The sequence below is a fragment of the Schistocerca cancellata genome, chromosome 5 (assembly GCF_023864275.1).
Source record: "Schistocerca cancellata isolate TAMUIC-IGC-003103 chromosome 5, iqSchCanc2.1, whole genome shotgun sequence".
Classification (NCBI taxonomy): Eukaryota; Metazoa; Arthropoda; class Insecta; order Orthoptera; family Acrididae; genus Schistocerca; species Schistocerca cancellata.
In genome coordinates, this window is record NC_064630.1 from 758,977,428 (window position 1) to 759,099,323 (window position 121,896).

Genomic DNA, 121,896 nt, shown 5'->3' on the forward strand with positions numbered 1-121,896 from the left:
GGTGCTCGCCGCCGCCGCCTGCTGTCCGTCCGTCCGTCTGTTCGCCGCCGCCGCCAGCCGGTGCTCGCCGCCGCCTGGTCGCCGCCGTCCTGACCCTGGTCTACGGCCGTCTTCGTCTTCATCCGTCTTCGTCTGTCCCCTATTCGTTCTGTTCGTTATTGTTTCTCCCTACCGTCATGTCCGCCCCCACCACCACCACCACCACCGCCATAGTTTATACTTCCCCTTCCGCCGCCTCCACCACTATCACATGGTGTGCCCAGTCCCACCCCCCTCCTTCCATCCCTCCTCTTCTCACTCTCCCTTCGCCCTCACTCTTTGTCGCCCCCTCTCCAGCTTCTTCCTCCCGCTCCTCTCGATCTGATCCTTTCCCCCCACTCCCCCAGCCTGTCACTGCAGCTCCGGCTCGGGTGGTGGCCCGTCGGGCCACTGTCCATGCCCAGCTCTCCCCGTCGCCTTCGCCATCACCGCCGCCACCGCCGCCACCGCCACCGTCACCATCTCCGGCGCCGACTCCGGCCCCAGTACCTGCCCCTCCCCACCACATTCCAGTTGTTCCCATCCCCCACACCACCTCCGCCGCCGTCAAGCGCCCCAGTGGCACCCCTGCCTCGTCTGCTCCAAAAAAGGCTCCGCCTCGTCCCCCTTCCCCACCCCTGATGTCATGGATGTCTCCCCGCCCGTCCCTGCCCCCTCCTCCTCCTTCTCTACCCCCTCCTCCTACCGCTACCTCCTCTCCCGTCCGGATCCCTCCCTCCTTGAAGCCCGGAACCTCACCCTCTTCCTTCGCCAGAATTGTCCTGGTACCCCCATCTCCCTCCTCACTCCTCGCCGTGATTCGGTACTCATCTCCTCCCCTAGCCTTACTCTCCACACAGACCTCCTTTCCCGCATCCCTGTCAACCCCTGCTCCCTCGCCACCTCCCTCCCGCCAACCCCAACCTCCGCGTCGCCCGCTGACCCTCACTGCCGTGATCAATCGGCTCAGTCCCGTGATCATGGAGGAGGAGGTGTTGGCGGAGCTTCAGGCCCATCCCCATCTGGAGGTGCGTGCGGTTGGCCGGATCCATAACGCTGCCGGCCCCACCCGCCTTATGCGGGTTTTTTCTGAGCACGCCCCCTCCATAGACCGTCTCCTGAAGGAGGGTGCCCTCCTTTTTAACCAGCGTTATAAGGTTGACCCCTCCCGTTCCCCTCCTCAATCCCTGCGCTGCCAGAGGTGTCTGCACTATAATGCGCACCCCACTGCTGAGTGCCGCGGGGCCCCCACCTGCCTGCATTGTAGGCAAGCGCACTACCTCAGGCAGTGCCCTAACCTCCAACCCCTTTTCCTGCAATACCTGCAATCTTCCCCATCCCACCTACTCCCGAAAGTGTAAAGCCCGACCCCCTCCGACCACTCCTGAACTCACCGTCCCTGTCCGTCCCCTGGACGCCCCCACCCCTCCTGGAAATTCCCTTCGTCCCCCCCCCCCACCGCTGAGGACATCATCAGGTTCCTCACCATCGTCCTTCAAAATGTTCATCCCTTTCAGCGCCCCCACACCCTCCAGCAGATCTCCCTCGCCGCCCGTTCCATATTCCAACTCAAGATGTATGCCACGTACTCCAACAACCAGGCCCACTTCACCTTCTCCCATCTTGACACCCTCGTCTAAATCCCTGTCATGGCGCGACAGCAACGTATCCTTTTCAACAATATCCGCTCCCTCTCCACCAACAAGAACCTCTTCCTGCACACCCTTGCCACCCACCGCGTGGATGCCTTCCTCCTCAATGAAACCTTCCTCCAACCCCACCACTCCATCCACACCTCACCCTATCTCCTCCACCGCTCCGATAACCCCCTCCCAATTGCGCGTGGCGGAGTTGCCATTGGTCACCACCGCCAGATCCCCGTTCGGCTCCAACCTCTCCTTCCCGACCCCACCGACCACCTGATCCTTAGTCTCTTCTTCCCCGGCCTTACCGTTACCTGCGCCACCATCTATGTCCGCCCTAACGCCCCCATTCCCTTCGACTTCCTCTCCCACATTGACCGTACCTTCTCCTCCTACGTGATCGCCGCTGACCTCAACATCCATAGTCGTTCCGCCGCCCAGTTACGGTGGTGGCATCGGTTCCTCTCCTCCCTCCAAGTCGACCTCATCCCCATCCCCAGCACACCCGTCCCGAATCCAACTGCACTCCTGATGTTATCCTCTCCTCCCCCAACCTCCTTGGCCGCATAACGGTGGATGTCCTGGAGCCTATTGGTAGCGACCATCTCCCTGTCCTCCTCACCGTTTCAGACGGTCGTCGCCCTCGCCCCGACCCTCGTACTGACCCTCCCCCTAAGTTTGTCTACGACTATTCCCGTGCCGACTGGAATGCCTACCGGGATACCCTTTCCACCCAGGTCGATAGCCACCCCTTCACCTACCACCACCCTGACGATGTCACCCATGCCGCCTCCTTTCTCCAGCAGACCTTGTCTGCGGCCGTGGAGGCCCACGTCCCTACTGTCGCCATCCACCCCCACCGTCCTACCTTACCCCCACAGGCCGTTCTCCTCCTCCGTGAATCCCGTCGTCTCTACCGTGCCTTCCTCCGCACGCGTGATCCGGACACACTAAGACGCCACCGGCAACGCCAGCGACACATTCGTAATTTGCTCGCGGCTAAGAAACGCCGGGACTGGCGACAGACATGCACCCATTTAAATGCTACCCTACCAATCAACTCGTCCAAGTTCTGGTCGGCCTTCCGTCGCCTTACCGGCACTAAACCCTCCCCCTATTATCCTCTTCTCCATGATGATCACCCTTTCCCTGACACCCTTAGTAAGGCCAATCACTTTGCCTCCTACCTCTCTGATGTATTTTCCATCCCCGATGATCCCCAGTTCGATTACTCCCTCTTCCCGGATGTCCGCGATCGAACTGACACCTCTGTCCCTCCCCTCGCTCCTGGTTTCCAGTACTTGGACAACATTGCACACACGGAACTCAATACTCCTATCACTACACAGGATCTCATTGCTACGCTCCGCACAAAATGCAACACCGCTCCTGGTCACGAACGTGTCACCTACCGTCACCTTCGTGAAGCTCCTGTCTCTTTCCACTCTGGCCAGGCTCTACAGTGTAGTCCTGTCCACCGGTTACTACCCCGAATCCTCATGTTCCTTAAACCTGGCAAACCGCCGTCCGCCGTCTCCTCCTACCATCCCATCAGCCTTACCTCGGTCTTCAGCAAGGTCCTGGAATCTATCTTCACCCGACGCATCCACCAGCATCTCCGCCAGCACCGCCTCCTTCGAAACCAGAACAGCTGTTAGCATGAGTGACAAATGTAGGTATCTTAGGTGCTGCGAAACAACTCAAATCACTGAAGAAAGGCTATTCTTCCAGTCCACATGGTACACCAATCAGGTTCGTCTCAGAGTATGCAGACACAATAGCACCTTACTTAGCAATCATAAACAACCGCTCACTTGACGAAAGCTCTGTTCCTGAAGACTGGGAAGTAGCACAGGTCACAGCAATATTCAAGAAAGGAAATAGTCCTAACTCACTGAATTGCAGACCCATATCACTGACCTCAATCTGCAGTAGGATTTTGGAGCATATGCTGTACTCTAACATTATGAATCACCTCGAAGAAAACGACTTACTTATACATAACCAACACGGATTCAGAAAATATCATTCTTGTGCAACACAGCTAGCTCTTTATTCCCATGAAATAATGAGAGCTGTTGACAAGGGATCTCAGATCGATTCCGTATTCCTAGATGACTTTTGATGCCGATCCTCACAAGCGACTATTAATTGAATTGCGTGCATATGGTGTATCGTCTCAGTTGTGACTGAGAGGAAATCACGAATCCAGAGGGGTCACAGTTCGTAGTGATCGACGGTAAATCATCAAGTAGAACAGAAGTTATATCTGGCTATCCGCAAGGTAGTGTCGTGGGCCCTCTGCTGTTCCTGATTTATATAAATGATCTAGGCGATAATCTGAGCAGCCCCCTTAGATTGTTTGCAGATGACGCTGTAATTTACCGTCTAGTAAAATCATCAGACGATCAATTCCAATTACAAAATGATCTAGAGAGAATTTCTGTATGGTGCGAAAAGTGGCAATTAGCACTCAACAAAGATGTCATCCACATGGGTACTAAAAGAAATCAGATAAATTTAAGATAGACGTTAAATCGCACAAATCTAAGGGCTGTCAATTCAATACCTAGGAATTATAATTACGAGTAATTTAAATTGGAAAGACCACATAGATAATATTCTGGGGAAGGCGAAACAAAGATTGCACTTTGTTGGCAAAAAGAAGATGCCCACTATAGAGACACCATACATTACACTTGTCCGTACTCTGAGGGAATATTGCTGCGCGGTATGGGATCCTTACCAGGTAGGATTGACGGAGGGCATCGAAAAAGTGCAAAAAAAGGGCAGCTCGTTTCGTGTTATCTCGCAATAGGGGCGTGAGAGTCACTGATATAATACGCGAGTTGGTGCGGCAGTCACTGAAACAAAGGCGGTTTTCTTTGCGGCGAGATCTATTTACGAAATTTCAATCACCAACTTTCTCTTCCGAATGCGTAAATATTTTGTTGACACCCATCTACGTAGGGAGAAATAATCATCACAGTAAAATAAGAGAAATCAGAGCTCGAAGGGAAAGATTTTGGTGTTCCTTTTTCCCACGCGCCATTCGAGAGTGGAATGATAGAGAATTAGTATGAAAATGGTTCGATGGACCCTCTGCCAGGCACTTAAGCGTGAATTGCAGAATAACCATGTAGATGCAGAGGCATGCTTACTACCCCTTCACTTTGTGGTAATAACGATATTCCAAAGGGTTCACAATTTCTATTATGAAGGGTGTGAAGTACTTCGCTTGAATTGAACGTGTTGTATACAAAATTATATGAATTTTTCAGAAAAACAGCCGAGATATTTTTCGAGTTTTGCACAGGTCAATATTACACTACCGGCCATTAAAATTGCTACACCACGACGTGCTACAGACGCAAAATTTACCCGACAAACAGAAGATGCTGTGATATGCAAATGATTAGCTTTTCCGAGCGTTCACACAAGGTTGGCGCCGGTGGCGACACCTACAACGTGCTGACATGAGGGAAGTTTCCAACCGATTTCTCATACACATACAGCAGTTGACCGGCGTTGAAACTTTGTTGTGATGCCTCGTGTAAGGAGGAGAAATGCGTACCATCACGTTTCCGACTTTGATAAAGGTCGGACTGTAGCCTATCGCGATTGCGGTTTATCGTATGACTACATTGCTTCTCGCGTTGGTCTAGATCCAATGACTGCTAGCAGAATATGAAATCGGTCGGTTCAGGAGGGTAATACCGAACGCCGTGCTGGATCCCAAAGGCCTCATATCACTAGCAGTCGAGATGACATGCATCTTATCCGCAGATCGTGCAGCCACGTCTCGATCCCTGAGTCAACAGATGGGGACGTTTGCAAGACAACAACCGTATGCACGAACAGTTCGACAACGTTTGCAGCAGCATGGACTATCAGCTCGGAGACCACGGCTGCTGTTACCCTTGACGCTGCATCACAGACAGGAGCGCCTGCAATGGTGTACTCAACGAAGAACCTGGGTGCACGAATGGCAAAACGCCATTTTTCGGATGAATCCAGGTTCTGTTTACAGCATCATGATGGTCGCATCCGTGTTTGCGAACAAGAGGTGACCGAAACGTGTAACCAATGGCACCCTATACCATCACGCCAGGTGATACGCCAGTATGGCGATGACGAATACACGCTTCCAATGTGCGTTCACGGCGATGTCGCCATTGAGGGCACTTTGAACAGTGGACATTACGTTTTAGATGTGTTATGACTAGTGGCTCTACCCTTCATTCGATCCCTGCAGAACCCTACATTTCAGCAGGATAATGCACGACCGCGTGCTGCATGTCCTGTACGGGCCTTTTTGGGTACAGAATATGTTCGACTGCTGCCCTGTCCAGCACATTCTCCAGATCTCTCACCAATTGAAAACGTCTGGTCAATGGTGGCCGAGCAACTGGCTCGTCACACTAAGCCAGTCACTATCTTGATGAACTGTGGTATCGCGTTGAAGCTACATGGGCAGCTGTACCTGTACACGCCATCCAAGCTCTGTTTGGCCGTAATAACGGCCTTGATACGCCTGGGCATTGAGTCTGAGGTGGTTGTTTTGGGTACTGATTACTTTTTCACGCAATTTGGGTGAATATCCTGAGTAATCACATGTCAGTTCTAGTATAATGTATTTGTCCAATGAATACCCGTTTATCACCTGCATTTCTTCTTAGTGTAGCAATTTTAATGGCGAGTAGTGTAGCTCAGAAGCGCGCCACTAAATTTGGTACCGGTAGGTCCGATCGACATGCGAATATTATGTAAACGCTCCAGGAACTCTTCAGGAATTCCCATTAGAGAAGATGGCAGTTTTTCTGCGAAACGCTACTGAGAATGTTGGAAGAACCGGCACTTTTGGTTGTCTGCGGGAAGATTCTACCACCGCTGATGTACTGTACATGACACGTTAAGAGTGAGAAGACGAGATAAGAGAAATAGGGGCTCGTATTCAGGCATATGTACAGTCCTCTTCCACTCACTCCATTTGTGAGTGGAACAGGGAACGAAATGACTGGTAGTGACACAAGGTATACCCTGTTATACATATCTGTTCTGCAGCCATTGTATGATGCATATGTGTTGAAATGTTCCCAAAGCAGACAAGAGAACAGAGAGAATGGTTTGCCATGGGTTTCCTCAATCGTATTTCTGTTTGTGTGTGTAATAAGTAAAAGTTTGTACTTGAATCAGTTCACAGCTTAAAACATTACGGTTTTAGATCTGGTGTGATGTGAAACACTTTTCCTAAACTCAGACGGACACCTTTTCTGAGCTGTTACTCTTTCCACAAAACAGACGACAGCGACGAAACTCGTGGAAGGTATATTTCTGAGTGAATATTTCTATCTGAATATGTAACACTTCCTGAGGAACTTCGTAAGAAAATTTTTATGAAACTTAAATGAAACCTTTCAAAAATTGATAAGAATAAATTATAATTTGTAGTTACAGTTAAGTAGTTTGTCCAGAATGCATCACCGCTGACGCATGCTAGCCATGGATTCGTTTCCTACTCACCTTTCTAGATAAACGCAAAGCGATTTAACTCACGAGATAAATAAGTGGAGACCTCAAGAAGTAGCGTAAGTTTTCGGCAAAATTCAGAACAATTCCTTTACTTTTAGCAAAATACGCTCTTGTTTTGTTTTCTTTTTTGTCCGAATGATCAGACGTGTGGCGTTGACAACCTTTCAACGTAGTACATTTAAAGTCGAAGCAGTAGTGCATTGAAATTGACCGTTACAGTAAGTGGTAACTGGAGAACTTTTTGAGTGAAACCTTTGCTCGTGCATAAGATCTCTAAAGAATCTTTCGGGAATGGTGTTTTCTTGTTTTCTTATTTCGGCTTTTTCACCTTTTAACGAATGATTGTTTCTGCTGGGAAGCAGTCGCATTTTCCTGCTGGCAGACTGCTTCTACGATTTAAGGTGTTCCTCAGTGTCGATATTCTGCATATTCTTAAATTACCGAGGAATAATGTTTTGAAACTCCCACGGGCATTCGTAGCCAACGGATCTGTACCTCACGATGCTACATATAGAACTGTCAACGTATGTCGTGTAGAAGTAAAACCAGAAATAACAATCCACAGATTAGACGAAGATTTCTGGCGTGTTCGAAATGTCAAGTTTTTGTTTTCAGGTCAGTATAATGCAGAGTGTGGACAGTATTTATGCTTGTGGCCAACTGCCAGTTAATAAATTACAATTTGACCACCAGTGGGTGAGTGAAAGCCATGCTGTAGCCGTGTCCTGTTTTTCTGTGAAAACAGAACTGGCACACAGTCACAGGGATCCCTGATACCTTCTGGTGGACTTAAGTTTGTTACTGAACTGTGTGACTGGGATAAGTCTCTTCACTCATTTTGAAAGAACAAAATATTTCGACATTAGCTAACACACACACACACACACACACACACACACACACACACACACACACACACACACACACACACAAAGTGTACGTTTAAGATGTGACACAGGCCAGTCCCACATCGGATTACCTGGTTCGTACCTTGTACAGACCATTAAACTGAACACAACTACCACAGCACTAGAGCAGCGAATTCACCGGTAAGTGATCGCTTTCCTGCACTTTTAATTTGGAACTACTTTTTATACACGTTATCTTTCTAAATTGAGCTCTGCCGTACGATATGCAATAACAGTAACCAGAAATCTGTTATTCCTAATTGTCTTTGCTTTCTGATACTTATACGCGAGAAATAACACTCATAAAACAGTTCTGTTCATCTGGACAGATTTAACTACAAAACAACTGACGATGTTAACTGCACACTTCGTGGCAGAATGTGCACCTCTATTCGCATTTATCACAAATGAATTTCTTTCAGATCTCCAAGAATTAGTCATTATTACGTCGGACATTGTCATACAAATACCATTAACGTCAAGTAGGTAGTGTCCACAACTGACGACGGGTCTCTTGTCCATGCGTAATGGTCATAGCTTCGACGCTGCAGTTTGTTCAAATGGTTCAAATGGCTCTGAGCACTATGGGACTTAACATCTATGGTCATCAGTCCCCTAGAACTTAGAACTGCGTAAACCTAACTAACCTAAGGACAGCACACAACACCCAGCCATCACGAGGCAGAGAAAATCCCTGACCCCGCCGGGAATCGAACCCGGGAACCCGGGCGTGGGAAGCGAGAACGCTACCGCACGACCACGAGATGCGGGCCTGCGGTTTGTAATGGCTCATTTAAACAAAAGCATTCACCACTTTCGTCACAACTTTTGAAACTTTATACCATTACAGTACTACACACGCTGCATTATTTGAGTCACACTTAAACAGAAGATAGGCTACAGGTTTAGAAACGCAGATTCAAAATTAAATACGTTTCCTAACATTGCGATGTGACGCGTCCGTATCGATTCTGTTGTATTTACCGTCGCTACTCAAAAAGACCGGGCCTGCACGGGCTCCCACTCCAGCGGTTTTCAAATAGCACCACACGAGGTGTGAATGAGATGCTAGTGTCCGAGCTATAGTAAGTATGGAAATGCCGTGTGGCTAGGGCCTCCCGTCGGGTAGACCGTTCGCCTGGTGCAAGTCTTTTGAGTTGACGCCACTTCGGCGACTTGTGTTGTCCTCATCATTTCATACCCGTCGACACGCAACACTCAGTCCCTGGGCGGATAAAAACTCCGACCCAGCCGGGAATCGAGCCCGGGCCATTAGGTGTAACATTCCGTCGCGCTGACCACTCAGCTACCTGAGGCGGACCGAGCTATAGTTGGGACGGGCTGATAACGTGTAATACGAGTGGCTGATCCTGGCCTTGTGTGCCAATACTGTGCGTTTTTGCTGTGGGAAGCTCTGTGGTGTGGCAAGTACGGATCCTGCTGTGTGTGAACTGGAATTTTGGCGAAGTGCATCGGAACTGTGATAGTAGAGAAGTCCAGTGTGCGATGTGACTGACACTTTTGATGGGATCGCTCTTTGCTGTTTAATATTAAGACATTCCAGTGCAGAATCTGGCACTAGTAGGGAGCCGTCCGCGAGGTGTGCTTACATACAGAAAACAGATCAAACGCTCTCCGAACGTGGAGGTGACTGGATACAGTCGAGTACAGTGCCATATAACGCCTCCCTATCAGTGCATTTGAGCTAGGTGCTGGCAGCTGTGTTACATTTGCAGGCAATTTTTGAACATACAATGGGATGTTATATCGTGATCGCATGCATAGATCTGACCTAAAATCGATAGAATTGCGAAGAATGAGGAAGGAATAAGTATAAATTGACAGAATATAAACCTAAATGAAGTGAAATTGAGGAAGTACTTGCCTATCTTCTGGTTCGCTCCGAACAATTTTTGCATGAGAACAAATATGTGGCAACAGGAGGAACCCAGGAAAACGTCGACATCGAAACGAAGGGAATCATGGAGGTAGTCAATTATTTCCATCCAAGCAGTATTATACTACATGTCTATTCAGCTACCAGTGACACACGTGAGTTGACTACTATTCAAAAATGGGGGGACTGATTACCTCCCATGTCAGTTAGGTTTAAGTAGTTCTAAGGACATCACACACATCCATGCCCACAGCATGATTTGAACCTGCGACCGTAGTGGTCGCGCGGTTCCAGACTGAAGCGCCTAGAACCGCTCGGTCACGCCCGCCGGCAGTTGACAACTGTATTTGATGCTTTTCAGGAGGACAGAACGATTCACATCTAACCTTACTTGCATCTGGCTTAAAGGATAACAGAGTGGACGGGGTGATCGATTGAGAGAGAGATTGAACCAGTCAACCATTAAATCGTACATCGTTACTTCTACAGGGTGTTACAAAAAGGTACGGCCAAACTTTCAGGAAACATTTCTCACACAAAGAAAGAAAATACGTTATGTGGACATGTGTCCGGAAACGCTTACTTTCGATGTTAGAGCTCATTTTAGTTTCGTCAGTATGTACTGTACTTCCTCGATTCACCGCCAGTTGGCCCAACTGAAGGAAGATAATGTTGACTTCGGTGCTTGTGTTGACATGCGATTCATTGCTCTACAGTACTAGCATCAAGCACGTCAGTACGTAGCATCAACAGGTTAGTGTTCATCACGAACGTGGTTTTGCAGTCAGTGCAATGTTTCCAAATGCGGAGTTGGCAGATGCCCATTTGATGTATGGATTAGCACGGGGCAATAGCCGTGGCGCGGTACATTTGTATCGAGACATATTTCCAGAACGAAGGTGTCCCGACAGGAAGACATTCGAAGCAATTGATCGGCGTCTTAGGGAGCACGGAACATTCCAACCTATGACTCGCGACTGGGGAAGACCTAGAAGGCGAGGACACCTGCAATGGACGAGGCAATTCTTCGTGCAGTTGACGATAACCCTAATGAGAAGTTGCTGCTGTACAAGGTAACATTGACCACGTCACTGTATGTAGAGTGCTACGGGAGAACCAGTTGTTTCCGTACCGTGTGCAGGCACTATCAGCAGCTGATTGGCCTCCACGGGTACACTTCTGCGAATGGTTCATCCGACAATGTGTCAATCCTCATTTCAGTGCAAATGTTGTCTTTACTATTTGATCACGTTGGAATGAAGCCTCATCCGTAAATTTTGACAATCAACGTGTGTGTGCTGACGAGAATCCGCACGCAATTGTGCAATCACGGCATTGTTGGTGATGTCTCGATTGGGCCCCATGTTCTTCCACCTACGCTCAATGGAGCACGTTATCATGATTTCGTACGGGATACTCTACCTGTGCTGCTAGAACATGTGCCTTTACAAGTACGACACAACATGTGGTTCATGCACGATGGAGCTCCCGCACATTTCAGTCGAAGTGTTCGTACGCTTCTCAACAACAGATTCGGTGAGCGATGGATTGGTAGAGGCGGACCAATTCCATGGCCTCCGGGCTCTCCTGACTTTCATTTATGGGGGCATTTGAAAGCTCTTGTCTACGCAACCCCGGTACCAAATGTACAGACTCATCGTGCTCGTATTGTGGATGGCTGTGATACAATACGCCATTCTCCAGGGCTGCATCAGCGCATCAGGGACTCCATGCGACGGAGGGTGGATGCACGTATCCTCGCTAACGGAGGACATTTTGAACATTTACTGTAACAAAGTGATTGCGGTCACGCTGGTACATTCTGTTGCTGTGTGTTTCCATTCCTTGATTAATGTGATTTGAAGAGAAGTAACAACATGAGCTCTAACGTGGAAAGTAAGCGTTTCCGGACACATTCCTCACACACAAAGAAAGAAAATATGTTATGTGGACATGTTTCCTGAAAGTTTGGCCGTACCTTTTTGTAACACCCTGTAAATATGGAGAAGTTGCTGTAGGTCAATTTTTTTCCAGTGTTCTGACTGCATGCATCAGTCATGTGAGAGAGCCCGCGTTCTATCTCAAGTAGACATACAACCACGTGTTCTGTATGTGGTTTAAAGTACTATGAGTAGAAGTCCTCTGATGACCGACAGGTTTACCATTAACGATCGCATGTGTGATGGAACTTGACATATTCCTCTAAACGAACTTTGATTTATGTGATGATTTTACACCCAAGATGCAATAGGGGGGATGGAATACGACACTTCAGAGTCATAACTAAGTTAGCGATAGGAGCCTGTGAGGTGTTGCAATCCCCATGTACACATTTGCCTGTCTGATGAGCTGTTTACAGAGTTAGTGATGGAATTACTTGTAATTTTCACATGTCGGACGCTGCTGCTATGCGTTTGTTTCCGTGTAGGATGTATCACCCGCTACTAAGGACCATTTTATGTAGGTCTGGTGTAACTATATTGTACTCATATCAGGCAGAGCAAGTGTTTTACGGTTCGATAACCTAGTTTATCGTAGAGAAACCGGGAAGAAGGATGTATGCCATTAACAACGGTACATTCGATACGTCTGATAGGTCGGAAGCGCAGGTGATCTAACATTATAGGCCCATTTTAAGTGCAGAACATTGTAACCTTAGGAGTGCGTGTGTTTATGTTCTCTCTTACTAATGCCCTCGAGATACCAATCCTAGACTCTAGAACAGAACTTCAGAGTTGGTAACTTTTGGAGCTCCATCTCCTATAAAAATGATTCCTTTCTTGTTGTTCTTAACTGTCTGCTATTACATGACGGCAATTTGAAATCTGTTACTATACATTGGTAAGGAGTGCTAAGCTCCTCATCATCGTCGCATCTCGAGAAATCTCGTGCACTTGGACGGGTTAGGACTCGGAAAGCTCAATTCATTCGCGAGACGTGGAGTGTAGCGGTCTTCTTCTGGTCGGTTGCAGATTAATTCGCTAACGGTACTGCAGGGCTGGTTGGTCAATGACAGTGTGAGGACGGTCTTTCAGTCTCTAATTTTACCGTAAGACAGCGGGGATGCTCTGTGACTCCCATACACAGAGGTGGAAATATGTCGAGCACTGGACGTACTGCAAAAAGTACACCAGACATTCAGTGACGACCTGTGTGTTCGAGAATTAACAATCATCTATCCATGGTCGCAATGATACTCGCGAAGTGGAGAGGGGCTGGTTTAGCTATGATATTGAAATTGGGGAAACTTTCCAATAACTTCAATACCGGCCAATCATGTTATAGCAAATCCTTCGCGCTATGAAATGTGATGTTTATTATTAGAGTACGTAGATGGTGTCTTTTCCATCCCATCCGTGCACTGACTCATATCGCTTGTTTGAGTTTGGTAACCAATCACTATGTGGTAACAGGTTTTAGTGGATGGGCAGCAACTTTTGGGGGGTTGCTAGCATCGAAACAGTCATCACGTACGTAAGTGCAATATGAGGAATCAGTTGAAAGGGAAAGCAGAGTCGTCAGCTATTCCGTCAGTGTGAGAGACGAGTCTCAAAGTACAGCTCGCGAATCAAATTCGGACTTAAGTGTTGTGATTAAGACTGATATTTTAACTAAAGTTATGTCTCAATAACATAGGTGACCGGTTTCGGTTATATATAAATAACCATCTTCAGACCCATGGCTTCTTTGGAGGATGGTAGGTGGAGCTCTCCTCAGCTGCTACGAAGTCAATTCAGTAGCAGCTGAGGAGAGCTCCGCCTACCATCCTCCAAGGAAGCTATGGGTCTGAAGATGGTTATTTATATATAACCGAAACCGGTCACCTATGTTATTGAGACATAAGTGTTGTGATCAAGACTGACTTCAGTTAAAATATAATACTCTATTGATCACTATTTCCAAAAATGTTTACCAAAATTGTACAACTTCGGACTGTTGTTTGGTGACCTACGCCAACAGTTTACTTAAGTTGTAACTGTCTTTTATTTAAAATCATCCAGTGTTATGCTATCTGTCGTAAGAATATGATATACACCGTGCAACGTCTAGTTTCCCGTGAGAGGCCGTCGATCAGAACTTCTTAATGTCAGTTTAGAATCCGGCCCAGGTCTCGAAGTCGTGGCAGAAAACAATGTCAAAGATTTATTTTTTTCTAACACACCTCTGTACAGTGTTTGAAGCAAATAAACAGGACCAGAGGGAGCGTCGCATACGATCATTCGCCTTGAGTATAGGTGATCAAACTTTAAAATATACAGCCACCGCAGACACCACTTTATATGCAGCAGTAGCAGTAGCAGTTTGAGGTGATGGACTTGGTAAACGGTTAGGAATTCATGGATGGCTGCACGCTGCGGTATTCTGAGGGAGCATTGCGGAATCTCTTTCTCCACGCTGGAGCGCCACCGCAGCTTTGCGTAATTGCGTCGGCATCGGTGTCTAGGTGGCTCAAATATGCGATGAAGTTAGAGAAAAATTACGAACTATAGGACTTCCACTGTTTGGGGGGGGGGGGGTGTAGAGAATAAGGGTTGGGTCGGGTTGTTTGGGGAAGAGGCCAAACAGCAAGGTCATTGATCTCTTAAGATTAGGGAAGGAAGTCGGCCGTGCCCTTTCAAAGGACCCATCCCAGCATTTGCCTGGAGCGATTTAGGGAAATTACGGAAAACCTAAATCAGGATGGCCGGACGCGGCATTGAACCGTCGTCCTCATCCTTTTTCTCTACCGAGCGGGGTAGCGCAGTGGTAGCACACTGGACTGGCATTCGGGAGAGCATGTTCGGCTGATTGATTTCAATGGATGCGGATTTGTAGTACTTGTATGTAGTTTGCGGACGTAGCACATTGCGCACATTTCCGTCGAATGGACAAAACACGTCCCTGTTGCACTAACTCAGGTCGCTTTGTTTCTACACGGGTTGCAGAAGATGGTGGGTATGGTTTTCTCCGACTTCTGCTCAGGGGCTGGCTAAAACCAGGCTGGAATTTTACTGTAGCAGCTAGGTTCGAGGGCGGTGACTCGTTTCTAGGTATCTGAGTGTGAGAAATATGATTCACTTGTGGGTATGATCAGATGCAGGTGTGTGCTTGAATATAGAGAAATAACTGAAATAACTGACATTTCTAGCGGGTAGCGTAACACTAGAGATCTGAGAAGCTATTGTACATTTTTCTTCGTACGATTTCAAACAGTAGTAGCACATGATGTGCCGATTGTGTTCGTTCTCAATCAGTCGATATATCGCCGAAGTTCTGATATAGCGCATTCTCTCTCCATACCACAAGTACTATAGAATTATCTAGTTGGGACGGTGTGAGGGAGTCACAAATACCGCTTACATATCACGTTCCTTAGCCGAACCACTTTCAAAGTTCAGTGATTTTATTACGAGGTTGCATGGTGGACGGATAATACGCGTTGGTACTATCACCGTGACTGAATGAGGTGGTTTTTTTTCCGGAAAAATACCGAGGTCAGGTCGTTCCTCGATTTGTAAAGTGGGTACAGCTTTTAACGTGGATACTTGTGTGCGCCTGTAGAACCAAGACTGCTTGCGACAGTAACATGCAGTAGTTGGTAAGATCGATTTTTTTCTTTACGATCTAGCGGATTACGTCTCTCTTTCTAAGACACAGTGGTAGGACTCTCAAGAAAAACCTAATAGACATGCACAGCGACCGTTGATTTTCGTTAAGTATTATTTCGTATCGTATGCAATCAGTTATTGACGGAGTATTGTACTTAGTAGTAACGGATACGTCATATGTTCGCATTTGAGGATGAGGTTTTGTGTGTGTTTGTGGGAAGGAAATGACTAAGTAATCCAATCCCCAAATCCATACCCCGACTGTACAGTGATAGCAAATGGAAGAGTACGTGCACTCGTAAGGAAGGTACAGATATTTCCATTTCCAGAGCCACTGCCGACAGGAGGGTGTATTTCTAATACTTCGCTAATTGTCGGAAGCCGTTTAATTGAGAGTGCGATCGTAATATGTAATTGTAAGTATAATGATCAAAGATATAGGCTACGTGAGCGGTTTTCTAGACTGATTCCATGTATGCATGGCCTGTGGTGGTAATGATTCACGTTTCCCATTAACTGCAGCACCCGTCCGAAAGCATAGGCCTGTTGGAGTGTAGGAATGTGAGTTAACTTTGGAGTCCTCTAGACGACCGAATAATGAACTCATACTTAGTACGTGTTGGGCAGCTTTCGTGATCAAATGGAAATTTGAGAAGATGGTGCGTTCGCGTTGGACTGTTATTCCGTCCCATGTAAATTGTTCGCTTGACAGCTAAATAAATGCACGAAATGTGCAGAAGCAGAGAGAAGATCGATTGTGGTGTCTGAAAGACACGTTCGTCTGTTCTCTAGACATGGGAAAGACCTTAGTTGGCTTGTAAATTATAGGTCTGATTTGGGATCTGTTACATCACCGACATCGGTATTCGGGAGTGGAAACAACAGTTTCCTCTATTTGTTTCAAGTTACTCAGGGTTTACAGCACGCTGCACCTCACTAAATTTTGGAGTTTGTAGAGAAATAATTCTCAGGATATAGACTCGAAATTATGTTGCGCTAGCGATCGGCAGGATGCCGATTAGTGCTTGATATCGTGAAGTACAGTGAAAATGGTATAATAATATGCAGAAAATGTATGTGTTCTTGTAATCCCGGAGTCTCGATATGTGTGTAGGAAAGCGAGCAAGCAAGGAGCTAATAGAAACGCATTTGTGCCGACCGGAAACGATCTCGAATTTGTAGAAGAGTTCTGAGAGCTACTTTGGTCCACTGAGGGTGCTCTGACGTAAAAGGGATGGCGCTGAATGTCTCGTCTGTAGAAAGAAAGAGAAGGCTGACGGTGCTTCCCTAGGACTGTGGAGCATGGTGACATAACCTGTGCGAGTGAAGGCAAAGTATATTTTTATCGGGTGCTGTACAGATATAAAATATAATCGCACTGTTTGTGTAAAAAGTGTATATATTGTATTTTAAAGTTATGTGCCTTACAATGTGTATAATGTGTATATAATGCACTGTAAAGTTATTATGGTTTATGCTATGGCCCGACTAGAGAGGATGATTGTGTCCCATAGTAAAAATTGCTGAGCATTATGCGACTTAACATCTGAGGTCATCATTCCCCTAGAAGTTAGAACTACTTAAACCTAACTAACCTAAGGACATCACACACATCCATGCCCGAGGCAGGATTCGAACCTACGACCGTAGCGGTCGCGCGGTTCCAGACTGAAGCGCCTAGACCTGTTCGGCCACCACGAACGGCCCTATAGCAAGAGTCTTTTCGTTTTTTTTTTTTTGTTTTTTTTGTCATCAGTCAACTGACTGAGATGAAGAGGTTAGCACAGGAAAGGAATTCGTGGCGGGCTGCATCAAACCAGAGTAGCACTTGCAACCTACGTCCTCTATTTGCTTGACGTATTCCAATCCCTGTCTTCCTCTACAGTTTTTGCCCTCTACAGCTCCCTCTAGTACCATGGAAGTCATTCCCTCATGTCTTAGCAGATGTCCTATCATCCTGTCCCTTCTCCTTATCAGTGTTTTCCACATATTCCTTTCCTCTCCGATTCTGCGTAGAACCTCCTCATTCCTTACCTTACCAGCCCACCTAATTTTCAACATTCGTCTATAGCACCACATCTCAAATGCTTCGATTCTCTTCTGTTCCGGTTTTCCCACAGTCATTGTTTCACTACCATACAATGCTGTACTCCAGACGTACATCCTCAGAAATTTCTTCCTCAAATTAAGGCCGGTATTTGATATTAATAGACTTCTCTTGGCCAGAAATGCCTTTTTTGACATAGCGAGTCTGCTTTTGATGTCCTCCTTGTTCCGTCCGTCATTGGTTATTTTACTGCCTAGGTAGCAGAATTCCGTAACTTCATTGACTTCGTGAGCATCAATCCTGATAAGTTTATCGCTGTTCTCATTTCTACTACTTCTCATTACCTTCGTCTTTCTCCGATTTACTCTCAAACCATATCGTGTACTCATTAGACTGTTCATTCCGTTCAGCAGATCATTTAATTCTTCTTCACTTAGGATAGCAATGTCAGCAGCGAATCGTATCATTGATATCCTTTCACCTTGTATTTTAATTCCACTCCTGAACCTTTCTTTTATTTCCATCATTGCTTCCTGGATGTACAGATTGAAGAGTAGGGGCGAAAGGCTACAGCCTTGTCTTACACCCTTCTTAATACCTGCACTTCGTTCTTGATCGTCCACTCTTATTATTCCCTCTTGGTTGTTGTACATATTGTCTATGACCCGTCTCTCCCTATAGCTTACCCCTACTTTTTTCAGAATATCGAACAGCTTGCACCATTTTATATTGGCGAACGCTTTTTCCAGGTCGACAAATCCTATGAAAGTGTCTTGATTTTTCTTTAGCCGTGCTTCCATTATTAGCCGTAACGTCAGAATTGCCTCTCTCGTCCCTTTACTTTTCCTAAAGTCAAACTGATCGTCACCTAGCGCATTCTCAATTTTCTTTTCCATTCTTCTGTATATTATTCTTGTAAGCAGCTTCGATGCATGAGCTGTTAAGCTGATTGTGCGATAATTCTCGCACTTGTCAGCTCTTGCCGTCTTCGGAATTGTGTGGATGATGCTTTTCAGAAAGTCAGATGGTATATCGCCAGACTCGTATATTCTACACACCAACGTGAATAGTCGTTTTGTTGCCACTTCCCCAATGATTTTAGAAATTCTGATGGAATGTTATCTATTCCTTCTGCCTTATTTGACCGTAAGTCCTCCAAAGCTCTTTTAAATTCCTATTCTAATACTGGATCCCCTATCTCTTCTAAATCGACTCCTGTTTCTTCTTCTATCACATCAGACAAATCTTCACCCTCATAGAGGCTTTCAATGTATTCTTTCTACCTATCTGCTCTCTCCTCTGCGTTTAACAGTGGGATTCCCGTTGCAGTCATAATGTTACCACCGTTGCTTTTAATGACACCAAAAGTTGTTTTGACTTTCCTGTATGCTGAGTTTGTCCTTCTGACAATCATATCTTTTTCGATGTCTTCACATTTTTCCTGCAGCCATTTCGTCTTAGCTTCCCTGCACTTCCTATTTATTTCATTCCTCAGCGACTTGTTCTGGGAAAATCAGGAATACAGAAATACATGTTTGTACTTCCTCCTTTCATCAATCAACTGAAGTATTTCTTCTATTTCCCATGGTTTCTTCGCAGCTACCTTCTTTGTACCTATGTTTTCCTTCCCAACTTCTGTGATGGCCCTTTTTAGAGATGTCCATTCCTCTTCAACTGTACTGCCTACTGCGCTATTCCTTATTGCTGTATCTACAGCGTTAGAGAACTTCAAACGTATCTCGTCATTCCTTAGTACTTCCGTATCCCACTTCTTTGCGTATTGATTCTTCCTGACTAATGTCTTGAACTTCAACCGACTCTTCATCACTACTATATTGTGATGTGAGTCTGTATCTGCCCCTGGGTACGCCTTACAATCCAGTATCTGATTTCGGAACCTGTGTGTGACCATGATGGAAAAGGCCGGGAGTACGGGAAGATTTCAATTAGATTACAAGTATACCACCTCCTCTTGTGATTCTTGAACAGGGTATTCGCTATTACTAGCTGAAACTTGTTACAGAACTCAATTAGTCTTTCTCCTCTTTCATTCCCTGTCCCAAGCCCATATTCTCCTGTAACCTTTTCTTCTACTCCTTCCCCTACAACTGCATTCCAGTCGCCCATGACTATTAGATTTTCGTCTCCCTTTACATAATGCATTACCCTTTCAATATCCTCATACACTTTCTCTATCTGTTCATCTTCAGCTTGCGATGTCGGTATGTATACCTGAACTATCGTTGTCGGTGTTGGTCTGCTGTCGATTCTGATTAGAACAACCCGGTCACTGAAATGTTCACAGCAACACACCCTCTGCCCTACTTTCCTATTCATAACGAATCCTACACCTGATATACCATTTTCTGGTGCTGTTGATATTACCCGATACTCATCTGGCCAGAAATCCTTGTCTTCCTTCCACTTCACTGACCCCTACTATATCTAGATTTAGCCTTTGCATTTCCCTTTTCAGATTTTCTAGTTTCCCTACCACGTTCAAGCTTCTGACTTTCCAGTATTTTCGTATTTGAAGATATGTATGGTAGTTTGTATGATTTAATTGTCAGTGCAATATGGCGATCTGTGCAAAAAAAAAAAAAAAAACCCTGAACGTCTGGTCTGCAGAAGGAAAAAAGGCGGATAGTGCTTCAATATTGGAGGTATCAGTAATTCGGATGGGTAAACTCGATAAGAGCGAATCATAATGCTCGATTGATTGACATCGTTTGTGTGGGATATAGGAGCCTCCTCATAGCGTTGAGGACGTTTGGGTATGTTGAGTGCAGGAAGGGTATCACATTAGGTGCACTAGGACAAGGGAATTGGTTGGGTTGGGTTGTTTTAGGGGAAAGAGACCAAACTCCGAGGTCATCGCTCTCATCGAATTAGGGAATGAGGGGGGTGGGAAGTCGGCCGTGCCCTTTCAAAGGAACCATCCCGGCATTTGCCTGGAGCGATTTAGGGAAATCACGGAAACCTAAATCAGGATGGCCGGATGCGGGATTGAACCGTCGTCCTCCCGAATGCCAGTCCAGTGTGCTAGCCACTGCACCACCTCGCTCGGTAAAGGGAATTGTATGTTATTTTCGTTAATAGGTTCTGTTAGCTTGTATGCACAGAAATTCTTAACGCTCGCTTTCTGCATGTCTCTGTTTTTTTTATAGTTTCCAAGAAATAGTTAACCTAAGCCAAGTTGACCTCTTGGGAATTGTAATTACCGAACCATGTGACATCAGAATAACATTGAGAACGTTTTAGATGGCGAGTCGCCACTCAGATGTTTCGCGGCGAGGCGAGAGCCACGCTGGGTAGTTAAGTATGGTTAAACGGTTGTCTCATGCCGCGCTAGAAGCAATGCACCCTGTGCCCCTGTCATCGGCAGTAGAGACATCTGCTGCTTCGAGGTGTCTTACATGAGTGCGTCTTGGAATTCGGTGATGTCAGTATAAGCGTGAGTGTATACACGAAAAAAATGGACAGGCGACTTTCAACTGCGTTTGGCGGCGGCTGACAAATGTGACAGCGTACGCGTCTCTGGCTGGTAGCGCCAGGACATACCTGTATGTCTAGGTGAACACGTATTGCGATAGGAATTTCTCTTGCGTCAAGTATGAAAAGCGATGTGGCCGCCTCATACTTGCGGGACCCAAGCGGGGTCCTGTGCGTGATTTGACAGCTGATGGCCGCGCCCCTTCATTGGGGTACTCTGTGCACTCTGCTGGACAGGGGTTGCCAGAGGGTGCTTGCGTGCGCTGACTGCATTATTTTTGGGAGAGGGCCTGTAGGCTGCGCCAAGCGTTATTTGGACAGTTTACGAGTACTGAGCGTGTCTACACATCCTTGTGCTGCATTAGTTACGAGGTGTCTGCAAGTGTGTAATGAAATTATTTGGGAAAATTAGGAGTTGTCTGCATGTCTGGAGAGCGTTATTTAGAAGTAGTTTACAGGTCTGTGGACTGTGTGAGATGGCCCGAAGGATGTCTTTTGTATGAGTGTGATAAATAAAATGTTCAGAAATAGGCTGTGCTGGGCTGCTGGGGAGGGTAAGGAAGGAGTGCACACTCAGTTATTTTCGCGCCATTTTCCCCCTACAGATCACCATCTGGGATTCTATGACGTAGAATCACGTGACTAATGCAGTAGCCAATAGGAGTGCAGCATTCTAGGGGTGGGGGTGCTACAGAATGAATGCAAGAATGAATGCATGAAAGAAAGAAAGAAAGAATGCATGAAAGAAAGAAAGAAAGAATGCATGAAAGAAAGAAAGAAAGAATGCATGAAAGAAAGAAAGAAAGAATGCATGAAAGAAAGAATGCATGAAAGAAAGAAAGAAAGAATGCATGAAAGAAAGAAAGAAAGAATGCATGAAAGAAAGAAAGAAAGAATGCATGAAAGAAAGAAAGAAAGAATGCATGAAAGAAAGAAAGAAAGAATGCATGAAAGAAAGAAAGAAAGAATGCATGAAAGAAAGAAAGAATGCATGAAAGAAAGAAAGAATGCATGAAAGAAAGAAAGAATGCATGAAAGAAAGAAAGAATGCATGAAAGAAAGAAAGAATGAATGAAAGAAAGAAAGAATGAATGAAAGAAAGAAAGAATGAATGAAAGAATGAATGAGCATTGCGCTCCTATTGGGAAAATGTGAAAATTCTCATTTGATATCAGAATATACAAATAGTACATTCATTTATGTAATATAATTAAAATTTAATTGGAATTAAGTACTTAGGTAATTGATACGTCAGATGCGCGATGTGGGTGTCACATGTGCTCAGTTACATTTGTTAGGGTATTTGCAGAAGATTATCTGAGGCGCAGATATGAATGTGCAGGCTGGAGGTTGTGACGTTTGCGGTCGCATGCTCGCCAGCCGCAGACGTGAGAGAGAGAGAGAGAGAGAGAACAGACGATCTGGGGTTATGTAATGGGACCGTACAGTGGTTGTGTGTCCAAGAGCACATGGTGAAGAAAATGTATGAAGCCATCTTGAATAACGATACTTGCGTCATGCCCCGATGTCATGGTAGCACCCTCTGGTGGCGACGCACAGTGGGCCAGAATCATGAAAACGTGGCCAAAAAGGAAAAAAAAAGTTTAAAGATGGGGATTTTGGACTATCAGGTTGGCAGCAGCAATGCTGGGACAAGTGAACGCCGGCTGTGCGGACGACCAGATGTTGATTTGTTCGGTAATATATCAGGTCAAATGCGGCAGTTCATTGTTAGCGTGCGCGCAGCTTGCCAGGCTACAAAAACAGTCGTGTTGTTGAAGGAAGTTATTTATGTTTTGTGCATGTGAAACCAATACTTTTAATATGGAATGTATTCCAGGAGGTATGTACTAGTGAAAAAACACTTATATCACTATTAAATTATCAATTATGCACGTTTACATTTCAATTAACGTACTACAGGGAAATGAATGACAAAATCGTAAAATGAGCTTGAAAAACAGAGATAAGTTACGAATTCCACGACATTCTGCTTTCTTTTGCGCTGTGTACGCAAGTATATATTATTACCTTTGTAAATTAAGCTTCAAATCCTGCGACTAGTTGCGACTCTGGCTTTGAGCCACGTTTTAAGCCAAACTTGCAAAATGTCATTGTTCAGACATCTTCAAAAATGACAGTAGAATCAATTAATTATGAGTTTTATTTGTACAATTTAAATTACAATCGACACGTAGAAGCATTGTAAAGAATGAAATTAAAAAAAATCTGTTACACTTTTCGTCATTTCTCTAATTATTTTAGTTTCATCTGATCCAGCGTATTCCAGAATCGGATTTTCGAGGAAAGATTTTTGTTATTAGAAAAATGAGTATTTGTCAAATGATTTGGAAGGGGTCATAGAACATTTGGAAAGGTTGTTGACAGAAAAAAAGTGGACATACAATTAGAATTCCCTATGATATGAGGCCTACCATTTTGATTTTGTTAAAGTTAAGAAACAAGTATAAGGAAGCAACTCGGCAACAAGGATAATTTTTCAGGAAGAACGAAACCTGGTTAAATACAATAGTATACATTCCGATTGATTCGAAACCTGCAAGTGTGACTCAGATAATGTTTAAATCAACAGGCCGACCTGCCACAAAATTTGATAGGTCTAAAAGAAGGAGAACTGAGGAGATTCGTACGAAGTTCAGTCCTGTCGAATTATCGTTCGCCGCGCAAATGGGTCTTCGATCTTCGGGGCACCCAGATGCTGCGAAGATTGTGAAAGACGTCACACTCTCAAGTCCATCCAAGGTGAAAAAATACAAGGCAGGCTTGCGATTTTCAACATCATCGCCATCCTCATATGATGCAAATGAAGGTCTAGCACTCCTTTTCGACTTGAAATTGTCAAAAGAATCTTACCAGCATTTGAGAAATGGGGCTAAAGGAAAAGGCTTAAACACACTATATCCACCGTCTTCAGCTGTTTCGGTAGCAAAAAAAGCTTGCTGCCCTCCAGACGTAACCCTCACTTTTACCGAATCAAAAGCTGAGGTATGGTTGCAAGCTTTGTTAGACCACACTGTTCAACGTGTTCTACTGCTGAAACGAGACGATATTTTACATATGAGTGATTCGGAAATGTCTAATATGGCCCTTATTTGTAAGTGGGGCTTTGACGGAACCTCCGGGCAAAGCATGTATAAAATGAAGTTTTCAGATTCGAGTATTTCAGATGCAACTTTATTTTTCACTTCGCTTGTTCCACTGAAACGTGCGGGTGTAAATGAAGAAACTAAAGAAGAAAAGAGTTTATGGATTAATCCGAAGCCGTCTTCAACCCTCTTTTGCAGACCACTGAAGTTAGAATTTACAAAGGAAACAAAGCAAACGTCTTTAAATGAGAAAGCGTATTACGACAAACAGATCGAACAACTCCAGTCATTCGAAACAGTTATCCATGGGAAAGACATTTCCATTAAATACAATTTAAGCATGACCATGGTAGATGGTAAAGTGTGCAATGCTATCACCAACACGAAATCTGCGCAACGGTGCTATCTCTGCAAGGCTACGTCTGCCCAATTTAATAACATTGACGATGTTTTGAAAAACAAGTTACCGCCGATTATCTGCAGTACGGACTATCGACTCTTCACGCCTGGATTCGATGTTTTGAATCTTGTATTCATTTGGCATACCAAATGAAAACAAGAAAGTGGCAGGCACGTAAAGCAGAAGATAAAGAGGAAAAAGCAATACTGAAATCCAACATTCAAAAAGCTTTCAAAGAGCAGCTTGGAATTTTAATTGACATGCCGAAACAAGGGTTTGGCAGTACGAATGACGGAAACACCGCTCGACGTTTTCTTTAAAACACTCCAACATCGGCGCTGATAACTGGAGTTTCCGAAGAACTAATCCACCGTTTCCATATAATTTTGCAGACGATTTCGAGCGGACGTCAGATCGACGTTGAAAAGTTTCGAGCATACGCCTTAGCAACTGCCAGGCACTACATGAAAGAATACCCCTGGTGCAACATGCCAACAGCAGTCCATAGCTTGTTGATTCACGGTCCAGACATTATTTCTTCGGCCATTTTACCCATCGGTCAACTATTGGAGGATGCTCAGGAATCAACAAGTTGATAAAGCAATATCGCCTGAGTTTTTCTCGAAAGTTTTCAAGAGTTAAGACTATGGAAGACGTGTTCAGGAGATTGTTGGCAACGACAGACCCCTACGTTTCTTCCTTACGCAAATCTTCGCCGAAGAAACTTAAGAGTTTTCCGCCACAGGAACTAAGACGGCAACGGCTTCTGGCGACAGACTATGAAGATTCAGATGCAGATGCAGATAATGAGGAAACTGTTTGAGGATGACGACGATTCAGTTGAAGCAGAAGATAATTTACAAGTTTTCATTTTCTTATTCTTTTTTAAGTTATAAAAAATTTACAAAATAATTGCAATTAAAATGAAATAATTTTTTGTAATATTTTACACCATCTTGTAACCTATATTTGGTCCTTTCATCGAGTTTTCCACTTTTTTGGTTTAATTTTTAAGCATTAACTACAATAACCCCTAAATACCGAATTTTATATGAATAAAAATATATAAATATAAATAAATAAAAATAAATAAAAAGACAGGTTTTGAACTCTCATCAGTAACCTCGATAATTCCCTAAAAATTACTTTTATACGTAAAAAATGATAGTGTACATAGAGCCTGCCATATTGGGTCCGCCATTTTGTTTTTTTTCACTTTTTGATATCACATTCTTAATCAGAAACTCCGTAAACCCTTACATACTAAGTTTGGTACAAACTGAACAGCTATTTATATTTTGACCAGCTTTTTGGTATTCTGACCCACTGTGCGACGATATGAACTAAGCCAGTTGGGCTCTTTGCACCACCCAGTCTGTCCACCAAGAGGTCATCTTGGATAATGTTACTTGCGTCATCACCTGACGACCTGAGAGTGCCCTCTGCTGGTGGCGATCTGAACTAAGCCAGTTGGAGTCCAGGCCCAGTGGCGAATACACATGCTTGTAATTGGTTAAATAATAAAGAAAAGTGCTTTTTCCAAAGAATCCTTAGGTGGAGGAATCGACTGAGGTTAGTACAAGTGTCCTTTCTTTCGCTGTAACAGTGAAAACCCAAGTGACCTATGTTCCCACCAAAATTGAAAGTTGGCCTTCTTCCACTAACCTAAGTCACCTGACTGCCAATTCCTCCTTGAACTGACGCAAAGTGAGATTACTAAGCAAAGAAAATGGCGTGAAGATAACTGACCTGTGATGCATTATCCTGTTGGAATTCAAGATTCGTAAGAGGAAGAGGCATGACTTAGGAATATATCTCACTTGGGCTACCTCCACCAGCCTGCCATTTTCTTTGCTTAGTAGAGATAACAGAGGTGTAGTGCATTATCCTGTTTGATTTTGGTGGGAAAGTGCCAAGCCCCCATCCCCCAGAAAAAAAGTGGGAAGTTGAAATTCCGCCATCTTGGATGACGTCATGGCCGCCATCTGGGGACAAAGAGTTCTAGTCCACTCTGCAATGTTGCCAGATATATACAATATGGCGGCCATGATATCCAACACTCATGCTGAGTATAACAAATCCCTACATCCATGATTAAGATTTTCTGAAGTCTCGTCTTTCACGGGATAGCTCTGTCTTTCCCTTAGCTGCCTGCTGGCTTCCCGTTTATTTTGCACGGTACTAATTATCGTGAGTGTGACGTATACGCCAGCCAGTGTGGCCGAGCGGTTCTAGGCGCTTCAGTCTGGAACCGCGCTACCGCTACGGTCGCAGGTTCGAATCCTGCCTCAGGCATGGATGTGTGTGATGAACTACTTAAACCTAACTAACCTAAGGACTAGGGCACTGATGACCTCAGATGTCAAGTCCCATAGTGCTCAGAGCCATTTGAACCATTATTTTTTTTAGACATATCCCTTTATGTGTGACAGTCGTTCCATGAGTGACAAAACCCAATCATTTCAATAAGATGTTAGATGTTATGAAGTAGATTTTCTCCTCCCTTTTGTGTGACTGATGTTATGGAAGCTTACAAAAAGGAGTAAGGCTGGATCATCCCATACAGTCAAATTCCATGATTCTTCCTGCTCAACCTAGTTAATCAGATATATATTTCCTTGTGTAAGGGACGTTAATGAGCTTGTGCTTGTTCCTAATTGCCTTCAATGTTGACAGCAAATTCTATTTATTAAATATTCAGTTGCTCAAACTGATTCCTATTTGATTCACCATTCTCACGTTCTCCACTCCTACTGGTACTGCCACATGTGTTAAATGATTGTAAAATTACATTACCCAAGTGACACACTCATGTTATTTGAATGCTCTTATTATATTTCCCCTTGCTATATGAAATGAATGCATAGAGGAATGCTTGCTGCAGTGTAATCGAACGCAATCCCAAGCGTTCTATCCGTTGTGTTATCAGTTTACCTAAGGCTAAAACTACTCATTTAATGTTGGTTCGGTATATTGACAAATAAGTGTAAAGGAAGTAAAGCTTCCCATCACGATTATCTGAGAGATCTCTGTAACCAATGAAAATCCATGTTGTACGGTGAAAGATGGGGCTACATTAGCAGAGTACTAGAATGGTACAAAGAGTAGAAATCACTCTTTTCGATCCCAGGATTGGGTTTAATCAGAAGCTAGTAAGTACCTCCACGACCAACAATAACATCGGCTTCGAAAAATAACCGAACTCTTTCAGTTCTATGCTGTCGGAAAAAATTACAAGAGTAAATGACAATGAGATGAATGCACTTCTTAACAAGTATGTAAAAAGCAGGAGAAATTTGTTTCAACAAGTAATCAACCAGAGTAACTTCAAAACACGAACAGATATAACCATTTCGCCGTCGTTTTCGAATGCAGCAGACTAAAATTCATATGAATGACGCACAGAACTGATCTAGATTTGTGCCCAGTCGTACCTGCATCGTTAATAAGTGAACAAAGGCTTGTGTGATGAATGAAAAACTCTACAGATGAATCTGAAGCTTGTGGGAGAAAAAAGAAATACAGCGGCACACAAGTAATACTGAATAATGAAACCTTCCGGTGCTTCATTGTGAGTAATAAGAGCAACGGTAACAGGAAATCTACCGAACAGTGAACGTTAAAGAAATTGAATAAAGTAATATCTTTCAAAAGAAAGGCTATTCACCGTTCTAGGTTCAAGCATCTAGCCTGAATCTGTAACTACTTGGTACTTCTGTCAGGTTTACTTGTTGTCATACAATTTACGTGTTAATCTCAGAGGTCTACTTTCCTGGGAAGCCGCATTAAGTCTCTCGATCTTTCATTAACTAAATAGGCTTAAATAGATACTTTTAATTAATTTTCTCATTCTTAAGAGAACGTGAAAGGCAAAACGAGTATGTGACAGCGTCTAGAAGATGCCCGTGGCATACGTCGTTTGGTGCATTGATTATGATAGCGTCAGAGGTGAAATGCTTCGGCTGTTGGTCGTACAAACTTATCTTTGTTTGGTCACCTTACCTCGTGATAAACTATTCCCCTCCAAAAGATAACACTTTGAGAGACATGTTACGCTCTGTAACAGTTGAGTGCTGCGTAGCTAACGTTTAAAGGCAATGCTTCACGTAGTAAACATAATGCTCTGTATTTTTTACGTTGGGATCACTTTCTTCTTGTATTCGGTAAGTAGAAATGCTCCAGTTATTATCTTATTGGACTGATTTATCCAATTAATCTACGATGTGTGTATATATTTCTAAGGTGGATTTTAGTGCAGTGGAATTTTCCTGGTATTATGTGCTCGTATTCATTTCAGTAAGTAGTGGTAGAGCACTTGCCCGCGAAGGCAAAGGTCCCGAGTTCGAGTCTCGGTCCGGCACACAGTTTTAATCTGCCAGGAAGTTTCAACTAATAATACCGTTTTTTGTGCAGCGATTATATCTACAGGGTGTTTCAAAAAGGACTTTACCATCACCTTTGAAAATTCATATAAATTAATTCATAGTACCTACAAAGTTGTAGTGTCAATGTGTAGTACATCAAGTTTTGTCTCGTGTAGTTCGCTAGTGCCGAATCACACCGTAAGGAGCGCCAGCGGTAGTTGTGTTAAAGATGGCTGCCTTCACTGGACCTGAGCGTTGTAACTGTGTTTTGGTTTGAAGAATCGAAGTCGGCGACAGTACTTCAGCGTAATTTCCTTACCAAGTACGCTAAAGATCTTCCTACTAGGCCTACAATTTATGAGTGGCATAAATGCTCGCAGGAACTTCTGCGCGCATATGTTAAATTACATGAGGATGAACATTTCTTGGACAAAATCATCTTTTCTGACGAGTTGACTTTTCACTTAAGAGGCAAGGTTAACAGACATAACTGTAGGCTTTGGGGCAGTGAAAATCCACATTACACATTGCAACATCTTCGTGATAGCCCTAAACAGAATGCTTTTTGTGCATTTAGCAAGAACAAAGTGTACAGTCCCTTTTTTCTGTGAGAACCATTAATGGGATAGTGTACCTGTATATGTTCCAAAAATTTTTGATTCCACAGTTCGGTGAGGTAAACATTTCGTTCTTTGTCATCTTCATGCAAGATGATGCACCACCCCACCACCTAGCTGACGTCCAGGATTTTCTCAGTAACCGCTTTCCAGGCCAATGGATTGGTCGCGATGTGCTAACTGCATGGCCACACGTTCCCCAGACCTGGCATGACATGACTCGATTTTTTGTATGGGGATTCATCAAAGATATCGTGTTTGTTGCTCCTGCATCGGCTTCTCTACTTAGAGGAAGAATTTAGGCCGCCACTGAGGAAGTTACACCTGCAATGCTATAGCGAGTTTGGTTGCTTATCCCACACACATCCCATCCGAAGTCAGTCCAAGTTTTTTTACCGCAAACTAAAGATGATGATTTTGACTTTGGGAAGAAACTATTTCCCTACAAAAAATTTTAAAGTTGTAAAGTCGTTTTTGAAACAACCTGTGTATTCGTGGACATCGTTTAGTGTGATACTATCTTCCCGTTCTATTGAATTGCTTTAGGTGTGGAAAGATGCGGTTGCAGTCGCACTTCTCTGGATATAAAATGATACACAAGGATACCTTCTAAACAAGTGAGAAGTTTTAATAATATTCACACTAATTGTTACAATCTCCGAAACTACGGAATTATATCGCAATGCATTAACCATGTCAAAGGATAGAACACCGTACGAATGTGCTCTACTACTTTACTACTTGAGTCATTGACGCCCCGCAACTCGAGTTCCGATTTCAGAGATATCGACTGGCACTTCCCGTTATCTATATCTGGAGCTCTCCCTCCCCCTCATACTTACACTGGCTGTCTGTCCTACTTGCAGTATCTGCTTTCGGCAAGACCAGAACTTTTGTGCACAAGGGTAAATAATGTGCTACAGGCTGTCAGTAGTCTTCAGTCCACAGCGTCATGTTTTGTTAGATAGTACATTTTGAAGTTTACTAAATACTGTATTTAAAAAAGAAAAAACTTCATTTCAGAATGAATCTTTCACTCCGCATTGCAGTGCTCGATGTTTTGAGATTACCACACAGATAAAAACTGTGTGCCGGACCCGAAATAATTCTGAAAGGGACCCTCATACGTTCAACCTCTTTCCCGGATCACCACTTTGTTATCACAGCTTTCCGATCTCAATGATACATCTCCGTAATCCTAAAATTTGTTTGAAGACTTATTTTCGAACCGAATTTGTTTTTAAGACAAATGCTAGTGTGCCCCTTCACTGTCTAGTACTCTATCCGTCGTAGCCATCTTAGCGAACGGAAGGAGTAAAAGGTTGTGTCGAAAAACAAAATCGAAAGATATATTGCGCAATATACCAAGCGATAGCCAGTCCTCATGAAGTTCCGCACTCTCCTCCAATATATAACTTACCATGTAAGGGTGACACTGTGCAATGTACAGCAGTTTCTGCCGAGACTTCGTTTTATGAGTTGTTTGCATGTCCGGATATCACGAACAAGTATGAATATGAATACGGCATGAATGACATATGAAAAGAATCATGTGTTGTGCATTCAGTGCAGTAGTTTCATTACATATTTAACGTTTATTCAGTAATTAGCTTTAGAGAGAGACTCGACAAAACTGTTTAATTGCAGCGAAATAACACTGTTACTGCTTATTTGTTCCTTTCACGAGTTTGAATTTTGCACTGAAGAAATAAACAACAGCACTACCTACCAATGCTCTACGATAATGTATCTCACTCTTTTCAGGTTTAGTGGAAACTTAGAAGCAGCACTGTTCATATACTCGCTGGATTTATGTACGTAAGTTGCAACGAAGTTCGTTGAAAGCTTCCTCGTTCATCCTTAAAAAGTTCAGATACCAATATGGCTCTCTTAGAAGTCGGATCTACACACGGCCATACTAAAGTGCTAAGCCACGTTTTCGCGGATTGCCACTTGGTTTTTTAAAACCAATTCAGATCGAAAATAAGTCTTAGAACATATCACTGTAATTCCACAATTTATCATTGTTATCACAGCGTCCCGATATCAAATGCTAGATTCCTCTACCCGGTCTTTTATTCTTCCCGCTCAGTAAGATGACTACGACAGGAGAGAATACGAGGTGCGATCTTATTGTGGTTGTTTAAATCTTCAGATTAATGTAATTCGAGTCATTTACTTTTTTCATTTGTATTATTTAATGCTCCTCGTCATCATTTAATAACTTGTGATGTTTTTCAATAAATATTCGTTGTCGGTCGTCTTAATATGATGATTCAATGGATTGACCGCCATTGTTGCAGCCTTAAGTGCTCGCAGCACGTTCCAGAAAACGAACCTATTTTGATGTGACTTGAAAAGCACAAAATAAGGCGAATATCAAGGAAAACTGCTACCCTTTTGAGCGACTGTTCTCTACCTGAACACGTTATCAAGAGATTGAGACAACACAATGCAGTACCACCAAGACTCTATGGTCTTCCCAAGATATAGAAGGATGGTGCCTCACTACGATTAATAGTGAGTAATATTGGTGCTGCGACCTATTCTACAGCAAAATATCTGGCCTCACTACTAAAGCCGTATGTGGGTGTTTCCACCATATACGTAATTCCGAGGATTTTGTCAGTCGCTTGAAGGAAGTTAAGCTTAGCAGCTCGAATTTATTAGCTTTGATGTGGTCTCACTTTTTACCAAAGTGCCTTTAATGGAATCGTTACATCTTATTGGTAACTTATTCAGTGCAGAACTGACAGCCTTGTTTAAACATATACTCGCCTCAACGTACTTTTTATTCAATGACGAATTCTTTGAACAAACAAACGGCGTCGCTATGGGGAGCCCTTTGTCCCCTGTGGTAGCTAATCTCTTTATGGAGGTTTTTGAGGAGAAAGCACACGAGTCTGCAGTTTTAAAGCCTTCGAGCTTCTGGAGGTACGTAGATGATGCCTTTGTTGTATGGTCTCATGGCAGACAGGAACTGGAAAAATTCCTTCATCACTTAAACTCATTACATGACAACACCAAATTCACGATGGAGATGGCCATTTACCATCTTTTTCAATTTATAAGCGTGCTAGTACGCCGTGAAAATGATGGGGTCATTAGGACATTCTGTGTACAGGGAACCGACTCACACAGATCTGTGTCTCCAGGCGTCAAGCTACCATCACCCAGCACAAACAGCCGGTGTTCTCAGTACCCTAATACATCGATCTCATGTAACATCGGATGATGAAAACCTCCACGCAGAATTGGAACACTTGGAGAAGGTCGTTAAAGAGAATGGCTACACTTCACGGCAAATAAGGAAGGCCATGCGCAACTGTCATAGCAAGAAGCAACGCACTGAGGACGCTGACGACGATTATAAATCAACTGCGTTCCTTCCACACGCCGGGAATGTGTCGTCGAAAATAGGCAAATTACTCAAGAAAAATAAAATCAATGTTATCTTCCATCCACCAGCAAAGAACCGGGCCCTGGATCAGTTAAAGACGATTTACAACTGTGAATGTGGCTCTGCATATATTGGCCAGACGACAAGAACTGTCCATGAACGATGTACAGAACATGGAAGATATACCTGTCTGCTGCTGCCGATTTTGACGGTTGCCGCAGAGCACTGTATTTCTTTGGGTCATTCAATGGAGTACAATGTAACAACAATTTTTAGCTCCGATTTCCAGATTTTGGGATTCTGTAATCAAAGAATCAGTGGAAATGCATCTTGCCGATAATCTTATAAATCGTGAAAACGGCTTTCAACTGGCTAAAAATTGGAATCCTGTTATTAAAATTATACAATCACAGCGGAATCGACGGCGTCATTCGATACTCAATAACTAGATGATCTTTTACTTTCACCACCGAGGGCAGCACGTACAACTCTGCTATGCCGCGCATGTCAACACCTGACGCATGCGCTGTAGGATGCCAGTATATTTTGCAAGCGCGAGATTCAGCATAAATACCGCGACCGCACCTAGGTTCATCCGTCATCAGAGGGTTGGATCCCCTCATTCGAAGGCGTCAGATTGCAACGCCTGGGCTACTCTCAGGTTGGAATATCCGTCTTCGAAGATTGTGTCCGTCTGTCTGTCTGCCCGCCGCTTACTGCTGTAGCTGTTCGTTCGTCCGTCCGTCCGTCCGCCTGCCTGCTCGCTGTCCGCCACCGCCGCTGCCTGTTGTCCGTCCGTCTGTTCGCTGCCACCACCGCCTGGTCTTCGCCGCCGCCGCCGCCGCCGCCGCCGCCGCCGTCCTGATCCTGGTCTACGGCCGTCTTCGTCTTCATCCGTCTTCGTCTTTGTCTGTCTCCAGTTCGTGTCCTTTCCTATTCGTTCTGTTCGTTATTGTTTCCCCCTACCGTCATGTCCACCACCGCCACCACCGGATCCCTCCCTCCTTGAAGCCCGGAACCTCGCCCTCTTCCTTCGCCAGAATTGTCCTGGTGCCCCCATCTCCCTCCTCACTCCTCGCCATGATTCGGTACTCATCTCCTCCCCCAGCCCTACTCTCCACACAAACCTCCTTTCCCGCATCCCTGTCACCCGCTTTGGCCCTCATGCCTCTCTCACCCCTGCTCCCTCGCAACCTCCCTCCCACCAACCTCAACCTCCGCGTCACCCGCCGACCCTCACCGCCGTGATCACTCGGCTCAGTTCTGTGATCACGGAGGAGGAGGTGTTGGCGGAGCTTCAGGCCCATCCCCATCTGGAGGTGCGTGCGGTTCGACGGATCCATAACGCTGCCAGCCCCACCCACCTTATGCGGGTTTTTTCTGAGCACGCCCCCTCCATAGACCATCTCCTGAAGGAGGGTGCCCTCCTTTTTAACCAGCGTTATGAGGTTGACCCCTCCCGTTCCCCCCCTCAATCCCTGCGCTGCCAGAGGTGTCTGCGTTATAATGCGCGCCCCACAGCTGAGTGCCGCGAGGCCCTCACCTGCCCGCATTGTAGGCAAGCGCACTTCCTCAGGCAATGCCCTAACCTCCAATCCCCTCCTTCCTGCAATACCTGCAATCTCCCCCATCCCACCTACTCCCAAAAGTGTAAAGCCCGACCCCCTCCGACCACTCCTGAACTCACCGTCCCTGTCCGTCCCCTGGACGCCCCCACTCCTTCTGGAAATTCCCTTCGTCCCCCCCCCCCACCGCTGAGGACATCATCAGGTTCCTCACCATCGTCCTTCAAAATGTTCATCCCTTTCAGCGCCCCCACACCCTCCAGCAGACCTCCCTTGCCACCCGTTCCATATTCCAACTCAAGATGTACGGCACCTACTCCAACAACCAGGCCCACTTCACCTTCTCCCATCTTGACACCCTCGTCTAAATCCCTGTCATGGCGCGACAGCAACGTATCCTTTTCAACAATATCTGCTCCCTCTCCGCCAACAAGAACCTCTTCCTGCACACCCTTGCCACCCACCGCGTGGATGCCTTCCTCCTCAATGAAACCTTCCTCCAACCCCACCACTCCATCCACACCTCACCCTATCTCCTCCACCGCTCCGATAACCCCCTCCCAATTGCGCGTGGAGGAGTTGCCATTGGTCACCACCGCCAGATCCCCGTTCGGCTCCAACCTCTCCTTCCCAACCCTACTGAACACCTGATCCTTAGATGGTGGCACAGGTAAAAGTAAGGCCAGGGAAGAAGAGACTATGTCCGCCCTAACGCCCCTCTTCCCTCCGACTTCCTCTCCCACATTGACCGTACCTTCTCCTCCTACGTGATCGCCGCCGACCTCAACATCCATAGTCGTTCCGCCGCCCAGTTCCGGCGGTGGCATCGGTTCCTCTCCTCCCTTCAAGGCGACCTCATCCCCATCCCCCAGCACACCCGTCCCGAATCCAACTCCACTCCTGATGTTATCCTCTCCTCCCCCAACCTCCTTGGCCGCATAACGGTGGATGTCCTGGAGCCTATTGGTAGCGACCATCTCCCTGTCCTCCTCACCATTTCAGACGGTCGTCGCCCTCACCCCGACCCTCCCCCTACGTATGTCCACTACTATTCCCGTGCCGACTGGACTGCCTACTGGGATACCCTTTCCACCCAGGTCCATAGCCACCCCTTCACCTACCACCACCCTGACGATGTCACCCATGCTGCCTCCTTTCTTCAGCAGACCTTGTCTGAGGCCGTGGAGGCCCACGTCCCTACTGTCGCCATCCACCCCCACCGTCCTACCTTACCCCCACAGGCCGTTCTCCTCCTCCGTGAATCCCGTCGTCTCTACCATGCCTTCCTCCGCACGCGTGACCCGGACACACTACGACGCCACCGGCAACTCCAACGACACATTCGTAATTTGCTCGCGGCTAAGAAACGCCGGGACTGGCGACAGACATGCACCCGTTTAAATGCTACCCTACCAATCAACTCGTCCAAGTTCTGGTCGGCCTTCCGTCGCCTTACCGGAACTAAACCCTCCCCCTATTATCCTCTTCTCCATGATGATCACCCTTTCCCTGACACCCTTAGTAAGGCCAATCGCTTTGCCTCCTACCTCTCCGATGTATTTTCCATCCCCAATGATCCCTGGTTCGATTACTCCCCCTTCCTGGATGTCCGCGATCGAACTGACACCTCCGTCCCTCCCCTCGCTCCTGGTTTCCAGTACTTTGACAACATTGCCCACACGGAACTCACTGCCCCTATCACTACACAGGATCTCATTGCTACACTCCGCACAAAACGCAACACCGCTCCTGGTCACGAACGTGTCACCTACCGTCACCTTCGTGAAGCTCCTCTCTTTTCTCTCCACCATGGCCAGGCTCTACAATGTAGTCCTGTCCACCGGTTACTACCCCAACCTGTGGAGAACCTCCCATATCCTCATGTTCCTTAAACCTGGCAAACCGCCGTCCGCCGTCTCCTCCTACCGTCCCATCAGCCTTACCTCGGTCTTCAGCAAGGTCCTGGAATCTATCCTCACCCGACGCATCCACCAGCATCTCCGCCAGCACCGCCTCCTTCCCGTTACCCAGTGTGGCTTTCGGCCGTCCTTCTCTTCTGACGACCTTCTCCTTCACCTCACTCATCTCCTTTCCGAACAGCTTAATTCCCGTCGCTCCGCAATCTTCCTCTCCCTGGACCTCGAACGTGCATATGACAGCGTATGGCATTCCGGTCTCCTCTTCAAGCTCCAAACCTTCGCCCTTCCCATTAACTACGTCCGTCTGATCGGCTCCTTTCTCTCCCGCCGTCCTTCCTATGTCACCATCCATAACACCAATTCCTACACCTTTTTCCCCTCTGCCGGTGTGCCCCAAGGCTCCGTCCTCTCCCCCCTTCTGTACCTTTTGTACATGGCGGACATGCCGCCGCCGTCACCCCCCATCCACCTTCTCCAGTTTGCCAATGACACCGCCTTCCTTGCCCTTGCCCCCACCCTGCAGCGCTCCCAACACCTTCTCCAATCCCATCTTGACCGGTTCACTGCTTGGTGCAACCAGTGGTTGCTCAAGGTCAATCCTTCCAAAACCCAGGCGATCGTTGTAGGCAAAACCACTCCTTCCTTCCACCTCCTTGATTTCTACATCACCATCTATGGCCGTCCTATCGCCCTCACTCCCACCCTTAAGTACCTTGGCGTCACCCTCGACCGTCGCCTCTCCTGGACTCCCCACCTCCGGAGAATCCAAGCCAAGGCATGCTCCCGACTCAGTCTCCTCAAGCTCCTCTCCGGCCGTACGTGGGGTCTGGACCCCTCCACCATCCTCCACACCTATAAATCCCTCATCCGCCCTATCCTTTGTTATGCCCATCCGCCTTGGATCTCCGCCTCCCCTACCTTTTATAAATCCTTCCAAATCCTCGAAAGCCATGCTCTCCGCCTTGCCTATCGCATCCGTCTCCCCTCCCCCACAAGGATCCTGTATGATCTCATCGCCTTTCCCCACCTCTTCCTTTTCCTTGAAAGGATACGGATCCTGTACACCTCCCGTAAACTTGATCCTCCTCACCCTCTCGTCTCCCCGATCCTTTCCCCACCCCCGCCCGCAGCCGCGCCTATATTCGCACGTCCCACCCAGTCTCCATCTCTCCACCCTCCTTACCATCTCCCAAGGTGGCTTCCGCCAGCTCCCCCTCCCTGATGATGTCCTCGTCCCCTCCATCTACCCCTCTTATCAACTTTGACCCTGCCCCCGCCCCACATCCGGTGTCCTTTCCTTTCGGCACCCTCCCTCCCTTCTCTTCCCTTCCCTTCCCTTCTTTTTCCTTTTCCCCCATCCCCTCCCTCCACCCCTCTTCCCCCGGGCTTCCCCTCCCCCTTCCTCCCTCCCCCCTATCTCCCCTGCCTGTGGCATCTCTGCTCTCCCCTCTCGCTCTCCCACTCCCCTTCCTCCTCCTCCTCCTCCTCCTCTCTTGGCAGGTCCCCGGACTCGCACACGCGTAGTGAACATTCGCGCGCCGGAGATCATCGCCATCAGTATCTCGTGTGTGTGCTTCGTTTTGTGTTTCATGCAGTTACGACTCCATTGTTCACATGTGCCGTCGCCGTTCTCCGTGTTTTGTGCGCCGTGTCCACAAGTGTTAGAGGTGATACAGACAATACAAAAAAAAAACGGCGGGCAAAAAATGGAGATACAAAAAAACAAACATGAAGCTGTTCACGTTGGACGATAAAAACACTGTCATGTTATTGTTTCCACTTAAGGCTGAAGAGCAGCGTAATGTGCTGCTGCCAGCCCGCCTGTATGGGTGATTAAAATTACAATAAGGGAAAAAAAACTGGGTTCATCCTTTCCCCCCCCCCTTCACTTATCCTCTCCTTCCCCCCCCCTTTTTCCCGTCATCTGACCAGTTTCCCCCCACCTGCTCTCGGGTGTGGTATGTCATATTTGTGCCAACGTTTAGTGCAGTGTGTAAGTGAGTGTTTAGTGTTGTGCGTCCTTCCACAGTGTCGCGAACAGAAATCATGTTGTCGCTGAATGTGCTTTTTATATCTCTTGCGAACAGAACCCAGACTGTCGCCGTGTTTTTTAATTGTGTATTATTTTTCTGCTTTCTGTGTATTTTATGAGCATCATCCACCCTGTGTTTTGTGTTTTATGTTTTAAGCTCCACACACACACACTACTTAATCTGAGTTGTCCTTAGCGTAAGTTTAGTTTAACACATCGATGCCCAAGGGAGGACTCTAATCTCCAACGGACGGAGTCGCACGAACCGTGGCAAGGCGCCCTTAGACTGCGCGACTACCCCGCGCGGCTGGTAAGTGGCCTCATATTGCCAAGTTGTTTCTCAATTTAACTGTATTTTGTAATCACTTACACAACATCACAGACCCTCTCAATCTTCCGCTTCCTGCTCCCCTGCTGGGTGTTACACTTTTTTTGATAGGCAGATTATGTTTCAACTATAGTCATAAAACTACGCCAGAAGTGTTGAATTGATTTCAACTTTAAACAATCCCGATGTACAAGATGCATCGTAGACTGTTTGCGATCGCCAGTCAAATAAAGCTCCTCCGATTATCGTGCTCTCAAGCTGTCTGTGGTTTATCGCTTAGTAATACAGGTCCCCATCCGTTTCTTCGAAATGTGCGTCACCGGAAGCTTGAGATAACAGCAAACAAACAGTTGCTCACTGCCTTCTTCTCAAAGGTCGAAGAAAATAGTTTACTGACTCTTACCAACATTAAAATTCGCCAAATTTTGCCGCCACTTTATGCTCCCGACGATAAAGCGCAAAATATAAACTGCAACGAGTACGTAACACAGAAAAAACCGATGTCGCGCACATCGTGAGAGCAACACGAGTAATGGATCGTACCTGTAGTCTGTTCAAAATTGCTTTAGGATTTGCGTCTACGAAGGAGGTAGTGGAGTGAGTTACCTGCTGCATAGCCGATGCAAGTATTACACGCAGGGTAATTCAGCTGCCCCCACGGCTTTCGTCTTACGCAACCCGGAATGTTGTTGCTGGCCTTCATACGCCACGCCCAAGATTCTCATATTCTTTCGCTCTGTACGCGCGAACTACGAGGGTTGTCCAGAAACTAAGTTTCGATCAGTCGGTAAATGGAAACCACAGTGAAAATCAGAAACGTTTTATTTGCAGCAGTTAGAGTGTCGTAGTGTTGTATCAGAAGTAGGTGGAAGGTGTACCTAAGTTGGAAAGCTCTATACAGTCGCCGCTCCAATATCCTCTTCACAGAAAGCAGCCGCCTGCGCTTTCGACCGGTTATCTGCACTGGTCTGCAGCTCGTTGTCTGTGGAAAAATTGTGTCTTCATAGGAACAGTTCGTGTGAGCAGAGAAGAGATCACCCACAATACAGTCCGTAATTGACTCCCACTGAATCTAACACTTTTCATAGGAAACGCTGCAGGATCGTCTTCATTGCCCCTGCAGTGTACGGCCGAGAATTGGCACGAAGAATGAACTGATCGACAGTTGTGTTATGTGGCCTGCATGACACAGGCGAAATATCTAACGGCGGGAGACGCTATTCCCTACGCATCTTTGTGTGCTCACTGTTCACTTAGAGCTGAAAAGAGCCAGGCGACACTATCGATGGGCATACTAGAGACACTGCCCAACCCATCTGTGCAAAGCTTTACCAGATTTTCCCAGTGATTTCCATTTCCCGACCGATCGGAACTTACTTTCTGGACAATCCTCATATCAGTCGTTTTTTCTGAATGAGGAGGACCTTTTCGTAGAAAATTTGTAGTGGGATATGTATCCCCTAGAGGCCGTAGTTTTCGAGTTATTCACGAAAAACGAACAAAACTGAGTATGGGTGTGAGGGTGAGAGTGAGTTTAAGGTCAGATTCCACAGGTCTGGATTTCTAGTGTGCTTGTGATTTCGGAAAGATGGTGCTGAGTGTCAGGCCAAGGCATATATCATAGACGTCTACATCTACATCCACATCCATACTCCGCAAAGCACCACACGCTGTGTCGCGAAAGGTAGCTGTACCACTAACAGTCGTTTCTTTTCTTGTTCTACTCGAAGAAAGAGCAAAGGAGAAACGACAGGCTGGATGCCTCCGTATCAGAACGAAATTCTCGTACCTGTTCACTACACCCAAATACACACAGCAAAAAAAGTTTTGCATCACCCTGGTACCCACAACTCCTGAAGATAGACGTTGACTGTGGATATTTTATCATGGACGCTGTCCCTTTGGGCGGATTTAGTGACAGCTCTGAACAGACAAAGATGGAAACAACCATGCATGAGCAGCGCTTATTAGACTGAGGGGGTCCGACAGCCGATCAGTTCCAATCATTCCACCAGGAAGGAAGTACACAGCTCGTGTTTTCTTTAGTTTAACCATACCTAGACGGTCAATACCGCGGTTCGATCGCGTCCGCATTGTTACTTTGTGCGAGGAAGGTCTCTCAACAAGGGAAGCGTCCAGGCGTCTCGGAGTTACCAAAGCGATGTTGTTCGGAGATAGAGGAGTTACAGAGAGGTAGGAACTGTCGATGACGTGCCTGCTCAGACCGCCCATGGACTACGACTGCAGTGGATGACCGCTACCTACCTTCCTTGGAGGAAGCCTGACACCAACGCCACCACGTTGCATAATGCTTTTCGTGCAGCCACAGGACGTCGTGGTAGGACTCCGCTGTGGATGTCTGGAGTGAAATGGAAATCAACTGTCACGTAATAGGCTGCATGATGCGCCATCTTTGCAACCACGACACCATGCAGTCGTTACAGACGGGCCCAACAACATGCCGAATAGACCGCTCAGGATTGGTTGAAGGCATGTGCGACACTCATCGGTGAAGAGAACGTGATGCCAGACAATCGTCGGAGACGTGTTTGGAGGCAAGCTGGTCAGGCTGAACGCCTTAGACAGACTGTCCAGCGAGTGCAGTAAGGTGGAGGTTCCCTGCTGTTTTGCGGTGGTGGTATGTGGCGCCGACGTACGCCGCTGGTAGTCATGGATGGGGCCGTAATGGATGTACGATACGTGAATGCCTCCGACCGATAGTGCAACCATATCGGCAGCATATTGGCGAGGCATTCGTCTCCATGGACGACAATTCGCGCCCCCATCGTGCAAATCTTGTGAATAACTGGATAACGACATAGCTCGACTAGAGTGGCCAGCATGTTCTCCAGAACATGGCCGAGATAGATTGAAAAGGGCTGTCTATGGAAGATGCGACCCAAGAACCACTGTGAGGGATCTGCGCCGAATCTCCATTGAGGGGTGTGACAATCTGGACCAACTGTGTCTTGAACTTGTGAATAGTAAGCCACGACGAATACAGGCATGCAGCAATGCAAGAGGACGTGGTACTGGGTATTATTCAGAGGTGGTGGTCCAGATTGCTGTACACACACCAGTATCTGTCTCGCTGTGTGGTGGTTTTCATGACCAATAAAAATGGCGGAAATGATTTTTATGTTCATCTGTATTCCAATTTTTTGTACAGGTTCCGGAACTCTCGGAACCGAAGTGATGGAAAACTTTTTTTGATGTTTGTATTAGGCCTACATAGGGATTCTTCAACTACATAAGAAAAATCGGTGAGTAAAATAAATCTATTATTTATTCCACAACTGACTGTATAACTCATGAATCGATTAAGCATTCAATACTGACAGTTTCGATCCAAGTATTGTATTCAGGGTAATTCAGCTGCCCCTTTCGCTTTTGCTTTATGCAAAGCGGAATGTTATTGTTGGCCTTCATACACCACCCGCGTGATTTTCATATCCTTTTGCCTGGTATGCGCAAACTATTAGTCATACAGAAAAAAAATTACAATGGCCTTTTCGTAGAAAATTTTTACTGGGATATGTTTCCACTATAGGCCGTAGTTTTCGAGTTATTCACGAAAAACGTACAAAATTGACCCTGAAACTCACCGTCACACTGATTCCACAGGTCTGAATTTCTAGTAGGTTTGTGATTTCAGAATGATGGTGCTCCAGCGCACTTTGTGAGATATGCCCTGGCCCGACGGTCAGACATCTACATCCGCATCTACAGCAACATCTACATCCATACTCTGCAAACCATCATACGCTACGTCGCGGAACGTACCACTAATAGTCGTTTCTTTTCTGGTTCTACTCGCAGGTAGAGCAAAGGAAAAACGACAGTCTGTATACCTCCGTATGAGCACTAATTATTCGTATCTTATCTTCCTGGTCCTTACGCCTACATATTTAGACGACGAGACTGAGTCAACCAGGACAATAACAATGCTGTATCCGAACACTACGGGATTGTTTTTCCCATTCATTCGCATCAACTTAGACAAAATTTATAGTTCGTGTGTTGAATGGCAGCTAGCTCTAAATGAAGAAAAATCTAAGTCTTCTTGTATCATCCTACAGTCACTCAACTTTGCTGATGATGCTATGGTGTATGGGAAGCTGTCAAACTAACAGACTTGCAGTCCACCCTGTACGCCAGATCATTTATGAATACGGAAAGTAATAACGGTCCTACACAAATCCCTGGGACACTCTTCACGATGCCCTCCTCTATGATGAGCACTCCCCATCGACGACAACATACTGGGTTCTACTACTTGAGAAATCTTCGAGCCACTCACATATGAAGGGCTTATTTCAATAGTGGTGCAAGTCCATTTTTGTTCATATTGAGATACAGAGGCCTAAAGTTAAACGAGCGCTGAAAAATATGCAGTTGAGATACCAGAAATATTCAAGCATATGGCTTCTTGCTACAGATGAACCTTTTTTCTGTTTGTTTGTTTGGATCATAAATTTCAGAAGGATTATAGGCAGAAAAGTGGAGGTAATGGACTAGTACCACTATTGAAATAAGCCCTTCATATCTGGGAAGCTATTCCGTATGCTCGTACCTTTGTGGACATTCTGCAATGAGGTACCTAGTCAAATGCTGTTCGGAGCTCTAGAAGTATGGTATCTACCTGTTCCCCTCATCCTTAGTTTGCAGTGTATCATGTGAGGAAAGGGCAAGCTGAGATCCACAACAGCGATGCTTCTTAAAATCGTGTTGATTTTTTATACAAGCTTTTCGGTCTCCAGGAAATATTCTGACTTTGAATGTAATATGTGTTCTATAGTTGTGCGGATCCATTCTTTTACCATTCTTTTACCATTCTTATTTACAGGAGTCACCTGTGCTTTTTTCGAGTCGCTTCTGACTGGGTTGGGTGAGAGATTCGCGATAAATGCAAGCGAATTAAGGGGCCATTGCCGTAAAGTACTATCTGTAAGACCAAATTGGGATTCCCTCTGGACCTGGCTACTTATTTGTTTTTAAGTCTTTCAGCTGTTCCTCTATGCCGGGGATGCTAATTACTATGTCAGCCATAGCGGACTGTGTGTGATGGTCAAATGACGATATGTTCGTACCACTCTCCTAAGTGAACGACTTCTTAAGCGTATAATTTAAAAGTTCAGCTTTCATTTTGTATCTTCAACTGCCACACCAGACGGGTTAACGCGTGAATGGAACCGAGAGTGCAACAGCCATTTTCCAAATTTCGTTGCTGAACCACGGTGGCCAACTACAGACAGACAGTAATTGGAAGGGGGTAGCCAGTTCCTTGGCCCCCTGTGCTCTCCCCTTCGGAATTTTTCCTCTGTGGATATATAAATTTATTTGTGTACTCAATGCCAGTACTAACTATGCGACTGGTCCCGGCAGAGGTTCGAGTCCTCCCTCGTGTGTGTGTGTGTGTGTGTGTGTGTGTGTGTGTGTGTGTGTGTGTGTGTGTGTGTGTGTGTGTCCTTAACCTAAAATATCGTAAGTAGTGTGTAAGCTTGGGGACTGATGTCCTTAGCAGTTAAGTCCCATAAGATTTCACGCACATTTGAACATTTTTGACTGTGCAAGAACTCATTGAGCTCTTCTTTACACCGTCTATCATCATCAGAAGGGAGTGTGGAATTTTACAGAGAATCACATTATACATCGAAGTAAGTGGTTGGCACATAGCACTTTGTATCTACACTATTGCAGACAGATTTGGTTTGCAGTATTTTACTGTGCTGTACTGTCAATAAACGTTCACAAAAATGCACTATCCTTGTGTTTCATTTAGTCTGTGGAATGCTTGGAGGAAGATGCATGGTAGTGTATAAGTTATATTACACATTTCCGTTCGCAGGTTCTTTGTGTCAAAACGTTCAAAACTCCATCCTTCTACAATCTGCCATTTTTAAAACGTCGTTCAAATGACTTATCACTACGGAACTTAACAGCTGAGTTCATCAGTCCCCTAGAACTTGAACCTAACTAACCTAAGTAGTTCTAAGGACATCACACACATCAAAGACCGAGGCTGGATTCGAACCTGCGACTGTAGCGGTCGCACTGTTCCAGACTGAAGCGTCTAGAACCGCTCAGTCACTCCGGCCGGCACGCTTTCCCAACAGGTGCCATTCTAACTGAAAGACGTTTAGCTCGGTGGATACCAAACTAGGAGAGACGCCACTGAGAGCCAGTCAAGATTCCCGCCAAAGCCATGTCCGAAAACTAGACTCTGAAGAGATGGTGTTGCATCGCGTAGCCGCCAACTCGGCAAGCAATAAGCACCCATCAACTTGCGTGGGAAATGCATACTTTGAAGGACATAGGAGTGTAATACCTGTTCCACTATTACTCTCCTCATTAACATTAACATTAAGAACGTATGCAAGCACCGAGATCAACGGATTTTGAGCCCCACGTTCACTTCTGACAGCGGATAATCCACCACAGTGCAGTGGCCCCGAACTTTGTACAGTTTGTGTTGTTCACGGATGAAGCCTCATTCACCCTTGTTGGTGTTTTTAACAGCCGCAACACCCATGTCTGGATTGAGAACAATACCCAAGCCACTCACACTGGTAGCCACCAACAACGATTCTCTGCCAATGTATGGGTGTGCATTGTCCAAGATCGCGTAACAGAACCTTATTTGTTGCCTCCACGTTTGAATGCTCCACGTTATCTGGTTTTCCTGCAAGATCACTGCCACACAGTTCTTTGAGACAGTGCGTCTTGCGGACTGCAAGTGGTACAGTCATGCTGAAACCACCTCAACAGTCCACTTCGCTGTTAATGACTGCGAGCACCTGAACAACACACACCCTCATTATTTGGTAGGATGGGGAGGTCCTGTCCCATGATGAGCGCGATCGCCTGATCTCATACCTCTGGACTTGTTCCTCTAGGATTATGCCAAGACTTCTGATGGACTGCAGCAAGCATGTCTACATGCATTTCCACGAGGTTTCATACAAGTTGCCTGTATTCTGGTACAACTAACACCAGGGATCTTTGAGAAAATGCGGCAGAACTTTGTGCGCCATTGCAGTGCATGCACCAGACTTCAACAAAATCAAAAGCCTGATGATGATCACAAAATATTGCTCCAGAAGTTGGACCATTACGGGGAGTAGGTCACCATTGGTTCACCTCTTACTTCAACAACATACAGCTCTGATGTGGAGTCTGAGTGGGATGCGTTCAAATGGGAGGAGGGGGGTGCCACTCCTGTTCCTTATTTATACAGAGTTATTACAAATGATTGAAGCGATTTCACAGCTCTACGATAACTTTATTATTTGAGATATTTTCACAATGCTTTGCACACACATACAAAAACTCAAAAAGTTTTTTTAGGCATTCACAAATGTTCGATATGTGCCCCTTTAGTGATTCGGCAGACATCAAGCCGATAATCAAGTTCCACCCACACTCGGTGCAGCATGTCCCCATCAATGAGTTCGAAAGCATCGTTGATGCGAGCTCGCAGTTCTGGCACGTTTCTTGGTAGAGGAGGTTTAAACACTGAATCTTTCACATAAACCCATGCGATTTCTTTCTGTGGGGTTAAGTCGGGAGAGCGTGGAGGCCATGACATGAATTGCTGATCATCATCTCTACCACGACCGATCCATCGGTTTTCCAATCTCCTGTTTAAAAAATGCCGAAGATCATCTTTCAACAGGATGGTGCTCCACCACACTTCCATCATGAAGTCGGCACTGTCGTTCTCCAGTTGTGGCATGAGCCAATTTTCCAGCATCTCCAGATACACGTGTCCTGTAACGTTTTTTTCGCAGAAGAAAAAGGGGCCGTAAACTTTAAACCGTGAGATCGCATAAAACACGTTAACTTTTGGTGAATTGCGAATTTGCTGCACGAATGCGTGAGGATACTCTACCGCCCAGATTCGCTTTTCCGTAAGATTTTCCAAACCGTCGGCTGTGGTACGTTTAGCTCCCTGCTTGCTTTATTCGTCGACTTCCGCGGGCTACGCGTGAAACTTGCCCACACGCGTTCAACCGTTTCTTCGCTCACTGCAGGCCGACCCGTTGATTTCCCGTTACAGAGGCATCCAGAAGCTTTAAACTGCGCATACTATCGCAGAATGGAGTTAGCAGTTGGTGGATCTTTGTTGAACGTCGTCCTGAAGTGTCGTTGCACTGTTATGACCGACTGATGTGAGTGCATTTCAAGCACGACATACACTTTCTCGGCTCCTGTCGCAATTTTGTCACACTGCGCTCTCGAGCGCTCAGACGGCAGAAACCTGAAGTGCAGTTTCAGCCGAACAAAACTTTATGAGTTTTTCTACGTATCTGTAGAGTATCGTGACCATATGTTAATGAATGGAGCTACAGTGAATTTATGAAATCGCTTCAATCATTTGTAATAGCCCTGTATAAATATGCCTTCTGGTATTAAGAGTAACTCTAAAATATTTCTGTTTGCTGATGACACTGGCTTGGTAGGACAGGTTGTTGTGTGCAACATTGCCTTAGTTTCAAATAGTGCAGTTCATAACATACGTTCATGGCTTGTAGAAAATAAACACTAAAAATTGAGTCTTACTGTGATTTAAAGTTTCTAACACGCAATTCAACAAAACCAGACGTTTTAATTTCACAGAATGGGCATATGATTAGTGAAACTAAACAGTTCAAATTTTTAGGTGTTCAGATAGACAGTAAACTGTCGTTGAAATCCCATGTTCAGATACCGTTCGAATAATAAAAATGGCAGCATTAAACCTTGGAACAATATCCTGATGTACGTGATCGTTCGACTTGAAAAATTGGTGTGCTTTGTTTATTTTCATTTGCTTATGTCGTATGGTATTTTAGTTTAACGTAACTCTTCCAATTGTAAAAGGATATTTTTGCCTCGGAAACGGGCGGTTCGGCCAATAAGCGGTGTAAGTTCGCGAGCTTCTTGTCAATCCCTGTTCTGTCATTGGCCTTATATATATATTTTACACTCTACTGTCGTTACCTATGAACAATATCAGCATACTCCCAAGAGTAAGCAGCTTTCACTCAGTTAATACTCGGCAGAAATCCAACTTGCATTTGGAGCGGACTTCCTTAACTCTTGTGCAGAAAGGTGTGCAGTATACTGCTGCATCCATTTTCATTAAGCTACCACAAGAATTCAGAAGTCTTGGCAGTAATTCATGCGCTTTCAAATCGAAACTGAAGAATTTCCTCATGGGTCACTCTTACTATTCTATTGAGGAGTTCCTTGAAAACTTAAACATTTTAAGTAAACGCAATCAACAATACAACAAGAATCAGCTTATGAACCCAAAAAAGTCAAGCCATAAATTTATTTTGTTTGTTATTACTTTTATGTTTTAATTTTATGTATTGACACGTTCCATGACCTTGGAGGTTTGCTCCTCAATTTGGTCCTATGGAACTTGACTGCTAGTTTATTTATTTATTTAGACGTAGTCACTTTGAGCAATTACTACGAACAACACTGTTACGCGATGCTCGCTGCGTATGTGCGCAACACAGTACAATCGGTTGTGGACGCAGTATTACCTGTTTGAATTTGACACAAATGATTTGAAACAGCCGATGTGTATTTATTACGTTATACTCTCGCACGTAAGTTCATTACGTTTGTTTCAAAGGAGAAGATATCCTACAATCGATTAATCGCACTCGACAGCTACAGAGCAGGATATTCAGTAGTGAACTTCCAAAATGATGGAGCACAGCAGTCAATCGTCCTTTTCTTTCAGGTTTTATTAGGCACATTAGATTTCGGCTAGTGCCCAGTCATTATCAATGCACTATTTCACAGAATCAGTGCATGTCCTAGTACGTGAATCCCCTTCTATCAGAGTTAGTTCGTTCGTTCGTTCTTGGAAGAACTATGGCAGAAGCTCGAACAACTGGGGACTGCCGTGCTAGTACATGCATTGATACTATGAAACAGTGCATTCATAATGGCCGGGCACTAGCTGAAATTTAGATTTGCCTAATAAAACCTAAAAGAAATGGACGAATGATTGTTCCGACTTTCAAAATGATGGAGCACAGCAGTGTCGTTGAGTACATCCACATTCCCAGTGGAAGATAACTTGACAGTAATGAACTCGTTTCGTTCAACTGACCTGCCTGGGCTGTGCGTCATAGTGCAGCATCATAGTATGTTCCGTGCCGGTAGTGCAGCCTGTGCTTGTGACAGATTGCCCGCCAACGCTCCAGCGTGGTCGTAATGTTCCAGAGTGTGCCTTTAAGAGCTACGTATGACGACTATACATTTTTTCGTCATCGCACACGGCACATTTCTGCTACTTCGGAAAAGTAGTTGAGAAGACTGTTGGTGAACTTCCAGTGTCGGTTACGTATCATCGTACACCGACGGTAAAAATATCTCATCATCATTAGGAGTTATGCAAGATAAAGTTGTTATGCCTGTTTCTACATCTCAAAGGTGACGTCTATTCAAGTTTCACGCCAGTAGCTTAAGAATGGCACTCGTAGCGCGGTTTTTTTTGTGTTATCATTCTTCTGACTGGTTTGATGCGGCCCGCCACGAATTCCTGTCCTGCGTCACACCTTTTCATCTCGGAGTAGCACTTGCAACCAGCGTCCTCAATTATTTGCTGGATGGCTTCCAGTCTCTATCTCTTGTATCTCTTGGTCTACAGTTTCTGCGCTCCACAGCTCGCTCTAGTACCATGGAAGTCATGTCTCAACAGATGTCCATTCATCCTGTCCCTTTTCAGTGTTTTCCACATACTCCTTTTCCCTCCGATTCTGGGCAGAACCTCCTCATTCCTTACCACTCCTTACCTTATCAATCCACCTAATTTCAATCGTCTTAGCACCACATCTCAAATGATTCGGTTCTCTTCTGTTCCGGTTCTCCCACAGTCCACGTTAACATCAGGCTTAATGGTCACGAAGTAGATGAAGTTAAGGAATTCTTCTACCTAGGCAGAAAATAACCAATGACAGTCTGCTGTAGATGTCCTCGGTGTTCCGTGTATCACTGGCAAAAGGAGCATTTCTGGTGGACGTCTACCAGTATCAAACATAGGCTTTAATTTGAGGAAGTTATTTCTGAGAATGTACGTTTGGAGCAGGTCTGGATGGGGATGAACTGTATGGCGATGGCAGAAATGCGTGAAACACGACTTGGGCTCTCCCCCATGGCTTTCAGTGGCCAAGATTGGGCCTGGTATACTGTCCACTGTAGACGGCGTTCTGCAGCGCCCATGATGGAGGAAGCGACGTAGATACAAAAATCGTCAGCATACAAAGAGGGACTGTCGGCCCAGCAGCCGCCACAAGTCCATTAATAGCTACAAGAAAGAGAGGGACGCTCAGCACAGAACCCTGTGGAACCCCATTTTCTTGCTGATGGGAAGCGCTGTAGGAGAAACCAATTTGGACCCGGAAAGGGCGACAAGAAAGAAAGTTACGGATGAAATCGTGCGGAGAACCACGAAGGCCCCAGTTTCGACAGAAAGCGTGGAACCCACAAAGGCTGGGTGAGTAATAATTGCTGCTTGCATTGCTCTCCATAAGACCCATTTTGTCAGAGTAGGTGGAAAGAAGGGGGCTGCAACTCCGGCAGGTGACTGAAATATCCCTTACAATTCCACTGGTGGATTTCCAAGCTGAAGTCCAAATTGGAAGCGAACGGACCGCAGCCAGTCAGGCTGCTGAGTTGCCATTTGTAATCGATAAGGATTGGGTAATGTCCATATAGGTGGGGTCAGACTCTGTTCGTTCCTTGGCTGGAGGAGGGGAAGGCGCCACCTCAGGGGGTACCGGAGGGGCCTTGCCCTTGTTCTTGTGTTTCTGCCTCTTCTCTTCTGAAGGAAGAGAAGGGCAGACTGCCAGGTGTAATTCAGTGCCCAGCCTCGCTGCAATCTTGGCGCCCAACAGCTGTAGATCAAGCGGCTGATATGGAGCTGCAAATTGGCTTTCAGTGATGGTGCCAGGAAAAGGAGTCATGGGAGGGAGCTCCAGCTTCAGCAGCTGCCGAAGAAGGGGAGTGCTTCTCCAGCGGAGGATGGGGAGCAGCACCCAAAGGCAGGGGGAGGGGGAAGGGGAGCAGCACCTAAAGGCAGGGGGAGGGGGAAGGGGAGCAGCACCTAAAGGCAGGGGGAGGGGGAAGGGGAGCAGCACCTAAAGGCAGGGGGAGGGGGAAGGGGAGCAGCACCTAAAGGCAGGGGGAGGGGGAAGGGGAGCAGCACCTAAAGGCAGGGGGAGGGGGAAGGGGAGCAGCACCTAAAGGGAGGGGGAAGGGGAAGGGGAGCAGCACCTAAAGGCAGGGGGAGGGGGAAGGGGAGTGGGAGGGTGAGGGTGAGGAGGAAGGTGTGGGGCGAATGGGGCAAGAGGAGCAGGTAGGAGGGGGAATGAACTTAACTGAAGCAAAAGTAGAAGTTACATGCATGGGATGGAGAGGGTCTTACTTTCGACATCTAAGGTCTTGTACTCTTGAATCTGTCATTCTTTCACATACACTGGGCATGCTGGCGAGTGTGGAGGATGCTGCACATTACAATTTATGCACACTGGCAGGGAAGCACAGGTACTTCCCTCATGGAGGGGGTGCCCACAGTCACCGCAGAGGGGATCACGGGTGCAGCGTAAGCATTTAAAGCATCTCATTGGTGATGGAATGTAAGGTTTTACATCACATCAATACACCATCACCTTGACCGTCTCTGGGAGGGTATCCTCCTCGAAGGCCAGTATAAAGGCGCCTGTATTGGTGTGATCGATTTATCCGACGTGTACAATGAGGTCCTAAAAACAAAATCCTTGCTGCTCGAGGTTTGCATAGAGGTCCTCGTCAGTTTGGAGAAGATTCCAGTGGAAAATGATACCTTGTACCGATTTCGAAGATTGGTGAGGTGCGACGGAGACTGGGATGTTACCGAGATGGTCACAAGCATGCAGGAATTCCAGATTGGGCAGCAGATGATGTTTTTATGAGCGAAGAACTGGACCGCATTTTACTCAAGGATTCCACCTCGTCTCCACGAAAAACAAAGGCTTGGTCATGGCAAAACTTTCGCCATTGTCCTGGTACAAACCAGGTACCGAGGGAAAGGTTTCAACCAAAGCCAGCGAGTTTGACCCTCTTCCCAGAGGGTGGCCAGGGAGGGGAAGGCAGAAGATGACACTCCTCCTCCTGATCCTTCAATCACTCTTAGAGACGGCCACAGAATGGTCAGGATGTTTGCGCTTTTGTCGCTTCATGTGCTAGGCGTCCTCCCTAGTACCACCCACTCCGACCAGGGGCTCGCCCCATGGGCGCCACCTGGCCACAGCAAGAGCAGTCTGGCACGGCCGCCATTGCCGGGAGTTCTAATGCCTCAAAGTGATAAGTAACGACTCCTTATGATACACGAGGCGTTAACACCTCAGGTACTAGCAGTGTGATCCCTTTGGTTTTGGGGGGCTCAGCCAAGTGGGTTCGTAACAGCCCCACCACACGGACTGGCTACCATGCTAGTGACCTAGTAGGAATGGGTTCAGGGTGCAAGGGGAAAAGGGAGGGGAGTGGGAGAGGAGCCTACACCATGGAAACTAGGTTGGGAGTTCATCCCCGTATGCCTCACACTGAACGGGGCCATGTACGTGCCACGTTCATGAACAACATTCCAGGGACTGATTCCAAACAGGATGACGCTCTACATACTGCTGTTTTAACTCAACATCCTCTGTGGGCACATTGCCTTGCCCTGCTCGATCACCAGATCTCTCTCCAATCGAGCATGCATGGGACATCGTAACTCCTGTCTCATCCAGAACCAGTATCAACTGACCATGTACTGACTGCGAAATGGATCTCCACGCCTATTCCACTTAAACTGACATCCCACACGTGTAAGACACAATGCACGCACTTTTTCACGCTTGCGTTCCACATTCTGCCGGTTCTGTCGGTTATAGCGCTTAGCAATGTACCATCATTTCAGATTTGCAATTATTTTTTTCCCACTTACGTGAGCTAGTGATCGTGCAACGTTAATCACTAAAACATGGTACCTAGACAAAAGTATTCCCGAAATCCAGTTACTCTATATTGATTATTTCTTCGTGTTGGGAATTTTTTCCCGTCAGTGTACATTAAGTGTATATAGTAATATGTGAACGTTTTAGTGACCTTTAACCTGTATTTCCTCTCCTTCAACTGCAGGTGACCTGACAAAGTTCGCTTCGAAGGAAGCCGGTTGTGGCGTTATAAACATACCTGAAATACATAAGAGGTGGTTTTTGTTAACATTTACGTTATTACGCCATGGAACACAAAATGATCAAGATTACAGATTAGATTGGAAAGAGATTACTAACTTATTAACGATAACAGGTTTTATTTCTCGTAAATTAAGGAGACAAGGGCTTGCCCACATGAAAACTCTCATCAAATAACTGTGAGCAAAATAAGATTGCTCACCGGAGCTCTGACTTACTTGTATGTCTTCTTTAATAGCAGTGTCTCTCTAGTAATGTGAAGTTTCTGCTATGTGTTGCAGGTGACGGCATCTTCATGGAACAGTCGAGTGATGGAGGAGACGAATCGGGGCTGCACCAAAGTTGGGCAGATCATCTGCACCGATAGCTGCTCAAAGGTAGCCAAAAATACTGCGCGTTCCTGATGCCGAAGACATTTAAGTACTTTCAGTTCGTGCAAAAGCTGCCTCTGCAACAACCGCAGCTTTTAGAAGCATATCGCTACGTTAGTGGTTTTGCCAACCACAGTAAACAGCCCTTAATTCACACTTGCCTTGAATGGTTGTAGAACGTTTATTCACACAGAGGCTTGTGATTGTATGTCCACTATTTCTTTAAAGATATGAAGGTGTTAGTGAAATTACTAAGTATCGATTTGACAGCACGTGACCTCGTTAGTTTCTTAAGTTGTTGAGAATTTCAAAGGGATAATTAGGCAAAGAATGACTGAAACAGAGGAAAGGAATACAACAGAAGAGGAACTGACGGCTTGGAGAAATGAAAATAGTCAAGGCAGCAGAGGACGAAACAAGCAAACAGACCTAGCGGAGTAGGAAAACTTTCGGCACCAAAAATTACTCTCTATAAATTCCCGCTGCTATGTGAATTGTACTCACTGGAACTCCACAGCTATCTGACTGTACTCTGTACGGATGGGGGGAGAGTAATTTTGGTGTTGCACACCCGACCTTCACCGCATCTATCGTACTGCCCTCTACGCAGCACCACGGCTGTCTTCCTTTCGGTCCGCGAAATGTCCTGTTTCTCGACCGCGTCTCCTCTGATCAATCACCTGTATCGGCCCTCTGGTTGGGCTAGTGCCATGCAGAGCCCGAGAAAAGCAGCTAGGAACACACCCCTCTTTGGAGCCCTTGCAAAAACAGAAAGCTACCAGATCTTTCTAGAAGCTTCTTTCGAGAGATACGAAGAGCCAATGAAACGTCTCGCCTAAAGAGAAAACTGTCATCGTTGTTCCTCTCAAGCTAATGGACGTTCCTTGCCCTCTTCAGCAAGGCAGAGCAGAGCAGAAATTCGTCCCAACAGCCAGGTAAACTTTTATTTCCATGCAAGGCAGTGAACAAGCACAGAACAGATTTACTGACCATAGAGCGCACTTAAAAAGAAAACCCAGTTTGTACAGACACCAGCTGTGGGCACCGATATTACTCACAAAGTCAACTCCTGACCACACCTCCCTCGGATTTAGTGGTAAGAGGGCCCAGTGGACAGCCTGTCAAAAACTGAACACAGATCCAGCATGGAAACAGGAAGAAAGTGTACTGGACTGTGCTAAAAGAAGCAAAGTAGAAACAATGAACGGTCCAAGAAGAAGTAGTGCAGAATAGTCTAGCTGGATAGAGGAATGGTGTCGTGCGTAAGTGGTTACACTGTTGGACTGCCTAGTGGGAGAGCAGTATTCAAATGCCAATCTTTTTTTTTTTTCTTCGCTGTTCGCTTTATTCAAATTTGTGCCTGTGTCGTGCTGTAGCCTCCGTTTGCTACAGCGAGGTGTAAGGTAGGGACCCATAACGACAGTTGATCCTGCACAGCTCTTTATTACCAGCCAAAAGGAAGTGGTTTAAGTCAATCGAGTCCTCCGCCGCAAAACGCGTCTGTGTGTCGTAGACGGCATTAGTAGCAGTACGTGTGTCATATGATAGGAATCTCTTATCCACGCACCTAATGTGTACGCCTGGTGAGTGAGATTTGTCTCCTCGCCCGATACAGGTGTCCGTACGAATGTGAATGTGATAATTCCCAAGGAAATGATGAAAACATAATAGTTTGTCACATAAAGTGCCACAACGGAACGCAACTTTAAAAATGCAAGTTTCTCGTGCTCTGTCAAAACAGTGTGATTGTGAACCTGCTGCGTTCATTTGCTGAAGTTTTAAACTCCATTGTTGTAACAGACATCTTACAGAAATGAAAACACCAAATAGTTCACACCCATTTATTTGTTATCTCGGCTGCTGTAACTATTCATCACATTTATTTCCGACAGTAACGTATTGTTACCGCATGACATGTTCTATAACCAATGTATAGTATTACAACTGCCAAGATTAGAGAGAGGCAACAAACATTTCATTTCAATAACCAGACAAACAGTTCACAATGTTGTGGGAAAAAAATGGCACGAGGAAGTTTTGAACACGGCTCGCCTTTTTTTGTATTTTGTTCGTCATTGTTCGTTGTATTTGGTCGTAGCGCACGTCACCTGACACCCGTTGAAGTTCGTTCTTGATCCATTCACTCAGCTGGCTGGTCTCTAATAAAAAAAACTATGATCCTAAAAAAGCTGAACTACCGTGCCGGCACCCCACTTGGCAGTCCAACACCATAACCACTTATCCACGACGCCGTTGCTGTGTTAGGCTGCTCTTTATTCACTTGTTATTCTTGGACCGTTCGCTGTTTCTATTTTGCTTCTTTTTTCACAGTTCAGTACACCTTCTTCGTATTTTCACGCTTGATCTGTGTTCAGATTTGACGGGCCACTAAATCTGAGGGGGGGAGGAGGCGGGTGCGACGGGGAGTTTCACTTGTCAGTTTAATTAGGCCAAAAATTGTCTTACCTCATCAGGTTTATGAGTTCTAGACAAATCAGTCACGTTGCGTTGCGTTCTTGCCTGAACACAGCAACCATAGCACAATGGCCATTCACCATGACAGCTCGTTCCCTCTGGAAAGTGAGTCGCGAGTGTCACCAATAGTGGTGGAGTCACAACTGCGCCATACCTGGAGCAGTCATTAGGCAGGTACCAAGCAGGGACGCCACTTCCACAGGTACGCCGTTCCTCTCCCACTCACAGCAACCACATTTCAAGTGACACTCATCACTATCCAACGGGGACCAAGCAGAGGCCAAAGAGGTTGTTACATTAATATGGCCACCGCCTATGTTCTACATCAGTGTGCAACAACCACCAGCAGCGGATGACATATAAAAGATAATTTTTGCAAGTTTGTGGTACGTTTCTGTGGGAGACGCGCCAACATGCCAAAGATGTCTGGGGATGTAGAAAACAGTACAGTCGTTGTCGTAATAATGAAAGGGAGTGATTTAACTACCGTCCAAAAGGGGATGATCGTTTCGGAAATGCTTCTACCCTTCGCCTGGAATCCAATGATCAGTTTCTTAAGTTGTTCACTTGTCGCAGCGGTTAAAGTATACCTTGTATGGCAAAATAGCGCTATGCAAAACCGGCGTCGAGGCAACGGTGGTCCATCACAGCGCAGGGGTGAACGGCGGACACGGGGATGTGTACGGGCGACTGCGTGCCACTGACCGCCCAGATGAACCAAGGGGGCTGCGAACCATCTCTCGTCAACGACTGTTCAGTGTGTGTTGTTGCATACGAGCCTCCGCAGCAGGCGCCTGTTTCGTGCACCCATTCTGACTCCTGTTCATCCGCGACGGAAGCCGGAATCTGCACTGCAGTACCACATCTGGACGCCCACTGAATGGCGACAGGTGGCCGTTGGAGTGTATGCCCCGGCAACAATCGTCGGAAGGTTCCAGGCTGCAGCAAGAAGCGTTATAGTCTGGAGAACGTCATCGTGTTGATCCTTTGCGCCTTCCAGAGATACGAGATCACCCAGAAAATGCCACAAGTACGCATCTACTTCGGAAACATGCCCACCACTCCGTGCAGTTTGTCATTCCTCGGCGCCACGGCGTCTTCCAGCAGGACGATACATACAGCTCAAAGTGTACATGCGTAGCTGGAAAAGCACTTGGATGAGTTTACTGTACTCCCTCTCCCAGCAAAGTCCGAGTCGAATATGTTGGACCATCTCGATCGGGCTGTCCGCGCCATGGGTTCTAAACAGAACTTACCTGGCCACGGAATTGGTGTCAGCATGGCTCCTGTTGGTACCTTCGAGAACTTCACGGAATCTGTAACTGCACGTCTGCGCTAAAAAACGTGGTTATTGAGGCCTTGGACATGTGGTCACACTAACGTGGCTGGACATTGTAGTACTGCTTCTGTCACCCTGGAGCTCCGCCAGACAACGTCCGCGACGTCACACTATCAGTGGGACAGCTCGCACGAACGGTGCCTAAAATGCAGGCGGTAGCCCCCGTTCTAGCCTATAAATAAGATCCAGCTCCAGTACCCCAATCCGTTTCGGACGGAATATTTTGACCCCTTGTGAGAGAAAATCAATTGCTTCAAGCAAGAGGCTGGTATTACATGCAGCGACGAAAATGGATAGTGCAATGCCACGAACACGTTGACCAAACGCTGCAACGAATATTTTATTTTCACGCCTGTAGGACATATGTGTTAACATTTCATCCTTATTCGAGCTTATTTGGAGAATTTTCAATAGAGAAAAAGTAATCCTCACAAAGAATGGTGAGATATTATAATGGTTACTGTGTGTATCTAACATTACTGGAACTTTTCTGGCGTATATCGCCCGCATACATTCATCTTACCGCCATCATTAGGACTTTGAGGAAGGTCGACTCATTGCCGTGAGGGATGTGAGTGAATCAGATTGTACCGACAGTTGCCAAAATACGGTGTTACCCTGACCTCTCTTTCAGCAGTCATTGTATGAAGAACAATAGGCGAAGCTGTCGCCACGAACCGCTAGTAACAGTTTACTGGAAGCTGAGATGAAACCTCGAGGTACTATGGGTCGTTAACGGCTGGCACCGTGCCACAGGCAGTAGTTATTTCCCAAGCTATGTTCTGCGGAACACAGCTGCCCTACTGACAGTGAGTAGGCGCTCCGCGAAAAACTATTAACAACATAGTATCGTCAAAATGTGCAAAACAAAATGCTAATTTTTTTAATTTTCTTACGATTTATATGTTAGTATTTCATTTTCCAACCATAAGTAATAACACAAAATATTTGCAAAAAAAAAAAAATAGAAAAGCTAGTAGAAGCCTACCTCCAGGAAGAATAATTTAGAGCCTGAAGACATGTAGGAACATGTGATACGATTTACCTTATTAGATAGGTTACGGAAAGGCTAACCTACGTTTGTAGCATTTAAAGGGAGTATTCCATTTAACATTGTCAAAAGCTCTCTCTGAGTCTACAAAATTCTGAAGGCATCAAGAGTAAAATACACGGAGAGAAAGGCTATTCTCAACTTGTATATAAACCAGGTGACAGTTATAAGAGGCGAGGGGGCATGAAAGGGAAGCAGTGGTTGAGAAGGGAGTGAGATAGGGCTGTACCATATAGCAGATGTTATTCAGTCTGTGCCCTTACCAACAGTAAAGGAAACAATAGAAAATTTGGAGTAGGAATTGAAGTTCAGGGAGAAGAAATAAAAACCTCTAGGTTTGCCGACGACATCGTAATTCTGTCAGGGCTAGCAAAAAACTTGCAAGAGCGGGTTAACGGAATAGACACTGATGTTCGTATTATATCCTCCTTTCGAAACAGTAAAAGCAAGACAGGTGTAACGTGATGTTATCGAATTAAATCAGATGATACTGAAGGAATTAGATCCGGAAACGATACACTTAAAATAGTAGATAGGTTTTGCTATTTGGGCAACAAAAACTGATGACTGCCAGTCTACACTTTGTCCCCTCTATTTCGGCAATGGCAAGAAAAGCGTTTCTGAAGAAGACAAATTTGGTACATCGAATATTGACTGAAGTGTTGGGAAGTCTTTTCTGACAGTATTTGTATGGCGTGTAGTCATATGTTTATCGTCCAAGTTTCATTTCCATACATAAGACAAGAGGAGAAGAGAATAGAAGCTCTTGAAATGTGGTGCTACAGAAGATTGTCCGCAGTTCTGTTCAGTACCTTCTCATTGAGTGATCTACCCGTCTAAATCTTCAGCAGACAAACGAAATTTGGGGCACAACCTGACTAAAAGGAGGACACGTTCTGAGACATGAAGGGATCCAGTTTAGTACTGGAATGAAGTCGGGGGGGGGGGGGGGGGGGTGTAAAAATTGTAGAGCGACCAACAAATGAATACAGTAAGCAGATTCAGAAGGATGTAGGCTGCACTATTAGCCTCTCTTCGAACTGAAAATCATAATTATTATTTAATGTTGTTATAATCACTGAATAAAACAGAGTTTTCTCGTTTATTTTGAATGTCAATACAATTTTTAAAAATAAACATTTCATGAATCCTGGTGCATTGACGAGACATTTTAATCAGAGGGAAATTTTGGGAACCCTTGGCAGCCAGAGTCAACTGGGCACTGTGTGGCATTCTGTGGAATTTATAGTTTGACCTGCCCACGTCCTGATCTGCAGTCTCAATCACGAATCCGTTTTTAGCGTGAATTGTCGTATGGGATCTTTTACTATCCTGCTGGAGTATGTCATTTGGTATCCGTGTTCCTTCAGCAATTATGAGATCAGTCCTGTTGTCATGTACAATGGCTGCTATCTCTAATTTGTGCGAATCAAATATTAAATGGTGTGTTTGTAGTGACTCTTGCTTGCCTCTACATCTTTTCTTGCAACGCATTATGAAGTGAACTTCGTATCAGAGTTTGTAGAAGAGTAATGCTGTTTCGTGTCTTATTAATTTCTATCCACAAGCGCAGAACCTTACTTCAAAATAATTTGTGTCTGATCTGGTGATGATATATGGATTTACACCAACCATTTCTTTCGTTAGTGTAATTTTCCAATCAGAACTAACCTTACGTATGTCTGACTGAATCTGCGGTAATGGCATTATTATTAACATAGGTTTTCTAAAATCCAGTCAACTGACTAGTCGCAAAGAAACAGGAATTAGTTGTTTTTGATGCATTTATTCCAAATGACCTGTTTCGGCCTCTGCCCTTCATCAGATTTCCTGCTGTAAACAATATATCAAATAATTTGTTACAGATTTTTTTAAACACCAAATGTTAAGAAGAAAGCGCAAAATGGAACCAAGTATCAGAACCAATACATACCATCCATAGTAAAAGTAACTTTGATAGCTTGTTCTTTACTCATACATTCACGAACAAAAAGATGTGACATTTCTATTTTCCATGTTTAAATTATGTTAGTCGTGAGAAGGACTACGAAAAACTGCTCCTCTGGTGTGCTCCTACTTGCCAGCTAACCACGCGGTGCAAGAGGGCACCACACTACGGCAACGCGGCTGTGCAAATCCCGATGTGTTTTAATTCTTAGTAAACCGTAACCAATAACAAGTAGAAGTATATAGGTACATTAAAAAACAGATCGCGGTAGTACAAAGAAGTAGTAAATTAGAGAATTGCGTAAAAATTATCTTGTCTTGGAAAGTTACGATTTGTTGAAGATTACAGAAGGATCTGTTTAGATTTGCAATTACACTTATTGACTGTTAGTCAAATATAAAATCTTAAAACAATTGTCCCAGACTGTGGTTCATTATTGCGGCCATCGATGTGCCAAACTGTTTTTTACTATTTCAACGGGCATAAACAACAAAAACATATGTAGCGTGCCTGCACGTAAAAATTGGTAAAGGGAAAGGTGATTGCCCGCCTGCACTTAAACACAATAAAAGAAGCATCACTGTAGTATACGGACACGAGATTGTAGCTTTCAACATATTTCAATATTTATTTATCTTAAATTTTTCTGTAATCCTGATAAGTGAATCAAGACAAAAAATTAACGTATCAGAGAAGTACATACGGAAGGGAGTGTGCATTTCAACGTTCATAATTTTTCTTTTTGTGTTTGTATTTAAAATATAACTTATCATTACAAAAGGACTTGTCTTGATTTGTCATTTAACTGCCTGACTAAACGACAACGTTAGTTAGGTTCATCAGTGGTTCAGGAGGAAAATGTCTTAAATTTCAACGTTTGTGTTCACTAACCTTTATAGTGCACAAAAAAATAGAGGGAGAGGTGGCTGTCTATACACCAATTTCAGAAAAGTAGTTGCGACTGTTATGAAGCCTTTACGTGCCCCTCTCAACAATTCGTCAGAAGGACTAAAAAAAAAAAAAACTTTTCTTACCACTACCAATTTTCTCGTTGAATAGCTGTTCTGGAGCCACTTGACTGGACATTTTGGAGGGATTGGAAATACATGAATTCAGATTGTTTTCCTTCCTCTCTGTGTGTGTGCGCAGAATAGTCACGCTATTTTCTGATTCTGCCAACGTACGGCTTTTATCTTCTACATGGAAACCTAATGCGCAACTGTTGCTCGTATACCCATGTTCGTTAAATCTCGTTTTGGATACTTCCCCTGTTTATCCCATGTAAAAACATTCTCATGAGCCTCAATTTATTTTATACAGTCCAGTTTTACAAAAGGTGTTTAGCACGGGTTCCAGAATGAGCCTCAACAGGTTCCCCAAAATTTGCAGTCCTTTGCGAAGATGGTCCGAAAAAAAAAAAAACGTTAAGACAACGTGTTTTACTTCTTTATGCTCCATTTTGCCTGCGGCAACCTTAGTGCTGAAGATTAGTTATGTGATCTACCCATCTAATGAGGAAGTATTGAACAGGATTGGGGAGAAGAGGAGTTTGTGGCACAACGTGACTAGAAGAAGGGATCGGCTGGTAGGACATGTTCTGAGGCATCACGTGATCACCAATTTAGTATTGCAGGGCAGCGTGGAGGGTAAAAATCGTAGGGGGAGACCAAGAGATGAATACACTAAGCAGATTCAGAAGGATGTAGGCTGCAGGCTGCAGTAGGTACTGGGAGATGAAGCTTGTACATGAGAGAGTAGCATGGAGAGCTGCATCAAACCAGTCTCAGGACTCAATACCACAACAAGAAGAAGAAGAAGAAAGAAAGGTCTTATGGGACCAAACTGCTGCTAACCTGTAGAACATAAAACTCAATCGCAGTACCACAAAGTAGAAGAAAGTACATTACAAAATTGTGTGAAAAATACTTAGCCCAGATATTAAATTCCATACATGAAAGTTGAAGTGTTGGCAGAAGAGCCAACACTGTTTTGATATAGGAGGCCGATTTGCACGCGTTAAGCTCACGCATGATGGCGTGATGGCTGGAACAGTTAAAGGAGTTGAGTCTAGTAAATAAAGTAAGTAGTTGCTTGAATACTTAACTTTAATCCATAATTGTAGAACATCGGTCTGACGGTACAGGCATCCATAGATAAATATTAAATGATACTGGCGCCTTGCTAGGTCGTAGCAAATGACGTAGCTGAAGGCTATGCTAACTATCGTCTCGGCAAATGAGAGCGTAGTTGTCAGTGATCCATCTCTGGGTAAGTCGGCTGTACAAATGGGGGCGAGTGCTAGTACGTCTCTCCAGACCTGCCGTGTGGCGGCGCTCGGTCTGCAATTACTGACAGTGGCGACACACGGGTCCGACGTATACTACCGGACCGCGGCCGATTTAAAAGCTACCACCTAGCAAGTGTGGTGTCTGGCGGTGACACCACACAAGTATTAAGCTTACAACTGAATTTGGAAAGGAAGGGACCCTTACTCTTTTAGATACTTGGGAACTTTAAGTCTATATTCAGCTCCTTGGAGACTGTCTGGAAACGGTTATGAATTGCTCAGAATGATCGGTTCAGTTGGATCAGAGGGCCCAGTCCATTGCGTGTGGAGTCCATATCATTTTGGAGCCACCACCAGCTTGCACGGGCCTTGCTGACAAATTGGCTTCGTGGAGTCTTCAGTTGCTATCAAACTAAGAGCTGTTGGTAGGGTTCGAGTGGGCTGCAGTCGACACTCATCTGACCAAGCCATGGTTCTCCTGCCGTGTATGGTCCAACCGATACGATCACGAGTCCAGGAGGGGGGCCATGCTGGCGATGTCGTGCTGTCTGCAAAGACACTCGCATTGTTGTCCGCTACCATAGTCCATTAACACCAAATTTCACCGCACTGTCATAACGGACACGTGCGTCATACGTGCCACATCGATTTCTGCAGTTATTTCGCTTGTATGAGTGGATTTGTCGGTGCCAACAAACACCGCTGCTCTAGTGTGTGTCACGTTGCAGTTATTACACCTGGAACCATTGGATCAATTCAGACTGGACGTTTGTTTTTTCCCGTGCCTACAAAATGTATTATCGCACTATCTGCAGCTACGCCTTAAAGAACAGCCAGTTTCATGACAAGCACCGATGGAATGTGATAGCATGCAGCCGAATGCGAGTCGGTCTCTTGTGGAGCTCATCACCCCGTCAACCAATATGATTCAATACGCGTTCTTTGACAGTGGGTACCTAGCTGAACTCCTTGGAAGTCACAGACCGAGCAAGACGTTCGTCTTCAATCTTGATGTTGCAAACTTTTGTGATCACTGTGTCCCGCCGCGTCCATTTTGTGAAGTGTGATACATATACCTCATAGAAAATGAGGTAACTCTGTCCGGGAGATGCAATCTTCCGTCGCCCGCCTGATGCAAATGGTGAATCATTGGCAGCTAATATTTTTCATGTCTTAACTGCTGATACAACACTTACAGATAATCATCAACAGTCCGACTTCGTAGTTAGGCTGATAAGAGGACTGTGTGATGGGTTGCCAACTTTCATTTTTCGCGGTCTTCTGCATCTGGGAGTTACTGGCCCCATGTCTGATTTGTCTTCTCCTTTATCTCATCTGTTCATGCTCTCGGTGGTCTCCCCTGCCATTTTTCCCTTCGCCTTAACGATCGGCTTTTCCAAGTTCTCATGTTGTCGAATTATGTGAGCAAAGAACTGCAGGATTTGTCAGGATGCAGAAGAGGTTGTCCAGAATCTGTTTCTAAGTTCTAAAGGATTAATTTGTTCCATTTGTCCAGCCATGATATTCTCAGCAACCACTTATATGCCCACATTTCAAAAGCATGAATTCTTTTTCAGTGCCCTTCGGTTTTCCTTTAAGGCTCTGAAACATGGATAATGAAGACAACAAAGATTCCAGCAATCTCATTTTAATGTGTCTGGATAGGGTTCAGTCTTTCCAAACTGACTGTCAGCTTCGATGAAGCATCTCTACACACAAAATACCACGTAGGATTGTTCTGGGTAGAGCCACCATATTTCTGAGCCACATAGAATATGAATAAGTTGATCACTTTGTCTAGCTGTGCTGATACCACACCAGTAGCCAGTAATGACTCACCTCTGTTTATGATATTGGTCTTCTTATTAATTGACAATCCACGTTTCTCACTTCCTTAGTATTTCTCTCATTTCTACTTCAGATCTGAATAGGACACAGAAACAAGAATTTGAAGTTTTCTGATGACACCAGTAGAAACAACAGTCGAGCCATGAAGACTTTTTCTCACAACATATTCTCCATAGGTGTTAGAACCGGCGATAGAATGCGCCCCTTTCTATTTAACTCCTTTACGTGTTTCAAAAGGATTAAAATAGATTGGATAAAATTATCAGTGTAGATATTTCTGGTAAGGGTAATAATATGATCAGGAAAGCCTATTTCTGACAGTACATTCCAAAGTTCTTTCCAACGATCACAGTCGAAAGCCTTTCCATAGTCCAAGAAACAAAGAACTAATGGGGTGTTGAACTCCTTACATTTTCCAGTTAGCTGTCTGACATTGTGCGTAATATGGGAACATAAGTGCAGATTCTCAAACTCAGTTTGCTCTGGCGGTATTTCTTTATCTAAGCAGGAAGTCAGGAATTCATTGATGACATTTAGAAGAATCTCGCTGCCATGTGCAATTAATGAAATGGCTCTGTAATTCTCACAACGCTTTGTGATTCCTTTCTTATGAAACGGAATCATTACCGACATTGTACAATCCTCTGTCGTCCTTCCGTTATTCCATATACTGTTACGTACTTCATGTTGATTTTCAAACCAAAATCTCCAGATGCTTTGATCATTTTGCCAGTAACCCTTAACTCACAAGGTGTGGTCTCACACTGCGCGAAAGTTTTCGATCGCCCTCTCCCAGCTCAGATCTAACAGGATGCTTCTAATTCACCCCTACCCTCCTTAAATCACCACTCCTGTAATTTTTTGCTGTCGGTTGCATTATTGCCTTCATTGTTTGTTGTTGACACATGTTACTGAGACGTGACAGGGTCTCAAACCACATCTCGTGAACTACGTACCTGGTTTCTTCAGTGTAGTACAGAATGTGTGGGCATTAACGTGTCAGTTTTCACCATCCCAAGTTTGTTTATTGATCCACACATTTCCCATCATCCACCGGTTAACATGTCATCAGACACAGAAAGTGAAGATTTTAGAATATTCAGTGATCACGGTTCTGCTAGAGAACAAGACGTTCTCTCAGAGAAAGAACTTGAGAACAACTGTGATGGGGATCTTTCTGTTTCTTCAATAAAGTAGTTGAAGTGTTAATTAAAATCAAATGTGTCCTGAGCGGTGATAATGTAGAAAAATTTACATCGCAGTACTGAATCCCAGTTTTGGAGTTTTTCATACCCATGAAGTATAATTTTTATGTGCAAGTTAAAACCGTGGAATTTAGTGTTGTGAACATTTACTTGCTACTGATATACAACAATTTTCTAGAATTTTCAGAGAGTAATATTTAGTTGTGTAACAGATCGGTTATACGAACTATTAAAAAAAAAAGAACAAGTTTTTGACCTTGTGTGATAAAAGTATTCACCTGTAGTATTTTACATTAACAATTATCTCTTTGGAAAAATAATTATTACATGTTGTTGTTGTGGTCTTCAGTCCTGAGACTGGTTTGATGCAGCTCTCCATGCTACTCTATCCTGTGCAAGCTTCTTCATCTCCCAGTACCTACTGCAACCTACATCCTTCTGAATCTGTTTAGAGTATTCATCTCTTGGTCTCCCTCTACAATTTTTACCCTCCACGCTGCCCTCCAATACTAAATTGGTGATCCCTTGATGCCACAGAATATGTCCTACCAACCGATCCCTTCTTCTTGTCAAGTTGTGCCACAAACTCCTCTTCTCCCCAATTCTGTTCAATACCTCCTCATTAGTTATGTGATCTACCCATCTAATCTTCAGCATTCTTCTGTAGCACCACATTTCGAAAGCTCCTATTCTCTTCTTGTACAAACTATTTTATCGTCCATGTTTCACTTCCATACATGGCTACACTCCATACAAATACTTTCAGAAATGACTTCCTGACACTTAAATCTATACTCGATGTTAACAAATTTCTCTTCTTCAGAAACGCTTTCCTTGCCATTGCCAGTCTACATTTTATATCCTCTCTACTTCGACCAACATCAGTTATTTTGCTCCCCAAATAGCAAAACTCCTTTACTACTTTAAGTGTCTCATTTCCTAATCTAATTCCCTCAGCATCACCCGACTTAATTCGACTACATTCCATTATCCTCGTTTTGCTTTTGTTGATGTTCATCTTATATCCTACTTTCAAGACACTGTCCATTCCGTTCAACTGCACTTCCAGGTCCTTTGTAATTCTGTCAGAGACAGCAATGTCATCGGCAAACCTCAAGGATTTTATTTCTTCTCCACGGATTTTAATACCTACTCCGAATTTTTCTTTTGTTTCCTTTACTGCTTGCTCGATATACAGATTGAATAACATCGGGGAGAGGCTACAACCCTGTCTTACTCCCTTTCCAACCACTGCTTCCCTTTCATGTCCCTCGACTCATAACTGCCATCTAGTTTCTGTACAAATTGTAAATAGCCTTTCGCTCCCTGTATTTTACCCCTGCCACCTTTAGAATTTGAAAGAGTATTCCAGTCAACATTGTCAAAAGCTTTCTCTAAGTCTAATTATTACATAACTTAAATTAACAATTTCAAATGATTTGTGGCTTAAATCTCGGGCTAAACTCAGGGGTCCCAGAGACCCCACCTTGTAGTAAATGTTACAGAAAAGTCACCTCGAGAGTTAAGGGGTAATGAGGTCAGGTCCAGGTGGTGGTGGTGGTGGTGGTGGTGGTGGTGGTATTTGTACAGTTGAGCGTCCCACAAACCAGTTATTAGCATCCGTAAAAAATTTACCAATCTTTTCACTGTCCAGACTCGTCACATTCCCGAATAACAACAAAATGATGAGGACAGCGTAAACATCCAGTTTCCGCCCGGTGAAAATCCCCGATGCAGCCAGGAATCAAACCTTTGGACCCGAGATCCATAGACTAACCACTACACCACGAGCTGCGAACGTACGTCCAAAACGGGGTGGCGGACAGCGAAGTGCTGGGGTTAGATGGACGGCAGGGGAGAGGTGGGAAGGGGGGGGGGGGGAGTAGTGGACAAGGACAGAAGTAAAAATACTGAGTGTAATGGTGGAATGACTGCTGTGTAGTGCTGGAATGGGAACGGACTGGATGGGTGAGGACAGTGTTATTGATTAAGTAAGTCGTTAGAGTTTTTCAAAACAGTGTATTTTCAAAAGATCATTACGATTATCACAATGTGATCAAAAATATCCGGACACCCCCAGAAACATACGTTTTTCATATTAGGTGCATTATGCTGCCACCTACTGCCGGGTACTCGATATCAGCAACCTCAGTGAGTTCCGCCGAGCGCCCCATTCTGCTCTCACGATGTTTAATGACTACTGACTTCGAACTTTGTCAGGAGATAGGGTGTCACTTGTGTCATACGTCTGTACGCGAGATTTCCGCACTCCTAAACATCCCTAGGTCCACTGCTTCCGATGTGATAGTGAAGTGGAAACGTTAAGGGACACGTTCAGCACAAAAGAGTAGACGCCGACTTCGTCTGTTGACTAACAGAGACTGCTTATTACACATTACGACCCTATTCTACTGTCGGCAGATATCTATCCAGACCATCACACAGTACTTGCAGTGGATCCTGATGCAGTTTGGAATGCCTATGACAGGTGGGTGAGAGGTGATAAAACTTTGATGTCATGGTCGAGCGGCTGCTCGTAAGCCACACATCACGAAATGCCAAACGACGCTTCGCTTGGTGTATGGAGTGTAAACATTGGACGATTGAACAGTGGAAAAACGTTGCGTGGAGTGACGAATCACGGTACACAATGTAGCGATCCGATGGCAGGCTGTGGGTATGGCGAATGCCTGGTGAACGCCATCTGCCAGCGTGTGTAGTGCTAACAGTAAAATTCGGAGGCGGTGGTGTTATGGTGTGGTCGTGTTTTAATGGCCGGGGCTTGCATCCCTTGTTGTTTTGCTTATGACTATCGCAGCACAGGCCTACACTGATGTTTTAAGCAAGCACTTCAGGGATGGCGACTGCATCTTTTAACATTATCGAGCACCTGTTCTTAATGCATGGCCTTGGAGGAGCGGTTGTGCAGGCCAGTCCATTACAGGGATATGATTGTGTAGAGTCCTGACCTGAATCGTATAGAACGCCTTTGGGATGCTTTGGAACGTTGACTTCGTGCCAGGCCTCCGACCGTCATTGATACCTGTCCTCAGTGCAGCGCTCCGGGATGAATGGGCTGCCATTCCCCAAGAAACCTTCCAGCGCCTGATTGAACGTATGTTTGCGAGAGGCTAAGTGTGGGCCAACACCATACCCAATTCCAGCATTACCAATGGAGGGCGCCACGAACTTTTAGGTCATTTTCAGTCAGGTGTCCGGATACTTTTGATCACATAGTGTAATTTGGATTCGTTACAAACAGAATCGAATCGCTGGGTTTTTACCACAAAATTTCATTTTACCCCTCAGGGGATAATTACCTCCCTCCTGCCCTCCTCTGCCTACGTTTGGCAACCACTGGTGTGGATGCACGCGCTGTGACAGGTTGCGCTGTGCGTGGGAGACGGCGCCGGAGGGCTGGCCACCTCGACGCTGGAGACTTGCACGGACGGTCTGAGGTGCAGCGCCGGCGACGAGGCGTGCACACAGCCGGAGCTGTCCGAGTGTCGCAGCGGCAGCGCCAACGGCTTCTTCGAGTGCCGGGCCGCCGGCTACCTCCCTGACCCGTACAACTGCAGCATCTACCATCTCTGCCCCAGCGTCGGGGACCCCAACTACGTCACTGGCACCTGCGCCGGCGCCTTGGCTTACAACCCGCTAACCACCGACTGCAGGTGAGCCGCCACCGTGGTCGAGAGATTGCATCCATTTGCTGTGTACAGTGCCGAGAATGTGTACAGTGGAATAGCAGTACCCTCCAATACACTGCAATACACGACACATCGAATATGACAAGCAAATCGTACAAGAAGTTAATATACAGGGTGTACAAATTCTAGGGATTGATCGATGAGAGGATACGGAACAAAACAGGTCTAACCAATTTCTCTCTGAATAAATAGTCTCTAGCCTGGAAACAATAGATTTGCAGTCACACATTGTTACAGAGCCTGCAGTCTAATGCGTGCTGCACCATGCACCCACAGTTACAGCATTTGATGGAAATGGTTTCCATGTGCCTCAACACATGCATGTATGTATGTATGTATGTCTCACACGTTCACATCACCCAGGCTGCATCTGAACGGTGTCAAAAGCACCATGAATACGCTGCTCCATTGCCTCCACATCTGGAATGGGCTCTGCATGCACAATACGCTTGAGGTGGTCCCATAACCCGTGCGATTTCTGATTGAGATCCCGTGAACGATGCTGGCCATGCAACTTGATCCCCTGCTCCGACCCATCAATCAGGGGAGACACAATTGAGATGCGTCCAGATGTTAATGGTGAAATGAGCCGGAGCAACATCAAGTAGCAGCGACATAACTCTTCGAATCATCAATGGCACTTTTCCCAGCAGGGGACGCAAAATCCCCACAAGAAACGCCGACAGCAGTTCTTCCACGTTGCCTAACTCGCTGGAAAGCTGGTCCCAAAATATGGTCGCCAATTAGGGGGCACGCACACACATTCCAGCTGCAGTGATACTGATGATTCGCTGTCACCACACCATGGCGGTTCTGCATGCTATCCCACAGATTACCGTTATTAAAGTTGAAGATACCACTCTGTGTAAAGGTGGCCTCATCTGTGAATAGGATGGATGAAACTAATCCCCCAACAGTGGTTGCCTGGTGAAGAAACCAGTGAGAAAACTGCTCCCAATGTGGAATATCTCTCGCTAGTAAGCTCTGCACACGCTCTAAGAGATAACTGTTACGATCCTTGTCATGGAGAACGTTCCACATGGTTGTCTGGCTTACTCTGTGCTGGCAGCCAAACTGACTAACACTGTTGAAGGCATCGCCATGTCAGTGAATCAGATGTTCCTCAATCTCTGGCGTCCGAACATTTCAGGTACGACCTTCATTATTTCCTGCTTCCTGACACGACCCTGTCTCAGACAAAGGCTGAAACACTTTTTTTCAGCCAAACGCTTTGGTTGTTGTCAGCGGGGACAGGTCTCCTGATACAACCTTGCTGCCCGCCGCCCTTTGCCATTGGCCTTTCTGTAAGTAAACACCATGTCGGCAAGCTCCCGGAACCACTGACTGCAACGCTGTACCACACACACACTACAAAGTGAACAAGAGAAGTGAATCTTACACAACATTACCAATGACTAAGGCATGAGAGGGTGCTAGGGCATAACGCATGAAAAACTGTACAACCCTCTAGGAGGAAACCACACATACTGTGACTGCGGTGTAGTATGCGTTGTATCATGTAGTCAGTCTCTGTAACAAAACATGATTAAATAAATGGTCACTAGCATGGAAACCATACATTTCCAGACGTAAGTTCATTCGACCTTTTGTGTTCCGTATCCTCTCATCGATCAACACGGTGAAAAAAAAAAATCACCCTGTATGTGGTGTGGTACCATACGTTGGGTATGTAATGAAATGCAAAGTAAGTCATTTATTCTCTGGAACTATACACAGAAGGTTCGCAAAGAAAGTCTGCACGGAAACTCTGGTGAAGTTCTATAACGCTGTTTGAAACTTACGAGTCACGGAAGTTCGTAACGTATCATGTACAGCAACATACTGTATCTGTTCTACGACGGTTTCAATTCAAATGTTTAACTCATCCACTTGGTGAAGCACTACAGTTATTAGGTAAAATTTGAAAGGAAACATAACGAAACATCCATTTATCAGTTAAGCACATGTGTCTGTATTTACATTATTCCAAAACAAATATTTAAGTGTTAACACCTAAAATAGAGCCCAGCGTACTGTATGTACAGAACAGTACTGATCCATTACAATAGTGCTAGGATATGGCGACCACCAACGTTGTTACAGACATTTTACTTAAGAAGCATGTTCTGGTATACACTCTCCATCCCACCCCGTCTCTCTTCAGTTTCTACTGCATGGCCGGAACTCGTGCGGGCAAATGCTTGTCTCTACAGCAGTCTCACAAATTAAACTTAGCATAAGACGTAGTACCCGTCATCCTGTCTGCAGTACTGCGTACCAGTACAAGCAACTCAGATTTTTCGCTTTTCCTCAGGAGACGTGAACGAGATACAGATCTGAACTGAAACCGTTGTCGAACGGAAATGGTACGTTTCCGGACACGGATTCCTATTCAAAATACGAGGGTTGGAACTTTGCCACTATTAAACTATTTATTTACAGCTCATACAAAGTTCAAACACGTACCTAAGTTTTAGTAACTTTCAAAGTAGCCACCAGTATTATGTATAACCCGTTGCCAGCGATATAGAAGTCGTAGGATACTCTTGGCAGTACCAGTGGTGTTGACGGTTCGAGTGGCGCTGTCTATTGCCCGACGAATTTGTAGCAGTTCTGAAGCGAACGCCGTGAAGCGTTTCCTTCAGTTTAGAAATCGAGTTGAACTCACGGTAGCCCCATGACTTAAGTCCTCGTAAGTCAAACAAATCAGTTACACCTCGCACTGCACGTGCTTGAGCATTGTCCTGTAAAATGATGGCCAGGTCCTGCAGGAAGCGTCATCACTTCTTTCTCCAAAAACTAACAGCATAGTGACAGAAACTTTGAAACACGTATCTATTAGTGGCAACTATATTTTGTACAAGCTGTAAATAAAAAGTTCCAACCCTCGTATTATGTACTCACTCCTCTCTTCAACGCCTAGGAGTTTGTAGCAGGAATTTCCGAATATCCTGTACAATGAAATACACAGGAAGTTACTACTTCAGTGGAACTATACGCAACGTTGGCAAAGAAAGTGCAGAGAGATAATCAGCTGAACTACACTGTGATCAAAAGTACCCGGACACTCCCAGAAACATACGTTTTTCACATTAGGTGCATTGTGCTGCCACCTACTGCCAGGTACTCCATATCAGCGACCTCAGTAGTTATTAGACGTCGTGAGAAAGCAGAATGGGGCGCTCCGCGGAACTCACGGACCTCGAACTTTGTCAGGTGACTGGGTGTCACTTGTGTCATGCGTCTGTACGCGAACTTTCCACCCTCCTAAACATCCCTAGGTCCACTGTCTCCGATGAGATATTGAAGTGGAAACGTGGAGGGACACATACAGCACAAAATCTTACCTGCCGACCACGTCTGTTGACTGACAGAGATCGCCGATAGCTGAAGAGGGTCGTAAGGTGTAATAGGCAAACAAACATCCAGGCCATCACACAGGAATTCCAAACTGTCATACTAGTTGCAGTGGATCCTGATGCAGTTAGTTTTTTCACCTCCCGCCTGATTTCATGGTCGAGCGGCTGCTCATAAGTCACACATCACGAACTGCCAAACGACGCTGCTCTTGGTGTATGGGGCGTAAACATTGGACGACTGAAAAGTGGAAAAACGTTGTATGGAGTGACGAATCACGGTACACAACGTGGCGATGCGACGGCAGGGTGTGGAATGGCGAATGCCCAGTGAACGTCGTTTGCCAGCATGTGTAGTGCCAACAGTAAAATTCGGAGGTGGTGGTGTTGTGTTATTCATGGACGGAGCTTGCACCCCTTGTTGTTTTGCGTGGCACTCTCACAACACAGGCCTACATTGATGCTGTAAGCACCTTCTTGCTTTCCACTGTTGAAGAGCAGTACAGGGAAGGCGATTGCATCTTTCAACACGATCGAGCACCTGTTCATAAGGCACGGGCTGTGGCGGAGTGGTTACACGACAATAACATCCCTGTAATGGACTGGCCTGCACAGAGTCTTCACCTGAATCCTATAGAACACCTTTGGGATGTTTTGAAACGGCGACTTCGCGCCAGGCCTCACCGACCGACATCGATATCTTTCCTCAGTGCAGCACTCCTTGAAAAATGGGCTGTCATTCCCCAAGAAACCCTCCAGCACCTGGTTGAACGTAGCCTTCATGACAGCTTCCACTCTCGCAAGGATAAGGGTGGGACAGTACCATATTGAATTCCAGTATTACCGATGGAGGGCGCCACGGACATCTAAGTCATTTTCAGCCAGGTTTCCGGATACTTTTGATCACATATTTTATCTCTACACTGATACTGCCCTATGGATGCGAAAATTGGACCCTTTAGAAAACTCAAGAAATAGGAGCACAATAAAAGAACTTTTTAGAGAAGTGGCTGTATACACTTTAATGGATAAAAAGAGGTATTGTCAGATTCTATCTGAACGGAATGGGTAAAACATAACAGACAGAATAAAATAATGTCGGTTGAGAGGGATCGAGCGTATGTCAGATGCAAGATAACTTAAACAACATAACAATATAAACCAAAAGACATTTAGGAAGACCAACGAAAGGTTCTCTCGACCAATCTTGAAGGAAACGGGACGGATCAAAATACCAACACCTGATGTAGACGATGAAATTTTGAAGTTACCATATCCTTGGACACCTGAGATTTCTCTTACCAGTTTTACTGGTACATTCGCATCACATTTTAACATGAAAATTTTTACGTTAATTAGCAGTTGAAGTGAGTGTCCATTTATTTTTTCACGGTATTTCTACAACCAACGAAATAAGTCAATCGTCCAGAAGCGTCTTGAGCTCGTCAGACTACCAAGTGAGTAACACACGTTTTGCTCCTGTGAATACTCGCGTCGTGATCACGTGATCAAAGCGCGACAGGCAGGTGGAGAGACGCCGGCGTAGCGGCCGGAAGACCACTCCATTGACGAAATTGAACGACCGTGAAATTCATGTGGTGGGTGCACGGAACATGCGAACATCGCCAATTCATAACGGGAAAGTGTCCTTATTCGAATGTGCGCTGAAGTGTGTAATGCGACAGTGAAATTTGGTGCAGTCGGTACCAGTACAGTGCGTCAACAAATGGTGCCTAGAACTTAGGTGTTCGATAATAGTGACTCAAAAACTTGAACGTAATTGTTAGCTCTTTAACACAGTCGCTCACACACGAATAAATTCGTCAAAAATTTATGGTGACGTCATCGCGATGTGTGACGCACTGACCGCCATTATACACACAAAACAGTGCACTAAATAGAACTCTGACTTACAATCAGAGCTTTTCAAAAAGTAGCTACGAAAGTCAAAATGAAAAACTAAATTCTTCGGAAACTTGTTTGTAGCGCATGGGGAGGTACACTGAGATGACTTAAGTCGTGGGATAGCGATATGCACATATGAAGGTCGCGGTAGCATCGGGCATGCATGGTCTGAAAGGGAATTTCATTGGCGGAGCTGTTATTTGTACACAGGTGAGTCATGTGAAAAGGTGCCCGTCATGGTATGGAGACGCACGACGGCCATTAACAGACTGCTGAATGCGGAGTGGTAGTTGGAATGTACCACGCGTCTAGCTCCATTCCGGAAATCTTTAGGGGAATTTAACATTCCGAGATCCAGTGTCAAGAGTGCGCCGAGAATACCGAATTTCAGGGTTTACGTACCTTTCGCCACGAACAACGATGTGTTCTTCAGTTGAAGATCGAGAGCAGCTGCAGCTGCATAGCGTTGTCTGTGCCAACAGACAAGCAACATTGCTTGAAACTGCCGCATAAATCGATGTGGGACGTACGACTAACTTACACGTTAGCACAGTGCGGCGAAGTTTAGCGTTTTGGGCTACGGCAGCATAGATCGACGCGAGTGTCTTTGCTAACAGCACGTCGTCACCTACGGCGCCTCTCCTGGGCTGGTGACCATATGGGTTGTTGGACCATAGACGACTGGAAAACGGTGGGCTTGACGCATGGGTCCAGATTTCAGCTAGTAAGAGCTGCCGCTAGCTTCATAGGGTCTTCGCTACACAAACTCTAATCGGTCAACAAGGCATGGTGCAAGCTGGTGGTGGCTCTATTATGGTGTGGGCCGTGTTTGACTAATCTATTCCATGTAGTGATAGATTCACCTGGATCTGAGGACACTGCCATTTATGATTTTCGTTTAGTTGGAGACCATTCGCAGAGTTGATTAACTTCATTTTCCGAAACAAAATGGGGCACAATTGTACGAGACTGGGTGTCAAATCTTTCGCTCAAATTGCCCAAAATGTTCTTCAAACCAGATCACCCGAGATGAATCGCATCGAACATTTATGGGACATAATAGAGAGGTCAGATCGTGCACAGAATAATACACCGACAACACTTTCGTAAGTATGGTTCAATATTTCTGCAGCGGACTTCCGGTGACTTTTTGTGTCTATGTCACGTCGAGTTGCTGCACTATCCCAGATAGAAGAGGGTCCTACACGATATTAGGAGCAATCTGAGCGTTACACTGAGGTGACAAAAGTCAAGACCCACAGGCTGAGCCCTATCACACCCTGTTCCGAATACTTTTGCTCGACCTGGAATAATAATACTTACACTTATAAGGTATTGCCTGACTGAGTGGCATGTCTGTTTTCGGAGCGCAAAGACCTTATGGCTTCCTGTTCTCAGCAGTATCCCAGCTCCAGCTGTAAGAAGATAAGAAGCTCTCCTGAAGGTCTGAGACAACGTTAAGAAGAATCCTCAGCAACCCATTAATTTAGGTTTTGCGGAAGCAGAGCAACGTTTAAAGTAAAAGAAATCGTCGTGGCGCACAGCAAGCAACCTAGTTGACTCCTCTTACAGCTTCAACGACTGATGCACACTGATCTGGTTCCCATAGACGTCTATGGTGGCTCCAGAACCTTATTTTAACTGGACATAGCAGATGTGGTTATCTACCACACAAACTAGGCTCGGCTGGTTCCAAAGTGCTGCGACTGTGATGCTCCGAGCACAAAAATTTTGTAACAAGGTAACACCTCGAATCCGCGGTAGTGTAATTACGTAATCAGGACAGGGTAATACTTGCACCTTCTACACCAACAGCCCTGAACAATATTCCTGTCAATTGGTTTCTGAGTGGGTAGGGGGGACGTTGGGGTAGGGAAGGGGAGGGGAGGGCTGGGAAGCCAGGAGGGGAAGGGGTAATTAATTGATTAAATTAATGATTAGTCATTAATTTTATATTAGAAGTGTGCATGTATCAGCGAGAAGTAGGGTGTAGGGTTGGGGATTTCTCAGAGTGGTCGAGGAGGAGGAGGAGGAGGAGGAGGAGGAGGAGGAGGAGGAGGAGTGGGGGTTTGTGCCCCCATATTCAAAAATGATGTTAAGTCCCAGAGTGCTCAGAGCCTGAGGTCATCAGTCCCCTAGAACTTACTTAGGTTTAAGTAGTTCGAACCTAAGGACATCACACACATCCATACCTGAGGCAGGATTCGAACCTGCGGTCGCGCGGTTCTAGACTGAAACGTCTAGAACCGCTCGGCCACAGCGTCCGGTGCCCCATATTGTTGATGACTGTCCTCTCTGAGCGACAACGACATTAACCACGCATCATATGAACCAATTAACTGTGTCAGGTAACTACAGTGCGCAAGAAAATTAATGAATCATTTTTCCTTCCATTCCGGCGCATGCGTTTTTAATTTGGCTCAAAGGATCCTACGACCATCCTCTGTAATGGTGCAAAAGCGTGACGCTCTGCGACGTCATCCTCGGGCTCCGCGACGCTTCAGACTGCGAGGAGTCGAGACGTGCGAAAAAATGGCCACAGCTCTGGACTTTATTATTGCCTTAAAATGTGGATTAATGGTGTCAGGCAGAATAGTGGTAGAATTTCTTGCCAGTCTAACGCCACTGTGGACGTGTCGCATTGTGGAAACATCACACTCCCTCTTACCCACATTCCATACCCTGTTTTTCCGCCTCTGCGATGGAGGTCAGAACCGCGGCACCCCACGACGAAATCGCACGGTTTTGAGAAGCTTCCCTCGTGCACCTACAACAAACACCGCCCTTCAGAATCAACTTTCGGTTTTATTGACACCTTATGCCGCTCAGTTTGCAGTGCCATGAGCACCAGGCTGACGTTCGTGGCAGCGCTCGACACTGCTGCCAACCCCTGGGCGTTTCGACACTGGTGGAGCCGCAACCGCACTGGACGTGATATGGCCTCTTTAGTGTGTTGCGCGACCGTAATTTTTGCTGTTTCGGATCACTTTCAAACTTCGTCGAATGGTTTTAAACGATTCCTAGTGGTTCCACCTTGTAGACCAGAGCAAAAGGGAGGGGTTGTACGCCTTTTCAGAGGTTTCGTTTCGCGCCCTCGTGTGGCATGATCACGGGGGTAGGATGGGGGGGGGGGCTGTGGTATACTAACGTATGCTCTAATAAAATGGTAACGGGTCGCTCTAAGATCCACGGTTCGGCGACGCCTGCCTTGCCACCCAAGCACATTTGTTGGGCACGTTAAACCTGTCAGAGCAGTCACGAAGATGAATCGGTGTCGAAGTTTCTAACACGTGAGGATTAGGCTACCCCTGGACACATCTTTGGTGTGGTTTGCCTACCTTCAGGCGCTAGTGCTACCACGAGACTATATAGTGTTCAAGTGTCCGACATTTTTTAATCTCTCCACAAACGTCGGTAGGCGGCACCGACGGTGTTGCGGAACTGGGAGGCCTTAGAGAGATTTACTAACGCGCACAATAATGCAACACCCCTCTGTGATTACGCTGCAGTTGGGCGCGAAATAGAATTGGATCAGATTGGAATGTATACCGCAGAGACAGGCTGGACAGTGCAGGTGGGAGCCGGCCGGTGTGGCCGTGCGGTTAAAGGCGCTTCAGTCAAACCGCGTGACCGCTCCGGTCGCAGGTTCGAATCCTGCCTCGGGCATGGATGTGTGTGATGTCCTTAGGTTAGTTAGGTTTAAGTAGTTCTGAGTTCTAGGGGCCTGATGACCTCAGTAGTTAAGTCCCATAGTGCTCAGCCATTTTTGAGTGCAGGGGGAGGCGTGTTTATAGCGATAAGAAGTGCAATAGTATCGAAGGAAATTGACGGAGATCCGAAATGTGAAATAATTTGCGTGAAGATCACGGTTAAAGCATGCGCCCTGCCTCAGCAGCTATAGTGGCAGAACACCTGGAGGAAAATTTGGTAAATTAAAATCTCCACCCAAAACTATAACGTGGTCGGGAAATCTACTAGAAATATTTTCCAGATATAGACTGGAGGACTCAGACGTTTATAACTGGTGGCAGGGACAAAGAATCCAGTGAATTTTTGTAAGTGCATTATCTGCAAACTACCTTGAGCATATGGGAACTAAGTCTTTCGCGACGGCACTAATCTGTAAAACATTGTTTTATTGCCGCGTTAATTCGGGATAAAATCTCAGGCTTTCGACGATTACCTCCATCATCATCAGCAACTGACTGTCTTCACTGCTGCTGTGGTAGCATTATTCAAAACGGCTGTTTCTGACGAGGACCACTTAAGGTCCGAGATTAACCATCTGAAGTACGTGTTCCGAAATAATGGTTATGATGCACGCGATATAAAGACAGTTCTAAAAAAAAAAGTGAAAAAGCGCTGCACACTCACAGGATGAAACACCGATTGCGCTTCTTCCTTTTTTGTGGCAATTTCCAGCAAAATCTGAAGAGTCCTGCGTAGACGGGGTGTAAGACCTTAAATCGGAGATGATGCGCCCTGTGAAGGACAATCTCGGCCTCAGAGGGGATATTATAAACTCCAGTTACCCTGAGTGTTTTTTTTTTGTTGTGGTTTTAGGGCGCACAACTTCAATGGTCATTAGCGCCCTGACTACTCTAAGAATGCAACGCGAGGCACATGTTGACAACAACAACTTAAAGGGAAAACACGATAAAAGACAGACAGGCATAAGATTAAAAAACAGCATCATCAAATATCCTTAGAGAGGTGTGTCAAATTGATAAAACGAAGAACACGAGCTGCTGCTCGTGGGTCATCCGCTAAAATGGCATCGAAAGTACTTGGCAGGTTAAGATCTAGACGCAGTGTGCTAAAATCTGGACAGGACATTAAAATGTGTCGAACCGTCAGCAAGTGCCCACATGGGCAGAACAGCGCCGGCGCAGCCGTCAGCAGATGGCGATGGCTGAACCGGCAGTGTCCAATTCTTAACCGGGCAAAACTACCTCTTCCCGCCGAGAAGGGCGTGAGGAGGACGTCCAAGCCACGGGAAGGGGTTTTAAGGCCCGAAGCTTGTTGTCTGTAAGTGCAGCCCAATCGGCATGCCACAGCGATAAAATGCGCCGACAAATGACCCTGCTAAAATCGGACGAAGGGACACCACACGAAGCTGTCCGAGGCTGGAGGACTGCAGCCTTGGCCGCGGCATCTGCAGCTTCGTTCCCAGGGATACCGACATGGCCAGGAACCCACATAAAGCTAACCGGAGAACCGACGTCCACCAGCTGCTGAAGAGAGCGTTGAATCCGGTGTACGAAACGGTGAACCGGGTACGGATCACTGAGGCTCTGGATGGCGCTCAGGGAGTCAGAGCAGATGACATAAGCAGAATGTCGGTGGCGGCAGATGTAAGGAACAGCCTGGTAGAGGGCAAAGAGCTCAGCTGTGAAGACCGAACAATGGCCATGGAGCCGGTATTTGAAACTTTGTGCCCCGACAATAAATGAACACCCGACCCCGTCATTGGTCTTAGAGCCATCTGTATAAATGAAAGTCATGTTGATGAACTTCGAACGAAGTTCCAAAAAACGGGAGTGGTAGACCGAACCGGGGGTAACCTCTTTTGGGAGCGAGCTGAGGTCAAGGTGAACGCGGACCTGGGCCTGGAGCCAAGGTGGCGTGTGGCTCTCGCCCACTCTAAAGGTTGCAGGGAGTGAAAAATTAAGGTGTTGAAGGAGGCGATGAAAGCGAACTCCAGGGGGTAGCAGGGCAGAGACATACAACCCGTATTGACGGTCGAGAGAGTCGTCAAAAAAGGAACGATAAGACGGATGGTCGGGCATTGACAGTAGCCGACAGGCATACCGACAAAGCAGTATATCGCGCCGGTAGGTGAGTGGCAATTCGCCAGCGTCAGCATGAAGACTACGGGATTAGTATAAAATGCTCCGATCGCAAGTCGTAAACCCCGATGTTGTATGGAGTTGAGGCGGCGTAAGATGGATGGCCGTGCAGAGGAGTAGACGAAGCTCCCATAATCCAGCTTGGAGCGGACGATCGACCGATATAGACGAAGTAGGACGGTTCGATCCGCTCCCCACGACATACCACTGAGAACACGGAGGATATTTAAAGAACGGGTACAACGGGCGGCCAAATATGACACATGTGGAGACCAGCTAAGTTTCCTGTCAAAGGTAAGGCCTAAAAATTTGGTTGGGAGAGCAACGGGACCGAGTCGTAAGGACGGTGGGAGAAACTTTGTAGCGCCAGAAGTTAATACAGACCGTCTTCTCGGCAGAAAAACTGAAGCCATTGGCGACACTCCAGGAGTAAAGACGGTCAAGAGAACGCTGAAGACAGCGCTCCAGGACACGTGTACACTGCGCGCTGCAATAGTTGGTAAAATCGTCCACGAAAAGGGAGCCTGATACATCAGCTGGGAGGCAATCCATTATTGGATTGATCGCGATGGCGAAGAGAGCGACGCTCAAAACTGAGCCCTGTGGCACCCCATTCTCCTGGCGAAAGGTGTCGGACAGGACAGAACCCACACGTACCCTGAACTGTCGATCCATTAAAAAGGAACGAATAAAAAGAGGGAGGCGACCGCGAAGGCCCCATGTATGCATGGTGCGGAGAATGCCCGCCCTCCAACAGGTGTCTTAAGCCTTCTCCAAATCACAAAACACAGCCGCGGTCGGGCGCTTCCGCGAGAAGTTATTCATAATGAAGGTCGACAAGGTAACCAGATGGTCAACAGCAGAGCGGCGCCTACGAAATCCACATTGTACATTGATAAGTAGGCGTCGAGACTCGAGCAGCCAAACCAATCGAGAATTAACCATTCGCTCCACCACTTTACAGACACAGCTGGTAAGCGAGATAGGTCGATAACTGGAAGGCAAGTGCTTGTCCTTCCCCGGCTTAGGAATCGGGACAACAATAGACTCGCGCCAGCATGCGGGAACATGTCCCTCAATCCAGATGCGATTGTATGTACGAACAAGAAAACCTTTACCCGCAGGAGAAAGGTTCTTCAGCATCTGAATATGAATAGAATCAGGCCCTAGCGCGGAGGACCGTGATCGGCCAAGTGCGTTTTTGAGTTCCCGCATGGTGAATGGGGCATTATAATTTTCACAATTCGAGGAGCGGAAGTTAGGTGGCCTAGCCTCCTCTGCCTGTTTGCGGGGGAGGAAGGCAGGGTGGTAATGAGCGGAGCTCGAAACCTCTGCGAAAAAGCGGCCGAAGGCATTGGAGACGTGCTTGTGGCCCCTGAGGCTGTCATTCGCGACCTTCAAGCCAGAAACTGGTGAGTGGACCTTAGTGCCAGATAGCCGACGCAGGCTACCCCAGACAACAGAAGAAGGAGTAAAACTGTTGAAGGTGCTTGTGAAAGCAGCCCAGCTGGCTTTCTTGCTTTCTTTGATAATACGACGACACTGAGCACGTAATCGTTTATAATTGACACAATTCGCCACTATAGGGTGGCGTTTAAATGTGCGTAAAGCACGTCGACGAGCACGTAAAGCGTCTCTACATGCTGCGGTCCACCAGGGGACCGGTACGCGACGTGGAGAAGAAGTAGGGTGAGGGATGGAATATTCAGCAGCAGCGAGAATGAATTCCGTGAGGTGTGCGACCTGACGATCGCAGCTTGGGAAGATTTGATCCTGAAAGGTCGCCCTGGAAGAGAAGAGCCCCCAGTCTGCCTTGGAGATGTTCCAACTAGAGGAGCACGGAGAGGGGGTATGCTGCAGGAGATGGATAACAAACGGGAAGTGGTCGCTCGAATATGTATCAGAAAGTGCATACCACTCAAACCGGCGTGCAAGTTGGGGAGTACAGATAGAGAGGTCTAAATGGGAATAGGTGTGAGATGTGTCCGAAAGAAAAGTAGGGGCGCCAGTATTAAGGCAGACAAGATTGAGCTGGTTGAAAAGGTCTGCTAACAAGGAGCCCCTCGGGCAGGAGGCTGGAGAACCCCAAAGGGGATGGTGGGCATTGAAGTCTCCAGTTAACAAAAATGGTGCAGGTAGCTGAGCAATAAGTTGCATCATGTCTGCCCTGGTAACGGCAGATGACGATGGAGTGTAAACGGTACAAAAGGAAAATGTAAAAGTGGGGAGAGTAATGCGGATGGCAACTGCCTGCAGGCCGGTGGGCAACGTGATGGGATCGTAGTAAATATCATCCCGGACCAGCAACATAACCCCTCCATGAGCTGGGATACCTACCACAGGGGTAGGTCAAAACGCACAGAGGTGTAGTGTGCCAAGGCAATTTGATCGCATGGGCGTAGCTTCGTTTCCTGGAGGGCTACGACGAGCGGACGGTGCAAGCGAAGCAGCAACTTCAAGTCCTCTCGGTTGGAGCGAATGCTGCGAATATTCCAGTGGATAAGTGCCAACGTAAGAAAAGGAAGATGAAAGAAGGGGTCACCTCGAAGGCCGCTGAGGGCCTGGCTTCGAGCGAGCACTGCCGCCGCTATCAGTAGGCGGACAGTCATCGTCCATTGGGTCTATAGGTTCATCGGCCATCTCGGGAGGATGGCCGGGAGGGAGAGCTTCCTCCGCCGGTGAACGGCCAGATGTACGGCTACCAGCGGTGCGGCCAGGCGAAACCGATGACGGCCTGGGGCGGTAACCGCTGGGTGGCGCAGGAGAAGAAATGCGCCGTGGCGGAGAAGGAGAACTGTGCTTCCTATGAGCCTTTTTGCAAGGACGTTTGGTGGAAGTACCGGTCGAAGGCTGGGAGGTCGAGGTACGTAGGAAGTCTGCACGGGATGGTTCCTTCTTGAAGGCCCGTGCATCTGACTTCGGGGTCTTCGTCTTAGCAGAAGCTGATGAAGGGGCTGGTGTCGGTGGGGTGATGGGAGGAAGAGGAGACGTCGACCGCGCGATCTTAGCACTGGCCGAACGGACGACCGTGGTGCTGAAGGTCAGATCGCATGTCTGGGTTGCTACCTCCCTGGTAGTCCGAGGAGAGGCGAGGACAGTACTGTATTTCCCCGCTGGGAGCAGCGCGGGCGTCCTACTAGCCAATAGCTTGCGAGCAGCCGAGGTGGACACTTTCTCTTTGACCCGAATTTCTTGGATACAGCGTTCTTCCTTATAGACAGGACAGTCGCGGGAGGATGCGGCATGGTCACCCTGACAGTTCACACAACGAGGAGACGGAGGTGGACAGTCACCCTCATAGGCATCCCTGCCACAAGTGACACATTTAGCCGCATTGGAACAAGACCGTCGAGTGTGATTGAAACGCTGACACCGGTAGCAGCGCGTAGGTGTCGGGACATAGGGGCGAACAGAAATAACCTCGTAGCCCGCCTTGATGCGCGATGGCAGCTTAACACTATCGAAGGTCAAGAAAAGTGTCCGGGTCGGTACAAGGTCATTATTGACCTTTTTCATGACCCTATGGACAGCCGTCAAGCCCTGCTCAGCGAGGAAAGATTGAATCTCCTCGTCAGTCAATCCGTCGAGGGAGCTAGTATAGACTACACCACGAGACGAATTCAAAGTTCGGTGGGCCTCCACCCGGACAGGGAACGTGTACAGGAGTGTGGCCCGAAGCAGTTTTTGTGCCTGAAAGGCACTCTCAGTTTCTAGTAATAAGGTACCGTTACGCAACCTGGTACAAGATTTGACAGATCCGGCTATGGCATCTACGCCCTTCTGGATAACGAAAGGGTTGACAGAGGAAAAATCCTTTCCGTCCTCAGATCGAGAAACTACGAGGATCTGTGGGGCAGGCGGTAGTACTTTTGTCACTGGTGGCTGGTCACGTTTCCGTTTTTGGGCAGAAGTCGAAAGAGATGGAGTAGAATCCATTGCGGAGGAATCCCCCATGATTGCCAGCGTCTCCAATGGCGCGCTCCTTCCTTGTGGGGACCCTCTCAGAGGGCACTCCCGCCTTAGGTCACACCTCCCGAGAAACATTCACCTGAGGTGTAAACAGACGGTGGGACCAATCGGCATGGTCAGAAGGTATCAGCTCAGGCAATCACCCCTCCCCGGGCCTGGCCTTTACCAGGGGGTACGCACGTGCCTTACATGTCTACCCAGGGCGGGGACTTACGCGTTACCCCGTCACCGGCTACGCGTGCGAACGCGTGGGACGGCCTTCAGGCACGCACAGGGAGGAAGGAAGGAGAGGAAAAAGAAGAGAGAGGGAGAAAGAGGACAGACTGTCTCAAACGCCGAGGCGGAGACCAGAGAAGGCAAGGAGAAGAAGGCAATGAGAAGAAGGCAATGAGAAGGCAAGGAGAAGAAGGCAATGAGAAGGCAAGGAGAAGAAGGCAATGAGAAGGCAAGGAGAAGAAGGCAATGAGAAGGCAAGGAGAAGAAGGCAATGAGAAGGCAAGGAGGAGAAGGCAATGAGAAGGCAAGGAGAAGAAGGCAATGAGAAGGCAAGGAGAAGAAGGCAATGAGAAGGCAAGGAGAAGTCAAGGGAAAGAGTAGGGAAGACAGTGAGGTGGAGAAGAGCAAAGAAAGGAACCAACCAAAGGAAGGAAGAGACGAGAAGTGAAAAACCAAAAAGACCACGATTATAGGTCGTGGAACCGTCCGTCTCCGGACGCAGGCGCTAACTACCCCCGTGAGGGGGATGGACTCCTTTTAGTCGCCTCTTACGACAGGCAGGAATACCTCGGGCCTATTCAAATCCCCGGACCCGCAGGGGGACCCTGAGTGTGGAAGCAAGTGTATTGGTCAGGCCATTCGTACCGTTTCCGACCGCTGTGCAGAGCACCAACGCCATATTAAAAGTAGAGAACTGGAGAAATCGGCAATTACGGAGCACAGGCTCACGAACAAACAAAATATTGTTCAATGAAACAAAAATTCTATGTCCCATGCCTCCACGTACTGGGATTCTGTTATGGAGGCTGTGGAAATAAGAATGAGCCAAAAGAACTTTAACCGCGATAGCGGATACCATCTGAGCTGTGCATGGACACGAGCGCAATGCATAAAACAGCAAGACGTTCCTTCCAAGGTTTACGTTCCAATGGAAGCGGTGGCGCCACCGGCGCACACATTGGTCGGCGATTACGTACTCCTGTCGCAGACGGTGTCAATCAGAAGCCGTCCACGGGCTATAAGAAAGGCTACCACAGCAGCAGTGCATCACATTTGCCAACTTTTTAGTGCAGTGTTCCAGTGACTATTCAGTGTTGTTCGTCTTTCTCGTGTTGCGAACAGAAACCATGCTGTCGCTAGGTGTGAATTTTATGTCTTTTGTGAACAGACTCCAGACTGTCGCCGTGTTTAATTGTCTATTGTTTTACCTGTCTGTTTCGAATGTATTTTATTAGCATCATCATCCCTCTGTTCTTTGTTTTAAGTTCCACGATTTCTTTTCGCCATGTTACTCTTTAAGTCACCGATTTTATCGCCTGTTTTTTATTATTTATTCTCTTCATATTTCTCACAAAGTCTGTAGGCTGAAGAGCGGCATACTACGCTGCTGCCAGCCCGCCCCCTTCGGGGGGAATTGAAACTCAAAAGAAAAAAAACCAGCAGTGCAGACAGGCTTTCGACCATTACCTCTATCGTCAACGTCAGGATCAACTGACTGAGATTTTATCCCGAATTAACGCGGCAAGAAAACAATGTTTTACATACTATCTTGAGCAGTTAAACGGAGAACCGACTCGTGACGATAACATATTAGACCTTCCAGTGACAAACAGACCCGAACTATTTGAAACAGTTAACGCAGGACATTGAATGAGCCATCATAAAGCGGTTACAGGACCGGTGATTTCAGCCGTAAATAGAAATATTAAAAAAGGCACGAAGATTTTTCTGTTTAGCAAAAGTGACAAAAGCAGATTACAGATAACTTTACGACCTAACACAGAAGTTTTATCTGAAGTACAGATAGTGTTGAGGATCAGTGGACAATGTTCAAAACCATCGTACAATATGCATTAGATGAGTATGTGCCAAGCAAGATCGTCAGAGATGGTTGTTGTACCACGGTGGCTCTCTTCAGAGTTAGAAAACTGCTGCGGAAGCAAAGGGAACTTCACAGCAAACATAAACATAGCAAAAGCCTTGCAGACAAACAAAAATTACGCGAAGCGAAATGTAGTGTGAGGAGGGCTATGCGAGAGGCGTTCAATGAATTCGAAAGTAAAGTTCTATGTACTGACTTGGCAGAAAATTCTAAGAAATTTTGGTCTTATGTCAAAGCGGTAGGTGGATCAAAACAAAATGTCCAGACACTGTGACCAAAATGATACTGAAACAGAGGATGAGAGACTGAAGGCCGAAATACTATATGTCTTTTTCCAAAGCTGTTTCACAGAGGAAGACTGCACTGTAGTTCCTTCTCTAGATTGTCGCACAGATGACAAAATGGTTGATATCGAAATAGACGACAGAGGGATAGAGAAACAATTAAAATCGCTCAAAATAGGAAAGACCGCTGGACCTGATGAGATACCAGTTCGATTTTACACAGAGTACGTGAAGGAACTTGCCCCCCCTTCTTACAGCGGTGTATCGTAGGTCTCTAGAAGAGCGTAGCGTTCCAAAAGATTGGAAAAGGCACAGGACATCCGCGTTTCCGAGAAGGCACGTTGAACAGATGTGCAGAACTATAGACCTATATCTCTAACGTCTATCAGTTGTAGAATTTTGGAACACGTATTATGTTCAGGTATAATGACCTCTGGAGACTAGAAATCTACTCTGTAGGATTCAACATGGATTTTTAAAAAGACTACCGTGTGAAACCCAGCTCGCGCTATTCGTCCACGTGACTCAGAGGGCCATAGACACGAGTTCCCAGGTAGATGCCGTGTTTCTTGACTTCCGCAGTTCCCCACAGTCGTTTAATGAACAAAGTAAGAGCATATCTACTATCAGATCAACTGTGGATTTAAGAGTTACTAGGTAACAGAACCACAATCAGTCTTCCGAAGTAAGAGTGATTTCAGGTGTGTCACAGGGAGTGTCGTAGGACCGTTGCTATACATAATGACATTGTGGATAACATCGGAAGTTCACTGAGGTTTTTTGCGGATGATGCTGTAGTATATCGAGAGGTTGTAACAATGGAAAATTGTACTGAAATGCAGGAGGTTCTGCAACCAATTGACGCATGGTGCAGGGAATGGCAATTGAATCTCAATGTAGACAAGTGTGATATGCTGCGAATACATAGAAAGAAAGATCCTTTATCATTTAGCTACAATATAGCACGTCAGCAGCTGGAAGCTGTTAATTCCATAAATTATCTGGGAGCAGGCATTAGGAGTGATTTTGTATGGTCATTCCATTTTAAATCAATCGTCGGTAAACCAGATGCCAGACAGATTCATTGGGTAATGTAATCTATTTCCTTTGTTTTCGTACTGCATTTCCTTAGGATTCTTCCTTGTTCGCCCACTGCTTGAATACTGCTCACCAGTGAGGGATCCGTACCAGATACGGTTGATAGAAGAGAGTGGGAAGTTCCAACGGAGCGCAGCGCGCTTCGTTACAGGATCGTTTAGCAATCGCGAAAGCGTTACGGAGATGAAAGATAAACTCCAGTGGCAGACTCTGCAAGAGAGACGCTCAGCAGCTCGGTACGGGCTTCTGTTGAAGATTCGAGATTATACCTTCACCGAAGGGTCAAGCAGTATATTGCTCCCTCCTACGTACATCTCGCGAAGAGACCATGAGGATAAAATCAGAGAGATTAGAGCCCACACAAAGGCATACCGACCATCTTTCTTTCCACGAACAATACGAGATTGGAATAGAAGGGACAACCAATAGAGGTACTCAAGGTACCCTCCGCCACATACCGCCAGGTGGCTTGCGGAGTATGGCTGTAGATATAGAATGGATTTTAACGGTTCCTATTGGTTCCACCTTGTATACCAAAGCACAGTCTGTGGTCTTACTACACTCCAAAAGAGTCAGAATACAATGTTGCTGCAAGCCCACTGGAAGTGATCTGTGAGTAGGATTTGGATCACGGGGACCCGGGTTCGATTCGCAGCCTGGTTGGGATTTTCTCTGCCCGGAGCGCCTTAGACCGCTCGGCTGATCCCACGCGGCGTCAACTATACAAACCCTAATTTTAGACAGCGAAGTGTGAGGGAATCAACGCCCCTAGGGAATGGGTGGTTTTACTGACGCTGTTTATGCGACCCTATGAGGCCTTTCGTGTCGATTCTGAGCGGCGATATGCCTGAAATGTTTCCCCGATCCAGTGATAACAAAACCGCGTGATTTCATCACTGGGTGCCGCTGTTCTGACCTCCATCGCAGAAGCGGCAAAAGAAGCGGCGGAGAGTGTGTAAGAGGGTGTGATGACCTTCCCATAGTATGACCCGTCCACAGTGGTGTTGAGCGGAATTGCGGTGGAATTTTGAGCTTTAAGGTCACATTGGCACCTATCATTTCTGAACTGTGGCCTTTTTTCGCATTTGTCGACGTGTTACTTAGACCAAGGGTGACGTCGAAGGGCGACACGCTTTTGCATTGTTACACAGGGACTATAGAATTTATTTAATTTATGAAAAACTAAATGAGCTGTTACATTTTAAACCTCTTTTTCAGGAAAAACTCAAATTTTATATTTAATTATGTCAATTTTTACCACAGATTTGCAAAATTCTGGAGTTTCATAGAGCTATAAGCATCGTTTGCATGATGTGCAAAATTCATTGAAGAATTCCTCTTACTTATGAAAAAAAGTGTACCTCTAACAACAAATGCAGCCGACAGTAAGTGAAAAAAATGATAGGAGCGTGAATCCTGAATCCTCCCTGCTCATACTGACGAAGTTTTATGAACTTATTTCTCAAAGTATAGAGAGTGGAAATTAAAATGTCCTGTGGTGCCTCTCCTGGTCTAAGTCGGTTCGTTTGACGTCCTACCCCCATTAATTTTGTTGCATAGTGTATATACGGAGATTTAAGATTATACGATCGTGTGATTGTGCTCATCAGTCCCCTAGAACAGAACTACTTAAACCGAACTAACCTAAGGACATCACACAACACCCAGTCATCACGAGGCAGAGAAAATCCCTGACCTCGCCGGGAATCGAACCCGGGAACCCGGGCGCGGGAAGCGAGAACGCTACCGCACGACCACGAGCTGCGGACAGTTTGTATGTGTGAACTTGTTTTCACTATATGACAAATAAACATAAGGGGGCGATCAAAAACTTTCATTTCGAAGGCCACACAGACCATAATCCGTATGTTTATCACACAAAATCGTCGTGAGCATTGAGGCAACCATCCCACAGTCGCACCACGTTGAAGACATCCGTCAGGTATAACCGCACGTCCTGCTGCTTGATCAAGTCCGTAAGTGTCTGCTGCACCTCATGTGACATGAACCGTCGACCCTTCAAGGCCCTGTTTCAATAACAAAAGGCGTAATAACCGGGCCGGGAGAGATCAGGACTTTGGGGTGGGATGCACTCGATGACCCGCCCTAATTGGCGTATCCCCTAGATAAGGCTGGGCCTTTCAGATCGACCAATTTCTTGTGCCGAATCGTGACCACTACGGAAACTGTAGAAAACCACCATTGTGGAATGGTGCAACAGACATGCTGATTACACATTCTTCATTCTCCGATGGATGTCCACTGGTGACAGTCATTTTTTAACTGCCTTAGGACAATGCATTTGAGAACAACATTGGCATGTTTCACGTTTCCGCATTTACCGCTCACATGCTACAAAGACACGGACGCCACACTATTCCGTTACCTATATTCGGTGCGTATAAATTCACATCGAAGTCTCTGTTCACAGTACTACATACACTGGAACAGGGACGATTAAAAGTTTGAGAGTATTGCTCATCAGAAGAATAAGCATGACGTGAACATTCGTCATGTATTCTTCCACGTTTGCGTGAATCTCATTAGATTTCGTTTCACGTGAAGTGGAAGCCAAGTTGTGACCAGTACAGTCAGGTACTATCATAAGCATACGTTTTAAGCTGTGTTACACGAATATAGGTTGAGAGATAATATGCAGGACATCAGCTTTACCGGCGACCGCTACGGTCGCAGGTTCGAATCCTGCCTCGGGCATGGATGTGTGTGATGTCCTTAGGTTAGTTAGGTTTAAGTAGTTCTAAGTTCTGGGGGACTGATGTCCTCAGATGTTAAATCTTATAATGCTCAGAGCCATTTGAACCATTTGAACAAAGAAGAGTTATGAAAATTCCTAATGTAAAGACAGCTTAATTTGTCCGAGCGAGCCATGTGTGATGCAAAAGTATACTACAGGGATTTCACCGTACTGTTCAATACTGAAGCCACTGAAGGTATTCATTTCAGTCAGTCGTCTCGTAATCTCTTAGCTCCTTCCTTATTCGAATCCGAGATATACATTTCATTACTGGAACTGTCGTCTGCTACGTTGATAACGACTATCAACAACAGAATCCACAAAGCCCCACCCAGGCGCTGCATTTTCTCTGCTTCTTTTATGACGTACCGTTCTATATCACGCCAACGTTCGGCAGTGACATGTATTGGAACGCACCCAAGTTTTTCACGTCTGGCACTTTAACAGTATTTATTTCTCGGGCCTAATCCCTTAACTTCACTCCACATCAGTTCTGTTGGGTTCATGTTATAATGGTACAGTTGCAAATGTAAAAATGCAGCATTTATACGGTGTGCTCGATGCCGTGAAAATGGTTTTTTCGGGTTTCTACGACGCATACCTATATCTGTGGTATAAAACAATGGAGATAATTCAGCAACCTTTATTAACAGTCTTTATTTGAACTAAGAAAACTCAAAAATTAGACTAATTTTTTAAGCAAAAATGAGAAACTTTCATAAAATATCGATAACTGAGAATTTATATTTGAAATGAAAACAGGAATTTCATGTGTAATATGCAATTAAAAACACGACGACGTTCCATTTGAGTTATCTACGTCTCAAAAAAATGTAAAGTTCATCGTTTTTTATGAATAATGCACGAGAAAAAAAATTGACTTAGATGAGAGTTGAAACAGCAAACCATGTGCTGCAGTAAGTGACCCAGGTAATACGCTACCGACTCCGCTGTAGATTACCTTACATTTGCATTGCAACTGTCACACAATCCCTCGAACTTCAAAGCCGATTATCTCTGTAAATTTATGATAAGCATTAAGAAAAACCTATTTCTCGGCACTTAACCGCATTCCACACGCATGTTTCACTACGGAACAGGAAGCAGCCTCAGCCATTTTTATACTGCGCATTAACAGCGCGACAATCAGAACAGTGCAGATGCTGTGACTATACACGATTTTTGAAATAACAACTACACAATCAAAGCGTATTTATGAAAAACGTTGATGGCAGTTAACACATTTGAATATCTTGAAGTTTCATTTAACGTAACTTAGTAGTAAGATTTCTAATACATAAGTAGGACCTACTTCCAAGAGCGCATCAACACCAGTGTGTGTGTGCGCGCGCTACGTCTTCTGACCAATCATCGTGTTTGTTTACATCAGGTTTATTGTTATGACGAACGGAGTATACACAAGCTCCGCCCACGGCAATGCTATTCCTGTTTCTGTTGGGTATCCCCTCGTATATGTTTTAGTTGTAAACAAAGTGCGTAATAAACATATGATAATTAACTTCCAAATCTTTTCTCACAGATATAAAGGATAGGATATTAGGTGATTGTTCGTTTCCTTCTTACTGAATGTAAAAACCTAATTCAATACATACGGTGATGCTTTCTGCTAGTGTAAAATAATGGTATTTTTGGGGTCAGCTGTTTCATATTAATACTTCTATTCATTTCTACAATTGCATCTACAGGATCACTCTGCAATTCACATTTAAGTGCTTGGCAGAGGGTTCATCGAACGAAAATCATACTATCTCCCTACCATTCCACTCCCGAACAGCGCGCAGGAAAAACGAACACCTAAACCTTTCTGTTCGAGCTCTGATTTCTCTTATTTTGTTTTGATGATCATTCCTACCTATGTAGGTTGGGCTCAACAAAATATTCTCGCATTCGGAAGAGAAAGTTGGTGACAAATTTCGTAAATAGATCTCGCCGCGACGAAAAACGTCTTTGCTTTAATGACTTCCATCCCAACTCGCTTATCATATCTGCTACTCTCTCTCCCCTATTACGTGATAATACAAAACGAGCTGCCCTTTATTGCACCCTTTCGATGTCCTCCGTCAATCCCACCCGGTAAGAAACCCACACCGCGCAGCAATATTCTAACAGAGGACGAACGAGTGTGGTGTAAGCTGTCTTTAGTGGGCTTGTTGCATATTCTAAGTGTCCTGCCAATGAAACGCAACCTTTGGTTCGCCTTCCCCACAATATTATCCATGTGGTCTTTCCAAATGAAGTTGTTCGTTATTTTTACACCCAGCTACTTGGTTGAATTTACAGCCTGGAGAATTGTACTATTTATAGAGTAATCGAATTCCAGTGGATTTCTTTTGGAACTCATGTGGATCACCTCACACTTTTCGTTGTTTAGCGTCAACTGCCACCTGCCACACCATGCAAAGCGATTTAGAAAAGATTGCTGTATCTGATACTGGTCTTCGGATGACCTTACTAGACGGTAAATTACAGCATCATCTGCAAACAACCTAAGGGAAGTGCTCAGATTGTCACCCAGGTCATTTATACAGGGTGTTACAAAAAGGTACGGCCAAACTTTCAGGAAACATTCCTCAAACACAAAGAAAGAAAAGATGTTATGTGGACATGGGTCCGGAAACCTTTAGAGCTCATTTTAGTTTCGTTCTCCCACCTACGCTCAATGGAGCACGTTATCGTGATTTCATACGGGATACCCTACCTGTGCTGCTAGAACATGTGCCTTCGCAAGTACGACAGCATGTGGTTCATGCACGATGGAGCTCCTGCACATTTCAGCCGAAGTGTTCGTACGGTTCTCAACAACAGATTCGGTGACCGATTGACTGGTAGAGGCGGACCAATTCCATGGCCTCCACGCTTTCCTGACCTCAATCCTCTTGACTTTACATTTGGTACCGGGGTTGCGTAGACAAGAGCTTTCAAATGCCCCCACAAATGAGAGACTCTGCGAGCTCGTATTGTGGACGGCTGTGATACAATACGCCATTCTCCAGGGCTACATCAGCGCTTCCATGCGACGGAGGGTGGATGCATGTATCCCCGCTAACGGAGGACATTTTGAACATTTCCTGTAACAAAGTGTTTGACGTCAAGCTGGTACGTTCTGTTGCTGTGTGTTTCCATTCCATGATTAATGTGATTTGAAGAGAAGTAATAAAATGAACTCCAACATGGAAAGTAAGCGTTTCCGGACACATGTCCACATAACATTTTCTTTCTTTGCGTGTGGGGAATGTTTCCTGAAAGTTTGGCCGTACGTTTTTTGTAACACCCTGTATAGATCAGGAACAGCAGAGGTCCCAGGACGCTTCCCTGAGGAACACCTGATATCACTTCAGTTTTACTCGATGAGTTGCCGTCTATTACTTCCTGAACTAAGCTTTCATAAATGACCAATTCCGTTTATGGAAACCAATGCTTGCTTTTTTTTTTTTTACTGTTTATGTCCCCCCCCCCCCTTGGCTTGTAGTGCCACGTGACGTGTTGCCTGCCCCCAGCCTGGAGCGGACGGAGCGGCCGTGCACCGAGGGCCCGGTGCCGCGCTGCCTGCGGCTGGGGCAGGCGGGCGCCCTGCCGGAGAACGCCGCCATCCACTACGTGTGCGCGCGCGTCGGCGGCCGGCTGGTGCCGCAGCTGTACAGGTGCCCGCAGGGGCTCGTCTGGGACGAGGGGCGCTACGAGTGAGTACCCACACGCACCACTCCCTGCCAGTCTACACCGAGCTGGCGGGATAGCGATGCGCACGTGTACAGATGGCGGTAGCTTCGCGGACGCGAGGTATAAAGTGGCAGCGCCTTGGCCGAACTCCCATCTGTACTCAGGTGATACACGTCAACAAGTTTCCGATGTCACTACGACCGCACGACGGAAATCAGACATTGAACTCAACGGTAGTTGGATCCAAACGCACCGGGACATTCCATTTCGGAAATTGTTAGAGAATTCAAGATTCCGAGATACACAGCTTCAAGAATACGCTGAGAAAATAAGATTTCAGTCAGTACCTCTTGCCGCGGACGACACACTGGGCGACGAGCTCCACTTAACGACCGAGAACAGCGGCCTTCACGTAGAAATGTTAGCGCTAAAGCAGTCGGCACACGGCAGGCTCAACGTTCGGATGCACGTTCCGAGTTTCCGACGCCATGACGTTCAGTAGCACGTTCAGGAGTCTTTCCTACCGTGCAGAGCAATGTCTAGCATATCAGATATTCTGAGCGTGTGTCTAAGCGTTCACCAATCAGATGGCCCAACGTCACCTACGTCACATGCACGCCAACTCCCTTCAGCATAGAGCTGTAACGCGCTATATTGGCATTCAGTTCAAGCCTATACGTATACAGGGTGGTCCATTGATAGTGAGTGGGCCAAATATCTCACGAAATAAGCATCAAACGAAGGAACTACAAAGAAGAAAACGCAGTTGATATCCGTTTGACCTATGGCAGCGCCATCTAGCGGGCCAACGATAGCGCCATCTGGTGTCGTCCTTCAAGCTGGACGAGTTTTGTTTTTTTTAATAGGAACCCCCATTATTTATTACATATTCGTGTAGTACCTAAAGAAATAGATGGCGCTGTAATAGTCACAAACATATATCACAAAGCAAAAAATGTTGTCCAACTAAAACATTCAAAAGTACGTGGTATCACGTAACATTCCGCCAGTACGGACGGTATTTGCTTCATGATACATTACCCGTCTTAAATTGGACCGTTTACCAATTGCGGAAAAGGTCGATATCGTCTTGATGTATGGCTATTGTGATCAAAATAGCCAACGGGCGTGTGCTACGTATGCTGCTCGGTATCCTGGACGACATCATCCAAGTGTCCGGACCGTTCGCCGGATAGTTAAGTTATTTAAGGAAACAGGAAGTGTTCAGCAACATGTGAAACGTCAACCACAACCTACAACAAATGATTGATTCCCATGTAGGTATTTTAGCTGCTGTCGCGGCTAATCCGCAAATCAGTATCAGACAAATTGCGCGAGAATCGGGAATCTCAAAAACGTCGGTGATGAGAATGCTACATCAACATCGATTGCACCCGTACCATATTTCTATGCACCAGGAATTCCATGGCGGCGACTTTGAACATCGTTTACAGTCTGCCACTGGGCACAAGAGAAATTACGAGACGATGACAGATTTTTTGCAAGCGTTCTATTCAGCGAAGAAGCGTCATTAACCAACAGCGGTAACGTAAACCGGCATAATATGCACTATTGGGAAACGGAAAATCCACGATGGCTACGCAAGTGAACATCAGCGACCTTGGCGGGTTGCGGCATTATGGGAAGCAAGGATAATTTGCCCCTCATTTTATCGATGGCAATCTGAATGGTGCAATGTATACTGATTTCCCACGTAATGTTCTACCGATGTTACTACAAGATGTTTCACTGCATGACAATATGGCGATGTACTTGCAACATGATGGATGTCCGGCACATAGCTCGCGTGCTGTTGTAGCGGCATTGAATAGCGTATTTCATGACAGGTGGATTGGTCGTCGAAGCACCATACCACGACCCGCACGTTCACCGGATCTGACGTTCCAGGTTTTTGTTTCTGTGGGGAAAGTTTAAGGATATTCATTATCGTGAGCCACCGACAACGCCTGAGAACATGGGTCAGCGCATTGTCAATGCATATGGGAACATCACGGAAGGCGAACTACTCGCTGTTGAGAGGAATGTCGTTACACGTATTGCCAATTGCATTGAGGTTGACGGACATCATTTCGAGCATTTATTGCATTAATGTGGTACGTACAGGTACAGCATTGCGTTCTCAGAAATGATAAGTTCACAAAGGTACATGTATCACACTGGAACAACCCAAATAAAATGTTCAAACGTACCTACGCTCTGTATTTTAATTTAAGAAACCTTCCTGTTACCAATTATCCGTCTAAAATTGTGAGCCGTATGTTTGTGACAGAGGGCGCTGTAATAGTCACAAAGCGAAAAAAGTGGTCCAACTAAAACATTCATATTCCTTTACGTACTACACGAATATTTAATAGGAACCCCCATTTTTAATTAAAAAGCGCAGTTTATATCAGTTTGACCTATGGCAGCGCCATCTCGTTTCCTCCTTCAAGCTAGACAAGATTCGTTCTTTGTAGTTTTTTCGTTTGACGCTATTTCGTGAGATATTTGGCCCCGTCACGATCAATGGACCACCCTGTATATGGCGTTTCTGAGCACCAGCAAATTGAGAATCACTCAAAAACCCGTTGTTAACTGTGTGATTCGTTGCAATATAATAATGAGAAACATATTCGTGGCAAAAGATTTATTTTAACTTGTGTATTATCGGACTATGCCATTTGAAGGCAGCGACACACTGAGGATCCACCAAAAACACATTTTTCTTGGTAATATTTGTTATAATGAAATTTCAGTTAGTAACATAGCTACGATTAAAGCTTTTAGCAAGTGGCAACATGTTAGGATTGGCTGTTTAACGTTGTGATTTTGTCTTAATGGTTCACAACGCTATGCGTGATTAGAGTGGTGGCTCCCGTCTCGAGACGTCTAAAATTTTTCCTGACATTCCTTTTTAGTAGGCTCTGCTGCTTTGTAAGTTTAATGTCAGTATATACAACAATATTTGATGTTACGTAAATTTAAGTTCTCCGATTTTTGAGGACAATGTGCAGGACAGCTTGCGCTGCTCGTATAAAAATAATTTATTCCTTTTTCTTTTAAGTTTCGTAATCCACATGTTGTAAATATTCTGCTACTGGGTACGAACAGTAATCAAGTTAGAATGACCCTATGGTTTTACTAAAATGTGGGAATGATCACATAAGGTAAATTTGCAATGGTTCTCAAAATAATGATTGTGTCGCTCTGTTTGTAATGGAACTTTTATAAGCATGTGTCATTGATTGGACATGGTACTTTCCTCTTTGTCTTAAGACATACACAAATAACTTAAATATGCATGTACAAATTACATATAGAACAATGTCACTAGCTCTATTAAAACGCACATTTCCCCCATTATCCATATCCTAATGTCAGAATTTTACGCGTGCTCCTTTCGTAAACAGTGTGATTCACGAACTAGAAACATCCCGCAACTGCCGCTGGAGTGCGTTGCGATCGCGTTTGCTACGTTGGGGCCCACGTACCGTATGCACAAGTCGCATCGTTCCTGAGCGTTCAGCAGCACATCAAAAGCACGTTCAGCGTAGACGTTCGACAGCACGGTCCGTGTGCCGACGGCGTAACGGACAAATACTGCGTGAAATAGACTTTGCCACTGTTTCTATGTTTCGATACAGTGTATCGATACGTGGAACTGTTTCAGTGTTTCGGAACGGCTGTGGTTCACTGTTTCGAAACAGTGATGTTTCATTCCTCCCATGTCTCGGATAACCGGACCAGATTCGATCTCGAGCCAGATACAGAAACTGTATCGTCGTTTCAAAATAAGGCTGTTTCCGTCCACCTGTGCTTGGAACGGACTAATTGTATCGAAACAGTGATGTTTCATTCCGCTCTGTGTCCGACGAGATTCGGGCTCGGCACAGGTACTGCAACACAACATACCACTTCAAGAAACACATTCAAGAGTGTCGAAATCTTTTTGACAAGCAATAGAATGAAGCTTAAGATATCCGAAAATAAAGCTTCGTTTCTAGCTGACTGTCCTACTCCGAAATGGCGTAACCTCTGCTTTATAAACACTAACCAAACAAAAGAACGCATACTATTCACATTCAAAATAATAAATATGTAAAAATCATTCAGTTAAATTACACTTTTTTATAACATACGCTTCTGTTCATGTACAGTGATCATATTAAAAAACGCAAATAAGCCCACAACATTTTGAATAAAAAAGGCGTAGAGTGACCGTTATTAGACATATACATAAATTTGATCTAGGTATAATTGCAAGCAATCTGTTTGACATATCACTGACAGTGTAATGGTAAACGGGAAGGGCTGGGAAGCATGGTGAATTTTTAGTAACGATTCGAAACACATTGAAAGACAATTTTTTTCTGTTATATTTTGTTATATATTCGAATTATTTGGCGTTATTTGTGAGTCTATACTCACTGTGCGTATTATCCACAATGATTCCCTTTGTGTACATGGAAATTAGCAGGATGGGTATATTACCCATACTAACGGAATGTGGGAATCCCAGTAGCATATCCGTTGGTTCTGCAGTTTGCTCCCACCCCCAGTTCCGTTCGTGGTGGTTCTTCTGTCTTCAGCTATGGCTGTCCCGAGCCAATTTAAAAGTATGAAAGTCACACGACACAGAAGCAGCACATTTGCTGCAGGAAATACGAAACTGCCAAGACGCCTAAGTGATAGTTTCATACTTTCTGCGACATGATTAGCGCTCTCGCACCTCATTTGTGTTTATATGGACATACTTATACAGCAGGCATTCAAAATGATAAAATGTGTTTATTAGACTACAAAACACAAACTGTTTCACTGTTTCGAAACAGCGTATCGAAACATTACATTGCACTGTTTCATTTGTTTCGAAACAGTTACGTGTTTCGGTTTGCCCATCTCTAGCGTGAAATAACAGCGGAAACTGAAACACTCCCATAACTGAACCCACTGTTACTGACTAGTGGATTGTAGCCTAACAGTTAAAAATATTTTGACACTGTGCAGCTGACAAAGGCTGATCGTTAATATTTACAGGCAGTTGTTTCGTACCGAATACAAAGCTAACTAGAATGTCAAGTAACAATAATTGATACATACTTGGCGTCATTCGTGCTGATATAGAACGTTAACAACAGTTACTCCCTCCGTCTGACAAAGTAACAACAGTTCTCTCATCACAGGTCGCCTATTAGTGCCACATGACTACTGGCGTGTGGTGACATTGAGTGTACAATCCTCATCGCAATCCAAATCGTGGGAATCCAGCGCGTTTGTCGCGTACTCACGGTACACGAATTAACACTTAAACACAGACAAATCACTCAAGTAACTCCATTTACGGATTTCCTGGAGGTCAGGCCCACGGATTTGGGAGACCCTCACAACCGTTAAACAATTGTAAACGCGGTCGGCCGTCCTGCCGAAATCCACTCCAAGGTTATTTTAAAGAAACAGTCGAGCGCCCACTGCGCCAGAGGGAGTCTATCGACAGTGCCTCACGCAGGTCGCAGTAGGTAAAGATGTATTATTCTCAATACGTAAGGGGTGGTTGGCCCCTTACAAAATCGATGTGGGACGTACGACGAACGTACCCGTTAGGACAATGTGGTGAAAACTGGCGTTAATGGGCTATGGCAGCAGAGGGACGACATCGCCTGCAGCGGCTATCCTGGGCTCTTGACAATATCGGTTGGAAACTAGACGACTAGACAACCGCGACCTGGTCGGATGAATCCCGCTTTAAATTGGTATCATTAGATGTAGAGTTCCATTATGGTAGAGACTCCGCAAAGCCATGGATTCAAGTTGTCAACAAGCTATTGGTGGCTCAATAACGGTGTGGCCTTTGGTTCACTTGGATCAGAGAACCCAGTTCATTCCATAGGAACAATCACTGCTCGATATAGCAGACGTATTCCACAATAGCGAAGATGAAAAAGTGCTCACAGCTCCTCAGGTATGCATTTTAGAGCCCATATTTACCGGACATTTTTCCTTGTTTTGGTCCATACTACCACCTCTGAAAGTTGTGTAGCCTGATTTCTTAGCGACAACACTAACAGCATATGTATGCCAGTGTCATTGGCATCAGAACGATTTTCGCTTGTAACTTTCGACTCGTTGGCTTCCGAAGCCCCAAATGGATACATTTATCTACCTCCATCACCCTAGAAAGTGTGTATCACAGAACCACGCTCCATATTCGTAAATTTACAGGCGAAGGAGCATTTAAATACGACACACTGTAGCGTCATTTGATGACATTGCCGGATATGGGCTCCTATTCAAAATATTATATACTCACTCCCCTCTACAAGTCCGGAAATTCCCGATATGAACTTCTAGAACACCTCGAGTAGCAGTCAGACAGCGCGATTTGGGCCTGACTGGCACACGAAGTGAGACAGAAAGGGGTCCGACGAAAGGGCTGGCAAAGAATAACCGGCCTACAAGGCGAAGCTGGACGCTGGCTCAACCACCGAAGCTTCGCACCCCACCGCTGCCTACATCCGTCCGCAGCCTGTAAAACTACGGTTCCGTAATATTTTCTTGGTAGGTTTTACAAATTTTGTAATATTATAAGTAGATTTAATAAAAATAAAACGTTATTGAAAAATTTTGCTTAAATGAACTATATGTAAAAAATGCACAGAATAAATTGAATGAATCTAAATTTTGCGATCAAAACCGGATGACATTGGCATCTTGTTACGATATTTCGGCTGACAAGCACTCATCCCTCTTCAGGTGAGCGACTTTTATTACAGACTCCTGGTGCAGGACGCTCTGTTGGATTACCGAAAGTTGCGATTCCACACATTTGCTTTGACCCGAGACGTTAGAAAGATGGCGGATAGCCATATTTGAAGTGCATATTTTATCGGCATTGTGTGAAATTCTGGTATTCTGTAGAATGCCGAAGTAATGTATAGAATTCCTGATATTTATAGGCAAACTATGAAACGTAAGCTTTTTATGAAAGTATTACATACTTTTCCTAGGCATTCTATACAATGCGTAAATGGTACTGGTCATTCTGTATAACGCCTACGGAAAGTTTTACTAAAGGCTTCTCATCTTGTGCCTTTTAATTAATACCCATTTGAAACAAATAACAAACTTACGAAACAAAGCACAGGATATTCTTACCGGAAAACAACGAAAGAAGAACTGAGATTGAACAACTTGTTACAGTACGTACTCACTTTTCTCCTTCATGAAGGAACACTTTACATTTTGACAATTTGATCTTGTGCGAACATATCACGATTTAGAGAAGAATGAGAACATGATATTGTTAGCGGTAAAACACAAATCAGAACTGGCATGACCACCTTACAGCAGGGATGGCTAGATTGAGCAACACGAAATATCAAAATATGACATGCCTTTGTGTCAAAAAGAAAAGAGTAATTCAGAATGTCATACAGCTGGCGAATCCTTGGCCGCTTCCTGGGGACTGAGATGCAGTCGTTAACACACTGGATTCTTATTCGAGAAGACGACGGTTCAAACCAGTGTCAAGCCATCCAGATTTAGATTTAGCACGATTTACCAAAATCGCTCCAGCCAAATGCCGGGACGGTTCCTTTGAAAGCGTACTGCCGATTCCCCTCCCAGTTCTTTACAATATCTCAGCTTGTGCTTCGTCTCTAATGACCTCGATGTCGACGGAACTTTAAGCCCAATGTTCCTTTTGTGTACAGACAAGCAGCTGCAGATCTGAGAGGTATTTCGTGGTCAGAAACATCTTTAATTCTCCTAAAGTTCTTTGGACAGACTGGGAATCTAAACAGCTCTATGCAAGATCAAAATTCATTCTGCAGTTCCAAATCTGTAAAAGCCATCTTCTGTCACGTTCGTAACAACTGTCAACAGCCGGTGCGAGTCACTCCGCCCTTTGTCCAGGTCGGCATTCGAAACTCTCACAGTAGTATCCAAACGCATAGCGGGAATTTTTCCTTGTTTTGGGCCTGAATCTCTATGTTCATTTCGATTCCGTTTACTTTAGATAGCTTTCTCAATACTGAAGCAAACATTGCACAAAATGCTAACCCCATAACTTTCTACCTCATCGTCTTTAGGAAAAGTGCGGCCGAAACGTTCATGCCATCTGTGGACACTTGATAGGTTTGAGCACCGCTGGTTTCTTTTCAGCAGACGCAACTGGTTTTAGAAGAGGGATTATCTGTAACCACGGAAACGGAAGGTTCTTCGATAACCATTGCTTCATCACGGTTTTTGTTTCCTCCAGCGTGGATTCCATTCTCAAATACGTCTTCTGCAGGAAGCTGTACCTCTTGCATTGATTCGTCTCGTCTTTCTGCTGTTTTGTTATTTGCACGCTCTATATTGCGTTTTCTAACTCTTCCTCAGTCTCTACGTCCTGTAAAACGTCGTCAGGCAGGGATGAGGTCGAGCATCTACTCTGCATTCGTATGGAAACCTATTAAACCCAACATGAAAATCTGTTTTGAACAAACAAGACTCCGTCACTCCAGCAGCTAGTTTTTTTATCTTTAATCCAAGCACACAGCATATTTTCAGTGTTCTGATTGGCTCTTTCGACTCTCCCCTGACTTTGGCGCGGCGTACCATGGACGATATTCAAGGTGGGCCAATTAATACTTGTTTACGCTACTTACCACACTGTTTGTGAAGTCCCGCCGGTCTCTGTACACTTGTTGGAGCACCAAGCAACGTAAATATGTCGATGAGGCTGTAGACAACTTCTTCCGCTCTCTTCGATTTCAGTCCTGGGAACTATAAACCTAGTGAGATGATCCTGGTAGACCATTATATACTTGTATTCTCTATCAGAATGAGACTGAAAATCGGTGAGATCGACCTGACAACGTAAACTGTTAAAAACGCTGTGGTCAAACCAATGGCTTTTGGGATTTTACATTGTCAGCCAGAAGAAGCAAAAAGACGAATGTACTGCTCGTTATCATGAGGGGTAATGTCATACTTGGGTGAAAGTTCTTTCAACATATTGTCCCGCCTTACATGACCAAAAGCCAGATGTGCCTAACAGAGTATGTTAAATAACTCGGACGTAAAACTGAATGATACTCATACCTTCAACAGGATGGATCAACTTAGTCTTATTCTCAGCCATCATTAGTCGTAGTGTTACAGCAGCCAATAGCCTTGTGGTTCCTCCTTCATAGTCGTCTTAGAGTTTTTCACATCGTTGAATAAGTTTTGGTGACTTGTTTCGGTTAGGAAAACAGAAATCAGCTGCATTGGCACTTACTCGAGATAATTCATCGAAGAACCGTCACTGCATCTCAGCATGGGGTGATTCTTGTCTTGACACTACACTCCCTTCCGAAATAGCGATACAAAAACATCGGGAAATAATGCCAGGAGAGCGTCTGTCGGAGTTCAGCCGCATGCTATACACTGAAGAACTACACTGGATCGCTAAAGAAACTGGTATAGGCGTGCGTATTCAAATACAGAAAGATGTAAACAGGCATAATGCGGCGCAGGTCGGCAACACCTATATAACAAGTGTCTGGTTGTTAGGTTGCTGCTGCTGCTGCTGCTGCTGCGTATCAAGATTTAATTGAGTTTGAACGTGGTGTTACAGTCGATGCACGAGTGGTGGGACACACCATCTCCGAAGTACCGATGAAATGGGGATTTTCTCTTACCACTATTTCACGAGTATACCGTGAATATCAGGAATCCTGTGAAACATCAAGTTTCCGACATCGCTCCGGCGGGAAAAACATCCTGCAAGAACGGGACCAATGGCGACTGAAGAGAATCGTTCATTGTGATAGAAGTGCAACCCTTCCGCAAATTGCTGCAGATTTCAATGCTGGGCCATCAAGTGTCATTGCGGGAACCATTCAATATCATCGATATGCGCTTTCGGAGCCGAAGGACCACTCGTGTACCCTTAATGAATGCACGACACAAAGCTTTACGCATCGCCTGGGCCCGTCAATACCGACATTGGACTATGACGACTGGAAACTGACTGCAGCAGCAACATGTTTCATGAATCCATGGACCCTGCATGTCAGCAGAGACTGTTCAAGCTGATGGAGGCTCTGTAATGGCGTGGGGCGTTTGCAGTTGGAGTGATATGAGACCCCTCATACGTCTAGATACGACTGGCAGGTGACACGTACGTAAGCATCCTGTCTGATCACCTGCTTCGATTGATGTTTCTTGTGCATTCCAGCGGACTTGGGCAATTCCAGCAGGACAATGCGACACCCCACGTGTCCGGAATTACTGTAGAGTGGCTCCAGGAACACACTTCTGAGTTTGAACAGTTCCGCTGTCCACCCAACTCCCCAGAGATGAACATTGAGCATATCTGGGATGCCTTGCAATGTGCTGTTCGTAAGAGATCTCCACTCCCTCGTAATCTTACCAATTATGGACAGTCCCGCCGGACTCATGATGTCAGTTCCCTCCAGCACCACTTCAGACATTAGTCAAGTCCATGCCACGTCGTGTTGCGGCACTTCTGCGTGCTCGGGGCCCTACACGATATTAGGCAGGTGAACCCGAACACCGCCGCAAACAGTGGCGGAGGGAAAAAACAATGGGATTAGGCATATCATATACTTTGATATTTTATACATTGACAGCAGATAATCCGACAAAGTATTGGGCCGCGCGTCTGTTGCGCGCCACTACACGACGGGGACGGGGGGTGGAGACGACGGAGTCCACCGCCAACCCTTCCTTTCCCATTTCTTTCTCCTCTACTTCTTCTTGGGCGAAGCCTTCGCCTTAGACGGCGTCGTCGCCTTCTTCGGGCGCGGCGCCTTCGGCTTCTTCGTCGGAACCTTGGCGGCCTTCTTCGCCTTCGACGGCAACTTGGCCTTGGCCGGCTTGGCAGCAGCCGCCTTCTTCGCACCCGCGGGAGCGGCCGACGCCGCAGACGCCTTCTTGGCGGCGCCCGCCTTCCGACCAGTCGCCGCCTTCACGCCACCGGCCTTCTTTGCGCCGGCCGCACGGGCGCCCTTTTTCTCCTTGCTGGACGGAGCGGCGCGCTTCTTCTTGGCACCGCCAGCTCGAGCCTTGCCGCCCTCGGCCGCCCCGCCGCCGGCGCCGGCAAGCTTGAAAGAGCCGCACGCGCCCTTCCCCTTCGTCTGCACCAGCTCGCCCGCCACGACGGCCGACTTGAGGTACTTCTTGATAAACGGCGCCAGCTTCTCCGCGTCCAGCTTGTGGTGCGCGGCAATGTACTTTATCGCCTGCAGCGACGATCCGCCGCGCTCCTTCAGACTCTTGATGGCGGCCGTCACCATCTCAGAGGAGCGCGGGTGCGCAGGCTTGGCGCGCGGCTTCGCAGACGACAGGCAGTCCTCTCATGCGTTGACGTTCCATTTTAGGCATTCTGTAGAATGCCTAATTCCACATAATTCCAGTAATATATGCAACTCTTCGTATTATACCCGACAACAAGCGTGCAGGATTCAAGAAGAACGAACTATAGGAGACAAACTCACTGCTGAAGTTACTGGATACACGAAGGTTCAAAATTCTGACACGGGTGCTCTGTTGTTTGTTACGACACGGTGACTACAACACAAAACAAATCATTTTGTTTGTTGGAATTTCTGCCAAGTCAATCCACTGTTTAAGTGCAACCTGCATTCCGTCGTCGTTCCAGCAAGAAATCACCTCTGCACAAGCAAATTTATTATTAGAATGAGATTTTCACACTGCAGCGGAGTGTGCGCTGATATGAAACTTCCTGGCAGATTAAAACTGTGCCCGACCGAGACTCGAACTCGGGACCTTTGCCTTTCGCGGGCAAGTGCTCTACCATCTGAGCTACCGAAGCACGACATCCCCAGGCTGTGGCTAAGCCATGTCTCCGCAGTATCCTTTCTTTCAGGAGTGCTAGTTCTGCTAGGTTCGCAGGAGAGCTTCTGTAAAGTTTGGAAGGTAGGAAATGAGATACTGGCAGAAATAAAGCTGTAAGCTACCGAAGCACGACTCACGCCCGGCCCTCAGATGGTAGAGCACTTGCCCGCGAAAGGCAAAGGTCCCGAGTTCGAGTCTCGGTCGGGCACACAGTTTTAATCTGCCAGGAAGATTCAAATTTATTATTATTTTACAATCCTGCCTAGTCGTTGAATATGGGGTGTCTAGGAAACCTGCTTTCTCGGATCGCTAGACAACATTCAAAGTAAACGACAATAATTAGCTTTGAGAATTACATAGATGTATGAATGCAGAGTCTCGCGGTGATAACATTTAATGAAATGTTCTCGGGTTTCGAACCGCGTCCATTGCTTAAAAATACACTACTTGGCCAAGCTCCTCGCTCCACAAGTGGGACACTGCTGATAAATTCTGCTGTGTTTTTTGTATGATGTTCGCAGACTCAACCATCTACGCCTTAGTGAGGATGATATTATGGTGAGTTTTGACGTAGTGGCGCTGTTTACGAATGTGCCTATCAAAGACGCTTTGGACCTATTTCCCAGTACTTTGTGCCTAAATAGCTCGACCAATCACTTACACTCTTACGTCGTCCTATTTCGTGTACAACGGCCAGTATTACGACCAGGCAGACGGCGTAGCAATGGGTGGCCCGTTGGCTCCAGCTGTTGCACACCTGTTTATGGAGTATTTGGAGGATTTGGAGGGTTTTGCCATAGATACTTGGTCATTGATGCCGAAGTGTTTCTTTAGATACGTTGACGGCACTTTCGTCATTTGGTCACACGGACGCGAGAAACCAGACGAGCTTTTGGAACACCTCAATGGCATCAACAGTAACACCCAGTTTACCATGGAGGTGGAAAAAGATAACGCATTGCACTTCCTCGACGTCCTTGTCCAGCGTAAGCGAAATGGGTGCCTTGGCCACAGCGTCTGCAGAAAACCCACCCACACAGACCTGTACCTGCACGCCACCAGCCATCATCATACAGCACAGAAGCGCACCGTATTACAAACATTGGTGCATCCTGCAAGAGTAATATCAGACGATGATAACCTGCCCCATGAACTGAGCCACCTCCGCAACGTTTTCAGGAATAACGGCGACAGCACCCATCAAGTAAAAGTAATAATTTCTGGGAAATATCAAAATAAGACCACCGACGAAGAGCAGGAAAAGAAACTTGCTTTGCAGCCACTCTGTGACCGTGTGTCGGGCAAAATAAGCCACCTGTTGAAAAGACACTAGATCAAATCAATCTTCAGACCTCGAACGAAAATCCGTCAATTATTGAGACCAGTTAAAGACGCAGTATGTCTCAGAACACCTGTAGTCTATGAAATAACTTGTGGATGTGGCCAGAAGTACATCGGACAAACAGTGCGCACTGTGGAACAACGCAGGAAAGAACATAAGAGGTATTATCGCCTACTCTATCCAGAGAAATCTGCGTTAGCTGAGCATGCGTTAAAAAAAACGGTCACCACATAAAATGTGGCTATACCTCTGTCGTGGCTCGCACTAATGGCTTCTGGGACAGTTTAATAAAGGAAGCTATTGAAATAAAAATTACCGCAAACACTGAATAGAGACGGTGGCTTGCACCTCAGCACTGCGTGGAATCCAGCGATCGCGCAGTTGAAGAGGGCACATCGAACCCCGACTCAAAACATGCCCATATATGGCAATGTCACAGGCACCAGTAACGTCACAGCCGGCAGCTACCGTATATAAGGGCGCACCAACAGCCCACTGGCAGTCATACCACATGTCAATGGCCAAGGAGTGCTTGGCCGAAAGCTCGTGGAGTTTTAAGCAATTGACGCGGTTGGAAACCCGAGAACATTTTATTCAAACATGGAACTACTTCGCCAGAAGACATTGTTTACATAAATTGGCGATGTTTGGATCTGAACTCTTGAAAGGCATTCGGCAGCCCTTCTTGCTTATCTGTTGTGCGGGCCCTCTAACTGATAAGGGGCCGCTACGACAATGCACAAGTCGGTGAATAGCCTCACACAGAAATGCTTGCGTCTTAGCGTTTGTACGGTTCTGATCATGTCGTCTCACCATCGCAGAGTACTCGAGCAAAGAAAATTTCTGACACGGCCGGGAATCAAACCCCATGATCTAGAGGCAGCTATGATGACCACTACACCTTACTCTTTAGGGTTTATTGCATATAAACTGATTCTGGCGTGTAGCCCATTCTCCACCAGATGGGTATGCTCTGCTCAGACTGTGTGTGCGCGCGCGGACACACACACACACACACACACACACACACACACACACACACACACACACACACACACACACACTTGGGTTTTAATCCTGGACGTTGGTGTGAAGTCTGGTGATCAGGAATTTTTGGCCTTCTCTTCCCCTCTCCATGCCATCCAATCACAGGGTGTACACGCGGACGAGGAAAACTTCCCGGATTTCCCAGTTACAAATACACTTTTTCCCAGGTGAAAACATACTTTGTCCCTGTTAACTGACAGCATATTTTCTCTCGGAACTGTATAACTTATCAGTGAATGATTATGATTTTATACATGGGCGTAGAATTTCCTGGCGCTATCTAAAACTAAACACAGAGAAGACACGCATTTTGGAAAGATCTTTGATGTGCAGCAACATGTACGCTGCATATTTTCGTATTACGAAAGCATAAATTCGAATTCCGCCAAACACCGCATCTTACTTTATGAAGCATTGAAATCTAGATTTCAATGCGCTTTTGTAAGCCAGTCATAGCTCATGTCACGTGATCTCGCCAGCCTTTGACAGCAGGTATTCAGAGCTTAGGGCACGTGATTTAGTCGGCCAACAGCAACATCACTTAAGTAGTGCAAACACACGAACAGAAAGAGTTAATGGTTTAAATTAATATACATAGTGTTGCTACATGACATGCAAAGCTTTCACATTTAATATTGGTCTATATGATTAATACGCTGCAAGAGAAGCTAAGCTTTTACTTACAATGTTGTTCTTTTATGCGCGTATTACAATTTAAGATATACCACACAAATGTGCCAGTAAAATGTTTAATAATGACATAAATGTCTGATCTTCTGGGCTCGAAATTCATCTAAATGGCTCATCACAGAGCGTTTGACTCATTTAAAAATTAACTCTGTGATTTAAGAAATTCATCGTAGATGATCGCACATAGTTCCGGTATAACTGCCAGAATGCTACTTTGATGGTAACTCTTTTCAAAGCACCATCCGGAATTTTTTCCCGCGACCTGTTAGAAATAGGTTCGTTTCTGCACTTGCCAGAGACGCCAGATGACAGGCGTGACCGCGCTTGCGCAGCTACGATGTCTTAGGAAGCCCGTATGTTCACAGGTGTAAAACATCAAAAGCTCTTACATTATATCATAAGAGAAACAAGGCATCAGAGGACACTCCAAGAGCATCAGAATTTCGTAACACGAATGTGCACTTTAAATGTGCTAATTTTAGTATGTCCAGATTCCCAGTGAAGTAAGCCACGACCTGATATTAAGTTTTCGATGTGGTTTTCTGGATGTAAATTTTCTTGGAGTACCAGTACTGTATTACCTCAGGTTTGGTTCTTTATTATGGCATAATGCCATACGTGCAAGCAGTTGAAAACGTGCACTCGAAATGCAGCGAACAGTGTGTGGAATTTAACACTTGGTTTCACATATATTGTCTGCCTCAGCGGAAAAGATTAATAAAAGAAAATTGCTTTAGCAAACCGACAAAAATGATTTCATTGTTCTGCAAGGCAATTGATGCTCGACTGTCAGAAAGGTGGATATAAATTTGCAACTAGTAACACATTTTAGCCTTCCGTAATTAGGTGAATTTATTTTATTTCGTTTGATAGCTCCCGGCCACAGAAATCTGTTTTGTTTTCATTTGACGTGAGAGCACTAAACGAAGAGGGAACAGCAAAATCACTAAATGTAAACACGGGTCACGTGGAGACTACCCACTATCCTTTACTACACTGTAACTCAGACTGCTCTGCGCATCAACCCTGGACCTACGAAATTTCCGAACGGAGGCAATAACCCCGCCAGTCACTCTAGCGTTTACGACAGGACGCCCAAAATTTAAAAAATCGAATTTTCAAAAATATGTTCATTTTGTAGCGCACATCTTTCTGAAGAGAGTGATGGATAAAACATGTGTGTTCGAAGAAATGTAACGCGTTATTTGGTCGTAAGTGTGCTGAAGTGCAGTGCCTCGCCTCCTCACACAGCATTCTTTCACGTCACTGTACTTCGCTCTGTGGAATTGAAACACATATATTTTGTAATGGATACCATCAAACCATATTCAGGACAGTGGAAATTAAAATGTCCTGTGGTCTCTCTCCTGCTTACAGTCTGCCGGTTTGACATCCTGTCCCCTTTTCTTAAAAAAAAAACTCTTCAGAAAATTTGCACACTATCCCATATCAGTTAACAACTTGCTGCTTTGTGTGACATAAAATTAAATATAGGATACATAAACCCAGTAAAGACATGACAAGCAAGACAAAAAATTCTAGGAGCTAAGGATCGAAGAAATGTGTATTCTCTCTCTAATCTTGCTACAGCTTTACATGGCGTGCTTCCCTTTCTGCGAAAGAATCCAGTACCTCGAAGTTCGTCAAACGTCTTGCTACATGAAAAGTCGAAATGTCGTTGTCTAATACTGAGAAAGCTGTTATTACAAATAGCACCCAAGACTGGTGTGGATTCCGATCTGATTACGTCTATTTTGTCACTGTCTGGTAGGTAAAACAAAATAGGCCTTTCTAATGCTCAACAATTTTAACACAAATCAAATAAACGTGACTGTTTTGGTACAAACGGTCTTCTTTGTAACGACAGAACATAATTCACATGTACCAGTATCAAATCCCTATTACACCCACTACAATAAAAAAGCTTTACGTTAAGAAATAGTTTCAGACTTCATTCACACGCTCCAGTTTCTCAAGTATAAAATCGAGAAGTAGCAGCACGAAATTTTTATACAAACTTGGAAGAAGTAGGAACGGATACATCACACAAATTATGGAACAACATTACGATTCCAACAGTCTTGTTATCACTGACACTGGCGGAATAGTTACAGAATTAAAGCTTATTCGCAGGTTAACTTCACTAACCCTGCCACTATCACCAGTTTAGTTACCCCGCGTTTATTCTCCGGTTAGACGTTAAGTGATCGTGCAACATTTTCTGCACTACTCCCAGAATAGAACTTCAGCGGCTGCTACAACTAGCCCTTACTAGTATAGCGATATGGCCAAAAATTTTCTGTCAAAATTTCATTTTCTTGGATACATAGAGAAGGTAATACGTAATCTTTCTTTCCTGTTATTCGTTTATTTCCACTCCTGTAGTCTGAATCTATGGATGTCGCTAGTAATTATAACAACGCTCATCATTCGCAAACCCAATCAACCACACAATCAGACAGCGGTTGGAATTCATCCGTTAGGCCTTACACCGCTCAGCTCGTATAGCCCCTTTTGTCTTTAGGAAAGTTTGTTTCTACATGCGACGAGGATTCCCCCGACACAGAAATCATGTACACTATGCACGCATTCACAAATCAACTTACGATTCATTCAGAAAGCAATTTAGAATGTGTTAAAAAACCGACAGGAATGCGTTTCAAAGTCATATGAATACTCGATAGACTAACGTGCGCTGGATGCAAGTCGCTTTGTGAAACAAGGTTTTTTTCCCCCCTTTGCCAGATTGCCAATCTTTAACGTCCATTTACTGCCCGAAATTTTGGGAGAGACTTTTGTATTGCTAGCACGTAAGGAACCGCGGTGCGAAGTCCAAGAGTGACTGCATGCAAACAGTACTGACAACATGGCACCACAACTACTAACTACTTCAGAGCGCTACTGGACTAGGGATCAAGATCTACGACAGCGGGAGGACTCAGATCGAACGTGACCGAATTGAGCGCAGGCTGGCGATAGTTATCTACTGACACCGACTATCTCATCTGATACTGTTAACCCCGTTCATCTGTTATCTCTTAACACAAATATCACTGTGGAAAAGAGGGCCGGAAAATCAAATTTAATGGAGTACCCTGAAACCATACTTAATGGTTTGAATATATTACAAATTTACATAAAAGCTGGCTACACCAACAACGTCAATCACAGTTCGACACGTAATTTAAAGATGCAGCCTTCAGACACTAACAGCTTAGGAAATAAGAATACGTCAACTGAAAGACTGAACACAATCAAAGACAAAATAAATCTCTCATCGACACGCTTATTTACGACGTCTTGGGTCGCTTACATAGAAATAATTCGCTCGTTGCACACAGGTGCGCGAAAAATTTACGTTTCACAACTGAGTAAAGCCTGTATATCTAAATTTCTCTTTTTAGAACGAATATTCGAAGGTCACACGTAACAACACTGATAACACGTAAACATAACTTGATGCAGAAGAACCTTAGGACGGCATGTGCACTCGCTCACAGGCGATTATTAATAAAAGAAATACATTTTCAATAACTGTCTGCGGCAATCTGGAGTATTTTGACAATGAAACCATCTAGATCGGTTAATATACAGTACTGCTTTAGTCATCACGCCGTTTCTGCTACTGTCCACCATCAGAGGATTAAAAACATACCAGTTGTGCACAGGTTTTGATACTGCATTTTCTAAAATTTGATCCAAGTTTTCAGATGATGACTGCAATGGCCGATACGAAATAATACGTAAAGAAATTTATTACCCGTTGTAGAAGGATCTATTCGCAAACAAATAAAAAATTAAAAAATAAAAAAGACGTTAGGGATCTTTTAACGTGTAGCGGTTGCTATTCTGATGTGGCTCGTATCATTATCTTTGAGGCAACAGCTTGAACAGAGTCAACTCAGAATGAAACCAGAGGAAGATCTACGCACCGTCAACGCGTTCACTCTTCGTTCATTACACAAATCTCTCTCCAGCGCTTGCACGTTCAACTCCTTACAGTCTAATAGAATTACGAGGAAGAACAGATTTATAACAGTGTACAAAATACAAAGACATAAAATTACAGTGTTATCCCACTGCACGTCCAAAGTATTCCTAACGTTAAGTGTCTAAGACGCATGTTTCGTCGGTCTAAATTTAACACTCTCATCCACCCTTGACAGCTCAACGCTCTTACCTTATACCGCTGCAAACCTTATACCGCTGCATCCCAGGCGTCTCCAGCCGCTGTGCGCAGCCCAGCACTCCGTGCTGCTCCTACGTGCGCCGACGGACCACGAGACTGACTCCCCATGCGAGTGGAGCTGCACCGCCCCCTCAGCAAAAACACTGCTCCCCTTTCCCATGAACACATGGTGCATTTCGATACTAAGAACTGCAAAGAACATTGCTCGAAATTCTGCTCCATCAGTTGCTTACACGTAACTCATGTTGTCCCATCAAGATGTGTTGTCATACTGTACGATTTTTCACTGTGTATCGTAACTATTTATTTCATTGTGACGATGTTTCTGAATTGTGCCTTCTATTGACAGAAACGAAATTGTATTCAGCAGTTCTCATAGAAAACCGTACTCTGCTTTAATTTTCTCAAATTGTGAGACATGAGACTTGTCCAAGCAAGTCTATACCGCCGCAAACCTCTATACCGCCGCAAACCTCTATACCGCCGCAAACCTCTATACCGCCGCAAACCTCTATACCGCCGCAAACCTCTATACCGCCGCAAACCTCTATACCGCCGCAAACCTCTATACCGCCGCAAACCTCTATACCGCCGCAAACCTCTATACCGCCGCAAACCTCTATACCGCCGCAAACCTCTATACCGCCGCAAACCTCTATACCGCCGCAAACCTCTATACCGCCGCAAACCTCTATACCGCCGCATCCCAGGCGCCTCCAGCCGCTGTGCGCAGCCCAGAACTCCGTGCTGCTCCTACGTGTGCCGACAGACCACGAGACTGACTCCCCATGCGAGTGGAGCTGCACCGCCCCCTCAGCAAAAAGACTGCTCCCCTTTCCCATGAACACATGGTGCATTTCGATACTAAGAACTGCAAAGAACATTGCTCGAAATTCTGCTCCATCAGTTGCTTACACGTAACTCATGTTGTCCCATCAAGATGTGTTGTCATACTGTACAATTTTTCACTGTGTATCGTAACTATTTATTTCATTGTGACGATGTTTCTGAATTGTGCCTTCTATTGACAGAAACGAAATTGTATTCAGCAGTTCTCATAGAAAACCGTACTCTGCTTTAATTTTCTCAAATTGTGAGACATGAGACTTTTCCAAGCAAGTCTACACCGCCGCAAACCTCTACACCGCCGCAAACCTCTACACCGCCGCAAACCTCTACACCGCCGCAAACCTCTACACCGCCGCAAACCTCTACACCGCCGCAAACCTCTACACCGCCGCAAACCTCTACACCGCCGCAAACCTCTACACCGCCGCAAACCTCTACACCGCCGCAAACCTCTACACCGCCGCAAACCTCTACACCGCCGCAAACCTCTATACCAAAAAAGGATATATTTATACCCGTTTACGGATATTTTACCCCTTAACACCATGCTTTTTTCACACAATGACTGGGCCGTAATACTAACATGAAAATTTGAAAAAAGGGCTATAGTAGGAAGAAACAAGTTATATTGATTACATCACAGATTTGCATGTGCCTTACCTCTACATTATGGAAACAATGAGTGCAGTTCATGTTCTTCCTACAATCTGAGTTTCGTATAGTCCAGATCTTATTGTACTTCTGGCAGTAAATGTGCTGTTCATTAATATTTGTCTTAACGCATTTCGTCTGTTGTCAACCGATATTGGAGGAGCATTCTCTCTGGCATTTTAATCCTTTCTGATATCAAATACGAGCGCTTCTAATTGTTCACAATTAGGATAACTGCTGTATGGTGTCTGCCGTTATTTAGATGAGTATTTCATGAAAAATTGCGTCTGGGTCACTCACAATATTCGATTACCAATGTAGAGTGCAGATCACCTTCACGTATGTAACTATAGATACAAAACGCTGTTTTTCTAGAAGGGTGTCAGTGAAACAGTTCCACAAACCAATTCTTTCAGTACCTTACTAGCTGACTGAAGTATTGTATTTAACAGCTGAGGCCTGAATCGGGAATTACACTTCGCTTGAACAGATTTGACTGATCAGTCGTTTCATCACTGCAGCCTACTTTCTTATTCTATATGGCTTAGTGTATTTTGCAGAGAGCATAGGACTTAAATTGCATATCACTTATTGTGACATCTCATTAACTAGCACATCTTTTAAACTGTTCTCCATTTTCTCCAGAAAAGACGGATATTAGAAGTAAAAAGGGGAATATATGAGAAGCAAGGGGATTTATAAAGAATCCCATCCACCACTGATCAGGTGTTTGCACTGGAGGAAGCCATATCTGAATACGCATAATACAACAAAACTACATTTGCTAACATGAAGAAAACCTACGATAGCATAAACAGAGAAAAGTCATGGGAGAAAATGCACAATTCTGGAATACCAATAGAGATTACAAGTTTTGCAAAAGTTACATTGGAAGCCTGGAAAGGGGGAGTGAAAATGGAAGGAGAGTATTCCAACTCTTGACATACGAAGGGCCAGACGAGGTGATGCAGTATCATAGCTCTTGTTTAAAAATAATCATACAGGAAGTAGTGGATACAGCAGGAAAACCAGGAGAGGGTATAAACGGAGGAATAAAATTGAAAATCTTGTCTTTGCAGATGATTATGCAGTAGGGGCCTACTGGCTGAAAATATAGATGAAAACCATTTTCCTGTAATACGAGCCCCGTGATTTGTTAAAATAAAGAGAAAATGAAATTCATGACGACAGAAAGAAATTACAAGACAAAAATGGTGGGATACACTGCATGTCGATAACCACGTTTCTGATGAGTCTATAAGACTTAATCTGTATTCAGAGCGTCATATTCACTCAACGCATTACTGACTTCCAAAAAATTTTCCAGAGGGACCAAAAGAAGGATAAACAAAATTATAGTCAGAGCAGTGTTACTATACACCGCAAAAACAGAAAGATAAGTGTACAGAGAGTAAGAAATATTTTTAAGTAAAATGTTGAAGATATTTGCATCAATTTGTGAGGGAAGACAGCGGCGAAGAAGAAGAAGAAGAAGAAGAAGAAGAAAGAACAGAGGGCTCATGGCGATACGCAGGCTGAGTCGCCAACTACCGCCACCTAGAGTAACTCCTTAAGTACGATAGTAGCTGGAAAGTTTGTGGGACAGTTGTTGCTTGGGACAATGGGGGCCATAATATGACATTGGTTTTTGTTGCTATGTGGGGTCGCTTCCGAGATATGGTCATCTTTTTAAATGGGATGTTATAGTTTGGTACCTATTTTCTGATAATGGCTATCGAAACGAATCCAGCGATGTTTAACAGAAAGATTTTTGAAGATCAACGAAAGTTACAAAAGTGGCATAAGTGTCCATTTACAGAAGGTGTTCGAAGTGATGACCATTGGTATAAATGCAGTGCTGCAATCTTATCATGGATGGAGTGGTATTCCTTATCACTTCGGCACTTATACGCTAGAGAACTGTCAGAGCATGTGCTTCGATATAGTGCAAATAGTAAATATTCGCCGAATACGGCGTATCTATCTAAAGTGTCATCGACATGTAAACACCATTCGACGGTTTCGCAATACATCACTAACAGTAACGGTAAGACTCGTATCGTCGAATCAAGCGACTGTGATTGATGTATTCCTTCGAAGAACAAGTCGACATGCTTCTCATTTACGGAGGAGAATGCCAACGAAATTCAGTGAGAGCTAGAGACTTATGTATTGAAAGATATCCACAACGTACTCACCCTGCATGTCGTACATTTAAATACGTGCATGATAAACAGAGAACTTTATCTTTAACGCCTCGGAAACATATCCGACAAAGGAAAGTTACTAACGAGAAAACGGAAATTGGTACTCTTGCCACTGTGGTTAGAGATCCTTGTGTTAGCTCGCGTCAAATCGCAAGAGAATCCGGCATGAGCCAGAGTAGTGTTGTACGTGTTCTGCATCGCCATAAATATCATCCTTACCATATCAGTCTCCACCAAGAATTAACTGGTACGGATTGCAGGCGTCGCATTGAATTCTGGTGATAAGCTCAACTTCAGATTCAAAGGGATGACATTTATTATTTTGATTTTATTTACTGACGAGGCTACTTTCACGAACCATGGAAATGTTACTCTGCATAACACACATAATTGGGCAACATTGGCTGCGGCAAGTTGCACACCAAAAACAGTGGCCAGTGAATGTTGTTAGATTCTGGAGGACAGAAATATAGCCCCCATTTCATCGAAGGAAATCTTAACGGTAGGAAGTACACCACATTCCCGCAAGAAACATTACGTCTGTTACTGGAAGAAATACCTTTAGGAATAAGGAACAAAATGTGTTAATTTGTGTCCGGCACATTTTTCGATAATGGCTAGAAATGAGTTTTAGAGAGAATTCCGAAATCGTTGGATTGGACACGGAGGAAATGTGTTGTGGCCGGTTCGTTCGCCAGACTTGACTCCTCTGGATTTTTTCTGTGTGGATTCGTAAGGGACATTGTTTATAAAGACGTTCCAACTACACCTGAAGATATCGAAGTACATGCTCTGACAATTCTCTCTCGCCTAAGTGCCGAAGGATAAGGAATAACACTCAGTCCATGATAAGAAGATTGCAGCACTGCATTGATATCGATGGTCATCACTTTGAAGGTCAACGAAGGTCACAACGCTGGCATGAAAGTCCATTTACAGAATATTTTCAAAGACCTTACTGTTACATATCATTGGATTCGTCTCTATAGCTGCTATAATAAAATAAGTACGGAACTATAGCATCCCATTTAAGGAGTTGGGAATCTCTGAAGCGACATCACCTAGTAACAAAACACCAACGTCATATTATGGCCCACGTTGTCCCATGCATCTTTTGTCCCACAAACTTTTCAGCTCCTATCGTACTTTCGGAGTTATTCTTTGTGCCAATAGTTAGTGACTCATCCTGTATAATGAACAGATGTTGTGGAAGCGAAGACAAGGAGGCTGAGATTGGCCGTGCGCATCTGTAGAAGAGATCAGGGAGCAAGACCGAGGGAAGTGTCAGATGAAACCAGGAGAACGTAGGCCAAAGGAAAATGGACAGACCAGGTGGCCAAGGACCTTCAGACATTTGGGGCGAGGAAAGAAGGTGGCAAGAGGGGAGTTGGGTTGATTTGGGGGAGAAAACCAAATTCCGAGGTCACCGGTCTCATCGACTTAGGGAAGGAAGTCGGCATTGTCCTTTCAAAGGAACCATCCCGGCATTTGCCTAAAGCGATTTAGGGAAATCACGGAGAACCTAAATCAGGATGGCCGGACGCGGGATGCACACTGGACTCTCATTTTGGAGGACAACGGTTCAAACCACTGTGCCACCTCACTCTGTGAATGTGGCAAGAACTGAATGCTAGGTGGCCAGGCTACTTGACGAGGCCAAAAGCCGACTGCAGTTTGTGGTGACAGGACAGTAAGTTGGTTGAGAGCACGAATCACTGTGCGTAAATGATGAATACGCCGTTGGCGAAGAAACAACGAAACTCTGAGTGGAGTTGTGCTTCCACATCTTCGAACAAGGCATTGCTTGGTGTGATCACTGCATAGTGCATATAACCTGTTGCATAAACACCGGCGGGGTCACCACTATGGGAATGGTATCAGTAACCAGGACATAGGAAACTTAATTCCCCATACATGTCGTAGCTCATATATATTTACACTTGACACTGCGTCCGTACAGAATGAAGTATAGCAAATAACTGACTAAAGTAAGTGCTCAGTCGAGCCTCCATCTCAACTTTAGAGTTCAGAGATATTAAGTTTCGTGGTCAATACGAACTATCGACGCCACAAGGTACACCGCTTCTGCTGGAGGTTCAAGTCCTCCCCCGGGCATGGGGGTGTGTGTTGTTAGTTTAAGTAATGTGTAATATTTAGGTACTGTATATCTAGCTCCAAACTGTACAGCTAATAGTGCTTGGTGCAGAAAAACGGTCATGAATCACCATCTTCTCCAGTGTACTTCAGATCCCCACTGCAGTATACGTTATGGTATCACAGTATCATCAATTCTTTTTACATGACCATAACATAGCTATTTTCTTCTACACAACACATTCTTCCATTCAATTCCGTTTTACTTTACACTTCAGTGTTCCTTTTTCTTTTTATGAAATTCTTGCTCATTTTCTCCAAAAATCATTGTCTAATACTTTCAGTGTGTTAGTATGCTTCCCATTAGTTATCGAAGTCTCTGCTTCATACAATACTATACTATAAAATATCAATTTCATTATGGTAGCTTTAGCTCTTTTCATCAATTTTTGTTCCATAAAATTCAGCAGAGTAAGCCAATGGCATTCTGTCCATCACTACTACTATTATTAAATTCTAAATCTCATTTTCCCTCTTTTCTACAACAGATCTACAGTAGCAAGAATTTCTTATCTTTCAGGTTTTCTTCCACTTTATCAACTGTTCATCTAGAAAAATAACGTATTTTGTGTCTTTATTACTGATCTTCAGATCACAGCTTTTTTTTCTACTACAGATTGCATATGTAAATTGTATACTGTGCTGTGGCTACTTCATCACCAACAAATAGAAATAAGAATGAACAAATATACATAATTTACTAATTCCATTCCCTTATCTTTATGAGACCGTGGCCTTATAATATGTTGGTGAAATGGGCATTCGTGTTCCTTTTAAAGTCGGCAGTACATTTACAGACATTTACGAGTATTTCTAATACTTTTTCCAAGTAACAGGTCTCTGTATTCACCAAATTTAATGTTTTCCAACACACATTCCTTGGAACAGTGTCATATGCTGCCACTAAATCAATGAAAACTAATCCAATTTTCTTTTGTTGTTGTATGTACTTTCCAGAATTTGCCGTAATGTGAAAATGTGATGTGTTTATGATCCACCAGCTCACTGACCATCTTGCGTTCCAAAATTCGCTTTCACTCTTATTGCTTTCTCAGAAATCTTCACGAATAAATTCCCGACATAATTTGAACAAATTTCACAATGCTTTTTTGGTAATATGGCAGTAATAGTACCTAATCTCATTTCTCAGATTGTACATCACCATGCAATGTTTGGTTGAATAGTCACGCTGTTAGTTACATGACTGTCAGTATTTAGGTTTTGAAGTATGTTGGTGACTGAGCCTGTTCAAAGTGTCAGTTATTTTGTATTTGAGAAAATGGGGTGGTTTAACTGCTACAAATTCTGATGTTATGATTGTGTGTTCAATTCGTTCCATGATTTCTGCTCTGAATATTATTGTGAACTGAACAATTTTTGAATTTGTTCTTCACTTTTTTTGTAGTGTCAGTTGCAGACTTGCATTGATTTTATCTCTTGGAATGAAACATACCAATAAATATGATGCAGAGTTCAACAAGTATACAAAACAAACATGTTTTAAATTATGCTAATGATCTGAAAAAATTTTAGACACTGCAGAAATAGCTGGTGAGTATTTGTAGCTTATACAGGTTGGAGAAAATGAAATTAGATCAGAAAATATTTGAAGCACCTTAAGGAAGGCCATGCCGATTACACTTCCCAGTGTACACTGTGCAGGTCGGATTGTTTATCTTAAGGGCAGGAAATATTTTGTGGGCCAGATATGTTTTACCTGGAAAGCATTGAACACTGTGTGACAATTACAACAGCTCTTATATGAATAAAACTTGTGCATATTTATGAACAGTATCACACATGAAAATGTGTACCTGCAAGTGACCAGTTTCAGTCTTGAACCAATAATTAAATGTGATTTCACATTGTTTTGCCTTGTGTAAGTAATGTTTTCTTTCACAGATGTGGTCTCCAGTTTTAGTGTCATCTGGAAACAACTGACGACTGATTGGCGCCATTGGCAAGAAATGTACAAAGCTACATCATTCATCGTTTGTCATATCTTTCCTCTAGAATGCAGAATTCGTTTAGAACGTTTATATGTGCATTAACACTGCCAGTAACTCATTTAAGAAGATACACGGACATAAAATAAGACTCATCGCAGAATGTTCCTCGCTTTACAAAACAAATATGACTGTTTCATGTCATCTCAAAGATATTCATATCAGAAGAAACAATACAACTGCAAACTTGTGTTATAACTGTAATCAACACTTCTGATAAAATAGAGAAACATATACTTGCCATAAAAAAGTTATAGAAACATTCAGTGCCCCATAGGGATGATGTTCCATTTATGACTAACACGGCAAATACATCTAATTCAACTGCTGATGAATATAAAGTGTGCTCTCTTTACCACAGCGAACGGCACAGATTGGTTTGTCATATGACTGGTATGCCCTCAGAACTTCTGCAATCAGTCAGTGTGACAGTATACAGGAGGATGGGTAAGACAAGCAATTTTACAGAGGTGTATCTGATCATGGTCAGAAGATGGCTCCCAGAAGCAGAGCTCACTGTTTTTCCATGGTAATCCAGTCACTCCGGTACTTGCATGTACCTTGTAAACGGTATGCTGTTAGTACTTTGGCACAGAGAAAACCACAGCC

The 121,896-nt window shown here is 45.1% G+C and overlaps 1 protein-coding gene across 1 annotated transcript; it reads left to right on the forward strand.

Moving 5' to 3' along the window:
* Positions 1 to 28,680: 28,680 nt before the first annotated feature.
* Positions 28,681 to 121,497, forward strand: LOC126188005 (uncharacterized). Its single transcript, XM_049929422.1, has 5 exons — positions 28,681 to 28,795; positions 53,361 to 53,456; positions 68,988 to 69,277; positions 94,146 to 94,328; positions 121,184 to 121,497. The coding sequence occupies exons 1-5, from the start codon at positions 28,730 to 28,732 to the stop codon at positions 121,200 to 121,202; spliced, it is 654 nt and encodes a 217-aa protein (XP_049785379.1). The 5' UTR covers positions 28,681 to 28,729; the 3' UTR covers positions 121,203 to 121,497.
* Positions 121,498 to 121,896: the final 399 nt, after the last annotated feature.

Bases quoted from the DNA above. Each gene is read 5' to 3' on its own strand.
- LOC126188005 (XM_049929422.1), top strand. From the start codon at position 28,730: ATGCTTCACGTAGTAAACATAATGCTCTGTATTTTTTACGTTGGGATC. The intron at 53,457-68,987 runs GTAGCCAAAAAT...GCGCTGTGACAG, and splicing joins GCACCGATAGCTGCTCAAAG to GTTGCGCTGTGCGTGGGAGA. The intron at 69,278-94,145 runs GTGAGCCGCCAC...GCCTGCCCCCAG, and splicing joins CCGCTAACCACCGACTGCAG to CCTGGAGCGGACGGAGCGGC.